Source organism: Centropristis striata, chromosome 15, assembly GCF_030273125.1.
Source record: "Centropristis striata isolate RG_2023a ecotype Rhode Island chromosome 15, C.striata_1.0, whole genome shotgun sequence".
NCBI lineage: Eukaryota > Metazoa > Chordata > Actinopteri > Perciformes > Serranidae > Centropristis > Centropristis striata.
In genome coordinates this window covers 26456222-26600400 of record NC_081531.1, presented here as the reverse complement: position 1 = coordinate 26600400, position 144179 = coordinate 26456222, and the positions used below count along the sequence as shown (strand labels likewise).

The 144179-nt window shown below is 37.1% G+C and overlaps 4 protein-coding genes across 7 annotated transcripts; 1 reads left to right on the top strand and 3 right to left on the bottom strand.

Annotated features, from left to right (window-relative positions):
• The first annotated feature begins 27521 nt into the window (after window positions 1-27521).
• On the top strand, window positions 27522-39729 carry si:ch73-261i21.5 (zona pellucida-like domain-containing protein 1). Its single transcript, XM_059351085.1, has 10 exons — window positions 27522-27615; window positions 29409-29635; window positions 29716-29900; window positions 31868-31940; window positions 35299-35396; window positions 35618-35698; window positions 37036-37207; window positions 38154-38271; window positions 38360-38380; window positions 39532-39729. Exons 1-10 carry the CDS (start codon window positions 27522-27524, stop codon window positions 39687-39689), a joined length of 1227 nt encoding a protein of 408 aa, XP_059207068.1. The 3' UTR covers window positions 39690-39729.
• A 2403-nt stretch (window positions 39730-42132) lies between these two features.
• Window positions 42133-73672, bottom strand: hyou1 (hypoxia up-regulated 1). Its single transcript, XM_059351215.1, has 24 exons — window positions 73476-73672; window positions 70131-70206; window positions 67819-67912; window positions 65302-65380; window positions 64986-65140; window positions 63980-64056; window positions 63692-63873; window positions 62504-62619; window positions 59294-59480; window positions 58927-59061; window positions 57154-57236; window positions 56466-56598; window positions 55010-55194; window positions 54562-54700; window positions 52669-52726; window positions 51632-51708; window positions 50725-50898; window positions 49793-49950; window positions 49620-49707; window positions 48014-48270; window positions 47845-47929; window positions 46805-47066; window positions 46583-46690; window positions 42133-44226 (listed from the first exon to the last, which is right to left on the bottom strand). Exons 2-24 carry the CDS (start codon window positions 70198-70200, stop codon window positions 44177-44179), a joined length of 2952 nt encoding a protein of 983 aa, XP_059207198.1. The 5' UTR covers window positions 70201-70206; window positions 73476-73672; the 3' UTR covers window positions 42133-44176.
• Window positions 73673-78301: 4629 nt separating this feature from the next.
• Window positions 78302-94650, bottom strand: vps11 (VPS11 core subunit of CORVET and HOPS complexes). The gene is made up of 16 exons (XM_059351216.1): window positions 94472-94650; window positions 92983-93131; window positions 92748-92883; window positions 91784-91947; window positions 90504-90751; window positions 87651-87852; window positions 86788-86939; window positions 85595-85781; window positions 84701-84844; window positions 84156-84353; window positions 82435-82596; window positions 82113-82246; window positions 81009-81211; window positions 80704-80875; window positions 79899-80121; window positions 78302-78828 (listed from the first exon to the last, which is right to left on the bottom strand). The coding sequence occupies exons 1-16, from the start codon at window positions 94611-94613 to the stop codon at window positions 78664-78666; spliced, it is 2781 nt and encodes a 926-aa protein (XP_059207199.1). The 5' UTR covers window positions 94614-94650; the 3' UTR covers window positions 78302-78663.
• A 17950-nt stretch (window positions 94651-112600) lies between these two features.
• LOC131986444 (HMG box transcription factor BBX) lies at window positions 112601-138781 on the bottom strand. 4 transcript variants are annotated; one of them, XM_059351404.1, is made up of 16 exons: window positions 138506-138781; window positions 137088-137165; window positions 134934-135105; window positions 133690-133947; window positions 126840-127044; window positions 126689-126756; window positions 126432-126506; window positions 124435-124515; window positions 123200-123265; window positions 120968-121793; window positions 120703-120835; window positions 119333-119484; window positions 119080-119169; window positions 118401-118595; window positions 116721-116913; window positions 112601-113791 (listed from the first exon to the last, which is right to left on the bottom strand). In XM_059351404.1, the coding sequence occupies exons 3-16, from the start codon at window positions 135090-135092 to the stop codon at window positions 113713-113715; spliced, it is 2580 nt and encodes an 859-aa protein (XP_059207387.1). In that variant the 5' UTR covers window positions 135093-135105; window positions 137088-137165; window positions 138506-138781; the 3' UTR covers window positions 112601-113712. The 4 variants fall into 4 exon arrangements, with proteins under 4 accessions (XP_059207387.1, XP_059207389.1, XP_059207388.1 ...); XM_059351406.1 differs by lacking the exon at window positions 138506-138781 and adding an exon at window positions 137682-137970 and having other exon boundaries at window positions 137088-137182; XM_059351405.1 differs by lacking the exon at window positions 137088-137165.
• Between the last annotated feature and the right edge of the window lie 5398 nt (window positions 138782-144179).

Sequence of the window (144179 nt, the reverse complement as noted above, 5' to 3'; positions counted from 1 at the left end):
GTGATAACCGGTGAGAAAATGGAAACTTCTGCCTGGCCTCTGGATAAATGGATTTCTGTGACAGGAACCAGAGGTGGAGAGAGTCCCAAAATAACCTGCACAAGCTGAAGCACTCTGCTGGAGTTTAACTCACACACTTTCCTCAACTGAGTTTTGTATAAACAAACGAGGGAAAAGACTAAAGGTTAGCAAGTGACTATTTTATGCACAACATAAAAGGTGACAGTTCACAGCGTTCACACTGACTGAACCTGAAGACACTTCAGTAAAAGACCATTTTAGTGCCAACATCATGGTTAAGTCACAGTGTTGGCTGGAGGCAAAACGAAGAAAAAAAAGTGGAGGCAATCACTGCTGAGTAGTTAGCGCTGTAACCTACTGAAAATATCTTTCTGGGTTGTTGGGTGACAGAATTAAAGGAGTAATGGTACAAACTAACAAAATTTCTCATCCAGGATTGGACTGAGGCAATCATAAAAAATGCTGGTGTTATTGGTCTAAATAATGATTAAATGTATTGTCTGTTGAAGGTATCAATATATCACATATTTTTAATAAGGCTTTCTTAAAGAGACAGGCAGTTAAATGGTATATACAGCTATATACAGGTATCTATGGGTAAAAAACAATACACGAAAGCATGTAAATGTGTTCTTCTAAAAACCCAAAAACCTGAACATAACCTTAGTTATTTGCTTTTTTGCAATGACCTTTAATCGTGAAACTAATGCCATTATTCATTAAATGTGATTGATTATCCATATTATGTAGGTGCAAGACTATCAGAAAACAGCATCAGGTAACATTTACTACATGCCACAAAAATGGAATAAAGACATTTCGATCCGACTTGGGTCTTTGTCAGGTCAGAATGCTTGATGAATGAAAACCACAACCATATTTATACATCATGCAAACCATTGACAAGCTCTATAATTGCAGTTATGAGCCAATGCATTCTCATCGCACTCATCAGATATTGACTCTTTTCAAGGCCCCAGGCATCTGATGCCGACCCACAGGGCACCTTTTCTGGGTCAGTTTTGTATTTCAGTTAGTTACCTCCATTGTGGGCTTTTCAAAATGAACTACAATGTTAACAGGAAATGATTAATGAGATTATTTTACTATGTTGCCAATGTGTGTCCTTAGATGTTTTTATAGACACTTTTAGTATACTATTTAGCTGTTGTGACCTGGCTGCCATGTTTTTTTTTGCTTGAAAATGGACCAAGCACCGCCTTAAATTGCCCGTATCAGCGCTACATCACACACTTTGTTGCCCTGATTGGTTGGCGGTCACTCTTCCTTGCTCGGTTGGGGATTAACTTTCATTGTTCAAATTGGTTGGGGATAACTTTTTGTTGCTCTGATTGGTTTGGAGTCACTTTTTTTGCTTGCTCTGATTGGTTGGGGGTCACTTTTTGTAACTCTGATAGGTTGGGGGTCACTTTTAGTTGATCTGATTGGTTGGGGGTCACTTTTTGTTGCTCTGATTGGTTGGGGGTCACTTTTAGTCGATCTGATTGGCTTGGGTCACTTTTTGTAACTCTGATTGGTTGGGGGTAATTTTTGTTGCTCTGATAGGTTGGGGGTCACTTTTAGTTGATCTGATTGGTTGGGGTCACTTTTTGTTGCTCTGGTTGGTTGGGGGTCATATATGTTGCCCTGACTGGTTGGGGGTCACTTTTTATAACTCTGATAGGTTGGGGGTCATTTTTTGTATCCCTTATTGGTTGGGGGTCACTTTTAGTTGCTCTGATTGGTTTGGGGGTTACTTTTTGTTGTTCTAATTGGTTGTCCCATATAGCAACTAAATAGTAAATTATGTTCTGCGCTACAATACATTGCCCAACTAGTGAAGTGATATATTAAAATAGCAAGCCTTTTCGATAGTTTTGAAGTATGTGGCCGTCATATGAATCAATAGTGATTCGGCCTTCAGCCGAGGCTGTCAGTTTATTCCATGTATAGTCAGCTTGGGCTTCATCTACCAATGTTCTTTTCTTTTGGAGATTGTCTAAGAGAAATCTGCTTTACATGGACCACAAATCAGCTGTGGACTTTTTATACCCTTCTATTAAAGGACCAACCTTTCATTTGTACAAGATGGTCAGTTTAAAAATAGTCTGGTCCTGCTGAGGTACTGCGATGTATGTCAGTGTCTTTGTCCAGCTTTAATATGTATTATCTCCACAGATTAGTCCAAAAATTATGCCACTGCTGCTGCAAACTGGGAAGCTTTGAGCTTTTCTAAGGGTCTGACTGAAAGCTATTCAGCCTTTTGTGTTGGATAAATTACACTGGTCTTTTGGTCCCATCACAGAAGGGTTATACATTTGTTCTCAGTGAAAATGAAAGTCAGATATCTGCTATCCCTCGCTGCTCCTCTAGCATATCACTCACAGGACCAAAGACCTTTCAGACTCCGAGACGGGGCTGTAAATCTCTCCACAGCTGGCCGTATTACGCTGTTCATTGTGGAACTATTTCAAACTCCTTTATGTTAAAATAAGTGGCTAAAACCAGTACCTCAGGGAGGTGGAAAATCCAACTATCTGCTTTTACACGACCAGATACATTCAAACCAACGAGTGTAAAGAAGAGAAACAGTGCAGAGGGCAAACTCTGCAACCTCTAATCAAAACTCAATGCAATCACAACTACTGCATCATTTCTAAAGTAACAAGGACTCTAAGCCAACAATCTATTTCCTTTCCTTACCATGATTTGCATTTGAGTGAAAAAGCACCAGTATACCAAATATGAGAGACAAGCTTGAGACCGGAGCAAAGTTATCTCTTGCAATTAACATTCTTCCTTTTGTTTTGGAGAGCTCATTTTCTTATAAAAGCTGTCCCCAGACTCTGTCAAATTTAGGTCATTTGCCAGTCATTCCTCTGCTCAGTTAATGGATGTTAATGAGCTATAATCCATTTGATGTGACAGGATACTTATAACCCGCCAAATGAAGGGTGCATCATTCTTCCTAAGCAATGGCGGAGAGAAAAATCATTATTAATAAAGCAGATTTGTCACCTGGACATGCAAGGTCACCGATCCTGCCAGATAAAGAGTTTGAAGCACAGACGCTGCTGTAATTTTTTTTAACCAACAGTGAAGATGAAGCCACTGTAGCATGACAGATCTCATGAATTAAACAGTGCTCTTATTAACTGTGGTGAACCGCAGGAGTTGCCTTCCTGCAGTCGGCTGTGATCTGCTTGGTGCCAGCTCTCATTTTTTTTATCCATGTAAACGACTGTTTGACCACACATCAGGGGAATGCAAGCGTCTCGCAGCATGAATAAGAGTCCTAGTGAGGAAGAGGAGCAGGGAGGAAGGGGGGTGGGGGGGTGCGGTACGGTATCTCCAGCAGGAGTGCAGTGCAGACAAAAAACGTAGGCCAGATGCATCTCAATTCCAATTAGGTAATGGGAGCTGACAGCAGGCATGAGCGAGCGACACGTGGACTCAGAGCTGGAGCGGAAAAACTGGATGGATCTTTACAAGCTGCATTTCAAAGCCTCCTTGACCCAGGGTCTCTGGGAGATGAAGGCAGGTGGTTACACTGTAATCAAAAATTAATAGTTGTGAATACAGTCGGGAGGAAAGAGAGATGTGTGAGCATGAGAGGAGGGAAGGCACGTAAAGGGGAGCAACATCTAGAAAGGTACGGGATAAAATGATGCTGGATGAATAGATGGTGGAAAGGAAATTATTGTCAGTTCTGTCAATTCTTTTTTTCCCCCGCATGTTTTATTCACCCTAAGAAAGGGCCAACAAAGTGTATTTGAGGTTGAATGTGGCTGTAGTCCACTGGCTTCAGTTCAAAAAGGTGTCAAAACAACACCAGCTGAAAACAGGCTCCTATATGTTTAAAATTTAGTGTCACAAATAAAATGTCAGTCATCCTGCACAACCAGCCTGCCAAGCACATTCTCTCTCTCTCCCTCTCTCTCTCTGTCTCTCTCTCTCCCTCCCTCCCTCTCTCTCTCATTCCCTCCCTCTCTCCCTATCTCTCCCTCTCTTCTCCTTCCTCCCTCCCCCCTCTCTCCCTCCATTTCTCTCTCTCTCTCCCTCCCTTTCTCTTGCTTCCTCTCTCCCTCCCTCTTTCTCTCTCTCCCTCTCTCTCCCTCTCTCTCTCTCTCTCTCCCCCTCTCTCTCATTCCCTCCCTCCCTCCCTCTCTCCCTATCTCTCCCTCTTTCTCTCTTTCTCTCCCTCTCCCTCTCTCCCTCCCTCCCTTTCTCTCGCTTCCTCTCTCTCCCTCTCTCCATCTCTCTCTGTGTCTCTCCCACCCTCCCTCCTCTCACTCTGTCTCTGTCCCTCTCTCTCTCGTACACACACACACACACACACCACCCTGCACTGACAGACTGAATGAACCCTGCTAATCTGCTCATAATTTAAGTCATCCAGGATCCTGAATTTTTGCACATCTGTCATCTCTGCATCTTGTCAATCTGTTTGCACGATGCTGCTGTATTAAAACTATTCTTGTGTTCTTCAGCACTAAGACTCTACAGCCATGGCACAATCTGTCAGCCCAGCATCTTCTTATAATTTGTCAAACACAGTAAATATTAGTTATTGTGATCAAATTAGTCATTTTTTATGCATTCTTTATAAATAGTGTGTATTGAGCTTATGCAGCTTGTCTCTTTTTTGTTTGATCCGTTTCAGTGAGCCAGTATCAACAATACCAGGACCTCCAATAAGTGGAATGCAGCCATCATTAATGGTATTAAATACACCTGTGCCTGTCCTACATGTCAAAATGTCTGCTGTGTTAAAGGTCTGTTACTATCGTTAGCTTCTGCAGAAAGTCTTTCATTTAATTCCAGGTCTGCCAATCATGCTGTGTGTTTTGTTATAAAACTGGTCAGATTTTTGCTCAGTTTTGGGTCTAAGGTGATCACAAGCATCTAAGAAACACAACATATACCAATTTGCAGTGCAAACAGGAAATGAGAGCAAGAGTTGGAGCACTTAATGAAACACCTATGGTCATATTTTAATGTACCATTTTATACAGCCAAACTTTTATATATTTATCTAGCTATAAAAAAAATAGCCGAAGAAAAAAATGTAATAACATAACACATCTGACAGACTCTCCTGGATTCACAGACATAGACGTCCGTTCAGGATTCATCAGCCTTGAAAAGAAATAAAAATAATAATTCTCTAGTTTACCAAGTAAACTCCAATTACCAATTAGTCTCTAATTTGAAATATTAGCCAATTTTACTTATTCATTTGATGAAAATCTTTTTTTGAAATTCTTTTATTTATAGTTTTTCTGTTGCCCAGTGAACAATTGTGCGACATCCCAAAATATATTTACTTCATATTTTGTCTTTGTAGAAGCCACTGATTTATCTATTTAAATATTTATGTAAAGTGGAATTTATGTATCGTGTTCTTAACAAATACAAATCTTACCTTAATAGCAGGTTCTGTAAGATTGAGTCAAATGCCTCATTAAAGGAGATGCAGGAAAGACATTAAAGGACTAATTGTTTCTCAACCTTTCTGATGATGAAAGCTGGAACCCTGAGGGTTTAGTGGAATGGAAGTGGATTAATTAAATACTTTTGATACACCGCCCAAGGTCAGAATTAATCAGATGTGCAGCCGTTTGAATACAAATACGTACTTCTCACATGTTCTTTGCACATATGATTTAAGTGGAAGAGGTTTAGGTTTTTACTAACAATGTGAATTTTCTAAAACAGTCATCTACTCAAAGGTCCATGAAGCTTTTATTTTGTTTTGTTTGGTGGAAACTGGAGCTCATCGCCAATGCCTGAGGGCTGGGGTCAGCAATAAACTGTGTCATATCATGTGGCCTCATCGGTCAGTGTTTTTCCAGTGCGTTTACTCTTTTCAGGCATCAACATGCAGCCCTGATAGGGGTCATGTACTGGATTTCTGCATTATGATGATAATATGAGGCTTTGGCTGACTCAACCCCCTCACGCATGCAAGACTCAATCGGATGAGCTCTGCTCCACCTGTCCCTCCTTTCCAGTTGCCAAGACTGACCAAATGTCTCTACTCTCTGCCCACAGCTGTCACAAATCCCAGCATGCCTGGCATGCATGGTACACACTGCGCTCAGGCCAGCAAATTGCCCGGTCGGTTGGGTCTGTGGGAGCCCGTCTCAGCGACGCAGTGCTCCCTTAGCACCTCCAATGTGGCTTGAGGCCAGAATCTGGGCTGATTTGGTCCCTTACTTCTGCCTGTTGACCTCACTTATGTGTTTCTAATGTGCCAACATCTGTACATAAACATGAGTCAGCCGAGAACACGGGTGGAAAGAGAGAGACGGACTGGCCCTGTGCCATCCTTCCAGATGTGTTGCTGCAGCATGCTGGGCTCAGTATCACCTCGATGCGCCTCAGTGCTTCAGCTCTGCCCCTCTCTGTTTACCCCTGATGAGGCGAGACGCTCACTGAGCTAATGCTAATTAACATGGATTGGGACTCGATTGCATCTGGCTTGTTCTGCTGTTCTTAATTTCATCAAGCAAGCTCACCTTCTCCATCAAGGTGATCTAAACAGATAATGCTTCCAGGTATTTCTTGATCTCTGCAGCAACCTCTCCATGCTGTTTGAGTGATAAATCAGATGTGATGTGCTGATAGGGGAGCTGACAGTGATCTGAAACAGTTTAGTGGGCAATGTGTTTGATCTTAATCTGTTTCTGTTTGACATTATAATACTTTCAGAGAGACTTTGAAAACAAAAAGTTGTGACCCTGTATAATTAAAGTTTAAAAATACTATTCAGTTAAATATAATCCATTTAAACAATATTATAACAAAGCAAATCATATGTGTGAGTCAGTTTATCTCCACTCCAATTCAGATGGAAATACTGTATTTTCTTATTTCTCTACATTTATTTGGCAGCTGTAGATGATACCATGTCAGGAAGGGGCATATGTAACTCTTTAAAGTTAGGCAAAATTTTAGCAAGGTAAAAAAAAAACGTACATGGCCCCTTAGCTCTGACTTCAAGATATAAGAATGAAGTCTCCCATTTATAGAAATGCCCACTTTATACTAATCCCATGCTATTTTTACCTACTGTATTTGAATATTTCTGCATACTGGGGTCCCGAAACGATCTTGGAATTGCATAAATTGGGTACTACTGGACATTTTGAAACTTAAACTCAGTGTATAAAATGAGCTGCTGTGACCTCTAGAATAAGCTCAGCTTCATGAAACTTTACACTCATAAACTAGAGACTTAGGGCATTCTGGATATATTGGATATATCCAGGATATATTGCTTCCCTTAGTATATTGACAATAAGGGAGTTTCTCAGTAGTTTACAGAACAAGTGACAAAAGTTTTCAAAACTATAACACAGCATGGCTTTTTCTACGGTGTTTCTAAAGGTCTTGGTGTCTTAATGTGGTATTTTGGAGGACCTTTTTTTTAATCAATTCTTGAATTGTCTAAAGTGGTAAAAATGTTGCAAGAAATCTGTGAAACAACTGGAATCAATCCAAGACTATACTCTCATTGTAATGTTCTAAAACCTTAGACACTTTTTTTATTCTTTAGGTTTTGAGCCTTTAGGTTTGATTCTTTAGGTTTGATTGTTAAGGTTTGATTGAGTCTTTGGTTTGATTCTTTAGGTTTGAGTCTTTAGGTTTAATTCTTTAGGTTTGATTGAGTCTTTAGGTTTGAGTCTTTAATCTTTAGGTTTGATTCTGCAGGTTCCAGTGATTAATAAATGTATTGATTAAATAACCAATTTCTACGACAGATGTATGATTAGAACAACTTAATTAATTTTCAGCTTCCCAGCTTTCAGATGATGTACAACACTTGTATTTGGCATCTACTGTAGACCTGCTATCTCTCCCTGAACATCCCACACCCCTACATCTCTAAAAAGGTGGCGAAATGTCAAGGGGTTAAATTAACTAACAGTGTATAAAATGAGCCTTGTCTCTACATCAATAAATGCTGCTTGCACATTATTACAACAGGAGTAATGTCCATGTAATGGAGCATTTTACACCATGGCACTGCTTCTTTTATCAGTAAAACAATGTCAACACTTCTCCTACCATTGTAAATAAGTGTGGAGTGTTATAGAGCTGATATTTTGACAGAGCCTATGTCTTCCCCTGTCTGCTGGTTTCTTGGCAACGTCTCTCACCGCAAATGCCAGTATGATGAATCCGAACATTCCTTTAGATAAAAGCAGAGCAGAAACATTTTTGAAACACAGTGATCAAATGATTGTTATAATATCAATTATTTAAAGATGTCCGAGGGGACACAGAAAGGTAACTGATCCCGGTTAGTGTGTGTAGTAAACATTTGTTTACAAGCGATGAGCTGAAGATGGAAATGATATACGCCCCTGTGTTAATATAAATAAATAAATAAAGAAAAGAAAATCAAGCAGCACAAGTAATCTCCAGCCTAATTAAAAGCCACAGACATACTCAAACTGCTTCAAGTGAAAGCAGACTATCTCTCTTTCTGTCTGCATGCATGTGTTAAGATGTCATTAATTCTTAAGGCCTGGAAGACTCTGCGCTGTATGTCTCTCATACAGATGAGCCATCATGAAAGTACATATTTAATGAGACTACTTAGGATCACATGGCCAAGCCATTTCAGTAGCATATTACTTTACATTACAAGTTAGATATAAACTACATCTCTGTGACAGTAAACATTGCGACATGTCTTTCAAGACCAATAAAAACTTACTGTACTCTGCTGCTACATTAAGCTTTTGCTGAGTGGAATTAACTCTATGTGAATCTTCTGGAGGACTCATATGTTCTGCACACCATCTATTGGATGTTTAATTACTTTGAGCTATATCATATAGCACAGACAGGAGTGTGAAATGTTAAATTTGCATTACATTATTATTTTCTTTAAATGTTTAAGTAAAAGAAAGTTCTTGTGACCTTCACGGAGGTGTCCTCTCTGCACTCAGTATTTCGAGTAAGTAGTTTCAGTTTTTCGTTTCATTTTGGTACATTTCTCATATCACTATTAATGTTTGCACAATAGTTAGTTCAAACTCCACAACATTTAGTCATTTGTGCTCATCATAGTAGCAGTTTCTCATTTCTTACAACACATTGCAAATTATTTTGGACATGCATCAATTGCTTTCATACAACTCTGAGGTTTTATAATATTATTATTTGCTTATGTCGTGTCAGTCAAAACATGACTGTTGACATGTGATGACATCACAGCAGAGTCCTGCAGAGGGTGGATTCGCCACTCAAGGAGATACTTGCCTCTCTGCATTGTAAGAGATTATATTGGCTGTGATGTCGATGAAAATATGTGGCCAGACAGAAAGGAACGTCTGGATGTGCATGAATGATTTACAGTAATATGTATTTTGTATGTTCAGTTCCAACATGTATATTGTTTACAGTTGTGCACAGCTCTACCCTAAGGGAGTTTATATTTGTTGTAAATAAGGGTTTATTTTTTCTATTGCACAATGCTGTAAACAAATTAGAATTGCAAATAGCATATGCAGTAAATATATGAAACATACATATTCAGTGTGTTGTACTCAGTTACCTCACTAAATACAGTAATGTGTAACTTTACTGTAGTTTTCAAATGGCTGTGTAAATAGTATATAGTCTGTTTGGAGCATTTTCAGGTAGCGTCACCAAGATCTGACTTTTTTTGCATTGAAAACATTTTACATTATGACATTTTACAGAGTAAACTGTCATAATGAAAACATGACAGAGCCATTTAACTATCTTGTTCATAAACATGGTGTCAGGACTTTTCATCTTGATGACACTTTCATTGACATGAATACTTGCTTTTGAGGAATGAGCGATCCATTTTTAACAAGTGACACGCTTTTAGGTTATCAACTAGGTTTTGCAGTTTATACTAATTGTTTTGAGAAATGTATTAACTGTTGTGCAAATGTAAATAGTGATGTGAGAAATACACCAAAGCGACTGAGAAAAACTGTAAAACGTAATGCTCATGTTCTCAGGCCTTCAGTAATTTGTATTAGTCTGCTATAAATTATATTGTCAAAAATGACAACCTTGGAGTCAATTTTGACACCACATATCCAAGATCACCCGAACTGCCTTTTTTCATCTGAAAAACATTGCCTGTCTCCGTTCATCTCCTTCCTTTACTGCCGCAGGAAAACATGGATCCACGCCTTCGTCACCTCCAGACTAGATTGGTGCAATAGCATCCTGTACGGCATACCCACCAAACTCCTCACCTGCACCCCCTCCTGTGACCACATAACCCCTGTGCCCCAGAACCTCCACTGGTTACAGGTCCAACTACACATCCACTTCAAAATCCTGCTCCTCACCCACAAAGCGCTCCATCACCAGGCCTCCTCCTACCTCACTGACCTCCTTCATCACCACACCCCCTCTCACAGCCTCTGTTCAATCTCCTGTCCCCTCCCCTCAGGACCAAGCACCCAACCTGGGGCGACAGAGCGTTCTCAGTAGCCTCCATCTGGAACTCTCTCCTAAAAAACATCAGAGACTGCTCACATCCACCGACCTTCCAAAAACTTGTCAAAACCCACCTGGTCACAACTGCTTTTAATGTGTGACCAATGCTGTTGATTTAATTGTTTGTTTTTATTTCTAACTGCATTTTCACTGTGTTTTAACTGTAAAGCAATGAGGCAAACCAGGAAGTGCCTTAAGCTGCTTTCTAATGAAAATTCCAGCAGGGGGCACTAAGTTTGGCTGCAAAAACATTTCTGTCCATTAATTTCAATGCAAAATGAGAAAACTTCTCACTTGATTTATTACCTCAGAATTTTTTCAGGACAACACTGTGGTCTCAATCACTAGTAAAAAATCTTCTTCAAGACAATTTGATGTTGATAGTTTTAGAAGAAAATAGAAGATAAAGAATCGTATGATTGCATGGCTACCTTTGATTGACAGGTCACTAACAAGGCGAGCCGTCATCAGGAGAGAAGCAGAACAATGTGTATCCACGGCAACGTGTCAATAAAGTTATATATAACGTTATATAGATATAAAAAAGGACGTTTACCAGTTTGGTCTCATAACTTTGACCCTTTCACTGTATTTTCACTTAATGACAGTTTATTTAACGTTTTGTTCATATAAATGTTCAGCGTTTGGTTGGACTAACAGACACTCCAAGGAGTCGCTGTTCAGTTTTCTGAGGTAAGTAACGAACATTTTGTTTTGTTTTTTGCTAGCCAAAACTAACATCCCAGTTAATGCTCCAGTTAATGCTAACATGAATTAGCAGCAGCTTCTCTCAGTCAGGTTGAGGTGTAGAGAGGCTGTAGTCAGTGATCAGATCCCTCTCCTCCTCCACAGTCCAGATATGGTCTGCTCCCCGTATCGGAAACAAGATGGCGACGCAAGATGGCGACGAGTTTAACGCTGAATTCAATGCTTCCAACGGGCCACAAACCAATGGGTGACGTCACAGTGACTACGTCTATTATTTATGTACAGTCTATGGTCTTTGAGTACCATATAAATTGCTCTATAAATAAAATGTATTATTATAATTATTATAAATGTGAATCCAAGTAATTTTATTACAAAGTGACAATCGACTATTATTGTCGTTTTTGCATTGCAGTGTGAGCCAGATACTGGTCCACCTGCACATGCAGCTGATAAAGAGAAAACCACTCGGACTGAATTCTAATTAAAACTGCTGGTTACATAAGCTGATTTACGACCACTGCCGGCTCAGTCGTAGGCCATAGGTGCTCATTAGCCCTCTGAAAGACAGGCATGTTCAATCTGCCTGGGAAATAATAATATCTCCACTGGGAAGCTTTCTTCTGTCCAAAGAAATGTTTGAATTCTTGACATGCAACAAACACACTGCAGTGAAATACTAATGCCATTTGTATTCTAATTACAAGTTTAAACATACTGATAATGTAATGTTATTTGACTTGTTTAGTGTAAGATAACTGCACCATATCATCATGCTTCTTGATACGTACAGAGGTAGACAAAGCATCAAAAACACATTAAATGCAACAGAAAATTATCACAAAAGTTACAATTTTGGCCTTGTTTCCTGGTAAGCAAAAACGTAGGTACAAAATGAACAGTTTAAATGGAAATTATCAAGAAAAAATAAATATTCCCAGCTATACAATGATGTTTACATGCATACAGAGACATCAGAGTAATACCATTTAATTTAACCAGTGGTGGAAAAAGTATTGAGATTGAGATTTTCTTTAGTAAAAGTATAGATAGCACACTATAAAAAACACTGTTACAAGCAAAAGTCCTGCATTTTAGAATTGGAATAATGTAAGTATAATCCGGAAAATGTACTGTGAGTATATGTAAGGCTAAGTGTCAAGCTGTCAGACACACTGCCTGTAACACAGCATGTCAACAGGCTGATTCTCAGAGCAGAGGTGAGACTGTTGCTGCTCTGAGTGAGCTGTGAAAAAAAAAACAGCATGTGGTTCCTGTTGGTGGATCGTTAGACCGATGCGACTAATTTAACCAGTCCTAACCAGTCCTATATTGCCTGGATTTGATCTGCATGCATGTTAATACACTGTAATTCAAACTGGGGGTCCTGAATGTGATATATATATTTTTTTACCTATTCATTTTTCCGTAGAGGAGGCGTGGTTTACGATCGTCCAGAGCCGTTTATTGGCCGATACGAATGTCTGTCATAAGTGTCCGACCGGGGTCTCGCTAAACCCCGTTAGCTTAGCCACTAACGGGGCTAGTTGATTGATTAGGCTTTAGCCAAATTCTGTTAGAAGTAAGGCTAAAACATCTTTTTGGTGGTGATAAAGGAGTGTAAAGCCAAACGTTGTTCTTCTTTTAAAAATAAACTTTGGCTCTAAACTATCTAGAACACTGTCTACAGCTAGATCCAAAGAGAGCTTTGCGTCTGCTGCAGCCATGTTGGATCCGTAAGAAAACTACACAAGTACAAGCTTCCGTCTGTCCAGTAGTACACATATAACAGGCAGAGGTGGAAGAAGTATTCAAATCTCTTACTTCAGTAAAAGTACTAATACCACACTGTGAAATTAATCCACTACAATTAAAAGTCCTGCATTCAAAACTTACTGAAGTAAAAGTACAAAAGTATCCACATCAAAATTGTACTTAAAGAATCTAAAATAAAAGTACTTGTCATGCAGACAGGACCCACTGAAACTGCTTTATGTTCTAAATATTTTATTAGATGATTTGTATCGATGCATTTATTGAAGCAGCATTTTCATTTTCTCAAGGTATGGCTCATTTTAACTACTTAATATACTGTTATGAGGTTTAATTTTAAAAAATGTGTAATAACTTTTAATTCATCATGTTTTTATGTTAAATCTCAACCTGAAAAGTAACTAAAGCTGGTAGGTGAATGTCGTGGAATAAAAAATACAATTATTGCCTCAAAATGTAGTGAAGTAGAAGTATTAAGCTACAAAAAATAAAATATAATAAAATAATAGTACAAGTAGCTCAAAATTGTACTCAAGTACAGTACTTGAGTAAATGTACTTACACAAAGTTACATTCCACCACTGATAACAGGAGACATTCAATGTAATGAATGAGGCCTAACAAAAGAAAAAGATTGTAAAAGAAAATAGGTTTACTCTTAATTTTACTGTTGATGATTAAGACATAAATTACAAGGAATGTTAATAACAGAAGAAAGACTGATTATTAAGTACTAATAAAACTTAAGAAAATATATTAAGACCCTGTATGTTTGATTTTTGATATTTGCCATCATATTGGACACGTAATTAAAAAATAAAATTGCAACAGTGGGGTCCCCACCAGAGGCTTATGTTGGCTTAAATAACATTGTTTGTGATGGTTTAGTGATTCAACCATTTATCTAATCTCACAATTATTTAACTTAAATAAATATTTAACTAACTTAAGTTTATTTTATCTGTTTATTCTTTCAGTTTTAAAGTTTGGTATGGTCTTAGTTTCTACTTTAGAGAGGATGTATATGCACTAAAACTGAATTTAATGTTCACTAATTTGATTTCAAGTTTATATGTAAATTAGCAATAGTAAACTCAGCTACACATGCTGAGTAAAATTTAATTCCATATTACGGTAACACTTTACAATAACCATCATTTATAAATGGCAAATGGATAGTTTATTAATGTAAGTTAATAGTTACTTTACCATTAACAAACAATTCAATTCTAATTAAGAATGTTTATTAATGGACTATTTATTAATGGTTTATAGTTGCACTCATAATATTCATTTTAACTTTTAACTTTTTTATTTAACTCATTTTAAACACTATTTTAAGCATGTGCTAATGATTTCCAAATGCTTTATATAGCTTTAAAAAAAATGGATGTAAAACATCTATAAAGATTAAATATGTAGACCTAATTGTCGTACTTTGTAAATGGTTAATATTTGGTTTATTAACCATCTATAAACATAACTTAGATGGTAATTGTCAAGTGTTACCCATATCTCTTTCCTATCAGCAGATTTTGAAAAATGAAATACTAAACCGAACAGTTAAAAGACTAATTTGTGTGTAAAGGATTGTGGTCACAAAATCAGTGTATCATTGATTATCATTGAAGTAGCCCTAGAGAAAACCCCATGATGCTCTACTTTGAATCATTCAAATTGAAAACAACAAGTTGTTTCATTTAAAAACTTTGAATTGTTTCCCTTCTGTGACATTTCATCCTCTTCGTGAAAGTTTAGACATCCCTGAAGGCTTTTTCCTCCAAACACCATGCAGCCTCCCCCATTCCTTTCTATTTCTGTCTGCAGATATCTGCCCTCTCCACCATGGCAGCAAAAACTTTTCTCGCTTAGTTAAATTATCCTTTACAACATGTAACATCTGTGGAAGAGCAGTAAACTAAAGCAGAACCTGACTCTCTGACTGCATATTAGAGGATGGTGAGGTTAGAGATGTGTGATGGGATAAAGGAAAGAGAGTGAATGTGAACAAATGTTGAGGGTGTGTGCAGGCTTGAGATTATGGAGGAATGCCGGCGGTCCGGGCCAGTCTCCATTGCGGATCTTGAAAGGATTTTCCGCACAATTTTTAGCTCCAGACAATTCGAACAGAGGCTCCACGACCATCCACACACTCGCTGGCCTTTCTTCTATTTGAAGCCAACAGGTACCAGAAACTGCATGTGTTTGAGCTGATTCATCTTATTTCACTTACTTTTCAGTAAAATCTTAATCTTACAATCCCATAAAGAAAAAAGTGTGTCAGGAATTTGACTCTTAATTTTAGAAAAAACTATTATTACTACTATTATTTTAAAATAATGGCTTATATTGACAAAAAAACATACAAGCTAATTAATTAAGATTATAATATTGATTAAGATGTAAAAAGTTGTTTTAATACAAATTAGAATTTTGTGGGTACATATAATACAATTTTATAAATAAAATATAAGCAACTTTATCTTAATTTAAGTAACTTTAGATACACCTTTCGAAAAGATAGATAGATAGATAGATAGATAGATAGATAGATAGATAGATAGATAGATAGATAGATAGATAGATAGATAGATAGATAGATAGATAGATAGATTACATTTAATTATTAATAATTAGATTAAATTAGGTTAAATTAAATTATTCTTCTGCTAAAATATTAAACATTTGCAGAGAAATTGGACTTTAACTGGGAAATTAATCTTACATTTGGTTAAATTTCTGTTATTCTGGCAATCAAATTATCATCTATACACTAGAAAAAGGAAAAATTGTTAACCAACTTACAATTATTTATTCAATTAGTAACACTAAAATTAACTGTTTCCAATAAAATTAACAAGTAAGATTGACATATTGTCTTTTTTGTTCATTTGATTGAAGAAATGATTTTAAGAAAAAAAAAAAAAAAGGCACTAAAAACACATTAAAGCTTTACTTTACTGTGGTTTTCTTCTTCCTGCTTTTGGAGTTTCATGAGGTTGTTGTTCCACATTCAACAGCTGTTAAGTTCAACCGTCCGACATTTTATGAAACAAGGCGGGAAGCTTTCCCTTATCTTCTGATGGTGGAAATATCATTAAGTAAATGTATCAGCACTCCATTTCAAAAGTAAAAGTCCAGCATTAAAGAGTTTAGTCAGTCAATTTATTTTATGATTGAATAGTCCAAGTATTCTTTGAATATCTTTTTTTTTATTACAACCGATCATTATATCCATTTTTCCTTTCATACATTAGGAAGAAAAATTGTTTTTGTATTATTACATAAATTTTACACACATGGGTCAAAAATGACTTATTCATCCAAATTTGATTTAAAATTAAATGACCTAATACTATAATATTAATAATTTGTTTCAAATAGTTACTTTAGCAGTAAGAGGGGCCAAACACTCATATATTTAATATATTTAACATGTTTATGTATCATTTTGTCACACATACAGTATATCTGGAAGCTATTCACAGCGCTTTAATTTTTTCACATTTTGTTATGTTTCAGCCTTATTCCAAAATTGATTTAATTCATTTTTCCTTAAAATTATACACACAATACCCCATAATGAAATTTTTGACCCATGTTGTGCATTAGAAGCGTAGTGACACAAAATGGGTTTTTATTTAAAAAGTAAGAAATTAAAACAAAAAATTAGGATGTGTAAAACCTGGAATATTGAATGATGAAATTAATTTATTTCAAAGATATAGAAAATAAAAACTCAGTCAGGTCACTTTAGACCCATGTTGTGTACCTGTCACTGTAAAGCTGTAGTATTGGATATTTGGATATTGGAATAATATTATTACTGATGCATGTAAGGAGCATTTAATTTAGCATTTTACTTGAAAATATTTTAAAGTCTGTTGGGTAATTTATTCTACACAATGTATTTTAGAAGCTGATGATACAGTATGTGAATATGCAAAAATGTACTCATGCTCCCATTCAGATATTTGTCATATATTTAATTGGAATATTATACTTGATGAATAAATTTGTGAAAGTTGAATTTTAATATTGTCACAGTGGAGCTTATTTTGACTGTGATACATGCTGTTGGGCGGACAGTACTTTATTAAGTTATCATATACTTTATATGCAATATCCTTATCTGCAAAATGCCTCCAGCTGTTAGATAAATGCCGTACACTAAAATATAAATATTTATCTTTGAGATATGATGATATAGAAGTGTTAGTTAACTTAAGTAAAGTACTCAATTAGTCATTAATAGTAATAATTTACCTTTCAATGAATCATGTATATACAGTCATGGACATTTTTTTTTTAGACCAATCTTGTTTTCTTCAGTTTCTTGTTCATTTTAATGCCTGGTCCAACTAAAGGTACATTTGGTTGGACAAATATAATGATAACAACAAAAATAGCTCATAAGAGTTTAATTTAAGAGCTGATATCTAGACATTTTCCACAGTTTTCTTGATAATAACCAAAATCATTATCAAGAAAACCAAGAAAGATGTTGAGATATCAGCTCTTCAATTAAACTCTTACAGGCAAATATTGTACTTTTTACTCCACTTCAATTAACCGACAGCTTTAGTTACTTTTCAGTTCAAGATTTAACATAAAAACATGATACGTTAAAAGTTATTATACATTTTTAAAAATTAAAACTCATAATAGTATAGTAAGTAGATAAAATGAGCCCTATCTTGACAAACTTAAAACACTGTTGCATAAGTGTATCAATACAAATCTATCTAATAATATATTTGGAATATATATTCAACAATCTGAGTGGGTTCATTCTTCATTGCATTACTATTTTTGTTGTTATCATTATATTTTATTTTATATTATTTATATCCCAAAAATTTTACCTTTAGTTGTAAAAAAAAAATGGCAGCTGTGGTTTTCAGAACTTTACCGTGATAAATACAGTGCAACTTTTTCTATTATTACGGTAAAAAGATATACGTAGGCACTGTTGAATTCACGTTTAAAATTGCCATTTTATGTCATTTTTTACCATAAAAAAATAAAAAGTTTTTCCATCAAAAGAAATGCTGTTCTGCCATATAATTGACAAGAAAATACTTCATAAATTCTGCATAAATTAAAGATTTTACTATTAAATATTACAGTATATCTTGGTTAGAGATATGGTGTTTATGTGTATTTTTACAAAAAATAAAAGCAATAATTACAGGGAAGTCTTGTGTATATATATATATATATATTACAGTATATTTTTCTTACAAACACGGTGCCAGTGAATTTTTACAGTGGAGTAATGCATTATTTATTTATTTATTATACTGTTTTGGCTGATATAAACATTTACAGTGTCTCATTGTTACTGAAACTGAATTATTATATATTTATCATTTTTCAGTCTTTTACTGTCATGGTTTAGCAGTTTTTCCCCGTAAAATCTACAACCTGTTATTTTACGGTGTACCAGGCATTAAAATGAACAAGATTTATAAGGGTGGTCTTATAATTTTTTCCATGACTGTATGTTGTTTTATATAAATCTTTCTGATGTCTGTATGGCCACATCATCACATGTGTACTGTACGAGGAAAAGTCAAACACATACAATTAAGTCAGCTCTGCTGTTTCCATGTGAACACAACATATCTATAGGATCCATGGATTATCTGCTGTCACGTGGTGCGATGCTGCAGCTTTACATCTCACATCAGTATTAAATATAGTCTATAGATCAGGGGTGAAGGGACGTAAAGCTCCACTGAATCCACCAACTCGACCTTTAAGCTCAGTTCACCCTCTTCACTCAGGTTTACTCACCTTCTCCAGGCTGATGTAAAGCTCTGGGGCCTGCTGCTGTTTAAGAAGAGATTTTTTTTTGTAATTGAGCCAGATGAAGTAATGTCCTGGAGGTAGGGGTGATTTCTGGCGGTTTGTTTGGTTGTCCTCTGACACACCTTCGTTATCAGTCTCATTACTGCTCCCACTCCCAGTGATTATGTCTCTTCCTGTACTGGAGACATCTAGGTCATGATTTCCTGTCCTGCTTTTTCTGCCATTTAGATTATGTTACAATGTAATCCATTTGTTTTTGAGTGTAATCTTGATTCTTCATTGCTCAACCAAGGCTTTAAATTTTATCCTGGCAGAAACCCAAACACACTAGGAGGTCTGATGGAACAGATAAAAAAAAACATTTCCTCGTAAATGGGTTTTAATGTGCTTCCAACAGTGCTTCCCTGCACTGTTAATAATGCACCCATGATGTCAAACATTATTTATATATTTTTAAGGAAAACACTGCTGCGGGGCATGGTTATATTTTCAGAAAAATCCCATCAGCAAGGCCATGACCCTTCCCTTAATCCACTGTTTTCAGCCACTCGCAGCCGGAACGCCAGAGAGCAAAACCATGCCGTGGCTCCCCCTCCCCTCCTCTCCCCTCTCTGCAGAGAATACACACTCTCCTTTTGCTAAATGCTCAAATGACAGTCTTAGCCCACGGGGTGCACATAGCAAACCCTGTGAAAGTGATTTAATTGCTCTGTCAGGTCAGCGGACGCTCACAGGCTACCTGTTAGTGCAACACACCTGCCCACAGCCAAATCACTGGCAGTCTGTCTTCGATGAAATGAAACGGGGGCACCGGGGTCCGTGTAAATTGGCCCTGACAGAGGGAAGAATCATCGAAGAAAAGAGCCAGGCTGCAGTTTACTGGCAGCCAGCACTTCACACTGTGTAATATCCCTCCAGATTTACTGCCTCTCTCTCTTCTTTTTGCCTCTTTACTGTTATTGCTCCTGCTCCTATAAAGCAGTGTCCCGTCTAAAGCTGCAGGTGAGCCGTATGTATCAACAGGATTGCTCTTTTTCTCACTCTACACACCCCTGCAAGATCACAGGCTCCTGTTCAGAGGGACAGCGATCATTTGTGTGTAAGGTTTTGACTTGAAACTTGATAGAAATCAAAACATATGTTTCCCCTTTATTACAACACGTACATGTGCTGAAATTCAGTATTGTCATCATTATATCCTGACGTTATTATTTAATAAGATCTGTTCTGTATTTAGGCAAAGCACAACTTTTCAGAGATGGATGTTTCACTCATAGAGCATGTTGTGATGTAGTTTGTAATGAGAAGCTGCCCTCTTCTGGTCAGCCAGTGCAGCATCCCAGCTAGACAAAGCACCAGCAAAAGGTTTGTGATTACAGTTTTTCTCAGTCATTTTGGTACATTTCTCACATCAATATTAACATTTTCACAACAGTTAGTTTAACCTCTACAAGCAGTTTCTCATTCCTTACAACGCATTAAAAATGATTTTGGACATGCATCAAGTGCTTTAATACAACTCTCTGCTGTTTTATAACATTATCATTGCTTATGTTATGTCAGTCAAAATTAACTATACTTGTGAATGCTGAATAGTCATTCCATATAAAACTAATAGTCCTCATTTCATTGCTTGAGTCATTACATACAAACATGTTGAACTAGTTGTCAAAATCTGTCAAGCAAATTTTATACTTTTTTTTTTTTTTTTTTACTGAAAATGTCTCCTAAATTAAATACATTTCTCTCAGGTGAAGCTTAGCTTTCACTGATGAGAAGGGCTGTGTGAAGCATTAGTGTGTGTAAAGCATATATGAACCAGCAGGACATAGAGTGCACCATTTCTACAACACTGTGACACTGGACTGTCACAGTTCTACCCAAAGGGACGTCATGTTTGTTGTATATAAGGGTGTTTTTTTCTTTTGCACAATGCTGTAAACAAATTAGAATTGCAAAGGGCATATGCAATAAATATGTGAAACCTACATATTCAGTGTGTTGTACTCAGTTACCTCACTAAATACAGTAATGTGTAACTTACTACTGTAACTACCTACTGTAGTTTTCAAATGGCTGTGTAAATAGTATATAGTCTGTCTGAAGCATCTCCAGGTAATGTCACCAAGATCTGACTTTTTTGCATTGGAAAACATTTACACTTGTTCACTGTTCACTTTTTAAAATTCAAAGTACAGTTTTCTCAGTGGCTTTGGTGCATTTCTCACATCACCATTTACATTTGCACAACAGTTAATGCATTTCTCAAAACAATTAGTACAAACTGCACCTAGTTGATAACCTGCAGAAGCGTGTCACTAGCTCTAAATGGATCATAGCTCATTCCTCAACACCATGTTTGACACCATGTTTATGAACAAGAAAGTCAAATGTCTCTGTCTATGTTTTCATTATGACAGTTTACTCTGGAAATGTTTTCAATGCAAAAGAGTCAGATTTTGGTGACGCTACCTGAAAATGCTCCAGACAGACTATATACTATTTACACAGCCATTTAAAAACTACAGTAAAGTTACACATTACTGTATTTAGTGAGGTAACTGAGTACAACACACTGAATATGTATGTTTCATATTTTTACTGCATATGCTCTTTGCAATTCTAATTTGTTTACATCCATCCATCCATTCTCGTCCGCTTATCCAGGTCCGGGTCGCGGGGGCAGCAGGATAAGCAGGGCATTCCAGACGTCCCTCTCCCCAGCCACAACATCCAGCTCCTCCTGGGGGACCCCGAGGCGTTCCCACTCCAGGAGAGAGAGATAATCCCTCCACCGTGTTCTGGGTCTACCCCGGAGCCTCCTACCAGTTGGACGTGCCCGGAACACCTCTAACGGGAGGCGCCCGGAAGGCATCCTTAATTTGTTTACAGCATTGTGCAAAAGGAAAAAAACAGCCTTATTTACAACAAACATGGCGTCCCTTTGGGTAGAGCTGTGACAGTCCAGTGTCACAGTGTTGTATAAATGGTCCACACTATGTCCTGCCTGGTTCATACATGTTGTAAAGTGTTTATGGGTTTATGGATTCAGCTCTGAGTGATTGTAGAGAAGTGGCTTATCATTGGTTCAACTAATGCTTCACACAGCCCTTCTCATCAGTGAAAGCTGAAGTTCACCTTAGAGAAATTATTCAATTTAGGAGACATATTCAGTAAAAATATTTAATAAAATTAGCTTGAAAGATTTTGACAACTAGTTCAACATGTTTGTATGTAATGACTCAAACAATGAAATGAGGACTTTGGGGCTGTGCCCTCCCCTGTAACAGACTTACTATGACTGTCATCAGCAAACTTCAGGATATGTCTTTCTGAGTATAAACTTAATCACCTCTCCTACATAAGAGCAAGACACAGTGACTTCATAGTTGTTAAAATACCCATTGTTGTTGTTGTTTTGTGTCTCTTTGTTTTTGACTTTTTGTTAAAAATCTTTTTTAGTCTGTGGTTGTTTTGTGTCACATTGTTTTGGTCTTTTTGTAGTTATTTTTTGTCTCTTTGTAATTATTTTTGTATGTTTATTTTTATTTTAAGTAGTTTTGCTTCTCTTTGTAATTCCTTTGTGTGTTTTTGTATTATTTTTTAGTGTCATTATAGTTGTCTTGTCTCTGTAATCATTTTGTGACTCATTGTAGTTATTTTGCATCTATTTGTAGTCGTTTGGTCTTTTTGTAGTTGCTTCGTGCTTCTTTGTAGTAATTTCCAGTGTCCTTATAGTTGCTTTGTCTTTCTTTATGGTCATGTGTCATTGTGACTCTTTGTGGTTGTTTTGCACCTCTTTGTAGTTGCTTTGTGTCTTTATATAGTCATGTTGTAACTCTTTTTAGTTGTTTTATGTTTCTTTGTGTTTGTTTTGCTCCTTTTCAATCAAAATCAAAATTACTTCATTTATCTCCAAGGGAAAATTCAGTTAGTCTGGTAGAATCTCTGTTAGGATGAGACAGCCTGATGGCTGTAGGAGAGAAGGATCTTTTGAATCTCTCCGTCCTGCAACAGAAAGAGAGGAGCCGTCCACTGCTGTTTTTTTGGTCCATAAAGGTTTTGTGTAGTGGATGATCTGGGTATTTCAAGATGGTCTGGAACATGTTGACAGTGCATCTCTCCACCACCTCCTCCAATGTGTCCAACCTGGCTCCAACCACAGAACCAGCTCTTTAGACCAGTCTGTCCAACCGCCTTCATCTCTGTGTCTGATGCTGCCTCCCCAGCAGACTGCAGCATAAAACAACATACTACCACCACAGACTGATAAAACATCTGCAGCATCTTACTACAGATGTCCAGAGATCTGAGCTTCAAGAAGAAAAAGAGGAGGCTCTGCTCCTTTTTGTAGAGAGCGTCTGTGTTTAGGGACCAGTCCAACTTATTATCCAGGTATACACCTGGATACTTATAACTTGGCACCACCTCCATGTCCACCTCACAGGTATTGAGGGGGAGCTTGAAACTGTGGAAATCTCTGATCATTTCCTTAGTCTTTGAGGTGTTCAGTAGGAGATAGTTCTTGTGACTCCAGCCACTGAAGGCTTTTATCAGATCCCTATATTCAGATTCCTGTCCATTCCTGATACACACCACAATAGCAGTGTCGTCGGAGTACTTCTGGATGTGGCAGGACTTGCATTTGAAGTCCGCTGTGTACAGTGTGAACAGGAGTGGAGCCAGAACAGTGCCTTGTGGAGCCCCTGTGCTGCTCATTACTGTCCCAGAAACACAGTTCCCCAACTTGACATACTGTGGTCTTCCTGTCAGGTAATCTGTGATCCAGGAGATGAAAAAAAGATCCACTCCCATCTCTGTGAGCTTGTATTTTGGTTGGATGGTGTTCATAGTCATTGTAAGTCTATTTGTGACCTTTCTGCATCTCTTTACATCTCTCTCTAGTTGATTTGGTCTCTTTTGCAATCATTTTATGTTTCTTTGTGGTCACTCTGAGTTACTTGGTTGGTATGTGTCTTTGTGTTTTGCAGGTGAAGATCACGGGGGGACCTGGCCCTGACATACATCTATTCATGTGTTCTCTTCACATTCAACCTGTTGTTGTACATCAGTACAGTTGTTGGTTTGCTTGTCCAAGCATCGCCACCTATTGGGTTAAGATATTTCAAAGTTTATCTGAGATTTTCCAGAAACATATTAAACCAGACCAAGTTGGGGTTGTGTCAGCTGCCATGGAGCTCTCTTTATCAAACAACCAGAATGTGATTTATTTTGTGACCCTGTTAGCGAAAAGAATAATTCTTAGAAGAAAAATCCTCCAGTCTATCACTTTAATTAATGATATAATGAAACATTTGCAGTTAGAAAAAATAAAATTCACCCTGAGAGGTAAGACAAATACCTTTTACACAATATGGCAGCCATTTATGGATTATTATACCAAATATAATTACATGAAAAATGTTATTTATTTTTATGACGGTGTAGTATATTTTATGTTACAAGTGGTATATTTTACTGTTACTTTTAATGTAAGTCTTCTGCTTTAGTTAAAGGCCCACATGAGCGTGTCATAAACATGACATGGGATGTGTCATGAACATTAATGACACTTGTTGCTCATGATACTTGTCATGTCATGTTTCTGACAGGCTTGTGTGACTCTTATGTAGACACTTTCAAAATAAAGTGTTACCATATCTTGCTTAAGTCACAAAGGCATGTTCAAAAAAATGCCTAAATCATTTATTTCTCTTAAGTTACATAATTTACACATAGTGTTATTACTATGCCAATAGCCATCCTTTGTTACATCCTTTTTGAGTGAAATGAACAATAAATGTCATATGTTACACTTATGGTGAAGTTATTTGTGCTTACTGCAAAACTTGAAAAAATGAGTCAGGCGAATATTTCAACAGGGTGACGATATTAAGGAAGCTGCTCTAGATCTGAATGAACCAAACATGATTATTAAGTGAGGAATTTTATGTGACATGCAAACATATACATTTTCTTTGTACAAAAAATAGGTAAAATATTAGCTCCTATGATTAATAAAAGGTAGATTTTGGAGACCCCATGAATTTGGAGAAGCGGTTATGGATAGAAAATGAATGAATGATTGATTGAACGTTTGAGAGATATTCTGGGAGATTACCTCTAACAACCCACTCAAATTCACTTATTGCTGCTGAATGGAAAAGGGGACAGACATGACACCTACTTAGTCCAAAGCTGTGTGTAAGCTCATCCCAACTTCATTGTTCAGATCAGGTCTAAGGGTTCCTGGAGGGGATCTGGTGGTGGCGGTGGGGGGTTGGGGGGTTTGAGGTTCAGGTGACAGTTGTAGGTTTGGTTTGGCAGGGTGTGCCTTCCTCTCCAACTCTGAGATGATGTGCAGGAGACCCAGTTTCTTCACAAAGAGTAGTAAGCCCTACATATATATATATATATATATATATATATATATATATATATATATATATATACATACATACATACATACATACATACATACATATATATATATATATGTATGTATATATACACACACACACACACATACATACATACATACATACATACATACATACATACATACATACATACATACATACATACATACATAAAAGCCATGTCAAATCGCTTAACTGATGTCAACTATACATGCCAGTGCCACGTGATAAATCAGAACAAAAAATACACATACAAGGTGTTGTAAGGTTTATTGGTTGCTTGTGGATTTTGTTCTAATATTTTTTGTTCTGACATTGCTTGCAGCTATTCTTTACATATAGGTATCTTTGTACAATTGTATTTTATTATGTCTTTGACAAACTTAGTTTACAAAATAACTTACAAACTGTATGTTATATAAGTAATAATAAACCCCAAAAGAGAAATTTAAAAAATAGCAGTAATGATCTTTCCTAAACAAAAACAAAAGATTGTAATACATTTTCTTAAAATAGAATCCATTCTAAAGAGAACAACTTGTAATGCTTTCCTGACATAAATTGTTGAGGTCATTGCTGAAATGACAAGTTAAATTACTATCTGACATAATATTCCAGCAGACCAAAGACACATAGGTCTGCCTATTGTTCCAGGACTGTCAGATGATCCGGATGTTGCATCGTACCAGCTTATATTGCTCTCCTACCTTTCCCTTTTTTCTCTGTTGGCTTCCTGTGAACTCTTTTCAGCTGGAAACGAGGTCAGTATATATTGCTGAAACTCATGAAGGTAAGATCAGTAACAGTAAAGACATAATGATCCACACAAGGTAAGAAGAACCTCCTCGAAGCTTTTAGCTCAAAGAGAAATCTCATAGCGTGTGATTTTGTATTTATTTTCTTTTTTATTTGTTACACATTTAATGGCTGATAATGTTTTGGCTGTAAGTTCTTAGCCTATTATTATTGCTACATTTTACTTTTTCATCACTTAATTTTCTTTCTTTCTCATCTTACTCCAAAGCTTCAAGCCAATGATTTGTGAAAACCTTTTGATTCCACTGACATCTCAGGTTGTCCTCCAGTTTGGGTTAATTTTACACAATCACTTGTAAGATAGATTAAAGTATAATTGCAGCTGCTACTGATTTAAATCATATTTGTTTGATCATATTAATTTACCTGACTGGCTTTCCTCACAATTCTTTATTTGATGATTTGATATACGATTTGACATGTATATAAAGTGTTAATTTTAATCCTAACTGCACGTTGTACAGGGTGTTGTCAGGTGTTTTCTGATGCAGTTCATTTATTTGGTATTACTCATCTCTGTAATAGAGTGTTTCCAACTGTCTGCAGTGCTACAAAGTAACCAAATAGATTCATGTAATGTAATATGCAATTTTAGGTACATGCACATATCCATTTCATTTCACTTTATACTTCTACTACTACTACTACAAATTATTCTCAGTGTACAAAGTAATGAGAACTACCACCCACTCAAGCAGATACAAAAGTTAATTATTGCTTACACATTGTTCATTGTTCAAACATTTCATTATGTCAAATTTAATATCAGTCACAAGAGACATGTCGTTGCAGAACAAGTGAATTTTAATACTATATTGGCATAAGTAAAAAAATTGAATAATATATCTGTATTTTGAATTCAGAACCTTTACTTTTTTAATAGAATTTATTTTACATTGTTGGGCCTTTTTAATTTTTTTTTTTTTTTTTTTTCATAAAACCCCATCCCTCCCTCTCATAACAGTCCTCTCGGAGGAAAACAAATACTTGAGTTAATAAAAATAAATAAAATAATAATAAATAAATAATAAAGAAAATAAATAAAAAATAATAAATAAAAATGAGGAAAAATAAATAAATAAAAATAATAATAAAATACTACACAATAATAATAATAATAATAATAATAATAATAATGAAATGAAATGAAATGAAATTAAATTAAATAGACAGGCAGAGTAATAAAATGTGGTCACCATCCTATTTCTCTCTCCCAATTAATTCATAACCATAGTACTCTAGCTGTGGTACAAGATTCAAGCCATTCTGCAGGGGTATTTGTAACAGTGCCAGTGCTTATCTGTTCCCAGGCATTTGTATATTCATGTCATTCATAAAAATAAGGAAAGGCCTCCATATCTTATAAAAATCCTCAACTTTCCCTCTAAGCTTTTTACCATGATTCAGCAGAGAGAATGTGCACTTCTAATTTCCGTCTTTTTTTTTTTTTTTTAAAGCAGTTTGATGACAATGTGGCTGGCCCGTCTTTCGTATTTACTTGCCATACTCTCTCTCGCCCAAGCTCAAAATGCCTGCACCGGACACTCCACATTTAGAAGTCCAGGTTAGTGGTCATCCTTTTCCTGCTGCCCCCACTCTTCTTAATTTTACATCTTTCTTTCTACTGAAACCTAATAAGCATCGGCAGAGTGTCAGTGTGCTATCTGAGGAGTATGTCTTTGTCTCTGGGATGAGGTGTGTTACAGGTTTGGGGAGTTTTAAAATGGAGCAGCTGGCGTTAGATATCACTTGTCAGAAGAAGGTAAAATTAGCTGTATGAAGTAATCATTTTCTTGTCCTTGACAAAGAAAATACTCACCAGCCAATCAGGATTGGCGTAATGAGATTAATGCTTCTGAGGTCTGCAGCAGGGTGTGCATCCCATAGTAAGACATCTCACTCATATTAATCAGAGAACCGGGGTTATGTAAATAACTTGAAGTTCTGTCTTCATTGCAGGGTTAGCAGCTTGTTGCTAACTTGCTTTGTTGGCTCATGTTGCTTTCAAAGTTAGTTGTCAGGCCTCTGGGCTCTCTGGGGCCTACAACTTGTATGGTTAGTTAACAGTGTGTTCACTAACCCAGTACCTTCAAGCAGGCGAACTCTTCTTTGGCCATTTGGTCAAGTTTTGTGTCTACTCTGTTAGTAGGTCACATAGAAGTCGAGAAGCCCTGGCAGCTGCCTCTGCAGCTGCTTTAGGAAAAGGAATCCAGAGAAGAGAGGAGAGGAGAGGAGAGGAGAGGAGAGGAGAGGTCCAGAGAGACAGTTGAACAGGGAAGCTTGAGTTTCCATAACCTGGAGAACCCTCAGGGATCAATAATGGTTGAGGCTGATGCTGAGGAGATAGAGACTGCCATTTAAAAGACTGAGTACATGGAAAATGCTGTTGCATTTTCCATTATAATTCAGTACATGATGCACAAAAAAACGAAATCCATCCGTGGATTAGCTGTGGTCCCAACATCCTCTCTTTGTGCTCAGGATTCCACTTGACATGTGACATGTTTGTATTTTTTGTTTGCATTATCTGGGCAATTAATTAACCAACTGGGCATTGGTTGACTATCTTGGTTAAGCAACAGCAGTAGTTAAAATATCTAAATATAACACAACTATTATGAAATAGTCTAAAATAACTAGAGAGTTCAAGTTCTGAAGAAATTGTGGTGGTAATACTGGAGACAAACTGATGTACGTCTTGTCAGTGATGAGTGATGTTTAGCTTTACTACTGATACAGAATTACTACTTTAGAACGACAACAAAAAGGAAAAAAAAAAGGAAAAAAAAGCTTAAATGTACAGATTAGGAAAGAAACTGTGTGTGTGTGTGTGTGTGTGTGTGTGTGTGTGTGTGCGTGTGTTTTGTTCTGATTAAAGTAATTGACTTTGAACACACAAGTGCCCCACGTCTCCCCTATATGTCTGTAACACACTGCAGCAGTTGTCCGTAGCCTAGAGGTTAGATAATGTGGCTTGTAAGTTTGAATGGTTCGAATCCCAGAAATGACGGGAGGCACGTGTACTGAAGTGCAGTGAATGGTACGACACCTTGAGAAACACAGTGTGTGAATTTTACGAGTGTAGGGTACATACAGGCAGTAAAGTTGCTTGAGCACCACCCATCTGATGACCTAACCAGCAGATTCATGTTTATGTCCAAGTGTTTCCACTGTCAGTCACATTAAATTGTCTATGGGAAATTGCCACCCCTCAATGTAATCTTCTTTTAAACATAAGCTTTCTGTAAAAAAAAAAAAAAATCTCAAGCCCAAATCAGTGAAGTGTGCCTTTAGTAGGTCAGTTCAAAATCCATAAAGTTAATTCTATCTTATTCATTGTTTCATTGCTTTTTTCAGCTAACTCAGACATCGAGGTACTCTGTGGCTCTCAGACAGTGGACCTGGAGATCCTGCTGTGTCCCGTCTATTTCAATGGATACAATGAGTCACTGCTGGCTCTCAACTCAGAGCACTCCAAACACCAGTGTAAAGGGACTGCAGACTGGACGGCAGACCCGCCAGTTGTCAGATTCAACTTCTCCATCACAGATGAGGGAATCACTTCCTGCTCCAACAAGCTGACCGTAGGTTATCTATAAAACTCCCAGCCAATGCCACTCACAAAACAGAACTATATGCAGAACTTAAACTCTTTTTTTCAAAGGTCACTGAGGAGGTGGGGACTGGAGTGTTTTCAGACTTCTCCACCGTCCAGTACGTCAGCATCTCAGGTATGATCTGCTCTAAGGATCCTGCCACAGGAGCCATCACCTATCACCAAGAGGTGATGTACGGCTTCTCCTGTCGCTACCCACTGCAGTACCTCGTCAACAACACACAGATGAGCGTGTAAGTGCTTTTTCAAGGTGCAAAAATGCAAGAGTATATTTGAAAGTTTGTATGTAGACTTTGTAGGCTCTAAGTGTCAGTAATCAATGTTTGAATAAATCCAATAGGACATGAGATGTTTATGTTAAACTGTTGCAGTGTTTTCCAAAGATTAGACAGTGATTGTGCTGATGAATACTGGGGTGATGATCATGACTTTATTCATTTTTATTAAGAAAAAATATTTTTGCCAATTTCGCGGGGATCCATTGTGCTTTATATATGATCATATATCACGCCACCCTGACGCCAACACTCAAACCATTCTCTGAACCAGCGAGGCTTCAAACGCCATTAATGACATCACTCGCCCTTAAAGAAACCAGCCTCGTAACATGCTTCATAAAAGGGCATTGATCAAAATGACCCATGCACGCTGGTACGGAGGGGAGTGGAGTGCTCTAAAAAAAAATTGTGCACACATCATTATATGGTAAGGTTAGCTGAATAAAAAAAACGCTGCAGTTTTGTTGAATTTATCGTACAAAACCACCGGTCTAGGTTTCCGGCAAAAAAACTTACTGGTAAGGCCTTATAAAAGACAGTGTAATGTAAACATGTAAATGCTAAATCTTTGTAAGAAATTTAGATAAATGTATCTACAGCTTTCTTTAACAGACCACAAGGTTGATCATAGATTTACTGATGCTGAAGTGGAGAAGATGTGTCCTGTATACTTCACACCCAGTGAGGGGCACTTAGGAAGTCAAGAATATAATATGTATAAAAGGACACATGACTGCTGTGAAAGATTAAGATACAAATGGCATGTGTTCAGTTGGTTCGCTATTAAGTGGCATAAAAATGTGTTTACTAATCACTGCTCTTAACTTAAACAGTTGTAATTATATCTATATATATATGCAAGAGTTCTTGTCATTTGCACAAATTAACAGTTTAATTTAAAAGTGGGCAGTGTAAGTTAATGTTACTCAGGGAATTTGCCATGAAGATGAATTATAACAACTTATATATTAGCATATTAACTCCTCTCCTGGTATAAGGATTCCAGTAAAGAGCAGTGGTTAGTAAACATTTTTTGGCTACTTAAGCAGTCACTTGGCCTGCTAACTGTCATGCTCTTTCTCACTGTTTTATTACAGCTGCTGGGCTTCTGTTTATTCATTGGCCCACAGAAACTTAGGAAATGTTACTTGGAAATCCAGAAACTACAAAGAGAAATCAGTAATAATGCAAGCTTCCAGCAGACGAGCGATCTTAGCCAAATGAATGGTAAAAACAAAACAAAACATAGAGGTGTCCTCTCCCTGTTGTTTCATAAATGTATGGTACGGTATATGTTATTGGTCCAGGAAGTTTCAACTGTAATTTGGGAGGATAAAATGATGAAACCTACTGTAATAACAATAATACATAGAATACACATAGACATGAAAAATTAACATAAATTATAATTTACTGTTAAATAACAAACAAATAAAATGTAATAATTAACAAGTTATGGTCTCTTACCAGTCTGCCATTGATGTTATGTATATTTGTTAATGCATGTTTTATAGAAACACATATAGGACTTACGTGAATAAAAAGGAAAAAAAAAACCCCAATAAGTTCTAACTGAATGGCAATAGGTAGGAAGGTTGATGGCTGATCATTGTCAAGCTGTTGTAATGATGCTTGGATTGTGTGATGATGTCTGGGTATAATACAGGTGTATTTTATGCCTCAACTGATACACTTTGTTTTATGTGTGCTTGAATGTCCATTAAAGTAATAGAATATGTTTAATGTATTTTTTTTATTTCATTTTAATATACATTTTATGTATGTTTGTTGAATATGTCTGCAAGACCATGTCCTCTTTGGAAAAATAAAGTTGAGCGGGATGTTAAAAAGTTGTATGTCAAAATATGTCAATAGAAAATGAAAGTATCAAACTGCAACGTGGTTGTGTTTTTGTCCAACAGGTCTGGGGTCAGCCTGGCAGTCAGAGACAATAATGGAAGTTTCATCAGCACACTGAGCATGCAACTCTACTCGGTAAGAGGAGTAATGTTACAACAACAAGCTGCTTTAGTGTAATGGCTGCATTACACTCATTCTTCAAGGAATAACACACACATATACATATATATACATATGTATAATATAATGGTATTAAAATTACAATAATATTTAAGATATTTATAACATATATCTTTTTAAATAATTATTTTAATTGATTTATCAATCAACATGGGTTGCATGGTGGTGTAGTGTTTAGCACTTTCGCCTCATAGTAAGAGGGTCAATGGTACTTCTGTGTGGCGTTTGCATGTTCTCCCTGTGTCAGCGTGGGTTCGCTCCTGGTACTCCAGTTTCCTCCAGCAGTCCAAAAACATGCACTTAGGTTTAATTGGTGACTCTAAATTGCCCGTAGGAGTGAATGAGAGTGTGAATGGTTGTCTGTCTCTATGTGTCAGCCCTGCTGTTGGGAATTTAAGAATGCCTCTTTTATGAATAAATGAATAGATGATGCTATCCCTCCCATAAGGATATAAAATAGGTAAGGATGAACCTGAGCAACACTTGTGTGGATCTCACGGTTCTAAAGTGTGGTTAGATGGCTATCAGAATTATTAATTATTATCATAAAAAATAATTGATTATAATTAATTATATGATTTGATTTACTCTAAGTCAGGGATGGGCAACTGGAGGCCCGGGGGCTGCATACGACCCGCACCCTCACTTGAAGTGGCCCTCAGTACAACTACATGCATTTGAGCATGAAATCTTAAAAGTGCAGTGTAAAAATGCACAAAATTACTTCTTGCAATTAATGTTGTTCTGCTGTTCTTGCACTTAAAAAATAGAAATCACAGTAAGTGGTTATTTTTATTTGCTTCAAACCTTTTGTATTCCTATTTATACTGTTATACATGTATTTGAGCATGAAATATGTTAAGTTACTGCACTGTAAACATTTAAAATCGCAGTTTCGTCATATCTGGTTAAGTGCACGGTCCTATATGTGGCCCTGTGGTAGTGTCCATGAAAAATATTGGCCCCCTCCAGCATTTAAGTTGCCCATCCCTGCTCTAAGTCATAGCTCGTCGGGGCACCACTCTGTAAAACAGAGAAAAATATAGCCAATTCACCTAAATCAGTCTCATAAAGTTACGTAACTATCAATTTGGAACACTGATTAATAATTATGAACATAATTATAATCAAATTACCATATTTAGATTTAGTAGTGGTTGAAGGAATCGTGAATTCTTTACACAGAAGAGGATGGAATATTGTTCACAGTTTACAACATTAAGAAGACAGCATTTGTAATCATAAAAGTATTTATTCTATATAAACAAGTAAAAGCAAATAAAAGCACACATATATGGAGTATAGACTTCTACAAATCTAATCTAGTCTAATCTAATGTAGTCTTACAGAAGAGAGAAAAAGTGTGTGTGTGTGTCTGTGTGTGTGTGTGTGTGTGTGTGTGTGTGTGTGTGAGGCTCATCACACAAGCTGTGAAGCGATGGCCTGGGCCTGGTGTAGCTGTGTGAGCTTCTACGAAGCTGTGTTCTTGTTAAAGCCTATTTAAAGTATGTTATGTGTAAATCAGTGTGTGAGCAAATCAAAGATTAGTAAAGTTAGTTGCATATAAGACTGACCATCTGTATAAAGCAAGATTAACATACAACTTCAAATGATGTAGCTACACGAATATCACAACAAATATACTTAAAAACACACATATAAACAAAATCATTAATTACAGGTCAAATCCTTTGTTTATTAAGTCATTGCTGATTGCTTATCTAAGCCCAGTTACATTACTCACAGTCCAGTTGGAAAAGGGGGAGAATTCCTTTTCGTTGGAGGACGTGGAAGGAAGTTAGGTAAGGATAATGAATGAATGAATAAAGCAATATGGTTTTTAAACTGAACTAACCTACTAAAACTAAATAACCCCTACCCTAACACTTCTAACATTTAAATTTGCCTCATTTATGTTAATTGACAAGCACACCATACAATAGTTAGTTATTAGATATTAGTCATTAGTTCATCCCGCTATTTATAGGCCCAAAACTAACAAAACTGCTTATTGCTGGTTTGTTTGTTTGTTTTTTGTTATTTTTGGTCATTGTATAGTACAGCTGAAGCACACCCCCTTCAGATCTTTTTTTTTTAATTCTTTACTTAATTCTCTCAACTTGTCTTTTCAATTTCTGTGTGACTGTGAGGTTTAAACATACAATATGTAACTTTCTCCCAATAACCTGGGATCATGGGCTTGCTTGACTTGTATCTGTGCAAAGTTGGTCAGAGAGAGGTGTTTCTGAGATCTGTGGGCCTGACATCTCAGATAGATAGATAGATAGATAGATAGATAGATAGATAGATAGATAGATAGATAGATAGATAGATAGATAGATAGATAGATAGATAGATAGATAGATAGATAGATAGATAGATAGATAGATAGATAGATAGATAGATAGATTACTTTATTCATCCCCGAAGGGAAATTCGGTTGTCACAGCAGTCCGGTATTCAAGTACGATAAAGTACAATAGAATAAAATACTGAGGTAGCATAAATAAAATCAACAATAGAAAAAAACACAGAATAGAACAAGGACACTTAAGAAGTTAAAAAAAGAAGATCAGTTGGTAGGATGGTTGGCAGGATGACGGTAATTATACTGGTGATATGATGGCAACAATGCTATAGTGACTAGACGGTATATAATAATAATAATAGTACAGTATAGTATATGATAATATATAATATAATATGTAATAATGAATAGTAACAATATAATATAAAATAAAATAAAAAATAAATAAAATAATTATAAATAAAATAATATGATATAAAATATATAATATATAATAATAGTAATAGTAATAATAATAATAATAAATAAGGCCTCAATAAGATCTCAGATCTCAGGCCCACACTGCCCTCTACCGCAAACAGCGGTGGTGGATGAGGCAGAGGCAGGTCTACGATTTCTCAACGAGGGAGAAAAGTAGATGTGGTTCCAGCTAATTTTAGGAGTTGTTTTTGTTTTACCTTTTATGTGTGAAAAACACATTCAATAAAAACAGGAAATGAAAGGGGACTTTGAAAAAGATACTTGGATTAAAACAGGAACTTTTTCTACTTGTTGTACTCCATGTCTGACTGACTAACGATGAGGACATCATTATATAGAAATGCTAATATTATGGCTCTATATCATGTAGTCCCGACAACAAGTTAAGCAACAATACCCTCCTTCCCCTTCCTGGTGTGGAGGAAAAGGACGTTTTTTTAACTGAAACTGAAGTGCTCTGTCAAAATGGCCAACACATATCAAACTAAACACTATCCTTCCTCTCTCCTATTATTCGGCCTATAGGACAATGGCTACTCCTCCGTGATGCGGATCCCTCCAGGAGGCCTGGAACTAAAAACGAGGATCTTTGTTGAAGTGAAGGCATCCAACCTTACTAACAGGTACTTAACAAAAGTTTTAGCAACTAAAGTACATTATCCTATTTCTAAAAACAGCTTTCCTAAACAATATTATGGATAAGTACATGTTCCCAAACTCTACCTGTGCAAGCATCTATAAGGAAATTTCTTCAGTCCCAATAGAGATATAATCTCCCCTAGAAATGTGGAAAGACTATTTTTATGGCTCTAAACTAAAACTGCTAAACCAAACATTATTGCAGATTCAACGTGCTCCTGGACCGATGTTATGCTACAACGTCACCTTTCCCCGTTAACACCACATCTTATGATCTCTTTGTTGGGTGAGTTTACAGGCTACAAATATCAAAAGATAAACAATTTGACTCAGGTTTTAAAGGGAAAATACAAAGTTTTTCAAGAAGCCTATCTCTATGCACACTCAGACGTACTTTGATTCTCATACATCAGTGGATCATACAGCATCCACTCTTCACAGGCTCACTCATATTCCTTGCTGTCATTGTCTGGGGTCAATCACGTTATAAGCTGTTCTATCAGCTGGACACATTTCCAAAAGCTCAGCCTACTTCGTCATCCTATAACCTTGCTGCTGTCTCATTTTAAATATGATTCTCTCCCTGCCAGTTCATGCTGCTGTTACCTGCACATCCCTCACACTGCTGTGCAGTAAGCTGTAATTCTCTGTCGTTTCAGCATTCAGTGCTAATAATCGTAAATGGCAAACATTCACAAAAGCACCTTTTCCAACTAACTAACATGGCCAACTCACGTAAAAATCAAGTGTGTCACTTTCAGCCGAGTCTTATCATCATTCAATGCTTGCAGGCTGCAATTCACTAGTTTGAGGAACTTGTCCAAACTGCAACAGTGTTTTTTATTCCTGTGTCATTCCCTGTTCAATAGAGTAGAAGCGTCAAATTCAGATGTGCATTTACCTTTCTGAAGTCGATGCAAAACCAGATGCTTCCATCCTTCTTGATAACAAAGACAATGGTTTGCACCATTCACTGGTAGAAGACACTATGACGCCCAGCTCCAGCATGACAGCCACTTCCTCTTCCAACACTGTCACCAACAATACATGCAATACATCCTGTGCCTGATGGGGGGGCTGTCCTTCAGGCGAATGTCACGCTCCACTAGGTTTACGCCACTTGAGTTTTTGGTCCTATGCTGTCACCAAATTTAGGGTTTTGATAGTGGTGAACCTCTACAAACAGGATGAAAACCAGCAGCATGAATTTTTTACTAGTGTCCATGACCACAGCACAAAAAGTCCAGAACTCTGGCGGCCATCTTCTCCCTTTTCACACTATTGAATTAAGTGCTGGACACCAGTGAACTTAAACATGGGATTTAATGAAGCATAAAGAACTGAAATGCATAGAACAGAAATGTGTTTACATTATTTGAGCTGTTTATTAAAACATCCAGAGAATGAATCTGGAAGGTAACAAGACTCACTTTGTTCTCATCATTTCTGTTTTTTCCTGCTTTTTCCATGTTACATTTTTATTAGTGTGGTGCTCATCAGTGGGACCCGTAACATAATACTACTATACCACATCAACATATCTATATTTGTTCTGACTTTGTGCTGCTGTAATAACTGCATTTTTCCTCTGGGGATCAACAAGAGTTTTTATCTTGTCTTCAGATGTAACCGGGATGGGCAGACAGTCATGGGAGTCAACGGAGAACAGCAGGAAGCCCGCTTCTCCTTCGAGGCGTTCCGCTTTGTCCATAGCACAGCGGAAGCTCTCTCCACCTACTATGTTCACTGTGCCACCAGGCTCTGTATGACCTCTTTCTGTCCCAATCTCGTTCAGGTCAGATTCTGTCTACAAGTGGCAAAAATTCAGCAAAATCTTGCTTCATCTTTTTCTGCTCACAAAAATGTGTATATATATATATATATATATATATATATATATATATATATATATATATATATATATATATACACGTATGTAACCTTTATTTAACCAGGAAATATCCCATTGAGATTAAGAACCAGCAAAACAGGCAGCAAACACAAAAAAACAGTTACATACTTACATAAGACACCTTAAACGTGTTATGAGAAAAAAGTGCATATTGTGGAATTGGCCTCAATAACTCGCAGTTTTGATTTTAAAAGTGCTCAAAGAAATGAAGTCAGTTAGTTTCCAGTCTTTCTGTAGCATATTCCAGCATAAGGTGCAGAGTAAACAAATGCCCTTTTACCCAACTCCGTACAAGCAGAAGGGACAGAAAGCAATAATTGATCTTGTGAACGAAGAGAATAAGATCCAGCATTTCTCACAGTAATTAAGGTGCAAATGTATGAAGGCAGCAGTCCCAATGTTGCCTTATAAATGAAATTATGCCAATGACTAGCCCTTGGAGTGGCCAGAGTAGGCCATCCTACCCCAGAGTATCATTCACAATCTTACAGTTAGTAATGAAGCTCAAAGAAGCTGATAAACACTATCAAGACATTGAGCAGCAGCATTCATGTACAAAAGATCTCCTTAATCCAACACAGATAAAAATGTTGCAGTGACAAGACGCTTTTTTACATTAAAAGAAAAACACAATTTATTTTGAAAATAAAAACCCAATTTTAGCCTCAGCTTCTTCACAAGATTTTCTATATGTGGCTTGAAGGTGATATATTGTAGTACCAAGTCTTGGCCTGCTGTAGAAAGTTGTCTGTGCAGTTACAATTGTGCTTTTTTTCTGCTTTTTGCTTTGCTGCTTAACCAAAAAAACAATTGCCAATTTCACCTGCAGAACTGCACTACTGGCACCAACTCAAAGAGGCGCCGCAGGGCCGACAACAACCAGGACACCGAAGTATCAGACACAGCCACCGTCAGCTCAGGCCCCATCGCTATTCGCCCAGATAATGGTGAGAATTTAAATAGGTTACGCATTAAAATTGTTTTGGTTACTTTAGTTTTTGGAATTAACTGAGGTTTTCTCTTGTCCTCTTACAGGCTATCTGATGCCATCTGGAGGTAAGCATGCACTCCCAACATGAATGAATTCCCTGAATTTTTATCAAACAAAACAGATGAAAAGAACATTGGACAATGGGATCACTTTATTTCCCTGATCATTTGGCAATGTTAATAAGGCTCCCAGGAAATAATAATAGGTGTAGTAGTTGTTTGGATTTATCCAAAGTGAAGGATCAGAAAAAGAATCCTCACCAGGTAAAGGGAAGTGGGGCATCTTTCTGGCGCCTGTCCCAGGAGGGGAAGATTTTCAAACAGTCCCTGCCATAAGGCTGTCATAGTTTTGAACCATGAGAAGAGAAGTTAAAACTATAGCTTTCTCACCTTGGCACATAGGGCCAATCACAGTGTGAGTGAAGCAGGAGTGACAGATTGTTGGTTTAGAAAAGTTGTAGTTATTATTGGACCCAGCCTCACCAATTTTGACATTGGAAAGGATGGTTGTCTGATGTAGTTCAGCTATCTCGACAAACAGTACTGATGAAGTATCTTGGTGTCATCAGCATTAACTTCAAGCAGACGCTTGTGACAGTGGTGCCTCATACCACTACAGTTATAAAGCCAAAACATTATTCAAATGATAGGTTACAGATACAAATCACTCTGCATTTACGAGTCGTGACATTTTATAAGTCACAAAAGTCACATAAGTCATAAACATTATAAAGAGTAAAGAGCATTTGTGGATTTTGTGTAAAACAGCACAGCAAAATATTCTAAAAACACATACAAATGGGTAGGGACTAGGGTTGCAAAGGGGAGAAACCTTCAATTTTGTAAATTCCCTGTTTGTTCCTGTTTATTCCCATATATTTCCATTAATTCCCATAGAAAGTCTCCAACTATGAAAATTCCCAGAATTTTGCAACCCTAGTAGAGACTCACAAATATATTTCATTTGACAAAGTTGCTTTATAAATGATGATATAGCAGAGTCACAGATATAGTTTCATATTTACAGATACAAATCACTTTTTATTCATTTGTCATTTACCAGATACAAAACTTGACATGTTTATGATTACTTACTTACTGGCTTGACTGTTAGATCCATAAATGTTGTGCATTTATAAGTTCCCATCATGCTCATCTGTATAGAAACGGTATGATGCTCTATATGGTCTAATCCTTGGTTCTTCTTTCCTTTCCAGGTGCTCATCAGTCTCATTTGAACAGTACTGTGCTGGCTGTTTCAGTCGTAGCAGCTATTGTTGGAGTCATCTGCATTAGTCTGGTAGCTTTTATTGTTTACCACATGCATAACTCCAAAGTTAGTTCCTCTAAGACAATTCTGTACCAACAACAGTGATAGAAGGCCAAGACAGAAGATAGACAGAAGAAGATGAGTAAAAAAAAAAAAAAGATCATAAAAAGGAGTCTGAAATTTACAGTTGGATATGCTTCAGTGATAAGTAGTTAATTCTTATCATCAAATCAGACAGAAACAACAGTTCTGTCATAAAGTTATCATATCCTTTCAAACTTCTTAAGGCTTTTGTATTTTATTTTTTATAATTTAATAGGGGTTAATGGAATTTAGGCCAGAATGTTTTTGTTACTAGCAGATGTTCAGGTACTGCAGCTCACATTTAGGGTTTTTAAAAAAAACTTTTATATCAATTAAAGGTTGAGAAGTTTTTTTCTGTTTCTAATAAAGGTGCTTGACAAAACAAAGTGTAAATGTTTATGATTTATGGGGAATTTTTATGGTGTACAAATAAACAGGTAGTCATGCTTTTTTTATTGTTATTCACTGCTGTGTCGTGTTGATAATTAATTTGAAGAGTGACAAGTGTGATTATGTTGTTAACACATGGGAGGGTGCACCACCCACATAGGCTTTATAACCTATAGGTAGATAGGTTGTATCCAAGTGGTTCAAAGCATTTGGTGTATATAATATAACGCATATATATATAATATTTTGGCATATGATTATTGTGATGTGGTGTAATAGTAGGCATTTGTGCTGGAAATGGTGAAATCTGTGTGCATAAATGCGTTGCTGTCCACCATGCTGTCCACGGTGCTGAAAAGGAGCAGATCTATGGAGTTAAATTACTGCCAAAACTCCACAAACCACAAAACGTGTTTTACTCACGCCCAATGATTCACAATCAAAGTCAAACTCAACAATGTAAGAGGAAATTTGGGTGGTTCATTGATAATTTTATTAACTGTTTACACGTCTCCTAACTATGATTGGAATTTTTTTTAGACAACTATTTGAATTGATAATAGCAGAAGCCCCCGGGAGTCCTGACTTGTGGAAGAGACTAAGACAACATTAGATTAAACCCAAAACTTGATGCCTTGAACATACACACAACTCAGCCTAATTGATAAAAAAAAAGGATATTAGGTTGATGGATTTCTGTAGTGAATTCAACCCATCAAGGAGAGACTATACATATTTCTCCAGCCCTTCATGATGTACTCTAGGATAAAGTACTTCTTCAACTTTTTTTTGCAAAGACCTACATAGGGTTGGGGGCCGTGATATCGGCAATGTCGAGCTACCGGACCATAGTCCTGCATACTTTAATGTAATAGCCCAAAATAATTTAAAAGATGCTATCAAAGCTTTGAGATGGTGTGCATACGAACAGGACTTTGAACCCTAATAGATTAGTTGCACAATTTAGGGGGTGGCTGACTCAAGGCTTAACTTTTAATGTACTTTTTTTATGATCTCTTTCAAGTGGTCTTCAACAGAAAAATGCAACTCGTAGGTCCCATATAATTTTGTATTTCCACATAACATAAAATGCAAAAACAGAGAAATGGGGAAACTTATGTGAGCTACAATGTCTAGTGTGACTTTATGGAGAGAGTTTTGTTTTTCACCACTCCAGTTCAGAAAAGTCTTTACACCAAATCTTGTGATTGTTATAGACAGTATGGTTTATTCTGAGGCAAATCATTATCACACCTTCTGGTCTTGCCTATTATTAATTATTTTCTGGCAGGGGTTCATGATGTTTTTCAAAAAGTATTCCAGGTGGACATTCCTCTCACACTAAAGACATTGTATCTCGGTGAACATTTCACATCTCGGGCTGGTTATTTGTTTTATTAAGTGCAGCGAGCAGGAAAGTCATTACCAGAAAGTGGCTAAAACCAGGAATTCCTCCAGCTGAGGATTGGATTTGCATAATTTTATATCATTAAGATAGAAAGGATTACTTTTTCAATTAGACTGCAAAGAGACAAATTTATGAAAAAAAGATGGTATAACGGGACTGATGACATTACACGACCATTTGTTTAATTTAAACTTGTACCTTTTCTTTCTTTATCTTTTCTTGTAAAAAAAATATGAGTAACAAAGACACAACCCAGTTCTGTGTATGTATGTATGTATATATATGTGTGTGTGTGTCTGTGTGTATATATATATATATATACACACACACACGTATATATACATATATATACATACATACATACACATGTGTATATATATATATATATATATATACATACATACATACACATGTGTATATATATATATATATATATATATATATATATATATATATATATATATATATATATATATATATATATATATATAAATATATATACACCTGTTTGTGAATATATTTTTAGCTGTATTTTTGTGTTTTAAAACATATTAGAACCATATTACAGAAGGCTCAGATGAATTAGGCTAATAAGCCATATAAGACTTGTTACTTTGATTGTATGGACCGTGATATGACTCAAGAAAAAGAGTTTCAAAAAAGGCATTTAAAAAAACAAAATAAAAGATTTATTAACAGTTTAGAAACACAACATTGTTTGTATTTTCCATTCCTGACTTATTTGTTCAGTTCCCACCTTCAAATAATCCATAGCACGACTGGGCAATATAACAACATATGTTGTCAAAATAATCAAAACATGTCTACCGTAGAAAGCATGAATGTTGTCTGTCTCCATGTGTCAGCCCTGTGATCTGTGACCTGCCCAGGGTGAACCCCGCCTCTCACCCACTGTCAGCTGATCGGCTCCAGCCCGCTGCGACCAGAGTTCAGATAAGTGGACAAGGATAATGAATAAATAAATGAATGTCTATTGTATATATATCGTTCTATACTGATGAACTGACTGTCGAAAAACTAGTGGCAGAATTGGATTACAACATATGGACAACGGTTTATGTTGTGATGGTGCAAATCATAGAGAACGCTTCTTGCTAACATGGAGTGCAGGGTATACTAAAATAGGCTTTACCATTAGTTACTATATATATATATAGATAACTTATTACATTACCTATATCAGGATTGAGGTGTTTATCACTCAGACAATTCCAACCACAGAAGCACACAGCTAACCCAAAGTGCTGATCCAATGACCCTAATCCACAGCTGTTCTAACAGAAAAATGGAATCTGAGCAAGAAAATGCATCACTGCATTTGACGGAAACAAGTTGAGCATGCTGAGGGAAAGAACTGTGATGACACTATAAATCTTTTACAATGGTTGGCACCTTTTAAAACTTAAAAAAAAAAAAACATGGACTTTGACCATTTTCACTGAGACACATTCAAGCTGTTCTCATTTGGCATCAGTTGCCATTTTAGTTTATCCAGCCAGATCAGAAAAAAATGATAGGGCATATTTTTTGGAGATACTGTTTAAAAGTTAAATACCCACCAGGGAGTTCTGTTTTAACCAGTGTGGTGGTGCACATACAGGAAATAACCTGAGTGGTCAATCACCAACATGAACCGCTACACAATGGACCCAAATGTGGTGGTTTCTTCTGCACTGTCAGGAGACGTAATGATTCTATTCAGCCAGTAATTAGAAACCTCTAAATTACAGAGGGTGCATAATGTTGGACGATCACCAGTAAACAAGCATACGTTAGCACACGTTAGCATACTATAAAAAAAAAAAAAAAAAAAAAGTATGTGATTTAACACGAAAATGACACATCATCAGTAGTACTGCTTATACAGCAGGTAGTTCCACTATCTGCACATATATATATGATGCACATTCATGCCAGAATTTCTGATCAAGTTTATCAGATCAACATCAACGGCTGCTTACTGCTTCTAAAAGCCCAGTTAGTAATTACAGTATGACTTACTATATTAGACCATCAGTTAGGACAGAACTGTATTGTTATTGTCGCGATTCACCAGATAAAAAATGCTTTTCATTCAAATCAACTGACTGTACTTCTAATACTTTTCTAAATATACTGTATGGAATTGAAGTGCTTATATGGTTTCCAAATATATCTAAAAATGATTTGGCCAAAAAATAATCTGGATTGAATCAGATATTAACCTCAATACAACACAGCATATTTGAGAATACTGTGCACAGGACTAAGCATGACATGACTCTTTCATGAATGACAAACCAGACTATAACAGCACTCAGCTGTGTACATATAGTTCCAGTATAGCAAAGCACTGGTTACATCTTCCTCTTTATTAGCATGTGAACATTTGTCTGGACATGCATCTATAACATACAGACGCAGTCTTAGGCATTTCTTTTTGTTGAGCAGCTTCTTTATGGTGTTTGAGAGTCCGTTGCTTTGGGAAATCCAGAATCCAACAAAGACAGAAGAGATTAACAGCACAGAAGAGGGGACAAGATGAGTGATCTACAATCCTTTTCTCCAATCAGCTTCCAGCAGTTTAATTAACAAGGAAATAAAAAAAATGAAAGACAAAATAAAACCAAACAGAAAAAACAGAGCAAGGAGGAACTTGAACATTTATACAATGTCAATAAATAAAGTGATTTTTCCCCAGTTCAAGCTGTTATAATTCATCCTCTATGTGGTTTTCACGTTGGGCCTTCTCCGTTGGTCCTGGAAATGAGGACGGAGAAGGAAAAAAATGAATACGGTGTGTGGAAGTGTTGTGGATTACATGAACTCAGTTTGTCAGTGCAGAAAAGCACAAGGACCGTAGTGAATATATTCCTTCCCCAGTCCATGCTACTAGTGCCAGTTGACTCAAGCCCAGACAGAAAAACATGTTGCTATGGTGAAGCTTGTTAGCCAAGACTGATTTACTGCAACGTTTCAGAAGGCCTTTGTTAAAGGTAGAGGGAAACATTCAGCACTTGCTTGATTGATTCCCAGCTTTGCTTTATGTTAAATCACGCACATAATGATTATAACTATGACACAACAGAATCATTATTGAAACTTAAAACGTCAAATTGCAAAATCCGTGCAGCTAAATTTGCGATAAATTAAAAACATCCAACATTTCAGTAAGAGAAGAACAGGATTTAGCTTAGTGGACATTTTCAGCACTAGTAGCAGACTGAGAATTTACCCGGTGATACCAAATTATGTGAGAACTTTTGAAATGTACAAAGATCTGTCTTTTGGATGAGATGAGAATAAAATAAATTACATCACACCGTCATGAAGAATTTTATATTTTGAACAAGTGTAACAACAGAAACACAATCATTTTGTTTTTGTTATCACAGTTCATTGTCCAGGACAGATCAAATTTCACCTTCCTTAAATTAATTAACTTGCATACCATTTACCAGACATCTCTCATAGATGGGGAAAAGACTTCAAAAATGAATATATTGAGGATGATTGGCTGGCAACTAGACACCTGAGAAGGTCCACATCTACTTGTAACCGGCTGAGAGAAACTCAGTACAAGATACTCCACAGGCTGCATATTACTCCTGTGGTTTTAAACAAAACTCACCACTCCATAGCTCCTCTGTATACCAAGACCAACTTAGAAAGGGGGACGTATTTCCATTACTTTTGGGAATGTAAACTAATTTCCAGATTTTGGTCACATATTTCAAAGGTAGTCAGTGGGATATTTAAAATAAAAATGAAGAAAGAGGTTTTCCTCCTCGGCCTTCCCTCTAGGGACTTGCATCTCACTGCGTCACATCATCAGCTCCTTGATAAACTCCTTCTAGTTTCTCCAAAGTGTATATTAAAAAAATGGATCAAAACTCTTCCACCTAGTGTCACTTTTTGGTACAGGGAGATCCGTGATATCCTCCTCATGAAAGGTTACTTTAGGTTGATGGGATGGTTTTCTGACTGGCGATCATGAATACCTATTGCGGACTGGAGACAAACTCGAACTGTATTTTTTATTTATTTTTATAAATGATTATGTCATTATTATTGTCTTGGTCATTATGATTATTTTCACCCTTTTTTTGCCTAACTTTGTATAGTGTGTGTTGTCTGTCGGGATGGGGCGGGGGGTTCTGTTTCTGTGTTTTGTATTGTTAATGTGTTTAAAACATACACCCACGTTTTCCCATGAAGTTATTATTATTATTTTTTTAAACACACTTTTTTGTTTTTAATTTATTGACAAAAAAAAAAATTAAGCTTGTGATGAACAGGCCCTTGTACCTCCTGCTGGCAGAGCCAACACACACTAATTATGCGTCATGTTGCTGCTGTTATAGCAAACATCGATTAGAAAATGATACATTTATTCATAATCATCACATATACCGTCTATTCAATCAATAATGTTTGATTTGGCCAAACACTAAAGTGATTTACAGTAACTAAATGCAGTTCTTGAGTATAATGTTTAAATCTGGCTCAAGAAGTTTAAATTTGTAGAAAGTGCAGTTGTCATATTAAAAATATATATTATTTAGATTGGCAACATACATATTTTAACTTCATTCCACTTCAGTCAAAGTAATTTCCTGCCAGCATTCTTCTCTTATGTCAGTTGCAGGAACAGCGTTGTTTTTTGCTGGTCAAAATAATGGCCAGCAAACATGCGGCATCAGTTCATTTTGTGCAGCAGTAGAATGATTGACCTAATGCCTCCTTTCAAGGGAGCGTGCACAGACCCTGATGAAGTAAGTCTGGCTGAACAAAGACGGCTCATAACCAGTCAGCACTGATTGGGTTTAAGGCTGAGCCATGTAACGCAATGAAAGCTGTCGATCTTGCTTCAAGGGCATCTCTGGAGTTTACAATGCTTAAGGAAAAGGTAACAGAATGACTGGCAAACTAATGTAATCCATTACAATAGTCCAGTAGTTAGATAGGTTCCATTTGGGATAAGACTATATCAGTGAGGGGTTCTTTCAGTTCAGTGGATCTCTAAGCCTGTTTAATGTCTTATTGGACCACATTAAATATGTTCCAATTATTTTGTCCACCAGCTAAAGTTCTCCGGCATCATCAGCAAACCGACCTGTAGTTGGTGTTTCTTCTGTAGGCTGTGATTGGCTCTCTGAGTCCGTGTGTACAGTGCTCTCTTCAGTAGGCGGGGCTTCGCCTGGCTGAACCCCCTCTGGGCTTTCTGTATGGATGAAAAAAAGACATGCAAGGTTATTTAAAGCCGTATTCTAATTCCATTTTTTTTAAATTCATAAGCGAACAACAATCGTCAGGTGAGCGTTTGTGTTTGACCCACCGCTCTTTTTATCAGTGCTCTCCTCTGTGGGAGGAATGACGCTCTCGTCGGCTGTGTTGTTGGCCTTGCTGCTTTTATCAGAGCTGGTGCTGTTCTTGGCTTTGGGTTTAACTTTGGGCTTGGCAAACTTGGCCTTGTTGAGCAAGTAGTTCACCTCTCGATCCAACAGAGCCAGTTTGGACTCGATGTCTTTGGACAACAGAATGGGCCGCTCCTTTGGAGAGCGTTTCTCCTGCTCTGCTACAGTCTCGTTCTTCCACGTCTGGAGCAGAGAGAGACAATTGTACACCAGAAAGTCAGTTTAACAGTTAGGCATAAGAACTGTGTGTCTTTTTCTGTCTTTTGTGCCTTTTTTGGTCATTTTGTGTCTTTTTTAGTCCCTTAGCCCAACATAAAATGTTATTTTGAATCTTTTTTTTACTTTCAAAACACTATCATGCCCAATAAAGAATTTTAAATGTTGCAAATGTGAACAAAGGTTGCAAATATAACATATAAGAGGGTTACATCCAGTTCTATCATTTTATACTAAATATATTTGATGATATAGCAAGTAAAACTGGAGACAAGCTCAAACTGAAACTGGCCTCATGGAGTTTACAGCCAGAACTTTAGAGGTAAGTTTACAGTAGCTCCACGCTGCTTTGTTTTCTAGTCTGGATGTGATGAAGAAGTTATGATTTGGAGCTTTTGGAGACTCCAGAGGGTTAAACCTAGATTTGCAACATTGAAAGGAGTTATTTAAAATGCTGCTTCTCTTCGCCTAACTCTGCCGATTTTCCTGTCTCTCACTCTTCTAATCATTGTTACCACAACAAAAAAGGCAACAAACTTATCCTGCTTAGTGCCCCAGAGGTACAGTGCTATTCCTGTGGACACAGAACTGATGAAGATGACTCGACTAGTTTACCAGGCAAGAAGGACCTAAAATAGTCACTATTGAGAAATAGTGAACTTAAACGTAGCATTAAACAAGGCGTCTGTTCTATTTTTTGTGTCCAGAGGAGTGCAATGAAAACATGAATACTTTCACCACCTACTGTTGTTTCGTTGATCACTTTTTCTAGCATACTGAGCTCCACTTCAGTGAAGATCTGATCATCCTCTGGAATCAGTTTAGCACTCCTTTGAAAAAAAAAAAGAAAGTCAATACAAAAGTACTGACTCGCTAAAAAATCTTCACATCTCCAATTTCCTGTTCAGACTCACCTCAAGAAAAAGCTGGAGGTGTTGAGCATGCTCTCCAGGGTGGCCAGTCGGTCCGGCCATTTGCGTCGCTCCTCCACCCTGAAAAACATGTCTTTACACAGACTCTTGAGCTGAGATAGCTTCTCTCTCAGCTGCTTGGTGGTGGCAGCGTAGCCGTCCTCATCCATCCACTCCGATGCCTCGCTCAGCTTGGTAGAGATCTGCTCCTTCTCCGCCTCCGACACCACAAACTGGTAATCCTCCTGGTACATCTTGTCCTGCAGGAGGAGAAGGAGAAGGACACAAGCATTACAGGTTGTGTCGTACGGGTGATGTGGGGACATATTACATCCTCTTTTCACTCTTATTATTCATCCATATCCTTTCTTTGGCCATCAACTGCTTCCACATTTTTTCAACATGGAAACTTCATTCAAGTATCAAAATATTAATCTTATTAAGAATGTGCCAGCTTTTACTTTACTTATCTGGAGCCAACCCTATGGGCTGAAATATGTGCCACCATAAACTGGATTTGAATTACTTTAATTTGAATTTGTATTGTATAATTCGAATCATTGCATTGAAAAACTGAATCTGAATCACATAATTTGAATTTGTATTGTTCAATTTGAATCATTGCATTGAAAAACTGAATCTGAATTGTAATTTGAAATTGAATTTATTAGTTTGGAACTGAATGTTAAGATTTCACAATTCAAATTCAAAATGCAATTTCAATATTCTGCAACGAACATCCGAGTAGTTGAGGCAGAGCAATGAGGAGTGAAGCTACACAGATCGCCTCTTCGGCCAATCACCACCTCCGTTTTCTGCGCTTGATTGCTCTCCCTACCCAAATGTTCGTCGCAGAAAATTGAAATTGAATTTTGCGAACTGAATTTGTATTGTGAAATCTTAACATTCAGTTCCAAACTAATACATTCAAGTTCAAATTACAATTCAGATTCAGTTTTTCAATGCAATGATTCAAATTGAACAATACAAATTCAAATTATGTGATTCAAATTCAGTTTTTTTAATGCAATTATTCAAGTTAAGCAATTCAAATATAAATAATTGAAATTCAGTTTCTGGTGGCACAGATCTCAGCCCATAAAATCCCATCTGACATTGACACACAGAGAACCATTTACATTCACACCTACAGGCAATTTAGATTCAAAAGTTAAACTAAGCTGCATGTCTTTGAACTGTGAGCCCAAAAAAAACCTGACACAGGGAGAACATGCAACTCCACACAGAAGGGTCTACTCCAGGAACTCTTGAGGCAACATTGCTACGCACCACACCATTGAGCCATTCAACACATAATTATTGCAACACGCACAATAAGTTAACCCATTCTCACCTTCCAACTTCTTCTTACATACTGAATTAAAGCCTGCATACAATTGCAGCTTCAACATTCAACATCATTTTAAATTATTGGTGTTATTCTTTTCAATTCCTTAGTGACACAGGCTGCATTTTACACATTAAAGAATGTAACGCCTGGGATTATTGTTGGCTTGTATTTACTCTAAAATGCACTAGAAACACAAATTTCTTAAAACAAAAACAGATAAAAAAAATATAAAGCTAAAAAAAAATCATAATTTTTTACCTGTGTCTCAAAGATAAAAGCTTCCAGACTGTTCAGTGACTTTTCCCTTTCCTGTTTGGCCAAGTCTCTGTCTGTCAAATCCTGTAACCTGAAAAGATACAAAGACTTGTTTAAGCCAGTTAAACTGAGAACCAAAAAGCACATGGGCTAAATAGAAAAAAGTGCTGCTGTACTTCTTCTTAGAGGAGGTGACGTATTCCGGCGTGGGGTTCAGGATGTCGTTAATGATGAGTTCCACTGTGATGTCTTCAGAGATTTTGCTCTTTCGCTGAGGTTTAGCCTTCTTCTCCACTTCTTTCTCCGCCTCAGATTTCTCTTCATCCTTTTCCTCCTTTACCAGCAGAAATATGGTTATTTTCAATACAAAGTCTGTAGAAGCTAGTCTAATGCTCAACATGGGTCAAAAATTACCCGCATTAATTTTCCATGTTGTTTAATGCTGCTGTGTGTTTCTGTGCTCTATCTTTTGATATCAACTTATTTTATGATTGAATATTCCAAGTATTCTTTAAATATCTTGTTTTTTTATAACAAGAGATCATCATTTCCATTTTGCCTCTCCTACTTTAGAAAGAAAAAAAGTTTTTGTATTATTACATAGCTAACTACTTGGCTAAGTAGCTTGCCAAGCTAACGACTTGGCCAAGAAGTTTGCTAAGTAGTTTGCTTAAGAAGCTACTTAGCCCTGAAGTTAACTAAGTAGTTAGCTTAGCAAGCTACTTAGCTAAAAAGTGGACATGGGTCATTTTTACCCTCCATGTTGTGCATTAGAAGGTTAGTGACACAAAAAAGGATTTTATTAAAAAATGAATAAAGGAAGAGATAAATGATCAATGATCAAAAACAAACTAATTGAGGAAAACCTGGAATACTGAATGATGAAAATAATTTATTGCAAAGATATAGAACATAAAAACTGTCGGGTCACTTTGGACCCATGTTGTGCATCAAAGGGTTAAATATAGATGAATATAGTATCAATAGAAGTCTAGTCTTTATCAAATATAGATGAATATAGTATACAATAGAAGTCTAGTATTTATTAAATATATATTTATATACTATAGAAGTGTTTCTCAGACAGATTATATGTGACAAAGCTTACCTTGGCGTCATCGTTACTTCCTGCCTCCCCCGTCTTCTCCTGACTTTTGCCTTCTCCTTCACTTTTCTCTGAATCATCCTGCTTCTCATTGGCAGCCTTGTCCTTACCATCCTCGTCCTTGTTGTCCTCGTCCTTGCTGTCCTTTCCAGACTCTGGAGGCAATTCCTCCTCGTCCTGGACACAAAAAAGAAATAAATCAGTAAACAATGTAAGCTATGATCTCAGGCCATGCATGACTAACCACAAACTTAGTTCTAAAACTGTTATAGAAAAGCCAGAGCATGAAGAATTAGCATTTTTTCGATTTAAGTAGGGCTGGGCGATATGGACCAAAAGTCATATCCCAATACATTTAGGCTGAATATCGATATACGATATATATCCTGTTATTTTTATCACAAAGTGAGAGCAAATGTTCAGTCAAAGACAAAGTCAAATATGACATGTCACAAGTAGCTTTATTAAAACCGTTTATTTAAGTGAACATAAATACTGTATAACAGGAGTACCTTTTTTTAAACTCAAAGCTCCATAAAGTACATATTTAAATAAAAAATATCTTAAATAAAGTTAACCTATGAAATAAAATAGGCCAATCTTTTTCCGCAATAAATATTATTAAATAAGAAAATAATTACGAACATTAAAAAATAACTAAATATCACAAACCCTTATAAGGGCAGCATTTATATATAAAGTAAGAAAAAAACTACAAAAACTGTCAAAAACTATATCGATATATGCGATATGGTCTAATTCCATATCAGATTGAAAAATATATTGATATATCTTTTATATTGATGTATCGCCCAGCCCTAAGTACAGGCACTTCCTTACTGTTTTTGATTAATAAACATATCCGTGTCTCCGACTAACTTATTGGGACACTGCTGTGAGCTATAATTACCTGAACAGGTTCAGTTACATTTGGAGCAGGTTCTGATGATCCTCCTCCAAACAAGGTGGAAATTGTGTTACCAAGTTCTGAAAGACAGCATATTGTTAGCTCAGTCAGTCAGTCAGTAATAATAGAAGTATACATTATATTACAGGCTGTAGAATGCAGTAATAAGTAAGAAGGCAATTCAGATTACATGTTCATATTAAGGAGTAATGTGAATGTACTGTATGCTTGTTCTAAAAAAAAGGTACAACAAATCCTAAATAATTGTTGCTGATGATGTAATAGCTCTGTCCCTGAAACAGGAAATATATAGGAAGTAAAGGAGGAATACTGTAGATGCATTACAGTGGATTAGAGGGCTTTAAAAACATGGAAAGGAGGTAAAGTTGGATGTTTTTTAAGTGACACTGAAGCAGCTGTTGCCACGCTGACACGGGGAGAACATTCACACAAGAGAATCCAATGCCGGATTCGAACCTGCAACCCTCTTGCTGTGAGGCGACAGCTAACCACTACACCATTACTGTTATCAAAACAATTGAAATGAATGAAACAGCCAAGCATAATGGCACTCCACCCAGACACCACATCTCTATTAGTTATGATTTAAATGCATCTACCGGTTTACTGATTGTTTGTGTAATGCAACCATTGCTCCAAATATTTTGTTTAGTTCACAAATAGGGTTCTTCTACTGGGAGCCGGTGCCCAGTGACAAGACCAGCAAAGAGTTGGTGCCGCTGTGGAACCCGTTTTCCCACCGGGGAGCCGGCTCTTTGGCGGTGGAACCCCAAAGAACCTTTTGCAATTGGCCACCAGCCGGGAACCGCCTCCGGTGGAAAAACCCTGAGAGTGACGTTGCAGTGAGAATAACTGATTCAGGACCATCTTTTAGTACACAATTTCAACCAAGGGCACGGATCATGTCATGGTCGGGAAAATATCAGTAATAACAGTCGGAGCAATGAAGTGCCACTCTTCTAACACTAATAACAGAGTTTGCCAGGCTGAGGTTACAGATGTATGTTTGTAAAACTTACTCGTTAATGTGGATTCCTCTTCTTTGTCCTCCACAAGAGTTTCAAACACAGACTCCACCTGTGGATTACAACAGTAAAATATTAAATTAGCTGATGGATAAAAACAGCAAAATGAAAACCTGACTATTATTCAACCAACTAAAAAAAAAAAAGTTGAAATCTGGACTGTAAAAGAACGTTGTGCTTTAACAATGAGATTCTCAGTAGAGTTGTTAACCCAAAATCCAATAAGCATACAGACATACAATTTTTACAGATTAGGGGACGACACATGAACCATACGTGCTTTTGTAGTACCTTAGAGCTGAAACAAGTGTTGGGACAATGAAGCTTCGTGAAGCATTTGCTTTATTTTTTGACCCCACTAAATGGCGGTCCTGGCTTAAAAAAAAAAAAAAAAAAAAGGTTTCAGCAATGATAATCGAGTTGTTTTTCATTTTTGTTAAACAAAGAGCGCCATCTCTTGGGCTCCATAAAAAAAGCAAATGCTTCACAAAGCTTCGTTGTCCCAACACTAGCTGAAACACTAGCGAGTTGCACTTTAGCTGTTGGTCAGCCTGACAGCTCTGTAGCATTGTGAGCACAGTCCAGCAGTTAGTTGTGAACTAAGAATTTTGCGTTGCTGACATTTTTTTCTAGGCAACTGCGGTGCACACAGCTTGAGACAGCCAGGGAGGAGTGCAGGTGGGCCAAGGTTATAATAGTTTTGGATTTTTCATTAGTTTTAGTTTTAATTTCGTTGTGAATTTCAAATTCAGTTAGTTTAAGTTAGTATTTAGAGTGAGTTTGCTAGTTTTATTTTTTGAAAATGCTTAGTTTTAGTTTTATTAGTTTTAGTGTTTGTTTATTTGTAATGGGCTATGTGTTGGGTGCAAGATTCAAAGAGGTCATGATAAATTTTGCCTTTATTTGCCATTTTAGTCCCAATAAGGTTATTAACTCTTACAGTTCCGGATGTTTTGAATTTTGGTTGAAGTGTAGGCATCCCAGTCTCAGTAAACATATTTACCATGTGTTCCTGCATGTTCACTAACCAGCAGCTATTTAGTTGGAGCTAAATAAATACATTTCATATCATGGTTGAATTAAAGACTTTCACTTGCACAGAGTGAAAGCACAACATCCAAAGTTTAGAGTGTTGCGCCGGCGACACTTTCACCATAATAACTAAACGGTTTGAGCTATCGGGAAAATTCAAATGTTTTCCAAAAGCTGAGAAGTTGCTCTTTACAGCCAATATGGTGTCATTACGGTGATTTCAATGCGCTTCTCCCTGAAGCCCACAAAGCAGGAATACACACACTCAGCGGTGAAGAGAAACACTGGATTATGTATGAAAAAGTTGATAAAGATGAAAAAAGGACATTTTCACTATAATTTTAGTTAGTTTTGTAACCACACAATACAGTTTCAGTTAGTTATCGTTATTTTAAAAACTCTGGTTTTTATTTTTAATGTTAATGTTTAATGTCAATGAAATGTTTTTTCAATTCTAGTTTTCGTTATTTCGTTAACTTTAATAACCTTGAGGTGGGCTGGTCGCAGTGTCAGATTAGTTCAAAGCACCGGAAACAAAACAGCTACATGGGACGTGGCTGCACGTGTCCACGACAATGCATGCAACATCATGGCTGCATGACCGGGACAAGTGTGCAGTGCATGTCTGAGCCTGAAGCTCAGATGTGTGAAATGGGAGAACACTTGTTGATAAATGATCAGTTAAGGCGGGTCGGCTTTCAGCATACATGTATTGTATGTTTGAGAATTTTTACCTTCTCGTATGACAAACTTACAATAATTGTGTGCTTCCAATAAAAAATGATCTACCAGTTCTGGTTTAATTGTGTGAATGTTTGGTAAGAAAGCTTAAAAATGTCAAAAAGTGTGACTGACCCGATCCAGCAGAAGCACCCCACTTTCATCCATGTTGAAATGGGCTTTAATGCCTTTTGATTCTGCATCTCCGTGCTTCTGAAAGCTGCTGCCTACTCCAGAAAGCTTGACTGTGGTCAGGTTCAGAGAGCCAAACACACTGCAAAAACAACAAGCAGCAGGGAGAGAGAACAGTGTTTACATTCAAATACATACAGATCATGAGGGAATAAAGTGATGGGTCAAAGCAACGACTTGGAATGGATCAGACATTTGAATTTCATTGAAAGCCATCAAAGTCAAATCAAATGCCATGATAAATATAATATATATAAAGAAATGTATATAAACTTTGGTTCCTCCTAGTTGGCTGTTTATTCCCATCCTTTCAGGAATGTCATTAAGACTGCTCAAATGATGCAATTTCTGTGCAAAAAAAAAAAGAAGCTAAATCGAGCGGCTAACCAACCTGAGGTCATCTTGACTTAAGAAGCTGAGGTCACCATAGTTGATGTAGAAATCAAAGTCATTGTTGTATCGGTTGAATGTAATAACTTTGCGCTGGGGGTAGGGCGCCATCCTCTGGAAGAGGATACGCTTGTTGTGTTTCAGAGTTTTGATCCCCTCCTCCTCCGTCTCACGGGTGAACTCCACCTGAACGAATGAAACATGTTGTTTCCTTAACCCTTTGATGCACAACATACAAACACCTTCGAATGCACAACGTGGGTCAAAAATGACCCGCATTCATTTCCCATGTTATTTCTTGCTAATCTTTTTTTTTTTTAATACAACAGATCATTATATCCACTTTTCCTTTCATACTTTAAGAAATAGTTTTTGTATTATTAAATCAAGTTTACACACATGGGTCAAAAATGACCTTGTGCATTAGAAGCATAGTGAAACAAAAAGGGTTTTTATTAAAAAAGTAAGAAATGAAAACCAAAAATTAGGATGTATGATGATCAAAAACAAGTTATTATTAAGGAAAACTTGGAATACTGAATGATGAAATTCATTTATTGCAAAGGTATAGAATAAAAAAATTAGTCGGGTCACTTTAGACATGACACATCAAAGGGTTAACATGGCTAGTATTCAAGATTTATCTTTACGTCTAACTATGTAACAGAGCAATGCATTGTATCATATTTGGGTTGTAGTCCTTTTCAAAAAGACAAGGGGCCATAAAGGATGCAAAATATATATATATAGATATATATTTTGGACTCACATCACCTCCACAGCAGAGTGTTGTTAAAACAAATGACCACTGGTTCCCAACCAGGGTTATAATAGTTTTGGATTTTTTATTAGTTTTTCTTTCGTTGTGATTTTTTTGTTTACAAATTCAGTTAGTTTTACTACGTTTTTAGAGTGAGTTTGCTAGTTTTAATTAGTTTTTATTTTTAAGATAATGCTTAGTTTTAGTTTAGTTTTTATTAGTTTTAGTTTTTTTGTAATGGGGTATATGTTGGGTGCCTGATTGAATAAGTTCACAATAAATGTTGCCTTTATTTCCTGTGTCTGATCCATCTCAGCCCCAATAAGTGTATTAAGTCAGAAAATCAGATAGATTAAATAGATTACATATCAACCAAAAAGGTTTACGTATGAAAAAAGATGACAAAGACGAAAACTAAGGACATTTTCACTATAATTTAAGTTAGTTTTGTAACCACACAATACAGTTTCAGTTAGTTATCGTTTTTTTTTTTTAAACTGTCGTTTTTTATTTTTATTTCAGTTAATGAAAATGTTTTTTTCAATTCTAGTTTTCGTTATTTCATTAGTTAACTGTAATAACCTTGTTCCCAACCAATGAATGCAACATGAACTGCATGAGCAAAGTGATTAGAAATGTCATATTATTTCAGTTACTCCTCAGCAGCACGAAGCCATCATCAGTAACCGGCACTGACCTGAATGGGGAAGACGGCTGCATCTCGGACCAGAAAGGGCTTGACCTTGAAGGCCTTGCTCAGGGCTGCAGCCTGGTAGACGGCGCCCATGGCTGCTGCTTCGTCCGCATTGATGTTCTTCCCCAGCTCCTCTCTAGCAATAAATAGGACAGAATAATGCCTTACAATAACAATATCAAAAAGAATACTTGAAATAATATGCAAAACCAAAGTTCACAATATGACATCTAGAAACTATGTGCAATGAAAAGAGTCCAAAAGATGTGCATTAACCCTTTGATGCACAACATATGGACACCCCTTCTAATGCACAACATGGGTAAAAAATAACCCACATTCATTTCCCATGTTATTTCATGCTGGCTGTGTGTTTCTTTGCTCTAACTTTTGAAATCAATATATTTTTAATGATTGAATATTCAAAGTATTATTTAAATATCCTGTTTTTTTTATTACAACGGATCATTATTTAAATTTTCCCTTCATACTTTATAAAATATTTTTTTCCTCAAGTTAATTGAGGAAAACCTGGAATACTCAATGATGAAATTAATTTATTGCAATGATATGAAATATAAAAACTCAGTCGGGTCACTTTAGACCCACGTTGTGCATCAAAGGTTTAATGTAACACATCAAGACAAATTGTGAGTTGTCGATTGGGGTGAGAGGTGTGATTGACACTTACTTGCCAACAGCTTTGAGCAGCACTTCCTGAACCTTGGGAACACGGGTGGCACCACCGACTAAAATCACCTGCTCAATTTCATCCTGTCGGCAGATATATGACAACTCAGATTCACAATGGAAATACAAATATCAAGTAAATTAACTGGCAGAGACTATTATGATTCAGAGGGCTATGAGGCAGGTATAATTACAATATCTAGCTTCAACAAGGAGCTGGTGTGTCAGTTAAACTGTCTTGAATTAACTTGTGATATAAGCTTGTGTGAGACAAGGAACTCCATCTGGCGTTGCGTTAAGTAAAGCGTTATCTGCATAGACAGCTGAAATAAATCACACAGATACAGTTCCTATTGTAAGCCTGCGTTTTGAACATATTAACTGCACGTTATTTGTATAATCAAGGCTCCCTAGTCACTTCACCTCTTAATTACATGGAATCCTATTTGATCTGGAACACAGATCAGTGACGGACGAGGGATTTATTATATCGTAAAGAATATTACTTGTTTGTTTTAAAGGGGACATAAGAATACTAACTACTAGTATCCAAGATATTCACATCAGAGGAGATTTCTGCAAGTAACCTGCAATTGGATGGCGAGAAACTGTTCATCAGCAAAAAGAGATTTCATTACAAAGGAAAGCATTACATCCCCTGAATGCCCTTACTTCAATAAAATGGCTACTTTGGGGGGCTAACATCACAAGTGAATAAATGAGGCCAATTGAATCCACACATTTATACTGAATAAGAAAATGCATGATGTTTGCTCAAAATACAAGTGTGAATGTATGTAAAGAGGAGACTCTTGGATACCCACAGAACCTATTTTCATCTTGAGGTCAGAGGTCAAGGGACCCCTTTAAAAATGGACAGCTGGTCCCATAGTGCACCCAAACACATGCGGGAGTCGGGATAAAAATCCTTTGATGTGCACAAAATTTGGTGGGATCAACATCTCATTTATCATCAATTTCTTGGGACCTAGAAAAAATTGTCCATGCTTGATAACTGTTATTTGCTGTGTATGACTCATTCCTACATTTCTTGACTCCAAATGGTTCAAAATGCACCTGCTAGATTCTTAACCAGAACAAACGACATATCCTCCTGTTCCAGCACTCCTGCAGTTGGCTACTAGTGAAATACAGAAATTATTTAAAATGTTAGTATTTGTTTTGAAAGCATTACATTTTTTTTTTTTTTTTTTTTTTAATTGGTTGTTGGTTTTTTAAATTTCCCTAACCTCCTATTTTAATATTTCATCTTATTACTTGTTTCTTTACTTTCAAAATGTGATAGAGGTAATTCCAGATCCTTCTCTGTTCACTAATACTATCTGTACATATCCTGTACATTTGGTGGAAAGACTCCTGTAAATTTATTAGAGCTCCCAAAGCAGCTTGAAGGTCCAACGCATGGAAATAATCCCACATGTTTGTTTATTTCCCTGTACTGGAGCATGTATGTGACGTAAACGCGTACGTGACGTGAGCAGATCTGAGCAGAGTTTTGTGTCTTGACAGTGTAGACGGACACGCTACGGCGGAGCGGATTACAGTTTTACACTCTGGAGGGTGGTTTCAGATTTTTTTGTGTTTTTAAGCCCCAAAAACGCCGTCACCGTCTAAACGAAAGGCACTTCCCATAAAATATTTTGTCATTTTTACCAACAAGCGTCCTGGTGTAAACGGGGCCTGAGTCTAGCTTTTCTGTATCCTGCATCTGCAATGACCTACAGATGTAATGCCATGTAATGAGAATACTAACCAGCTTCATCTCTGCGGTGGTGAGGGCATCCTGCACTGGGCCAGGCACTCTTTCAAAGAGATCAGCACAGAGCTCTTCGAACTCAGTCCTCGTCACCTTTGCTTTGAAGTCAATGTCATCCATCAAACCTTCCACCTAAAAAAAAAAAACACCAGCAACATTTGCTTTCACTGCAATGGCACTGCATACAAAAATTAAGACCTGGACAGAAGTCTGTGTCCCTAATCTGATTAAGCAGAAATACCAGACACTGCAATACTTAAAATAATACTAATAATAAGACCCTAAAAACAAAGAATTTAAGATTTAAAATCAGTCTTAAATTTTGAGAACTTTAAATGTGCAAGATTAATGTTCCTGGACTCACCTGAGCCATGAATTCCACATTTGCACTAAGCACCGTCTTGAGCCTCTGAGCCTCTTTGAGGAGCTTGGCCATGGCCCTGTGGTTTTCCCTCACATCTTTCTTGGACTTCTTCTGCTCGTTAAACAGTTTGGCCAGGTGGTCCCGGAGTCGCAGGTCCATTTCAAAGCCCCCCAAACCACGGTCAAACCTAGAGCCGGAACAAGAGAATCACACCTTAGTCTTAGGACTGAACTGCTCCTTTAAAATGTGGTTTTGGTGGTTTCAATTAGCTGACAAAATTAATAAAAGATACAAAATCATAGTAGACAAAAGGTAAATAAATATGTAATAGTTATCAGAAACAATACACATACGCAAAAACAAATAAATAGGAATAGTCTTATTTTTATCTATTGGAAATGTATGAATTGGACATGACTCGAAAGCAGAGTCTGTTGTGGGTTCAATGAGCCAAATGGTATTTATGTGTGATGTTAGTCCCCCGTCAAGGTTGTCTGGTCTACTGTTCCTTAAGGTCTTGATGTCAAAATGGTATTCTAGTTTGTTATTTGCTGGAAAAACGTATGGGATATAATTGAGCATGGGGATAGGCCACAGATACTCCAGTCATAATGTTCTCAACACATACACACTTTCACAATTTTAATAAGAATAAAAGCAGCAGAGTGAGCGGATGAGGCTTTTCTAAATTAGTAAAGGTTCTCAAACATGCATTATCTGAGACAGATGCAGTATTTTTGGTAACCATGAATGATTTGTTTGGTAAGACATGGTGAGTGAGGAGGTTTACAAGATGGTGACCTGGTATTTGAACACAGTAAAATGTATTCAAATACCAGGAAGTACCACAGTTGAACCCGCCCCTGTCTTTCCACTGCAAACGGCAGCAAATAGAGAGAGCAGACCAGCATCAGCGGACCCGCCTATTGATATTCAGGGAGTGAAACTGAAAAGTGCTCAGCCCACAACTGCCAGCTAACAACCCAAATCGAAACTCAAGGCAAAACCACCATGGAAACTTTCTCACCTGTTGCCGTTTCCTGACTTCAAGATCAGAGCCTGACAAGCATCACCGCGATTGTATTGCATATATTTTCACTATATGCATCACTGTTAACTTCAGATTTATAAGACTAAGCTGGGTGAAGCCAGGAAACAATAGGTGAGCTGAACTAAGTTAAAGCTGCCTCGTGATACTGGATATTGTGCATCTAGTTTTGTATTTGCCTATACACCCAACACATGTTAACATCTGCTGTGTACAAAACAAGACCATCATTGCACAGTCAGACAGCACAGCTGTGGCAACTACCTACACTTCCTTCATACATCTGCTCTTCGTATGAATCTTTTGGTTTTCTGAGTTTCAGACAGGATTAGGGGCGCAACAACAGAATATAGACAAGCTACAAAATGTCTTGGAATATGTGATGCATTACTTCAGATAATATTATATTACTAAACTCTTAAAACTTAGCCAGAATTAAACTCCCACAAATTAAAATTTCCATATTGACAATTTTGCATGTGTCTGAATTACAGATGCACATAAAACGCTGGACTGCTGTTGACCACAACACTCAATGTAGTAAGCTTTCATTTGGATGAATCAGGCGGCAACCTCCAGGTCTGAGCAGGGAGGCAAATGTCAATGTCAGCAAAACTGAAGCACGGTTAGGAAATGTGAAATCTTTCAGCTGCCCTGATGACTCATGCACCCTTTTCTATTTCCACTCTCCCTTTAGTTACTGAAACTCATCTTCATGTCCTCACATCACCATAATAAATACAGACCTTATCAAATAGATCAATATATGTAATAAAGTCAAACTCACAATATGTAGAAAGTATGACTTATAAGCATTCTAATTGTTATCATAAAATGTTATATTGACAATCACATTTCATAATAATGATGCTCGATGATCGATTAAAATGTTATTCCATCAGTTATTTCTATAATAACCGAGGTTATAGTGAACTTCATTTTTATTGTATTGGATATTTTATTTCTAGGGCCGGGACTTGATAAAAAAAAAAAAATTGAATTAATTAGAGGCTTTGTAATTAATTAATCGAAATGAATCACATTTTAAATATTTGACCTGAGAACAGTGAGAAGTAATTTTTTTCCACATGGATTTTTAGTATACCATTGAATAATGACTGAATACATAAGCTTAAGCAACAAAAATATTGTTACTTTTTGTTCAAGTCCAACAGACCAGTGCAATTTTTGCCATCAAGTGTAGCAATAGCATTTTTAGAAATATAGGAGTGTGGGTTGGGTGTGGGTCCTTGTACTCGGAGTCGGGCTAACGTCCAGGCTAGCAACTACGTTAGCGTCCACGCTAGCTGCTATATGTTTTGCATTGAGGTGATACTTGAGGCTGGATGTGCTGCAGTGATATGTGAATTCCTTGTTGCATAGCAACACAACCATGCTCTTATCGACGCTTCCATCCGTTGGTTTTTTGTAACAAAATGTCCCATCATCCACGGGGCCAACCAAAGAGTCTCATCAGCTTCTTCCTTCATGTTCACTGTGGTTTGTTGTTGTCTGAACTCATCAACGCTAGTTGGTGCTCCAGTATAATCGGTCCGCCTGAAACTCATCCAGTGAGAAACGTTCCGCGGTGCAAAAATAAGTGTGATTAAAATGAGTCAGTTTTTTTAATGCGTACATTTTTGTGTAATTAATTCATCTTAATTAACGCGTTAAAGTCCCGGCCCCATTTATTTCATAATGGCATTTTTTATTTCACAACTGTACATTGCTGTCTCTCTCTGTCTCAACCATTATGCTACTTTTACAACAATGTAATATGTAAGCATGTGGACTGCATTTAAACTCAAGCTTGATTTAAAAGCCTCAAAGTGGCAAGTTGTTTTCTTGTTTGCATGTCCCGTGAAGCGTAGGCTCGCTTATGGGAGAGCCTGACATGCAAATTTTATCATTTGCGGCTGTTCTGACTGACTGCTAGGCGGCTTTCACACTGGTGAGCCATGTGACAATTACGTGCCAGGCACGCAGCTGACAACCTGGCAGATAAACTACTTGATGCAGTGGAGACTTGGGGACTCGTGTTCACAACAATGTATGCAATATCTTGGCTGCTTACTGTCCCAAACGGGTGAAAAGAGACTCAGTTGCATGCTCTAGTTGCAGTTGTGCCATCATGAGGGAAAGACTTTGGCATTTTGACTCACCCGACACCACGGATCTGTAACTGGGGCTGGGTGCCAGCCTCCTTGGTTTTGACTGTCTGATAAGTGACGATGGTGGCAGTTGTGCTGCCCGAGCCCATATCATAAAACATCACATTCTGAAAGAGAACAACAGTAGACAGAGCAAGATTCTTATCAAATACTTGTCTGGCAAATTGTAAGAAATAGCTGCCAATATTCTAGATTTTTTGTCAACAAATCTCATGAAGATTCAATTCAACAATGTCTGTCTTTACTTCACTCCGTCTGTGGCTTTCAGCTTCAAGCCTTTGGCTCCTACTAAAGACGTAAATCTTTACATTTGGCTTACAAATATTTACTACAATGACGCTACACAAACATCTATTGTTTGTGAATGTAAGATTAAGTCAAAATAAACTAGTGTATGTGTTCATAATAATGAAGGAACATGTCACCTACAGGAACAGTCTGATTCACTGTTGGCCAAAAACACATCAGAGTTCTATACTGCCCTACAAAGTCTAACTGCAGTAACTACATTTTTGGTCGAAATTGAGTTATAACTAAAAATGAACTCCTTTATGTCTGTTTTTTCTTGTGTCAAAGCTTTAGATTTCAATTTTGCTTTATTTCAGAGAAATAACACTGTGATACAGTGTAGCCTTGTATTTTAGTTTATTTGAAAGGGAAATTATTATCTATATAGTAATTAAGTAAAAAAAAGTGAGATACAATTATATTTAGACTAAAATATAACATTACTTTATAATATCTAATATCTGTGTATTAGTCTAAAATACACAAATCTTTGAATAGAATTCTTAAACACTTAGTTACACTTAGTTAGTGTTTGTACATTACTATTAGAACCTTTTACAGCAAAACCAGAGTGCAGTAACTACATTTTTGGGGTCAAAGGTCAAATAAATCATCATGATTTTTGAGCATAAAAAATCATCAATACCCGTAGAAATAAGTGTTGTATCACTTACCTACCAATAACCGATTTGGGCTGTTAAAACACATTAAAAAACTTTAAAGCAGTTTCTCAGTTTAACCCTTTGCCTAGTTACTGCAGTTAGACTTTGTAGGGCAGAATTGGTTACCAAGATACATTCTGTTACCTTGGGTCTGATCATGGGATTTGCTGACAGAAAAAAAAACAAAGTCTAAATTCTTTCTGTGTAGAGACTAATGCTGAATGTGCACCTTCACTACGTTGTCGATATCTTTCCTCCTGAAGACTCCATAGTTTAAGGCCACGGCTGTGTTGTCGTTGATGAGCTGAAGAACCTTTAGACCGGCCATCTGTGCAGCTTGCAGGACTGCCCTGCGCTCTGCCTGGTTGAAAAAGGCTGGGACTGTAATTACTGCATCTTTGATTGGTTGTTCTGCGAGTTGGAGAGATTAGGAGGAAAAAAACAACTAATTAATACGGCATGTTGAACATGTCATGTTCAAATATGTCATGTAAAATTTTCCACAAGCATTATCGACCTGCAAAGTCCTGAGCCAGTCCACAAGAATAATTGAGCACCATCCCGAGGAGCTCCTCAGGGGTGTACTGCATCTCTCTGGCAGAAAAACAAACAGGAAGCTAGATTAGATTCCCTAGTCATGACAGTGTTGTGTTTCTTTAAAAAAAAATCTATACTATTGATCATCATTTCTACAAAAAAATCAAGTACAGTATTAGGAGGTGCTCCGACAAATTTTATAAAACTTGGAATCCCATTCTTTCCCTAATAGAGTCCATTTCATCATAGATGATTAAGACAGATGGTTCTAATTAACATAAGTTGATATAACTTTTAAATGGCCAGTAATTGTTTTTGGTATGTTGATTTGGTGGTCAAACTCTTGGCACAACATATACAAATGGTTATAGCTAATTTTTATTTATTTTCCCCCCCAAGCATTCTGGATCCCTCCTCTAAATTACCGTTTTTATTTTATTTTTTTAAATTGTATTTTTTGATTTGTTTACTTGGCTACTATTCACCCCTCCTTTTTTATTTGAGGGAGAGAGAGTTGTGTTTGCTCATTATCATTACTATTTATTGTTTTTTGCTTATTTTATGTGAATGAGACTCTCTAGTTCGGGGTAAAAGAAAAGGGGGAAAAAATGGGTGAAATGTATCCTTACTGATTGAAATATGCATTATGTCTTGACAACCCAATAAAGATATACATGGAAAAAAAAAATCTATTGATCATGCTTTAGGTGGTCCTCTTGTATTGAACTCTCCATAACAACTGCTATAGTATCCCTGAAGGTAGCTTCAGTACCTCATCAGTCAAGTTATTACAAAATATCTGTGATGATTAGTGGTGAGAAAAGTATTTTCAGTGGTTCAAATTATAACAAGGCTGATAATCAGGAAACAGCCTGATACAGCATATCGCAAATACATTTATAAATAAACAGACAAATTAATTCATGGAGCATTATTGTATGATAGGGAATTGAACGAACAAAGCAAGGGGAAATGAAGAGACTCACTCAGAGTTTTTAAAGTAAGCCGTGCCTCTGACTGGGTCCTCCTCCAGCTGGTGCTCAGGGAAACGTTTCTGGTACAGCGCCACCTGGAGGTTATTGTGCTTTTTGCCCAGAAGACTTTGGAGGTGTCTATAAACAGTTTTGGGGTTCTTCACCGACTGAAATGTATTCAATATGACTATTAATAGCATACAAGGAAAATGGCAATATCATTTTTGAGGTAAATTACATTCTTAAACTATACAGTCCCAACAATATTCATCAGATTAGGTTGATATTCTAAGAAACTTAATGCAAGACATTTTAGAAGAAACCATACCACTCCTAGTGCACTGTCTCCCAGAAGTCTCTCATTTTCCTTCAGACATACAGCTATGGGTGTCTTCCGCCTTGACTCCCTGAAGAAAAAACAACAGACAGTGTTCAAATGGGAAATATAATGTTATGTAATCCAGCATTCAGACCAATATTGTTAATGGTCTGAATGCTGGAAACATTGACACCTTTGTTATTCTACTGCCCAAAAATATATATAATTACTTCCCATTAAAACCTTTTTTTAAATAGAGTAGCTTGATAAAAAATCTGAAAAAGATATTTTACATTTGCTGACATTTTCAAATTTTTTACTCTTTATAGATAAAGCTTAAATTTAAGTACTGCCAGTACTGACACTGAGATCCAGGTACCTGTACCAGTAGCGGTTCAATGTGAGTGGTACCCAATGCTGACACATGCACAGTTTCATTACTGATTGCTCTAAAGCTCTTTTGGGACCTCTGTCTCTACATACTACTATGCTTAAACTATACATACAGTAGGGCTGCACAGTTAATCAAATTTTAATCGTGATCATGATTTTAGCTACCACGATTAAATTAACCTGATCATCGGCGATATTTCCATTTTAAAATGCGGCTCTCCTGCATATCTAATCAAACACTTTCTACACCAGTAGTCCACCAACCACCAGGGGGCGAACGCAAAGATAAGGTTTCATGTAGCTGCCTCTATAAATATAAATAAATAAATAAATAAATAAATAAATAACGAGCGTCACTACGTGGACTGTAGCATTAAGGGTGTTTCCACTACAGTCCAATACCCAGAATAAGGCGGGTCTCACCCGCCGAAACGCCCCTAATTTGACAACAAGACGTGCCATTTTTAAAGCCGGCGAAGCAGTGTTGCCTACTTAGCAATTTTGTTGCTATATTTAGCGACTTTCAGACCCCCTTAGCGACTATTTTTCAACAAAGTGGCTGGCGACAAATCCTGTGACTTTTCCTGGTGTTATTGGAGACTTTGAGACTCGTTTTTGCTGTTAATGGCCAGCGGCTCGTTAAGTAGAGTAAGAACGGGTGGAAGCGGCACAGTCCTCCTGCAGCAGTCTTTCCCAGCTGCAGAGCCGGAGGGTATGTTAACCCCTTAGCTTCCAGTCTGAAAATTGCTAACAGGCTAACAGTTAGCTCTGTAGCAGTACAGTGTGTATGTGCTGCTGCTGCAGGAGGTGTTCACTTAGCGATCTCTGTTTGTTTACAACAAGCACCAGACACTAAAAACTGTTCCTAATGTTTGTTTACAAGTAGTGCAATAAAAATACAGATGTTTTCCCTAACACGATGAATAATTGTGATTAATAATCGTGATTACAATATTGATCAAAATAATCGGGATTATCATTTTGGCCATAATCGTGCAGCCCTAACATACAGTATTATTTTACACATGCTATACATACTTCACACTATACAATATATTCAGTACTGTACTACAAATATTAAACCATCTAAAACACACACCAGTATTATACTACACATTCTGCACATACAGATATATACTGGATATATTATACATACTAAACTGTATGCACAGTACTACACTACACATGCTGTACATACTATAATATACATACAATAGCTCAATCTACTGCACTTGGTATACATACTATACAGTATTACCCCTATAATAATTGTACAGACCATCCTATTATGAGAGCTCAACATTTCTGTTGGCTCTACATAATAGTCTTGCCTTTCCACCGTTCCATCTCATTTCAATAAATGTAAATATACCAAGTCAAGCGTAGATCCACCAATGTGCGATTGCATTCACATTATGGAGGTTTGTAATAGACAGCTCCCAGCCATAAGCTGATAAATATACAGAATGAACATCATATCATATGTTCTTACATTTCTCATTTATAACTTTCATAGTTTCCGAAATATTCAATGTTGTTTTTCCCCTATTCAAACACACACATTACACATTTGTATAGTCTTACATGGATTTTAAAAGCAATCTACTCTTTCATAGTTTAAGTTAGAAAATCAATTAGAACTTTAAAATGTTCCAAATCTTTCAGACAAATTAAATATTCAACATCCCTTAAAGCTTGGTAAAAATGCTTTTGTATTGTGTATTGTAAGGAATCTTCTGAGCCAGAGTGGAGAGGAATCAAACTGACCTGAGCCTGAAATAACAGCACCTCAGACAAACTGCCCCATTGACACTCAGTGAACTGAGATCAAAAACATATCGAGGGACAGACAGTGACGGTTTTGAAACCTGTTCGAGTTCTCACAAATTCTCCTATATACATTCCCCATGCATTGTCTGGTAGAGCTGTCACTGGTGCCAAAAATCAAGTTGGAACAAGTATGAATTGAAAAGCGATTTGGGGGTACCGTCTCCTTTTTTTGTCCCTATTCTCTCTTTGGATCTATCATAATGTAGGCATGAGACACGCAACTTCTTGGGGAACTTGGTATGGGTAAGCAAGTCCTGTACATTCATTGTTCCATGATCATGACAAACACTCAGTTATACTTACTTGTTGAGGACAATTTCCATTGGCACACCAGGTTTCACAATTGCCATCTTCATCCACTCACTACCGAGGTCAACTGACATGACAGCTACAGTCACTGCAAACACAAAGAGTGTGTTATAGAAAACTGGTAAGGCAGACAGGTTACAACAAAGACTGAGGCTTACAAGAGTTTCATTATCAACCTAGCTTATCTTTTTCCAACCACTGATCAATAATATATATTATTGTAAATAAGTCTCCAAACTTTTTGGATTGTCTTTTCTCACGAAGTCGACATAATTATCTGACAAGACATGCTACTGGGGGAGGTTTACTTTGTGTTAAAGAAATCTGTCCTGTTCAGAGCCAACTCCTTGCCACTTTATATTGTATTAATAGATTCCAAAGAGATCTATACATTTTTGCTTAAACAGTTTCTTTTAATGTTGCAGCTACAGAAGCTAAACTGTATGGGTGTTTGTATAAACAATCTTTCTATCCTGTGAGACCACTTTTTTTCCTTTACTAATCTTTTATTTATTTTTTTGGTATCTGTTTGTATGTTATGCTCTTAATTGTACCGTACAAGTGTTGCGTCATGTCTTATGATACATGTTTGTCAACGTCTGATTGTATATGTGTTGTGACTGTATAGATGGTTGTTGTTGTTGTTATGTTGATAATCTCGGAGAATGGACAATTTCATTTTATGTTTGGACTCCAGGAAGAATAGCTATGCTAATGTGCTGGTGCTAATGGAGATCCAATAAATAAATAAAATAATTAATAGCTGTATATACTCATTACTGTGGTAGAATTGTAAAACTATGCTGCAGAAAGTCAGTCTGTCTTTACCAGTGGGGCTCTTGTGATTACAAATGTACAATATATTGCTCAGGAAATAATTGTGATAAGATATTGTCAATTTAAGACCATTAAATACTACTGATTAGATAATACAACACTCGTGCTGAGACTACTCTGGTAGAGCAAAAGCCTTCAGTGCTGTTCTCTGCTCTTCTTTTAATGAAGAAATTGTCTCCAATTCTGATATAACACACATATAAACCATGCCAATAGCTCCTCACAGGGTGCTGGTTGGTCACAATCTCATATCGTTTGACTCAAATGCATGACTTGGGGCCTGACAAAATGGATTTGTGATCTGCAAGGTAAGGAAAAGCCTGCTAAAATAATGGCATTATGATGGTGGCATATTCTTATGAAACCATACTGCCCTACCAAGCCTAACTGCAGTAACTACATTTTGTCAAAATTGAGTTATAACTAAAAATGAACTCCTTGATGTCGGTTTTATCTTGTGACAAAGTTTTAGATTTCAATTTAGCTTTATTTCAGAGAAATAATTATATAAAAACCACAAAATCCAACTCAAAACCAAGCAGTAATTGCACTTACCATGGTCTGCTTTGGATATATATACTAATTTAAACATAAAAATAATAGAAATTATAAGTTTATTTGAAAGGCAAATTATTATCTAGATAGTGATGAAGTAAAAAAGTGAGATAACATTATATTAAGACTAAAATATAACATTTCTTTATAATAAGTCTAAAATGCAATTTTTTTCAAAATCAATTTGAAATTTTTTATCACTGAGAACAAAATATAAAAGCTGAAAGAAGACAACAACATTATAGTTACTGCACTCTGTTTATCATTACTATTAGAACTTTTTACAGCAATGCAGTAACTACATTTTTGGAGTCAAAGGTTAACTAAATCATCATTAATCAGATTTTTTAGCATAAAAATGACATCATCAATACATGTAGAAATAAGTGTCATATCACTTACCTATCTATAACCCATTTGGCTGGCCAGTTAAAACATGTTAAAAAACGTAAAAGCAGTTTTTCTCAGTTTTACCCTTTACGTAGTTACTGCAGTTAGACTTTGTAGGGCAGCATACACACATGTAAACAGAACCCTGCAATATAGTTTGATATATGGACATGGCCTCCAATAAGTTTTGCTGAGCTCAATGTCTATATTGTAATTATTGTGACAGGTCTATTAAGCAGTTCTCTCTCTTTTCAGAGTGAGAGTCAGAGTCAGATTTTCCTTTATTGTCACTGCACAGAGTAACAACTACTAGTACAACGAGATTAGCCATCAACCCGTCCAAACATATACTTAAAACACACATACAATACGACAGAGGTGGACAGGACAAGGAGACAGATGAAAGAAAAGAAATACAGCACAACGTGAGGAGAGGAACTTTTGGTTAGTTTGGTAGCGATGCTACTACAACCAGGACTTCATATTAGATATATGCTGATATGCATATGTTTATGGATCATTACCTGTTTGAGAAGGCAAGATTGCCAGAACGAGGCAAAAGAGAGCAACCAGCGCCAGCCTCTTCCCCCCCATTTTGAGCTGTAAAGACAAACAAATGAAACATTTATATAATTTACTAGGAATACAGCCATTCAATCTTTTCAGTGTTTAATTAATAATCTTTATTCCTCAATGAGTGGAAGTAGAGCTGAATGATTTGTAAAAAAAATTGTGTGATTGTGATTATTTTGACTGATAATTGAAACTGCGGTACGATTCATGATATTCTGGGGAATGATCATTTTTGCTTTATTATTCTCATTTAAACTGAATAATCTATTGAAATGATGAAGGTGTATTCTTTTTTTCCTGGAAGGATTTGCATCAAACTTTTTTTTTTTATTCAGCCAGTAGAATACAAGCTGTCTAAAGACATCTCTGCAGCTCCACACTACTGAATCCAGAAGTCTATTTGGACGCACAGTACTTTAACTTTATCAAACACTGTGCCTCCTGGGACTTTGACATTGCACTATCCAGGGGTCGGCAACCTTTACTTATAGAAGAGCCATTGTCTACGAAAACAGAGAAAGAATGTTGGAATGGAGCTACAAACCTTATATTGGACCTCACAATGAAATAAACCACCTATTAAGTCTAAATTAGCCTACCAACATTACTAATGGGTCATTATGAGCATTTATTAATATGATTTTGTCAGAATTCAGTGAGCAGCCAAGTGCCTATGAGAGGCTGGAAAAGACAAGAAATATCTCAGGACATTTTGAATCAAAAGAAGAAATGTGAATGCGGTCAAAAAAACAACAGTGGACAGCTGACAGCTGACAATGGAGAATTGTGTCCTTAATATTTGCAACAATATCATCACTTTTTATCCTATCAATTTTTATTTTTTACTGTCAAAAGCTAGCATAGAGAGAGAAACTCAACTAGACTTGAAGTTGGCAAACCTTCGAGTTTTATAACTTTCATAAGCTATGATGCACTTTTTAGTTGACTAAAATGTTAAAAAAAAAAAAAAAAAAAAATGTAATGCCAGAAATAAGCTACAAGTTTTTTTTTCAATTCAAGAATACAAACACACTATTGAAAAATGAAACATTAAAATGTAAAGAAATAACAGTTTCATTTCGTATAATTTTTCAAAAATAAAATTATCAATAATGGAAGTCACTGGGCTCATTCTATTATTTTTAAGGCAACATCTGACTTGATTTAAACACTTCTTTCATAACATTATGAAACAAAATGTAACAAATTTTTTGCATTATAAAAAAAATTTCAGCACTGATTTCAGATCCAGCTATTTGAATCAGTATTTCCCGATTTCCAATATTAGCCATCCCTATGATAACTAAATGGATTTCTACAGGTCCTAACCTTGTCCATATTCTCCAAGGCTACGGCTGGGCGATATGGACCAAAAGTCATATCCCGATATATTTAGGCTGAATATCGATATACGATATATATCCTGATATTTTTATGGCAAAGTGAGAGCAAATGTTCCGTTAAAGTTAAAGCCAAATATGACATGTCACATGTAATGAAACCATTTATTTAAGTGAACATAAATACTGTATAACAACAGGAAAACCCTTTTTAAAAAAAAAAAAAAAAAAATCAAAGCTCCATAAAGTGCACATTTAAATAAAAAAATATCTTATGAAATAAAGCCTATGAATTAAAATAGGCCAATCTTTTTATGAAAGAAATATATTTATATGAGAAAAGAATAATGAACATTACAAAATAACTAAATATTACAAACCCTAGTAACGGCAGCGTCTATATATAAAGAAAAAAAGTTGAACTATATGGATATATGCGATATGGTCTAATTCCATATCACATTTAAAAATATATCAATATATTTTTATATAGATATATCGCCCAGCCCTATCCAAGGGTGTATAAACTTCAAGTCTGGACCTCATTCCACACACCCCCACCCACCTTTGTACATACACCTTCCCTCTAGAGAAGCTCATTGTCCAGTGTTGCTGCCGGTCTTATATCCTTACTGGTTTCAACACTAACTGGTTGCCATACTCGTCTGTGCAGTTGTGTTCTGCCTCAGTTAGCAGATTCCTCACATATTTAATAAACATTTAACTGGCGATTTCCAGGTCGCATCTCCATCTACTGTGGATAATATTGTTGTATAAGTGAACACTACATCACAGCCACCTATACATAAAAAGAAAGCATTAAAATATAATGTATGCAAGATCGGTTAGAGCTGGATTAGAATTCACTATGACACAATTTAATTGTTCATGAACCATCACCTCTAAAGTCATGGAAAAAATGATTAGACCACCTTGTTTTCTTTAATTTCTTGTTCATTTTTAATGCCTGGTACAACTAAATGTACATTTGTTTGGACAAATATAATAATAACAAAAATAGCTCGTAAAAATTAAATTGAAGAGCTGATATCTAGACATTTTCCATGTTTTTATTGATTATAACCAAAATCATTATCAAGAAAACCATGTTAAATGTCTAGATATCAGCTCTTAAATTAAACTCCTATCAGCTATTTTTGTTGTTATCATTATATTTGTCCAAACAAATATACCTTTAGTTGTACCAGCCATTAAATGAACAAGAAAACAATGAGAAAACAAGGGTGGTCTAATCATTTTTTCCATGACCGTATATGTTTATTTAATATGTGACGAATCTGCTAACTGAAGCAGAACACATCTGCACACATGAGTTAGTGTGGAAACCAGTGAGGACACAACACCTTTGTTGCCCTTTTCATTCATTACCTGGGAGCAGGTGCAACCCAAAGGATCTGAGCAACATGATCTCCCTCTTGAAAAGCAAACCCAGCTGTTTCTGTGAACCTTTTCTCCCAGCACAAAGACAAGGATATGCAGAGCAATGAATACACCTGATCCCACTAATAGAGCTGTACAGGTCAAACACGTGGCATTAATATCATGGTCATGTTTGATGTGAGCTAAAGCTTCACTATCTACAGGAAAGCACTCTGCAGTCAGAGGAAAGTAAGAGTTTTAATAGAGCAAATTAACACTTTAAACTGTGTCTCTGATGAAGTGTCTATAGGTAAAGTTGCTGCTGTGCATTAGCCATGTAGCCAAGCTGGTATACTTACTGTTCAGCGGTACACCGTTAGCCATTAAACAGCAACTGGGCAATGGCCCAAATAAACACCAGGGTTATCTGGTTACATTTTTGGATGTTTCCAAATAAAAAGATAGTACTATTGCCATGAAGGAAATGGCTGTGACATAAGTTGACAGTTAGTGTTAGCTAGCTCTCTGTGTACCAAGCATCACTGTAAAGCATGACTGTCCTGTACATTAACTCACCTTTCCTCAGCCGGCTCTAATGCAAGTGATGGCAGTGCTTCTCCGGACGGGCTTTCGGGTTAGTTTTCCTGGCACTGCCTTGATCTAGAGCCTCTTTATACTTACACTTGGTGGTTTTCAGTTCCCCATATTACCGGGTTTGCTATTAGCAGTCGGGCCGAGAACGCGGCGTCCTCTCATTGGACCCACAGAGCCGCTAGAGGAAATACATGTCAAGTTAACAGCAACACACAAACTGTTTCCGGCTAGGGATTCATACACACTCTAATAGGTGTTTTATTTTTATTTTCCAATTATCTTTTTATTTATTTTGTAAAATTTTAGTAATGTAACGGACAATCAAGGAAATAAGGGAATAGAAAAAACAAACAAACAAAAACAGTACAAAACAAACAACAACAAAAAGAAAAAAATACGCCAAATTAAATCAAATCAGTCCATGGTCACAGATCACAGTTCATCCTTTATTCTTTTTATTTTTTTTATATAAAAGGATCCCCATTAGCTGACGTCAAGATGACAGCTAGTCTTCCTGGGGGCAGACAATAATTGTTAATAGAGTACCACAGGCATTAAAAAACTCAAGTCATCATAAAAATATATAAAAATGAAAAAAATAAAAAAAATAAAAAGAAAGGATTATACAGTCTTGTATCACATAGCCCAACCACACTCAAATAAATTTGATGATATAATTAAGGTGTTGACATCAAATACATTCCTAATCTTTTTTTAAAACCAGCTTTTCCCTTAGTTTCACGAACATCGCCTGGAAGACTGTTCCAAAGGGCAATTGACCTATCAAATACTGACAAATTCAAAGAGACAGTCTTAGGTAGTGGTAGAGTAATTTGTGAATGTTATATAAGCATGCCAAACCTTATTATGGTATGGTAGTGTGAGAAGTACTGAAACTGTATTTTGTGGTTACAAAACTACATACGTAAACCTTTTTGGTTGATATGAAATCTATTTCATCTATCTGGTTTTATGATTTATTAAACTTATTGGGACTAATATGGATAAGACAAAGGAAATAAAGGCAACATTTATTGTGACCTTATTGAATCCCGCACCCAACAAATACCCCTTTACAAAAACACTAAAACTAATAGACTAAACTAAAAATGAGCATATTCCAAAAAATAGAAACTAATTAAAACTAGCAAACTCACTCTAAAAACACATCAAAACTAGCTGAATTTCACCTGGAGAGAGTTTAACTGAAAAATTTGATCCAGTATTTCATTACTCCTAAAATCAGAAGGGCAGTTGTATCAATCCAGCAGCCATGCTGTAGATCATGTAGACACATGGATGTAGATCATTCACATATATTTTGGTCTTGCGAAAGGATAAAAAGATATTGGAAGGAAATATGGCAGACCTTAAAAAAAAATTACAGGATACGAGATACCCAAATCTTGTAAGGTACTGTACTTGGGACATTTGACAGGTGATGTTGTAAAAAACAAAACAGGATCAGTATCTAATTAAAATCTTGTTATCAGCAAGTAAAAAGTCAATCACAAGACTATGGACAAATTACAGAAGACAGGAAGAGGACGCCACCACTTCTACTATTGGACTACAAGGACATGTTGATTAATTGCAAGGTTGACTTATATATATGTGTTACACCTACCCACTGTAACTGTTCAAGAAAACTTTAATAAAAAATAAGTTTTAAAAAAATGTTATCAATAAACCTGCTCAGAGACAAAAAAACAACAACAACAACTAACTGAATTTCAAAACAAAAATTGACAGCAAAATTAAAAATAAAACTAATGAAAATCCCAAACTATCCTTACCTTGGTACAAGCGAGACATGTTCTGTGCTCTTGTTTTGAAAGGATGCCCGTTCTGCCTCCGGTCCTAACTCCAGGTGCTGCCGCCTGCTGCAACCACCGGCACGGAGCTGATCCTCCAACCAGAGGCCGCCCACCTCCTCACGCACTGCTCCCTGATTGGTCCACGTATGGTGAGTGACGTTGAAGACTTCTGGATACACTCCACGTCGAGAATAGTAGATAACTGATGAAACATGCCGGTAATGCCTGAGCAAATTAATGCTTCGTTGAAATGTACCGAATAAAATGTATATTGAATCACTTTAGGTGAAGATAACATTTATAAATGCTGTATGTTGCTACGCTTTCATAATAAAGCACAGCTCCTGACTTGCGCACTGGTAACATCTGTAATAGGTGTGGAGAAACCATAGACTGTAGAAACTAGCAAAAACGTGTTGATAAAAAAATGTTTGATTCTATGGAGTCTTGGGCTATTTTGTCCATTTGAATCCTTTTCATCCTGGCTGTATACACCACTTAAAAATGTTTAAATGCCATGTTGGTGTATTTTTTTTTCAGCACAACCTCACACATATGACCTAATAATCATTTATTTTTTAATTCTGACTTTCTGTGTCAATATTTTGAACCAAAAAGAAACAAAGAAAAACATACATTAATGTGACATGATTGTGTGTGATCCTGCCATCCAACTCTGCTTTTTACTCTCGTGTGACTCTATTTTATTTGTGTCTTGTGTGTTTAGCGTCACAATTTTGGTAATTTTGTATCTTTTTGGTCATTTTGTGTCTTTTTTAGTTCTTCAGTCCAACATAAAATGTGATTTTGGATCTTTTTTTTTTAACTTTCCAAACACCATCATGCTCAATAAAGAATTTTAATGTTGCAAATGTGAAAAAAGGTTGCAAATATAGCATAAAAGAGGGTTACATCCAGTTCTATCATTTTATACAAAATATATTTGACCTTGTCTCCAGTTTTACTTGGTATTTCATCATCAAACTGAAACTGGCCTCATGGAGTTTACAGCCAGAACTTTAGAGGTAAATTTACAGTAGGGCTCCACGCTGCTTTGTTTTCTAGTCTGGATGTCATGAAGAAGTCATGCTTTGGTGCTTTTGGAGACTCCAGAGGGTTAAGCTGCATTACATTTAAAACCAATTTTGTAGGGGGGAAATCTATTTAAAAAGCAAACTACTTGCAGTAATAGACTTGGACTGCACTTTGTTGCTCCCTTTGGGGTGACTCCCTCAAGGAAATTGAAGTTCCAGTCGCATACAAAATACAAATGCAATTAAGATAAACACCCGACTGTAAACAAATCAAAACACTATTAAAGTAAATAAGTGAAAAAAGATCAGATAAATAAATGTAGAGAGCTGTATGGAGGATGGATATAGATAAATAAATATAGAGGAATGTATGGCATTGTGGTTTGTACGGTGGATAAATGACCAAATAAGAAGATTTAAATCAGCAGTTAAATAAAATATTGCACGGTTATTGCACAAGAAAAGGAAGAAGATGAGTGTCTAGCTGATTATTGTGCAGTGAGTCACTCTCTCCTCCCCCCAAGTGAGGAGTTGTACAGCCTGATGGCATGAGGGACAAAGCAGTTCTTAAGTCTGTTTGTCCTGCACTCTTGGCTCTTCTGTGAAATTTCAAAGAAATTAAAGAATTCCCTTAAATCCTTAATAACACAGAAGGAAACAAAGTAATTGCAAAAACAATAACAGCAAGAAGACAAGCTGGATCTGCATGAAGGTGTCCTGAACACATAATGCAAGTTGAAACCTCTGCCTCATGGACCAGTGATTGCATCACCACTGTGATTGCATCACAGAGGGTTGAACAGGTTTTTGTGTACAGGCTCTGTAGCACCAGTACAAATAACAGTTAAACTAGATACATGTCATATTTGACAAATATACATCATGAAATGTATTATAGTCCTATGTAACTAGGAAAATATTTTTTCTGAAGAAAATGCATGTGAATGCTGAAATAAGTCACAAAGCATAGTTGGGTATGCCGAAATACTATATAGAAGTATAAATAGGAGAAAAAAAGCTGAAAAAAAGCAGAAATGTCCTAAAAGAGGTCAACATTTTTGATATTTAAATGGTTTCTGTAGCTCAAAGTATGCAGAACAGCTAGATATATACTGCCCTACAAAGTCTAACTGCAAAAAAAAGGTAAAACTGAGAAAAAGTGCTTTAAAGTTTTTTAACATTTTTTAACTGGCCAGCCAAATTGGTTACATGTAGGTAGGTGATATGACACTTATTTCTACATGTATTGATGATGTGATTTTTATGCCCAAAAATCATGATTTATTTGACCTTTGACCCCAAAAATGTAGTTACTGCACTCTGGTTTTGCTGTAAAATGATCTAATAGTAATGATAAACAGAGTGCAGTAACTACATGTTGTTGTCTTCTTTCAGCTTTTATATTTAGTTTTCAGTGAATAAACATTTTCAAATTGATTTTGTTATAAATGTATTTAAATGTTTAACAACTCTATTCAAAGATTTGTGTATTTTAGACTTAATGTTGTAAAGAAATGTTATATTTTAGTCTTAATATAATTTATCTCACTTTTTTACTTCATCACTATCTAGATAATAATTTATAATTGTATAATTTTTTATTATTTTATGTTTAAATGAGTATATATCCAAAGCAGACTGTGGTAAGTGCAATTACTGCTTGGTTTTGAGTTGGATTTTGTGGTTTTATATAATTATTTCTATGGAATAAAGCTAATTTGAAATCTAAAACTTTGTCACAAGATAAAACAGACATCAAGGAGTTCATTTTTAGCTATAACTCAATTTAGACCAAAAATGTACTTACTGCAGTTAGACTTTGTAGGGCAGTATACTGAATACTGAATCAGCATTCAATAATGTAAAATATGATATGATGTAAGTAATGCTTTAACATTTGTGTATTTTAAAAAGGATCACACTGGCCTAAACTAGAGATAATGACACAGCAAGAAAATACATTTAATAATTAGTTTATTTACATCAAATAATTTCATTTAAGACGGACAATTATTTTTTTGATTGTTATGTGTGGATTGAATTAGTAGAAGCAAGCACATTAAAGCAAATGTTTCCCAGGTGTAATTTAGGTTTTTAGACACAGTATAATATGCTTTAAACAAAAGTACATTTATACAGTCCCAGTGAATAATACCTATGAAAAACAATTAAACAAATAGGTCCATCACAGTTACTAAAAGCAGTAGAGTGGCATCCCGTGCAGCATAGCATGTTGTCGAGAGCCTGCATTGATGACAAACTGAACACAAAGTGCCTGCACAGGTAGGCTTCAGACCATAATGACAAGCTGAGGTTGTTTTAGAAGTTTCTCTTGGTTTGGATGAGAAAGTCTCTCTGCAGGTTGACTTCCAGACTCCCAACTGTTTTGCTGCCAGGTAGATCAGTAACCAGGGTCAGTTTGTTAAACACTCCTCGACCGAAATAATCAGCCACAACAGAGAAACCATCATTGGAGCTGCGCAGCTGAAAACCATAGAAAAGACACAAAAACTTTATTCATACATTCCCATAGTGCTGATGCAAATGCACAAACAAACTTCTGAGTAAAGCAGGGGCCGGATTCTCAAAGTATTCTTAAGAAAAAATGCTTTTTAAGTGCCGCTTTTTTCTTAACTTTGCTCTTAAGACAAAATTTAAGAAGATTTGGATTTTGTGAAGAAATTCTCATCTTTTATTTATTTTTTTCTTAACTTTCTTCTGAAGTTTTTTCCTAAGATAGAACTTTAGAACAAATGAGATTCTTGAAAACAAAGTTCTTGGATTTCTTCTCACTTTAAGAGAAGCCCTCAGCAGTCTTACAACAGCTACAGTGAAAAGAGAAGTCTTGATTTGTATTTACTTGAACACATTTTTATGACATTTATTTGATTTCTTTAATATGTAGTTTAGCCCTAGACTAATTTGCAGTTGACACATAATTGAAATGTCCTTTCAGTCTGTGTGACACTATTCCTAGATTACACTACAATGCACTCTAGTAAATCACAGAGGCAGTTGTTGTATTTTATAATACTTCATTAATCATTGTGAACATATTATTTAAGTAGGGCAAGTTAATGAAACCACATCCTTACTATTATTATTTTTAGATGGAAGTTCTTTGGGTGGCAGCTAGGGAGCAAAATTCACCAAGAGCTTTGAAAGACAGAATGGATCCTCTTACTCCCTGATCACGTCTTAATTAGACAATATAGGCTCTCTAGGCCCAGAATAGTTTTTCTGGCGAGTGATCTTAAGTTAAAAATATAAGAACGTCCTGAGTGAGAAAACTAAAAAGTTCCTAAGACATATGACAATTCTTAAGAAAATAAAAATGGTGAATAGCATTTAAGAACATTCTTAGGAACATCTTATTTTTTTCTCAAGAATTTTCTTAAGTTTTAACTTAAGAACATTTTTGTGAATCCAGCCCCAGGTTGTTATGTTTGAATATAATAGATTATATAAAATCATAATGAATGACAGGAAGAATGATTGAACACACGACTTCTAATTTTTTTTGTTAACTTCCTTCAAAACCTAAGTATTATTACCTGTCTGTTGAAGTGGTCGTGCAGGTCCCGTTTCTGGTCCTGGGCACGCAGCATCTCCATCACTTTGCGGTTCTCTGGTGTGCAAGTTGGGCACTCGGCCTCGCTCTCGGCGTAGCTTTCGAAGCAGTGTTGGTGGAAGGAGTGGCTGCACAGGAAATGGACGGATGGCAGCTCCAGGGGGCTGTTGCACATGTTACACTTGGTCTTCTGGAATATCTTAGCACTGTGGAGAAATACAGGGGTAAATATTTACTGCTATACTGGGCACTGCATGATCTTTGTAGGTCAGAATTGCAGTAGAATTAGTATTTATTATTAAAAAACAAGATAAATATTGGCCTTACTGTCCAAATGTTAAGGAGAATCACATCCGTATGTATGTATGTATGTATGTATGTATGTATGTGAATATGAAGAAATGAGAAATTATGTATATGTAAAGATATTTAAATACAAAAGATATATATATATAAAGATAGTATATAAATTATAATAATATCAGTAATAGTATTAATAACAATATAATAAGCAGAGGAGAAGGGGTAGGAATTTATAAGTGTACATTCCTTCATACTCCCTTTTGAACATGTATTATTTAATTTAATCTGCAACTGAGCTGTTGCATGTACAGATTTGACCTGTTCTCATTTTCTTTTCTTTTTCTTTCTTTTCTTTTTCTTCTCTCATTATATATTTTTCTTCATTTCACTTTTATTTTGTCTTATTTTTAGTGTTTTGTCGACTTTTACATGTTCAAAATAAAACTGTCAATAAACAATGATAAACAATCCTTCATGTGACCAACCTTGTTTTGAGCTCCTGGATCTCAGATCGGAGGTGTGCCGTTTCTTCGTGGTACTGGCGGATTTTGCGGTCATCATCATCTATCTGCTGGCTCTCCCTCTGCAGTTTATTGATGAGGTAATCCTTGATGACGGAGAGAGTGGCTGTCGAGTTGTGTGCCAGAGTCTGCACCACTATGGCAGCAAAAATAAAAGCCCTGGATGTAATGCTGTGCCTTTTTTTCAAACGTTATCAATATTCACCTGAATTTATTGTTAATGTTAATTTAGATATAATACAACAAGTATGCATAAAATGAAAGCTCACCAAGTAAGGGCGGCATGAGGTTGTTTTGGTCAATGTGATGGAGGACCTCACTGATGTAGGCCTTGCAGTCCTCTTCTTTTCTGGCAAAGTATCCCAGCGCCTGCTCCCAGAGGCAACCCTCTTGATCCCCATAGTCCTTGCAGGCCTCCACCACTTTCCCATACTGCTCGTTCTGCATGTGGTAGTGCATAATCTGCTGGTACCTGCACATAAATGGAAATCACAGCACAACACTAGTAAGATTTTGCATGCAGGACTGCCGAGGAGTAGAAGATGTTGACAAATGAACGAATGAATGCTTGTTTTTCAAAAGAGGTGGTGTGAGGAGATCGGCAGTGACCTATATTTTTATAATGGAAAATTGTGAGTGATGTCATTCCAGACAAGGACTTTGCAAGGTCCCAGACAGACAGACAGACCGAGACTGACTTTAAGGCTTCTAGTGCAATTTTAACTGCCACATGGAAGGAGTGAGAAATTACATTTTATGTTGAGATGTGCTCCTTTATCACATTAATTGACTCCAAAGAGAACCCCCATACCAAAGAAGTTTATATATATATATATATATATAAAATATTAGGGCCGGGACCCGATTAAAAAAATGTATCTAATTAATTAGATTAATTTATTAATCTAAATTAATCACATTTTAATCGCATATAAATATTTGACCTGAGAACAGTGAGAAGTAATTTGTGTCCAACAGACCAGTGCAATTTTTGCCATTAAGTGTAGCAATAGCATATTTAGAAATATAGTAAATTTCAGAAATTCAGGTAGCCTATAGGTAGGTAGACCTTCTGTAAACTATAATACTTTGGTTTTTTAAGTAAAACACAATCCACGCTAGCTACCACACTAGCTGCTATATGTTTTGCATTGAGGTGATACTTGAGGCTGGATGTGCTGCGGTGATATGTGAATTCCTTGTTGCATAGCAACACAACCATGCTCTTATCGACGCTTCCATCCATTGTTTTTTTGTATGTATATATATATATATATATATGTGTGTGTGTGTGTCATGTATCATATATCATGATATATAATTTACGTTTTTCCCAACTTTTTGGGATCAGGGTTTTATATTCAGACACTTACAGTTTGCCCTTCTCATACAGGTAGAGGACGCCTTCTTTGAAGTTGTGCATCTGGCAGAGGACCAATGCCTTGTCAAACACAGTATTATCACTCCTCAACAGTGACACAGCCTCCGCCTGCAGGACCCTTTTTCTCTGCAAACACATGCATTACACAAAAAAAACAAAAGGAGTTAAAATTATTTCCCAGTAAAACCAAATTTCTGCAAAACTTTCAAAGTTCCAGAAATATTTTTACTACACAGCATTCTCTGTCTACAACAGAGTGTAGTATACATATATTGTGCAATGATTAATAGCTTGTGTGTGTGTTTTGGACTGACCACAGGGTCCTGTTCATGGGCCCAGTCCTGTAGTCGCAGCTCCAGCAGTGTGTCATAAACACCCTGGGAAGAACAGGGGTCCACCTCGATCATATGCTCCAGGAAGGCTTTTAGCTCCCGAGGGTTGTTGGCAAAAACGGGGATGAATTCCTCAGAGTTGGCCTGGTAACAAAACAGATATGGACAGTTTGTCATTTCAAAGAAAACTGGGAGGTCATGCCGAAGATGGCTGCCATGTCTAGAGCACCTCCTCAGCTTCACTATTTTCCATGATTTATTTTGTGTTACTGTTATTTATAGCTAAATTTTATCGCAACATGCCTAAGCATCCCTATCATACAATATGATAGAGAACAGATGCACATTAGCAAAGAGGGCCTTTCTCAACGTCAAATCACAGCTAGACTAAAGGGACAGTGAAATGGCACTCTAAAATGCTTTGCAGAAACTGGAGCAGTTTTATCCAGAGCTCAATGAGGTAGACCATGGTGTCTGCAACATCAGAAGATGGCTCTATCCCAAAGTCAAGAGAGGATCCGCAAACGGCTGAATCTGAAGGACACTACTTCATCGACATCCACCGAAGGACTGTCCCAATGTCCAGGATCCTCCAGAGGACAGATTCCTTCTTCTGCCCAAATATATAAGTATTTATAGATATAAGTATTTTCAGTTTACACAGTTTAAATATTTGTTATCACATCACTTACAAAACTTGTGTTCAAAGTCCAGCAAAACATATGCACAAAGAAATGCCGGAATATTTAGCTAAAAGATGATAAACGTCATCTTGATACATTGCCGGTTAAGTTAATTGATGCCGCCTCAGTCAGCTAGAGTTATTAAATTAAATTATTATTATTATTAGTATTAAATTATTAAAAAAATATATACATTTGTTTATTGTGTTAACAGGGATAAACAGTTCGCTATTATCCTTTATTTTTATTTATAAATAACTGTTATTGTTCTGTACTGTCAAATAAAATAAATTTTAAAAAATCACAGAACACCATCCATGGTGAGTTATGCTCCACTGCTTTTATTAAACTGAGTAGCGGCCAAATTCAGCCAGGATCAGTGATCAGGCTTAGTCCACTTTGTGGCTTTTACTTGCTATATTATGGAGATTCAACCTCAAAGCATCTTCCATTTTCACAAATATGTGTCAGAGTGCTGATGCCAAAGACACATCCATGTTGTGAACTGGTTTTTAAAATTGCGGCGTTGAATTTAAGCAGGACGTCCAATAACGCAATGACGCACACCTGCACACTGAAGGCTGTTCCATTTGTGCGTTATTACAGTGAAAGGAAGGATTCTGGCCTCACCTCTGGAGGACCCGACTCTGAAGGAAGGATCCTACCTAGGAAGGATCCTTGATGTTGGGATATAGCTAATGAGTCAGACTTAGCTTCCTGAGAGATAGAAGAGCGACTTTATCATAGATGCAGAATTTGCTCAGCAAAAGTACTATCAACAGAAGGCTGTCAAGGCTTAGTGATTTAATGGGATGAGTAGACATTTCTAAACCACTACTCTGGAAGGGAAACTAAGTAAAAAATCCAATCATTTCACATTGGATACATAGGGAATCTTTGTATATATGACAAGGGCAACTGTTTATTTCAGGACCACATAGATATTAAATTATCATATGAAGTTGACAGGAATCCAAAGACAAAAGTCTTACACACAAAAAACAAGCACTTCCAACTGACCTTATTGACCTGTCCCCTATCCAGGCTGTCTTTCTCAGCAGTGTCTCCGCTGGGCTGGTAATTGGTGCATAAACCCTTCAGGAGCAGCGTGGTACCTTTAGGAACATGGTGCATCAGCGTTTTGCCGTAACGCTTCATGTTGCTCTCAGCTTGTTCGAACGGTAGACGTCCAATGTAGCGCAGCCCTTCCTGATAGTTCTAGGTTGGGAGGAAACACAACAGAGCCCTTTGAAGACATGCAACATTTAACATTGCTTGCTTTATCTATTTGAAAATATTTTGCCACTACAACATGAGAATGAATAGGTGTTTTAGAATATCCTCCAATGCATTAGACTAGATGTAAGTTATATCAAATTGTTGTTCTTTTTTTATTTCGTATTACATCTATTTTTAAACCTGCAACTGGTTTTTCCTCAGTGTAGATTGATGTGATGATTTATGACGGCATTTCCTTAGTTCCCGTTTCACTGTTTTTAGGGAAAGAAATGAACAATACACCTGAAATTTGGGTGGTATTGTACGTTTACTTGCATATCATTTACCTTGAGGTCTTCCAGCTGGATCTTCAGGTACCATTCATGGTGCATGTGTTTCTCTGCCAAGAAAACTGCATGGCTGTGATAGCCGGCCTGACGGAGAACTTTGATGGCGATTTCAACATCAAAGTGGACTTCACTTTCACTGCTCTGTTGAAATACAGAGCAAGGTTATTATAGTTAACGAAAACTAACGAAATAACGAAAACTAGAATTGAAAAAACATTTTCTTTAAATAAAATAAAAATAAAAACAAGTTTTTAAAAAAACGATGACTAACTGAAACTGTATTTTGTGATTACAAAACTAACTAAAGCTAACTAAAATTATAGTGAGAATGTCCTTCGTTTTCGTCTTTGGCCATTTTTTGTCATACGTAAACCTTTTTGGTTGATATGAAATCTATTTCAACTATCTGGTTTTATGACTTAATAAACTTAAAAGGAAAGGAAAACATTTATTGTGACTTTTTTTAATCTGGCACCCAACATATACCCCATTACAAAAAACCAAAACTAACACTAAAACTAATAAAAACTAAACTAAAACTAAGCATTTTCCAAAAAATAAAAACTAATTAAAACTTGCAAACTCACTCCTAAAACAAATTAAAACTAACTGAATTTGAAAACAAAGATTCACAACGAAATTAAAACTAAAACTAAAGAAAAATCCAAAACTTTTATAACCTTGATACAGAGCAGGAGGACAATGGTGTAATACTTTCAGATGGCAGCCATAAGTGTCGTGTTCATTAAGTAGGCTTTAAACTATGTCGGTTACTGAGGCCTATCTGTTCTCTGATGGAAACCATTTTATTGTATACAAACTAAACATGTTTTCATTTGTATCTATTCCCAACACTAACAGCCTCAGCAGTTACTTTGACTCGTCAGTCACCTTAATGAATTCTTCAAGCTTGGAGCTGTCCTTCAGCTTGGTGTAACAGTTGAGCAGCAGCGTGGTGTGGTCTGCGTTGGCCAGGGACTGCCTGTGGAGGGCCTGAAGGTATGCAGTCAGGTTATGGATCCTTTGTGCGTCCAAGAATTTCCTGATGACATACGATGGCTCCAGCTTCCTAATGGTGCTGTAAAAAAATATAGGGATATTTAAGTGTTCGATCAATAGAGAGACTGATGAGCAATTTAGTCTCAAAAGCTGGGAGATTATAAGGCAATGAGTTTGTTCAAGTGTTACATTGAAAATTAACCTGTGCCACAAAATAATCATGGCTCGTTTTTTCTCTCCATCTTTAACACTTCTACGTGGTGTAATAGTAAACATATTGTTCAAAGATGAGTCAAGCACATGAAATATAACTGTATATCTACAATCCAGATTCAAGAAAAGCTGTTGACATTGTCTAAATTATCTGTTGTCTAAAACATAGTGGAACAGAATACAATAATTTTATCATCCATTTTGATATGTATTTGAAAATTGTGCAAAGACTGTATATTTCATGTGCAAACTGATAAAATTTTTTGTTAATGTACACTGTACGGCTGGGCGATATGGACCAAAAGTCATATCTCGGTATATTTAGGCTGAATATTGATATACGTAATATATATCCTGATATTTTTATCGCAAAGTGAGAGCAAATGTTCAGTTAAAGTTAAAGCCAAATATGACATGTCACATGTAATGAAACCATTTATTTAAGTGAACATAAATACTGTATAACAGGAGTACCTTTTTAAAAAAGAAAAAAAATCAAAGCTCCATAAAGTGCACATTTAAATAAAAAAAATATCTTATGAAATAAAGCCTATGAAATAAAATAGGCCAATGTTTTTCTGAAATAAATATATTTATATGAGAAAAGAATACGAACGTTACGAAATAACTAAATATGACAAACCCTAGTAAGAGCAGCATTTATATATATAAAGAAAAAAAGTTGAACTATATCGATAGATGTGATATGGTCTAATTCCATATCACATTAAAAAATATATCAATATATTTTTATATCGATATATCGCCCAGCCCTAGTACACTGTTTTATTTACAGTTTACACAGCATCCCAACTTTTTTGCAATCAGGTTGGTTAAAAATAAAAATAAAAAAAATGTTTAAATTCAATTACCGGATGTATTGCTGGATGGCACCATCATGGTCTCCCTTAAGGTAAAGGTGATCACCATACTGTCTGAAGATCTCGGAGAGACCGTCACTGTCAAGGTGCTGGCTCTTAGCTAGGTTTATGGCCATCACAAACAGGTTCTTCTTGAACAGCATCTGAAAAGACAATCAAGAAGGTGAAAACCGTGTGAGCATATGCACAAGTACCCCCTAGAGTTAAAAACAGAGCGCTGTGCCATCAGTGTCTGATTTATTAAACTTTGGAACTGATAAACACATACAAAATTCAAACATCTGACAAAAAACTATTTCAAACATTTTAAATGTTAATAATCCATGACTAAATTTATTGCAAATATTTCTCATCACTAAAATGTGGTGATTCAAACTAATGTAGTAAAAACAGTGTTTTTACTACATTTAGCATATAACCATTTAAAACTATAACTGCTACGCTTCAACCACGACTCCATCTTTGAGTTTTCAAGTGATTGACAGGTGATGCCAGGTGGCATATGACAGGTTGGGTCCAACCATCCTGGTATGGGGGAGACTCTGGGTTGACAGGATCACGACATTAAATAGCCTACTGAATATAAAATGTATTTTATGAACTTATATTTTCTTAAATATTTCTTAAATAATAATTTTTTAAGGATTTTTGCATGGATGCTACTTTTTTAATGTATATTTTAAAATCTCACGTACCCCCTGGAGTGCCTTCACGTACCCACAGGGGTACGCGTACCCCCATTTGAGAACCACTGGACTAGACAGTGACCTGATTTAAAAGGAGCCCAGCTCTTCATTACTATTCCTTAAGAAAGTTTTGAGTTATGAAGCACAGATGGAACACTTTGGACTCACCTCCAGTTTGGTTTGCGTGTCTTTCTCCTGAAGAACAAACATTTTTCCATCTCTGGTCAGGATATAGAAGCAGCCCCACTCTGCCACCACATCAATGACATCATCAAAGGAGGCACTGTAGGCAATGAACTTGTTGTCCAGGTCATAGACGGTCAGAACCTGTTTGTCAGACGGAGAATTCTCCCTGCTACCAAACTCTGTCCTGAGTAAAAATGAATACAACTGTCAGCACTCTGTCAGCAGAAACAGTGATATTTTGGTAAGATGCTAATTGTTGTAATAAGACATGGCATAAAAAATACTGAATTGTGACAGGTTTTTAAAAAAAAAATGGCACAGATGTATCTCCTGCAATCACTGCGCTCAACAGGGTAAAAACATGTTGCGCTTGTGGTGCCACCCAAAATATAATGCCAGGCACATTTTAATTAATATGCTGTTTGACATTTCACAACCTGCCATAAGGGCCATAAGCCTGCATTCCTTCAAAATGTCCAACAGGGGTCTCCAATGGTGGTGGCAAAAGCACTCCGGTCCTATCTATCTCATTACAAAATGAGACTTCCTCTCACTTGATTCATTAACTCAGAAAATATTCTCGTGGCAACATTACGGTCTCATTATAGTTTCAAGTCTTCTTCAAGACAATATGATGTTAATGTGTAAATAATGGTCCTATTTAGAAGTAAATAGAAGACAAATAAGCTTATGATTTAGGGCATGGTAACCTTTGATTGACAGGTGGCTAACATGGCGAGCAGTCATCAGGAGAGAACAATGCGTTTACACGGCAATGTGTACATCTAAATAGCTGCAAACTTGTTTGCTGTTTTTGTTTCAGAACTTTGACCCTTTCACCGTGTATTTTCACTTCATGAAAGTTGATTTGAACATTTTGTTCATGTAAAAATGTCTTGTTCAGCATTCAGTTGTACTAAAAGACAGTCCAAGGAGTGGGCTGTTCAATTTTTCCAGTACGTCATCGTAGATTTTGTTTTAGCGTTAACAGTTTATTTTTAGATACACTCGTCCTCGCGCCTCCCCTGTCCAAATATGGTCTCTGCCGGTTTCAAAGAAACATTTTCTGAGCTGCTGCGTTCATAATGTGTGTGAAGCATCCAATTTTGAGACGAGTGTGTCATAACTACATACATAACTACACCAATTTGCATGAAATGTGTGGATGTTTTGCTTTGTTTACAATCTGTTTTCAAATTTCAGTGAAGAAACGTGCGTTGTTATAGCCTGAACAGAGCGGTATGAGTGGGCAACAGCATAAAGAGTGACAGACAGACTTTTTGTTGTGTACAAATTAAATGGTGTCAGACATACTAGCCTGATCTCTTTGCTGTTGGACTACTACTATTAGTTGGTCCTGACTTTCTTATAGCTCCTGGTCCATATTAAAGCAAGAATCAACCGTAACAATCCTAATTCGAACCCCAATCTTAGTGCTAGGATTCCATCATTTGCCCTTTTTGTTACCTGGGGACAATTACTGCAAGCTATTTCATTGAGTTGAGAGCAATTTTGTTTAGTTTGAAGCTATTTTGTTGACATTTTTAGACAAATGCTTTCTGGTAAGCTTTTATTGTGAAAGAACTGAACACAAGTAGTGACCCTGTAGAGCGCTGCTGTTAACAATGCGCCACCTTGGTTCACACTACAGAGCCTCTGTGTTATTTTTTATTAAATTCATAACTATAGGCACAACTCAAAAGCACCTGCTGTTTGAGTTTATACTTTGCCGACCTCAGGGCAGACAGAGTTGCATCGTCACGGGCTATAGGGAACCTGGTCTATTGCTATTTTAATAATAGTATTGTATTGTATTATTATATACAACAGAGGGTCGATGGTAGAAGTTATGGTTGGTATTTTTATTAGAGTAAACCAAAGGATTAATTCACCATTTTAAAACTAATTGATAAAATTAACCGACTAAGCCAGGGATTCCCAAAGTGTGGTGCATGGACCCCCAGGGGTGCGTGAGCTGCCACTAGGGGGTGCACGAGATGAAAAATGTAATGGCGGTCTGATAATTACACAATTAAATTTTTTCCCCAACACAACGTGTAAATAAACATTTCCTTTGTAAAATGGAAAATCAAAAACTGTAATATTAATTAATTAATAAATTAAGGCTATTCAAAGAACCTGTGTTATGATGACGGGGCTGTTAGCTCCACGCTCATTTAAACTTGCTGCAATTTTTGTTCAACGCGGCTCAAAATATTATAACATTTTCCCAACTTCTCTGCTTTCTGCCTCTGATCCTGAGCCTGTCATCATCCTCTTTGCTCTTAAAAGTGGAAGCTTGCGCATAACTTCGTTGCATTATATTGAAACTGTAGATGAATTCAAATGCGAGAGCGCATTGTTGTGATGGTGATTATTTTATTATGTGTGTTCTGGTCATTTGAGCATGATTAAACACGCTGCCTTTAATATGGCTATAAGGGGGTGGACCACTGGACTAAGCAAAAAGGTAATCAATAGCTAAATTGATCAAAAATCAATGTAAACTGCGAATCTAAATCCAGCTCTTGTGTGGCTTTCCATTCCTTCAGCCCATATGATACGCCTCTGAACAGGAATGTCTTTAAATAGATAACTGGGGGTGCCCGTAATTGCTAAATATATAGAAATTGAATTTGATGGTTAAGTGCCTGAGAAAGGGCTGCAAATCCTTCATAAAAATCACCCTTGATCTATGGAGTTTATGTACATATTCTGCACACTTTCAACTGAAATGATTACCATGTGAGTATCTTAAATGGCACGTTAACACAGTCATTTTACACCCACAATGATCAATATACCTTCATCCAATTTAAGGTAAGGTGTCCTTACTTGTTCGATGACTTTGTGTCCCTGATTAGTAAAAACAGATAGCCACGGTGCCAGTGGGCCAACAGCTTGTATCCATCAAAGGCAAAACAGGGCCCTCGTCCATCAGGCTGGTACAGGTACACACACTCATCACCAGCCACAATGAACTGGGAGTCCTGGGAGGGATCTGCCAGGGAGGAGCAGCGCAGTGCACAGCCGTGTGTATCCAGCTCTACTTTAGGATACTCCTTTATGGACAGGGTGTAGCACTGCACAGGGGAAGGCAAAAAGACATCAGGTCAGAATGGAAGAATCTAGAGCAGTCATAGAAAAACCTTACAACTTCAGCTGAGCGACTGTACAGTATACTGCCCTACAAAGTCTAACTGCAGTAACTACGCAAAGGGTAAAACTGAGAAAAACTGGTTTAAAGTTTTTTTTATGTTTTTTAACTGGCCAGCCAAATTGGTTATAGGTAGGTAAGTGATATGACACTTATTTCTACATGTATTGATGATTTTTATGCTCAAAAATCAGGATGATTTATTTGACCTTTGACCCCAAAAACGTAGTTAATGCACTCTGGTTCTGCTGTAAAAGGTTCTAATAGAAATGCAAAAACTTAGTGGAGTAACTACAATGTTGTTGTCTTCTTTCAGCTTTTATATTTTGTGTTTCAGTGAATAAACATTTTCATATTTATTTCTTTATAAGTGTATTTAAAAGTGTTTAACAACTCCATTCAAAGATTTGTGTATTTTAGACTTAATATTATAAAGAAATGTTATACTTTAGTCTTAATATAATTTTATCTCACTTTTTTACTTCGTCACTATCTAGATAATAACTTCCCTTTCAAATAAACCCATAATTTCTATATTTTTTATGTTTATATTAGTATTTATATTCAAAGCAGACTGTGGTAAGTGCAATTACTGCTTGGGTTTGAGTTGGATTTTGTGGTTTTTATAATTATTGCTCTGAAATAAAGCAAAATTGAAATCTAAAACTTTGTCACAAGATAAAACAGACATCAAGGAGTTCATTTTTAGTTTTAACTCAATTTTGACCAAAAATGTAGTTACTGCAGTTAGACTTTGTAGGGCAGTATAGTCATCTTTAAGTTGAGAAAATTAAACTTTCATTAAGTTCTCTTTAAAAACTGCTGTATATACAGACAAATAATGGTGACTTTAAAATAAATCTTCCTGAAGGGTTGAAAGGTTTGTTTAGAGGGTTGATTTTCTCCATGCACTCAGTTTATATTCAGTAGGCACTTCTTGGATTGATTATAGACTTACATGGACTTTCTCCAGAGTGGCAACAAACAGATGTGCCACCTTTGCCACTTGGCGGAAAGCGAGGCCTGTAACTGGGCTGCTTCCCTCGTGCAGAGTCAGAGTTTTACTGTGACGATCTCTGGTGATGTCGCCTTTGGTCAAAACTACGCTGCCATCTGTGAAGCCTGTCAAACAACACAAGAACCATAATGAATTGGGGGGAGAAGATTCTGTTTGCCAAGCAGTGGTTAATGGCTCAATTGACAACAGAAGGAAGACCCTTAGGGCGCTTTCACACCTATCTCGTTAGGTCCGGACTTTAGGACTTTTCAGTTTGATCCGAACCTAAATTCCAGGTGTGAAAGGTGCCGCGGTCCGCACCAAAGGACCAAAGTTTGGTCCGACCCAAAGAGGTGGTCTCGGTCCGGACCAAACCAACCAAGGTCCCAACCTTTTGCAGTGTTTTTTTTTTTTTTATAGCTTGGACCTTCGTATCAATGACAGGAAGTTTTTTTCTTCTTCTGCTCTCGAATTACGGTACAGGAAGTTGGATTGCAGGATTGCGAGCCGTTTTCTCCTCCTCTCCTGTCGACAGCGATACAGTTTTTCATGATGAGGAGGCTCATCTTGTGATTACCAAGCACTCTCACATATTGCTCATTAAGCTGGCGCTGCTGGTAGCAAAAGCCCAGCAAAAGTATTACCACAGGTAAAAGGTGGCTCGCTGGATTAATTTTGTGTAAACACGTTAAGGAAGTAACACTGACATCAGATGCCGGCCAGCCTAACAACGCAGCGTAACCAAAACAAAATGAGCCGCGGAAGTACACAGAGAGATGACGTGTCCAGTAGAATTGTCTCGTAAAGTCCCTTATTCCTTTTGCAGTGTGAAACCAAAACCAACAGGACCAAATGTATACAATGTAACAGAACACGGACCTTGGTTCGGACTTCCAGGTGTGAAAACGCCCTTATTGAGTCTTACCAATAGCCATGAAGTTGAGGTTTTCATGTACGCTGAGGCAAGACACTTCAGTCGGTTTGTTGCCAGGAATTGCAGGGAAAATCCTCGTGCACAGAGGATTTCCATTGTCTCTCTTTTCAAGGTTCCAGACCTTTACCTGTAAAATTAGCACAGATTAGGTTTAGTGGTGAGCAATTAATATTCATTGACACAATTGTTCTGTCTTTTAGGTTTCTTTGGAGAACTGCTCACTTACTAGAGGGTTGATACCGTGTTCATCCTGCCCCACTGATACAAGGATGCTGTGCTGTTTCAGCTGGTAAAGATGTGTTACCCGCAACTTATAGGCCTGAAAAGATGTCAGCTGCAGGGTACGTGTCAAAATCCAGATCTTGCCATCCATATGTAACATTGTTGAGGTCAAGGACAATTATACAGTTACAGCAAGAGATGATTTTATTGATTATAAGCAAAATCATTAACATTAAAACCATGGTAAATGTCTAGATATTAGCTCTTAAATTAAACTCTTCTCAGCTATTTTTGTTGTTATCATAATATTTGTACAAACAAATGTACCTTTAGTTGGACCAGGCATTTAAATGAACAAGAAAGCAGGGAGAAAACAAGGGTGTTCTAATATTTTTTTCCATGACTGTATATGTTTATTAAATATGTGACAAATCTGCTAAATGGGGCAGAAAAGCTGCACACACCAGTTCGGGCACCAGTTAGTTCAGAAACCAGTAAGGACACAACACCGGCAGGCCACACCTATCGTTATTTGTTCCAACATTTAGGTGTGAGGCTGTGTTTTGCCTCAGTTAGCAGATTCGTCACATACTTGATCAACATTTAACTGGCAATTTCCAGGTCGCATCTCCATCTACTGTGGATAATATTGTTGTATTAACACTACACTAACACTACATCACAGCCACCTATACATAAAAAGAAAGCATTAAAATATAATGTTTGCAAGATCGGTTAGAGCTGGATTAGAATTCACTACGACACAATTTAATTGTTCATGAACCATCACCTCTAGAGTCATGGAAAAAATGATTAGACCACCTTTGTTTTCTTCCATTTTTTGTTTATTTTAATGCCTGGTACAACAAAAGGTAATTTTGTTTGGACAGATATATGTCTTTTTTAGTCATTTTTACATCTACAGTCATGGAAACATTCTTGGTAATAACTAAAATCACAATCAATAAAACCATGGTAAATGTCTAGATATCAGCTCTTAAATTAAACTCTTATCAGCTTTTTTTGTTGTTATCATAATATTTGTCCAAACAAATGTACCTTTTGTTGTACCAGGCATTGAAGTGAACAAGAAAGCATGGAGAAAACAAGGGTGGTCTAATATTTTTTTCCATGACTGTATCTGTTTAATAAATATGTGACGAATCTGCTAAATGAGGCAGAAAACGGCTGCACACACCAGTTCAGTCTATGGTTCAGGCACCAGTTAGTTCAGAAACCAGTAAGGACACAACACCGGCAGGCCACACCTATCGTTATTTGTTGTAACATTTAGTTGTGAGGCCGTTTCCTATAAAACATTAAAAGCAGACTGTAGTCTTCAGCCTTCAGCCCATCATTTTATCTAACTGTTAAGCTACAGTGATTAGATCCAGAGTCAGGGAGAAGGTTGGCTGAGTCGTGCCAACATCAGCTGACAGTCACCACAACAACAACAGTGGCTGAGCTAACTGACAGTAACTGTAGAAGGATATCTCCCAGGACAATGTGACCCCTGCCGGAGTCACACGCCGATAGTCCGCTGGGGAGGACAAAGTTTCTCCCATTGTCCACAGGGTCCTTCGCCGTATCCTTATCAAAGAAGACGAATTTTCTCCACTGTAAGAACGCCGCCATTTTGTTAGCCAAATAGCTCCAGCGTTGGAGGCGGGGACCGGGCTCTGCTGCTTCCCTATGAGAGTTGCTTAGTGGCGCATGATGCCGGAGAAGTTCCACTTCCGGGTAAAATGATATCTTGAAAAATGTTTCCACTGAAATGAACAGTTAAAACTAATTCGAACCCCCCTTATTGAAAACAACATTTAGACTGTTTTATATGTATTTGATTTTTGTCGATTTATTTTTGTATTTATTTTTATTTTATTTCAACTGCTCTGAATTTACAATATTGATGTTATTATTATTATAAGTTTTACTATTGATTGAGGTTCACCAAGCATTCTTTCAACACGTATGCAAGGTATGTACTGAGAAATATGCCAGAAATGTTTATTTTTGTCATTTTCAATAAAGCATTGAAAAAAAGTTCGACTTCCGTGCATAAAAAAGTAACCGGATCTCCGAGAGGGTTTTTAAAAATCTATATATATATTATTAATATATATATTTTTTTAATATCAAACAGCAATACTGCCCTACAAAGTCTAACTGCAGAAACTACGTAAAGGGTAAAACTGAGAAAGTGTTTTAACGTGTTTTAACTGGCCAGTCAAATCGGTTATAGGTAGGTAAGTGATATGACACTTATTTCTACATGTATTAATGATGTAATTTTTATGCTAAAAAATCATGATAATTTATTTGACCTTTGAGCCCAAAAATGTAGTTACAGCACTCTGGTTTTGCATTGCTGTAAAAAAAAGTTCTAATAGTAATGATAAAGGGAGTGCAGTAACTATAATGTTGTCGTCTTCTTTCAGCTTTTATATTTTGTTTTCAGTGAATAAAAGATAAAACAGACATTATGGAATTAATTTTTAGTTATAACTCAATTTCGACCAAAAATGTAGTTACTGCAGTTACACTTTGTAGGACAGAATGCATTGCACAGTTACAAAGAAGAAATGAGTTACAGAAAAATAAACAATACAAAAAAATAAATAGAAGTAAATAATATTTTTTTTTTAAAAAGAAGAGTAATTAAATGGAAAAGAATGAAGCAAAAACAAATAAATAAATAATAAAATAAATAGACGCAAAATTACATGTTAATTAAAGACATTAAACGCAATGCATATGTTGGCAGTCTTCAGCTGTTTTGTCTTGCAGAGAGAGATATACTGTTCAAACTCTGACTTCAACAAAAATAAATTTGTTTTTTTACTTGAAAATTTACATTTGTGTATGTGGTATTTGGCAATAAGAAAAATTGAATTGATAAGAATATATGCATTATACATTATATATTATCATCCTTCTTTTTGTGATCAAAACAGCTTCAAAATATGACATCGTTATAATGCAAAGTAAACCCAGTGAAAATATTTCTGTTAACAAACAAGGCAATGTCCTTTCAGAGTTAGAATGTGAATTCACATACAGGGAGAGGGATCGACAGGGGTCCGGCTACAGATGTGGCTGCCGGACCGGAAAGTGAACCCTTTCAAAATAAAAGCGAGTCTACCGGAAGCACGTATTTTTCGTTTACAGTGTGAAGTGTGGAGACGATGAGGTGAGTAAAAGTCAAGTGACAACAATTTTTGGTCATAGGAAGAAACAGAAACAGTCTTAATCACTAGAACGTTACGTTGCACACACTGCCCTGTAAAGTTATATTAATTTGAAATAATCGGGTTTTGGACTTTTAAAAAAAATTACACCTAAACAAATTCACTCATAAAATGTACACATAAAATAAAGAACCAAGAAACAAGAAAAAATAGAGAGCAATACATTGTAAACACAATTCCAGTTGGTGTAGTTTTAGTGCCACCGCACATTATCACAGCAAGTTCACTTTTCATACATGTGGCGTGTGCGGGAAAAACAGCGTACACAATGTTTTTGTGCGTGCGCAGCGTTGATACATGAGGCCTGTTAGAATAATCTGTGATTCTGTCTCTGTTGTCTGTCTCTGTGGATGGGGGTCACTATCTGATTGATGCAGGTCACTATCTATGCGTGCATAGTTCACTAACTGTGTATGTAACCTCTCTCTGTGCATTTATAGATTAATCATGCAAGCTGCTTTGATACAATGATCATGTGCTAATATTGTTTTAAAACTGTGATTACTCTAAATACATCCAAAATTAATACATTTATTTCATCAGCTTAAACTTTCTCTGTCCTACTTAGAGTAAGATTCTATAATCAAAAAATATATATATTTTATGTTTTATATTTTATATGGACATTGCAAAATCTGTGTCTCCAATATTATCTCTGCAGGTCATATATAGGCAGGAGTTTGTGTTTTGAAAGTTTTGTTAACAGGTCAGGTCACAGACATGATGTGCTGAGCAGAAAGATAACTGTCTTCTCTACTTGGTGACATGACGTGTCCACATACTGAATAAAATGACAAATCAACGGATTGATAGGATGCGACTTCTGGAGAGATCTACCTACATTCTTAGAAAACTTTTGTTAGGCTATAAAACTGCAGGTTTAGGGAAAGTATACTGCGTCTAGCCTTCATGAACTGACCAGCCTAATGTGTAATCAGGGAAGTGTAGGTTGAACCCAGAGACTCTGTAACTCCACATTTCTTGACGTATTGTAATAAAGTTAAACTGAGAACTTGGACGTCTCCTGCTCTTCAGTCCCCATCAAACGATCGGCGCAGAGAAATATGTGAGGATTTTGTGTCGGAGTCAGATAATTTAATTTTAAAGGTTTCCTCAATGCATTTCTCAACAGGCCCCAGGTGTTGTTAACATTGATCTCTGATGGTAAACAAGTAGGAGGAGGGTTATTGTGTGGCCACACATATATACTGATAAACAGATCAGCAGACAAGACAGACAGACAGACAAGGAGGTAGCCTGACCAATGGGGGATTTTTTTGTATATGCTATAAATATTTATGTGTGTGTGAGTGTGTATGTAAGTGTGTGTGTACTCTGTATTTATAAGTCCTAGTATATGTGTGGATATCTCAGGGAGAAAAAGAGGTGTGTTGTAAAGTTCTGTGGAATTGGGATCAGGCATTTGTAGAGGTGAATTTTTTAATAAATGTGGACCAAGTTTCGTTGAACCGGGGTATGTTGTGATTAATTGATGCTGAAATTTTTTTTCCAAAACTCAGCCGCCAGACTCCTCACCTGCACTAAAAAACATGATCACATCACAACGGTCCTGGCATCACTCCACTGGCTCCCCATCCGTCACCGCATCAACTATAAACCACTTCTAACTGTCTACAAATCCCTCCATGGTCTGGCCCCTACATACCTGTCTGACCTTTTGCACCACCACACCCCCTCCAGAGCTCTACGGTCAGCTGACCAGCTGCTGTTGGAGGTGCCCAGGTCCAGACTAAAGACAAGGGGCGACAGGGCCTTCTCAGTAGCAGCCCCCAGACTCTGGAACTGCCTCCCCCTCCACATCCGTGCAGCGCAGTCCCTAAATGTCTTTAAATCTCACTTAAAAACCCACCTCTTTTCTCTTGCCTACAATTAAAGTTTTTTGTTTGTTTGTTTTGTTTTGTTTTGTTTAGTTTAGTCTCTTTTTTACCTTTGTCAATTCTGTATTTTATTGCACTTTTTGCACTTTTATGTGAAGCACTTTGGTGCGGCTCAGCCGTCTGTAAATGCGCTATATAAATAAATTTGACTTTGACTTTGACTTTGACTTTCCCATTGAGATTTGAACAGATTCTTCCAGTTTCTGATGTTCAGTTTATTTCTCGTTTTCCAGTTTAGGAGGACTGGACAGTGTAATGATTTGATGTAGTAAAACCCATTTTATGTAAACTCTCACCTGTGTAGTGTGTTCTGTGGTTAACCTTGAATTGAATGAGTTGTAAATTTGGAATTTTGCAGTGAGTGAAGTTATTTTTGCATATTTGTGACCAGAAATCAGAATTTGGAGTGATGGAGAGATCCTGTTCCCAGGTTGGGAGAAAAACTAAAGTGTCAGTAGTGTTTAGAAATGTATATATCCTTGAGAGTAATTTAACAGAGCTGGAAATCTTTAAACAGTCATCTATGGCAATTGTTTGATCTTGCGTTTTAAATGTACTGTTGATTTTAGGAGTAATGGTAGACTAGATATGTAAGTATTGGAGATATTGACTGTTACAAATGTTGAACTTCTGGATTAATTGTTGAAAATTGATGATTTTGGAATCCTGAACAATATGGTGGAGATGTGTGATACCTTTTTGTTTCCATGACATGAAGTTTAATGGTTTCTTGTTTATTGTAAAATCTGGGTTGTTCCAAATTGGTGAAGGAGTGGATGGTGAAACCATGGAGCCTTTGATACAAAATATTTTCAACCAAGCTGTCAGAGCTGAGGCTATGGAAATGTTCTATATTCTATTTAGAATATTTCTGAATATTATGGATAAATAGTTTGTTGATCACATTGAGTTCAATATTCACCATATCAAAAAATTACATGGCAGCATGTAGTATTGTTAAAAAATGTTTTTTGAAACGGTGGTGTAGTGGTTAGCACTTTTGCCTCACAGCTAGAGGGTTGCTGGTTCGACTCTGCGGATCCTCTGTGTGGAATTTGCATGTTTTCCCCGTGTCAGCATGGGTCCGGATTCTCTGGCTTCCTGGTTTAACTCCCGGAATTGCCCGTAGGTGTGAATGAGAGTGTGTCCAGGGTGTATCACACCTCTCGCCCAATGTCAGCTGCGATCGGCTCCAGCTCCTTATGACTTGAGTGCAGATTGGTTAAGAATAAGGAATGAATGAAGTTTAACTCTTATAAGGGAAAGTTAAATACAAACCAAGCCGCCATGTTCTTCCTTTTCAGACTGGGAAAACAGCAGCAATGCATTATGGGATATCTTGAGTGTGTGAAATCCAGGCGGCAACCTCCGGGTCTGAGCAGGGAGGCAAACCAGGAAGTGCCTTAAGCTGCATTCTACTGAAAATTCCAGCAGGGGGCACTAAATTTGGCTGCAGAAAAAAATCTGTCCATTCACTGTGTTTGATTTTTACAGTATAGTGCTGTGTAATTTACAATAAAAATCGGTCCTTGTGAAAAAAATTACAGTAGTCAAAGCATTACTGTGGAAAAAAACAGTAGACAGTGAAGTACTGTGAATACTAAAGTAGTGTGGAAAAATAGTTTTAGATTCTTGATATTTAAACAATAAACATTTCCACAACATTTAATTAAATCATGTCTCATAGACAAATGGGCAGACAGGCCAACTGCAGGGGATTAACATATGTATTGGATGGCAATTAACTGAACCGGTTCCCAATCTACGTTTCTATTGTTTCTTTGAAGTTTATGTGTCTCACTACTTTCAATGTCTGGTTCCTGTATGTTAATCTCATCAAGACGCTACTTCACCTGTAACTTCCTCCTCTCTTTGATCATGTAAGGCTGAAATGTTGTATATAAGGAAGAAAGTTTACTTTGTCGGGAGAGATTGCTGAGAACTCTCTCCGTGCTGCACGTAACTAAAAGCTCTGATTGATCACACCGGCTCATTTCATTTTTCTTCAATATTTTGGGAAGAAACTGCATCTACATTTTTGGCGTTGTCGGCAGGATGGACGTTCCGCTGACTTTCACCGCAAGGCATTAACAGGTATGCGCCGGCAAAACAGGGAAATTCCGCTCTGACAAACAGAGGACAGGACCCGCCTGGAGATCCCTACGGTGTGGGACAGCGGACGCTCCATCCACTTTAATACGTGAGTACGGGTGTTATTAATGATTGCTTTTAGTATTTAAATCCTAGGTAGACAGTTCATGTAATGATCTAAACGTAGTTTTGACTGTCTTATTTAAACAGTTCATGTAATGTTCTAAACGTAGTTTTGACTGTGACAGTTCATGTAATGATCTAAACGTAGTTTTGACTGTCTTATTATCCTTTTTAAACAGTTCATGTAATGTTCTAAACGTAGTTTTGACTGTCTTATTAAGGGAAAACACGTGTTCGGTCGGGGACCAAAGTTATATATAAAAAAATAAAAAAAATAGTTCGCTTTTAAACAGTTCATGTCTAGCAACTGTCTTATTCTCTCGTAATTCCCCGGGGGGGTCGAGAAACCTGCCCGTGTAAAAAGCCACTGAGTTTCGGGCAAGGAAAACACGTGTTCGGTCGGGGACCAAAGTTAAAAAATAAAAAATAAAAAGTTAAAAAAAAAAAATAGTTCAGGAATTAACAAAATAAGTACGTTTTAAGGCACACTCAGGGTGAAATGTCCAATTAAAATCAGATGGACGTATGAGTGGAAATATACAAAGATAAAGCAATAACCTTTGTGATAACAAATTCAGTGTCTATAAAGTATAATTCATTTTATACTAAAAGGGTGCGTTGCTCGGAACGAACGTGTCGTACAAACCACCTGGCTGAATTAAAAGTTATACAAAGTTAGTGTGTGTATAAGATCTGACCATACTGTGTATGGAACGATCAGAGTGAGTGTTTTTGTGTGTGAAAGATAAGTCCATTGAAAGTTAAAGCACACCTGTCCCAGTGAGTCAAATGGGGAACAAAACGGGGAAATTAGAACTTCTACCTGACCCTCTTCCATTATGGCATTTTTTGACTCAGGGGGTATTTCTTTTAACAGGCACACTGAATACTGATTGTTTGAGAAGGTGTAAAATTATGTTAAAGAAGGAACATAGAGAATGTAGGGAAAGACAGAGAGCTTTGTCTGCCCCATATGCTGCTGTCTCCATGTCCCCAGACCCTTCTCCAGCCAGGACGCCTCCACAGGGGGCAAAAGGAGCCAAAAGCCCAAACACTGAATAAGAGCAAATGCTGTTTCCTGATTTGCCCACCCTCTGTCTGGAAACTCCACCGCTGGACCTCAAGAACCAAGCTATGTCTACATGCATCTGCAGGAAGACAACAATGACATCGACCGTTTGGACACAAACCTTACAGGCCGAGAGGAATAAGAACAATGGACAGGTCCGACAAAACAACAGGACAGGATCTGACAGAGGGAGAAGGAGACCAGGGGCAACATCCAGGCCTCAAGGAGAGAACAGCAGCCGAAAGCAAAACCGGCTGAAGTGCTACAACTGTCATGTCTATGGACACATCTCCCGTAACTGTCCCACCCCTCAACCAGATGGGCAGAACAACAGACAGAGGAATCGGGCCACCAAAGATACTGTCAATTTCTCCAGGAGTCCAGACAACACAGCAACAGGAGACAGCGGGGGCAGGTCAGAGCATTGAGCAGCACATTAACATAGAACACACATGCAGACACCAAAAACATTTAACAAAGGATTTCAAATGCTCCCCTGAGTTAACATTTCATGCCCAAGATATTAATGTCTACATTTTTGTAGACTCAGGAACAGTGGTTTTGGGTAACTCAATCTAATTTTTTAACTAATGCTCCTAAAAAATTGGTTAAGCAAATGCACATTTTAGCGTTGCTGTTCACACTGACTCACAGTTCCGGTTTGCTTTCATTTTCAATAAAAAAAAATAAAAAATGAACAAAGTTACACCTATCGCAGACTACCAGTCCCACCCTTTTTGTGGCGACTGTAGCTGAAAACCTGGCAGCTACCATGTGGTTGTATGTTTGTTCAATATTGGTAATTTTTTGGTGTATTTTGCTAAAAAAAAAAAAAAAGAAAACAACTGACAAAGGGATACAGTGTCATTGCTTTGTTTTCTGAAAAATGGTCATAAATTATTACAAACAAAGTTGCAACTCATATCACAATTGGTACGTTATTTTGATAATTTAATCATTTTTAGAAGGCCGAAAAAAATTTGGTCCGGACCGCTTCTAGGAAATTCTTCCTGTATAAAAACAAACAAATTATTTACTCTATAGATTTAACAGGCTATTGCCGTCCATGGATTTTAGAAAGAAACATTTTTTTTTTGTGGAGATCTCCCAACCCCTGTGTGACATCACACATGGGGAAAAACACTTGGCCATGACTGACTTTTTGACTTGGACTACTGCAGCGGACGCTGCTTTCACTGACCTAAACAAGCTTTGTCTGCCTCTCTTTGTTTACGACTTCCAGACCCGACAAAACCTTTTTCGACCTTTCCGTTTCAGAACGTGATGATTACATGTACTGTTCTTAACAATCAATTTTGCTTCCTACAGTTTCACGATGAGGACCACAGTCCTGTCTGGAGGTGTTTGACACAGTGTCAAACCCATACAATGATTTCTTTTGACACACTTTCCTAATTCTGATGCTATGTTTGATGTGGATGTTTTCAGCCATGAGAGATCCATCTTATGTGTCTCTTTGTGTGTCCAAATGCTGTATTTACTAAACACAGTATGGTTGACAGTGCAAGATTGCCTAACGACCCATCTGCAAAGGCTGCTGAATTATCTGCATTAATAAGCTTTCATTTTAGGAACGGGACAGTCTACACTAACTCTCAGTATGTTTTCAATATGTGCCAAAATTTTCATGCTTTATGGAAAAAACGTGGTTTTCTCACTCCTACAGGAAAGCCAGGTGATCATAAACCTCTCACCATTAACCTCTTGTCTTACTCCTGCCAGCATCTGTTGCAGTGTGTAAATGCAAAATCTCAAACAGGTTCCACCGATCCAGTGTCACAAACAATTTCACTGCTAAAAATTGCTGCTAAAGCAACTGTTTTGTCTCGAGCCTCCCCCATTTTTACAGGTGCCCTTTTTTCTATCCAAAATGATGTTTTCTTCCTTAATGATTTCCTTATTTCAGACAGGAGCTAATGCAGGGAGAAAGCATTATGACAAAATAGAGGGTGCACACAAATCTCATCTGGAGTCTGGGTGAATGCAGATGGCCTCCCAGTGCTTCCAAAATCCATTTTTCCTCTTTGTGGCAACATTTGACCCATTATCATGTGTCAAAACGGGGGATGGTGAATATTGTAAATAGATTGTTATGCAAATAACCATGCTCTGCAAGTTTATCTTTCCAAAGATGAAAGCTACCCTTCCTGAAACAACCAACAACTCCACAACATCCAGCCTGGAGACGTGGTTGTTGCCAAGGACCTCAGGAGGAAGCACCGACAACCAACCAACTGCTGTCCCAGTAGCTGAGAGGGACTCCTGCTTCCATGTTTCCCAGTACTGATGACTCCTCGACCAGCCAGGCGACGGCTTAACCAGCGGACCCAGAAGGAACACCTTGACCGTAGGATCGTGGCTGCAGTCCCCACCATCGGACTACCCGTTCCAGCCCTGGTCATCAGGCGACCAGGGAACAAGGACCATCCATGGCGAAGGAGGATACAGAGGGCAGAAGTGACATTGGCATGTCACCATCGCAGGGTCAGAAGGAGACCCCAGAAGAAGACGACGAGACAATAGCAGCTGACAAGGACGAAACAACAGCGACTTGAACAGACTTTTACGAAACCCTGGGGGTTTTGATGCGGATTAACTGTTTGAACATTCTGGCATTTTTATTGAATGGACAAAAACGATTATAAACAACCACTGTTGTGGTTACTAACTGAATCACAACTGAACCAAATGTGCACCACATATCAGAATGGACTCAAGAAAATTCTAACAGTGAAGTTGAGTTTAACGGAGAAAAAAGCATAGAAATGTTTTTGGTTTTTTAAGTTCTTTTGTGTTTGAATTTGAAATTTCTTCTGTCATTTTGAAAATTCCTTTTATTTTGTTTTATTCTATGTGTTAAATCTCAAACATTTTTCTTTTATTTAACACTAATGTGTCTTGCAGTCGATAATTTCATAGCAATTAATTTAATAAGACTTTGTTGACACATGAGTGTCAAAACGGGGGAATGTGGAAAAATAGTTTTAGATTCTTGATATTTAAACAATAAACATTTCCACAACATTTAATTAAATCATGTCTCATAGACAAATGGGCAGACCGGCCAACTGCAGGGGATTAACATATGTATTGGATGGCAATTAACTGAACCGGTTCCCAATCTACGTTTCTATTGTTTCTTTGAAGTTTATGTGTCTCACTACTTTCAATGTCTGGTTCCTGTATGTTAATCTCATCAAGACGCTACTTCACCTGTAACTTCCTCCTCTCTTTGATCATGTAAGGCTGAAATGTTGTATATAAGGAAGAAAGTTTACTTTGTCGGGAGAGATTGCTGAGAACTCTCTCCGTGCTGCACGTAACTAAAAGCTCTGATTGATCACACCGGCTCATTTCATTTTTCTTCAATATTTTGGGAAGAAACTGCATCTACAGTAGACTACTGTATTTTTCCATTTTTTTATCATAATTTAAATAATTAACTTAAAGTAACGTTTTTCATATAAAACACAGTATGAAAATCAAGGATTCACAATGTCCCTGTTAAATCAGTCATTAAATACCTAGGCATACAAATCACAAAGGATAATAACACACTAGAAAATCTTTTTTTTAAATAATCCCATCTCAATTTGTGGTGTCAAAGAGACATCTCTAGTTTACTCAATGTCACTCCCCAAAAGCTATAAACGAGGCTGACTTTAACTACATATTTGGAAAAGAAAAACACATTTATTTTAGGAAAGTTATTATGGTTAACAGAAGCTAACAGAAGTTGTATATTTTATTTATCTTCTGTTTCACCATTTAGTTTAAAAATCTGTTAATTGTTGGTCTCAACAACAAATGGGCCACAAAGAACTTCCTTGATTTATAATAACTGAAAAGAAATTGATAGTCTGCGTACTAGAAAGCTATTTCCCCCCCATGATGTGTTACTTCCTCCTTTAATAATAATATCCTATTACAGAGACTGGAACATGTAATTGGCATTAGAGGAACGGCACTGGGCTGGTTTAAATCGTACTTATTAGACCGTTTCCAGTTTGTTCATGTGAATAATGAATCCTCCGTGCGTACTGATGTTAACCACGGTGTTCCACAGGGTTCTGTGCTTGGACCAATGTTATTCACCCTTTATATGCTCCCTCTAGGTAATATAATTAGAAAACATTCAATTAACTTTCATTGTTATGCTGATGACACTCAGTTATATATATCAATCAAGCCAGGTGAAACTGATCAGCTAGCCAAACTAAATGCATGCCTTAAAGACATAAAAACCTGGATGGTCCACAACTTCCTAATGTTAAACTTGGAAAAAACAGAAGTGATTGTACTGGGACCCGAACACCTCCGAAACTCATTATCTAAAGACTTAATTAGCATCGATGGCATTACCCTGGCCTCCGATACCACCATAAGGAATCTCGGAGTTATCTTTGATCAGGATCTGTCATTTAACTCCCATATAAAACAAACTTCAAGGACTGCATTTTTTCACCTACGTAATATTACAAAAATTAGACACATCCTGTCTCAAAAGGATGCAGAAAAATTAGTTCATGCTTTTGTTACTTCAAGGTTAGATTACTGTAATTCCTTACTGTCAGGCTGCTCCAATAAATCCCTTAAAACTCTTCAGTTAGTCCAGAATGCTGCGGCTCGTGTACTAACAAGAACCAAGAAAAGAGATCATATTTCTCCTGTTCTAGCTTCGCTGCACTGGCTCCCTGTAAAATCCAGAATTGAGTTCAAAATCCTTCTTCTTACTTACAAAGCTCTAAATGGTGAGGCACCATCATATCTTAAAGACCTCATAATGCCATATTACCCTTCTAGAGCACTACGTTCCCAAAATTCTATGTTACTTGTGGTTCCTAAAGTCCTTAAAACTAGATTGGGAGCCAGAGCCTTCAGTTATCAAGCTCCTCTCTTGTGGAATCATCTCCCAGTCTCAGTTCGGGAGGCAGACACCCTCTCTTTATTCAAGAGTAAACTTAAAACTTTCCTCTTTGACAAAGCCTATAGTTAGGGCTGGCCGAGGCCTGCCTTGGACCAGCCCCTAGTTATGCCGCTATAGGCCCAATGTGTCGGGGGACACGATACACCGGGGCCCTCTTTCTCTCTGTCCCAATAATACATGACACAAGCTTTTATTTTCCCAGAATACTCGCACTTTTCTCTGCTCTTTCTTCACAGGGTGTGGAGCTGTGGTCCTGCTCCATCACTCCCGCTGGTTTCACTGCTGTGGATCTGGTTCGGCCCCAGATGGGAATGTTCCTCTCCTGGTCCACTCTACACTCACCATCACTACTGGCCAATGGTGGCGCATCATCACCTGCTGCTGTTTTGTAAAACAACTGGCTATAGAGACAAACCACTTTATTACATTCACTGTAAACAATTGTCTTGTAAATTAACAGTAAAATACTGGCAGCAGGGTTGCCATCGGTCTACTGTTAATTTTACAGTTCCCTTACTGTTATCTACTTTACAGAATGTTACTGTGATAAAACCACATACTGAATTACAGTAAAATCCTGCATTTCATTGATTTTTTTCACAGTAGACTAAAACACAGTAAAGTGCTGAAGCTAGTTGCGATATTGTTGCAGTATACAATGCAGTCATTTTTGGTAAATAGAGCATATTACTGTCTGAAAGCCAACTATGTGCTGTCTTCACTGTAACCTCAGTAATTTTAATATACCATATACTGAATGAGTTAGTTAAGTAAAATACAGCCATTAAAAAATGTCTACAAGAAGAGACTTAGAAAATATCATATATATATATATATATATATATATATATATTATGGGAAACGGCAAGCTACCTACAAATATTGCCCAGAATGCATTGTTGTATAATACCTTTTTAATGGAAAACAGTATTACTGTCACAATTTGGCTGTTTTCTTACAGCAATTTGTTACAGTGTTAGTACATTGCAGGTGTGCAGACACAAACCACTGATAAAGCTGATCGCCAGGTGATTCAGCTGTGATCCGCTGCCACCCTCATTAGACACGGATGTATCTTCATGTCCTCGGTTATGCAGCCCACTGAATATGTGCAGGAGTTTCCCCCGGCCAGCCGGCCCGTGACTTCCAGCTCTGCCCGTAAACGTTCCATTGCAATGACAACACAGAACTTTAAATCTCTTTTCTGGGCTGGAGGAAAGTTTATAAACCTTCATGAATCAAAAAATCATTAAGTAAAGCTTTAGCTTTCCTGTATCTCAGTCATGTGGGTTTAGTTACTGGCACGCCCTTTTAGCATCAGGGGTGAGTCTGTCGTTTTCAATGAGAGAAATTAAAGCCAGCACAGATGATGACCAAGTCTTTTGACCCAGATACCAAAGTAAATATTGGATCCATTTTTCACACGCCACGTCTTTCTAATGTTCTGACCAGGCGGCAACCTCCGGGTCTGAGCAGGGAGGCAAACCAGGAAGTGTCTTAAGTAGCATTCTAGTGAAAATTCCAGCAGGGGGCGTCAAGTTTGGCTGCAAAAAATCTGTCCATTGATTTCCATGCAAAATTTGAAAACTTCTCACTTGATTTATTACCTAAATTTTTTTTAGGACAACACTATAGTCTCAATCGCTATTTTCAAGATAATTTGAAGTAAATAGTTCTAATAATGGCCCCATTTAGAAGAAAATAGAAGATAAATAATCGTATGATTTGGGGCGGGGCTACCTTTGATTGACAGGTCACTAACAAGGCGAGCTGTCATCAGGGGAGAAGCAGAGCAATGCGTATCCACGGCAACGTGACAATAACATTATATATAACGTTATATAGATAGAAAAGAGGATATTTACCGGTTTGGTCTCATAACTTTGACCCTCTCATTTGACTGTATTTTCACTTAATGACAGTTTATTTAACGTTTTGTTCATTAAAATGTCTTGTTCAGCGTTTGGTTGGACTAACAAACACTCCAAGGAGTCGCTGGTCAGTTTTCTGAGGTCAGTAATACATTTTGGTTTGGTTTTTTCCTACCATCCCAATTAATGCTAACATGAATTAGCAGCAGCTTCTCTCAGTCAGGTTGAGGTGTAGAGAGGCTGTAGTCAGTGATCAGGTCCCTCTCGCTCCTCCACAGTCCAGATATGGTCTGCTCCCCGTATCGGAAACAAGATGTCGACGAGTGTAACGCTGAACTTGATGCTTCCAACGGGCCACAAACCAATGGGTGACGCCACATTGACTACGTCCATTATTTATATACAGTTTTTGGTTCTGACACACAAAAAGCATTTTTTTGATGAAAAATGTGATTAAAATGTGTTTGAGACCTGTCTCTCTGAAACTAACTCTCACAGGGTCTTGCAACAATAGATACTCTAGTATTACCCAAAGTATTGCTACAATAGATAGTGTTAACTGTCAAAACCATTTACAGAAGTCCTAGCTAAACACTTCTCATAATGCTAACCATGATGGTGAGCTAAAATTACAATTCTGTTATAACAGAGAGTAAAGTAAGTTGGACACCAGTACCAAATCCCATGTACTGGTTAAAATGTCAAAGGTACCAGACGGTGGTGTGATGTTTAAGTTTGGGTTATTTCATTATTTTACATTATGTAATATAAATTGAATTATATATGATCTTTTTTAGGATAAATGTTTTAGTAAGGATGAATCACTGTTCTAACATTTAACGACTTAACCTAGACGAGAGCAAAATGAAATAATGACATATGTCCAGTTCAATTACGGTAACAAAGCAACATGAACAACAAATCTTTTCACACAGATGCAATAGATGTTATTTTAATGTGTTCAAGAAGCAATAGTTGCGTCAGCAGAAAGTGTAAAAGGAATAATAGTTGCATCAGCAAACAGTGTTATGACATAGGAGTTTTAGGTGGGTTGTTGTGGGGCGGGGAGGTTAGGTGGGTGGCTGAGGGATCCCTATCTAAGCAGGGAGTCCAGTAAGGCCAGGCTGCATTTGACCCCCTGGCTAGAACAATAAAACACACACACGTTTGCGCAGCTGTCCTTTTAGGAGCAATATATGTCTAACCCTAATCTTAACCTAACTTCAATTCACACCTTACCCCTTACCTTAATCACAGCCTTGAAAATTAAGTTTTGCTGCACTAGGACCGGTCTTTGGTCCCCATGTGGACTACTGGTCCCAACAAGGTCAGTGTCTATACAGATAAAGGTCCCCAGAGGGTAGCCACACACACACACACACACACACACACACACACACACACACACACACACACACACACACACACACACACACACACACACACACACACACACACACACACACACACACACACACACACACACACACACACACACACACACACACACACACACACACACACACACACACACACACACACACACACACACACACACACACACACACACACACACACACACACACACACACACACACACACACACACTAATGATTAGTAGCATAAATTACAATAGCACATGTTGTACAAACTATCAGAGGAAAGAGACTTAGAAGATCTGGCATAACTAAAAAAAAGGAGCCATGATCTACATTCCAGTAAAAGGTATATTATAAATGGATGCATATTCAGTTGTGTATTTTATTGTTTATTATTCAACTAATCCTATAAAAAGGAACAGTAATAAATAAGCTGAAACTCAAGCATTCAATTGTTCTATGTGATTGCAGGAGCATCCTTTTTTATAAACTGTCCTGATCCGACTTTCACTTTTACTGCAAGGGAAAAAAGAAGTAGCAAACCAGGGAAAGATTTTGTCCCACCACTCAGAATCTCTGTTATCAGTCTCATGGATCTTTACAGGGCTATAGTAAGTCCTTTGGACTTAAAACCTCCTCACATTTCATTAGGTTTGCAGCAAACAGCTATCCTGTCATGAGAACTGTTGGTTGTCACAAACTCTTCACCTAAGAAACAGTATACCATAGTAGCATACATACAGTACAATCAAGACTGAATTAGAAAAATACAGGTACAAAATGATTACATTCAAGAAGACAGTACTAGCACAAAAGGGTAATATAGTCATTTAGGTAACTAATATAAGAATTTCAACTTTATAGAAGGATTTTCTATATAGAAAAAGGGGGATAGGAAAAGGACAGTATTATGGCTGTGGATTTGTTATAATACAGACACACACACACACGCACACACATATATATGTATATACATATATGTATATATACACACATACATATATGCACATATATATACATATGTGCAAGTGTGTATGAATACATATATAAATGTTTGTGTGTGTGTATATATATGTATATATATAAACTATGTATGTGTGTGTGTGTGTGTGTACATGTGCATATAAATACACACAAAGACACACAGACACACACACACGTTTTCTAGTTTACTTTAAAGAGCACGATCCTTTTGGTTTGGGTTTATAAGGTGCAAATACTGTATATTACAAGAGGCATTGAGTGGTGCCCTTTTGTTGCACTTCATTCCAACTCTGGGCTCAAATACCAAGGAAATCCTGTTGGATACACAGGAGAAATTGTGCTGATATTGTTACCTGAAGATTTACACACCTAGGAAAGGCAGTGCAACTGTTATGCCAGCTTTCCTTCTTTTTTATAATAAAACAGGATTTCCATTCGAATATACCTTGCCCTTTTCTTTGGCAGATGTCAATAAACTCACTTGCTATAAGCAAATATATCTCTATTTTAGGGGAAGACAATTTCTTTCTCGTTGCAAAGAATTACACTGATGTGCACCAGTGGAAGAACTATACAGTTAACTGCTTGGATGATATCACCCTTAATGTAACTTTTCTTAAATGTAAAAAAAGAAAAAAGGGTATCATTGATTATCATGATTAATTTAAACCTAATGTGGTCCACTTTTGCTTGAATGGGAAACATTAGCAATTAGTCTGTTACATGATAAGGGCCTAGATTACCAAAACAATATTACTATGTAACAATGCCTCGGTATTGGGAAATGCTCCATTTCAAGATGCATGAGTTCTCTTACCTCATTCATTTCTAATGTGTCTGTCCTGTCATTAAGTGTCCAAAAGTACTCTGTACATATCTCAACACATAACCAAGATGCAGTCGCAGTCAAATACACCCCTCCAAAGGTGAAAAGACAACCTCATTGTCTGTGGACTGGGCATTTAATCGCAGTGCCTGTTTGCTTAGCAGGTAAGAACAGATGCATTCACCATCTGTGAGCCTGATCTTGTTTGACAACATTCTGAATCCAGTAAACTTGACCTCAGGAAAAAAAGCATAAAGAGGATCTAGTTAAAATAGCATCGTAAATGTACACACTTTAACAGAAGAACAATTAAATAGAAAACAAAGAGCTATTAAAAGTTATAAATGTGAATCTAAAACGTGATGAATTAAGTATTGGTCTACACAGAGGAACAAAGGCTGCTAGGCAAGGAAGCAAGGGGTATTGCTGGGGAGTCTGTGTGGCTCTCAGTCACCCTCCATGGCTGTGGCGGCTCTTCCAGGTTCCACCGACCTTTAGGAAGACAACAAACCTGCAGCTTGACTGCATCCTTCCTTATTTTTGTCACTACTACAGCTGATTAACTGTAAACAAATGTATGGCCAAGACAGAAGCATTGAAATGGAATGATTGTGAGCAAAACGTTAAAAAAACAAAGCCAAAAATAAAGATTACAAATCGCATCTAAATATAAATAGTTCTGAAAATCAAAACATCGATTACATGTAACCTCTGAGTAGACCATTACTTGGCAATACAATCTCAAAAGGCTGATAGGACAAAATTGGGGAAATTGTTATTAAATGCCTTGTCTCGATTAGCTCTGTGACGAACCATAGCATAGCGTGGTCTGATTTTGACACATTCAATCTGATTCGACTTTATTTCTACATTAAATCTGGAGAAAAATATGTATTGTGTTTTTTTCTGCCAAATTGCTCATTTTATGAGACGTTGTATAAATGTATTTAATGAAACAAATGTTCCACTTAGATTAGCAAACTTCTGATTTTTTGTTGGCTGGCTTTAGCCACCTCCTGAGGATAGTGAAGACACCATGGAGAGATTCTGCTATGAGAACACTGACTGGTGGAGACAAGACATTTTATCACCCTTACAAGGGTAATGCAAACTTCAGCTACAAATTAGTGCAGGGGTTATGTAATAAAAAATAAAACACCTATTCCATGAAATAAGTTGCACACAAGGAATTAAGCCTTGTAATTGCTACGCAACCTACAATAAGATCAAGTATTAAAACTGCATTTCACTTTTCAAAAACTTTTACACTTTAGAACTGTGATGGCATTGAGCAAGAAGCTGGTTCTAGGTCCGGTTGAAAGGGTCTATGTGGGAAGGTTAAGGCTATATTTAAATCACTTTCACACAACCTTCCTATCAACAAGAAGAAGTTTTGAAGCTGAACTACTGTCTCATAAGCCTGACAGGGACACTGTGGACCTACTACTACAGGATAAGCAGGACACCCTCAGCTATAGTCAACTCAAGTTGAGATGTAAAGGTATGCAAATTGCTCTAACATTCACATTCAGTCTAACATGATTATTTGTAGCTACCATATACTGTTTTACAGTAGCATCATAACTTACATATTAAATACCCAACCATGATTGCTTCATAGTTCGAGTACACCATATTAGTGTGCCACAGGGAAATACTAAGCAAGTAGTTGGTTATGGAAGTAAATCCATCATGATAATTTACCCTGGTTAAAGTCATTTTGGGTTGAAGCTTGAAGGAATGGAAAGGACAAGAACCATTCAAACACAGAGGTATCTACTAGAGGTGGAGGGAAAATTTCAGTAGGCGTGTGTGTGAGGTAAAAAGGTGACAGAAAGCTGTGTTTGTCTCCAAAACAAATGCAGTGTTGGGATTTCTTGCCCTACCTAAAATGCTATATTTTATCACACAAGACTTGACCTTAAAATTGACCTCTATTTAACAAAACAGTGTGAAATAAAGCCATGACAACCATCTCTATAAGGGAAGCCATGCACTGGGCGACTTCTGGGTTCCACAGGCCCAAACAGAGCATCTAAAAGTAGCGAGAGGAGTTCAGAAAGGCAACCTCCCTCAAACAAAAGGAAGGCTTTTGGGAAAAACACTGAGATAGCCAGGAACACAGAGGAGGAGAGGGTCTCTTTTCCCCACCATCAAGCAATTTTACCACAATGGTAAGGTGGGGTCTGTCCGAAGCTTCCTGATCAAGTCTCTCTTCAGTGTAAAGTTACCACTGAGAAAAGTATAGCTCCACTGTCAGTGTCCATGTTGTGGCATCTTGTAACAGCAGCAGAGTTTCACTGATCGGCACAGGAGATGAGGACCGGAGTCTGGGCGAGCTCTTTCTTCGGATTTTCAGCCAAGCCTCTTGGGCCGCTGAAACAGGACATTGAAACTTCTTAAGACTTAGTTCACACTTTCTCAAACAGCCTGTGGCCCTCATTTATCAAACGAGCGCACGACAGAAAGTGAGCGTAAAGTGGGCGTACGATCATTTCTATGCAAGGCTCGTTATTTATCAGTGTGGACGTGAGCGGAGGGTACGATCAGATCTCAGTCTGCTCTCAGCTCGTGTACGTGAATTTGAGTCAGCGTGAAGTCCACACGTCTGAGACGGACAATTGATCTTAGACTATTGTATCGATGCCTGGAGCTGATCAAACTTTGTGGTGTTTTTTTTAATGGTGACAAAGCAAAACATGTTTAGGCTTCATTATTTATCATTAAAACATAATTTAAAATAAATTCACCCTGCGACCGTGACATTCTTTAAACAGAATACTAGACGAGGCTATTAATTGTTGTTGTCTTCTGCTGTTTACCGTTATTATTATTATTATTAGATTATAATTATTATTAATAATAATATTATTATTATTATCCTGCTGGACACCGGAGCGTCAGCATCTCCTTCAGCAGCGGTTCTGACCCAATAGAAACATTTCCAATCAGTGCTGCCACACACTCCTCTGACTGGGAACCAACATAATTATTACTAAATGTAAAGAGGTGAATAATATCTCTCCATCATAGTAATAACAATAACAATATTTGGATATTACATATGCTATTAGGCTTTAGATATCACAATGTATAAATGAAATATTTCAACCTCACCGGGAATTTAATGGTCCACTGCTACTCTGCTGACAGCACCACTGATTTCCTTCCTTTTCACTTTTTATGCTGCCAAACAAAACCAGTTTGTTGTGTTGCAGCTGTTGGACGTCAGCGTTTCACTTTCTGACTCTGAGAAATTCCTCTTCTTTTGGGATTAAAACTTACTTTAAAATATTGTTCACCACCTTCAACCAAAAAGCTGTGACAACTTTTAAGTCTGTGGTCCAAATGTAAAATATTCACTGAATTTGTTTGAGTTTATAACTATAAGTACTTATATTTCATAAACCTCTGTCGCTGTGTATTTCTGTAATATGTCTATTTCCTCCTGTTGTTATTTGTAACGGTGCACGTTGCTAATAAAGCGACTTTAGGGGGGGAGTTTTCTGTGTTGTAAACTCTGGAGGCGAGCCTTCTGAATCAGGTATATACATTATATATATATATTATATATATTAGGGCGTGGTATTTAAATTACGCTTATTTCGAGCCGCCACATTTATCAACAGCCGATCATTCTCACGCTGTGATTGGAGAGATACAAACTTTTGATAAATCCCACGTGAACTCTGTGGTAAGACCAAATATACGCTCAGATCTGCACTTGTTTCTTTGCTCGTTTGATAAATGAGGCCCTGTGTTTTTTTTAAATTAAAGCATATTGAAAATCTTCACAAGGCTTTGCTTTACTATTCCAAACCTAACTTACTTTGCTTTGTTGGATTTGTTTGTGTGTTCCAAGTCAAATTCAACAAACCTTCTTACCTGCACAAACTTGTTGTAAATTGCTTGTTCCAACCTGAAGGATACCACCCGTTTGGAGGCACTCGATTATGTGAATAGTCAAATCTCACAATTTAGCAGACCTGAAAATATTTAAAAATCTGTCCACACGGCGTCAGATCATTTAAACCATTTTTATGGTTATGTTTTAAAACACTAAATCATTGTTGAGCCGGGTGAACATGCACCTACACACATCCACAGTGAACCATAAATGGATGAAGAAACACAGTTTACACTGTCTGCACATTGTTGCTTGAGCCTGCTATACTCTCATTAGACTCATTAGAACTACAGCAAAAAGGAATTGCAGTTTCACCAACAGAGCAGTTGTCATTACGTGCAGCTTTGGCTATTTATAGCATATATACCAAAAAATTTGTCAAATTTCTGCAACCCATCTTGTGGTGAAATCTCAATCATCAGCATTATTAAATGTCAGAAGGCTGATTAATGATTAATTCATAATGCTGTTGTTGAAACTGACCTTCATAATTCATCATAAAACAAAATGACTAAGAAGATGATAGAAAAATAGTGTTCATAAATTAGCCTTTGCTGACATTTAACGCTGTGTAGCAAAATAATAACATATCAGTTAAAGTGACAACAACTTAAAAACAAATATGGTTCCAGTAAACTTAATCAAACTGACGTGCTAATGCTGTGACTGAATAAACTTCTGAAAAGTTTATACAACTACTGGCGATTCGAAAATTCCAATCAATTGTAAACAGCTTCATATATTTTACTGAAATCGTCCTTAATACTTCAGTGAAATTATTTTTTTCCGTGTCCTGAAAATAATTCTATTTTATGGCCTTAGTGCCCTCAAAACATTGACAACACCAAAGGCCAAATTGGCTTGCCCCTAAGATGATGAAATACCAGGCCTGGTCCATAGACTCTATTGTCAAGTTTACCAGATAATGTGATTGGAATAGGAATTTTGCCGGCATGTATGATAAGACAACGCATGTGCGCATGCTCCACCCCCACCCCCAACCCCCCTCGCTGGCGTATGACCCCAGAACAAAAACATTCAAGAAAGCCGGTCGCAGTAGCCGGTCACATTAGCCGCTCGCATTAGCCGGTCGCAGTAGCCGCTCACATTAGCTAGTCGCATTAGCCGCTCGCATTAGCCGGTCACATTAGCCGCTCGCATTAGCCGGTCGCAGTAGCCGCTCGCATTAGCCGGTCGCAGTAGCCGCTCACATCAGCCGCTCGCAGTAGCCGCTCACATTAGCCGCTCGCAGTAGCCGCTCACATTAGCCGGTCGCAGTAGCGATCACAGGAATGGTCGTTCTTGGCTTCCGCAGCACGACTAATGTTGCAGCACGATGAATTGTATTGGCTGTAGCATATGTTATGTTATGGTATAGAAACTATTCAGTGACTCTACCTGTGAATGTTTTCCATAGCTGCTACCTCAGCGAGGGCTGCCAAGCTAAAGAAAGCAGGTAGCTCTTGTGGTATGGTGCCCCTCTCTGCCTCCTCTGCTCTGGGATTACTGGAGCACCCTTTTTCATTGCATAAATTATGTTGGGGTAATGGCTTCTTATCCTCTTCCTGGTTCAGGTCCCTAGTTTTGTACTCTGTAAAGAAAAACAAACAAACATTAAAAGCATTTTTATTTTAATTACATTTTCAGTTCTATGGTAAATTACTACATTTGTGAAGCTCTTTTCCAGTGTTAGACGTGACCACTGAAAGTTTGTTAACAATAGAGGCCAGCAGTCACCCATATAGAACACACAACCATACATTGGGGTGGGTGGCTAGTGCATGGATGGAGCAGTACATTGATCCCACTGAACAGCAAGTTCACACTGCAAAAATCATGAAGCTTACCAAGTATTTTCTTCTTATATGTAGCAATAGTAGCTTAATTATATTGTTACTGTTATTATATTGTATAATGTAGCTACTGACCATAGCTTTATGTGCTTATTTAATTATTAGTATTATGTGCTTATTTAATTATCTTATTGTTTAAAGACTTCTTTTTAGGATTGACATTGTGAGCTTTTTCATGCTTCTCAAGCTATTCAACTGTTGAATATAGTGAGCTGTTACATAAAATATTGGCTCTAGTTGAGAGTTTTATTTGCATGTAGGTTGGTTGTTATTTCAAAAGCATTTTCTACCACCAAAACGTGCTCGTTTCAAGTTTCTGGCTTATTTTAATGTTACTACAGTCGGGCTATTCAAGCCACAATTACTCAAAATAAGTATATTTGGATTTATTTCAAGCCATCATTGTTTCTCCAGTGTGTAGATCATTTTTTACTTATTTAAAGAATTCTTACAAAAAAATTCACTTACTGCACTAGCAGATAATTTTACTTGTTTCGAGCTTGTATTTGCTTAATTGTAGTTATTTATTTCTTATTTTATGTCAGTTGGTTTTTGCAGTGCATTTATATACACACATTAAAGTTCTGACTTCAACTGGCAACCACCCATGGCAAACACCTCTTCTCTGGATGAAGCTTTCAGTGTATTTGTTTCCAATTATATAAGCACACTTATGTGGGGAGGGAGGTGGGTCCCACCTCTGTGTTTCTTCCATTTTCCCCCATCAAAGATGACTGAAAGACAGACAGATCTTTCTAGTTTCACACTAAGGCCCCCGTTTAGACCCGAGGACGCTTGCGGGTGAAAACGACAAAATATTTTATGGGAAGTGCCTTTCGTTTAGGCGGTGACGGTGTTTTTGGGGGCATAAAAACGCAAAAATCTGAATCCACCCTCCAGAGCTTTGGACGAGACCTGGGAGATCTAGTGGATGGTGGAGAACTTTGTGGAAGGAGTAGCTGATGAAAATGCGTGGCGTGAAAACTTCCACATGCCCAAAGATGCTCTTATCGCTTTAAGTGATGCCGCCTTGCATGTATAACCAATCCAATTCACACACTTTAGCGTCACCGTATGCACACAGATTACCTCCCAAAAACACTAAAAACGTCTAAACGCGAAATAGAAAGCAAAGACGCGACGCCACTTTTGCGTCTTCTGTTCAGACCGTCATCATATAAACGTAGCCTTAATGGTCAATGGATTAATCATCATCATCACTCACCCTCAGCTGGAGACACGCTGCCATTCGGTGTGCGCACCAAGTGTGTGATCTTGGTCTTCCTAGCCTTCCTTTTCTGACTACCAACTAGTGCCTCCATACTAGTCGGGCCCTGGACATCTGGGCACATTATGGCAACAGGCGCACACGATTTGGCTTTTGAAGATAAATCTGGCATGGTGGATTCACTCTGTGCCGCTGTTGTGAGAAAAAATAATAATTTCAATGATGAACACTTTGCACATGCGGGACATACTGAAAACCAATGACACAAAGGTGTTCCATCCTCTTCACAAGAAGGTACGTTAATGATACAACAATTCTTCATTCATTTGTGTAATATCATTGTCATTTAATCAGAATAAAGTATTGTTCGCACAACAGTTAATTCTTAATAAATATTTCTGATGAGTACAGCAAATTTATAATATCAACAGAAAAAACACTGTAAGATTTTTTACAACCTTGTTGACTGCAAATAATGATCTCTTTGTGCTTTGAAGGTAGATTCTGTGATACAAGTTGTTTTTGTTTTTTACCAAAGGAGTTTTCAAGGCCATAAACCAGACATGTAGGTTATTGTATCGAAAATTTGGGAATGTGTTACCGCCAGAGGAATCTGGTAAATACCTCTGAAAATGTCCATATCCCTGTTTTAAAATGCACAAACTTTCTAGTTCACCTTTGTCAACTGCACCTGGCTTCTCCTTTTTTTGTTTGTGCTTCCTAACAATCTTGTGGAATGAAGTCTTTTTCTGAGATGGAGATGACCCTGATATAGTAAAAAAGCAAAGAAAAAAGGAGAACAGAAACTCCATGTTATGGAGTGTGGAAAACATGACTAACAAACAGGTGCAGAGTGGAATATGGAAACATGAGAGGATATCAAAAAATTGTTTTTATTAACTGGAGAGATGTTTACAGTTTGAGCTTACCTTTCCCGGCTTTAGAGACTTCCTCTTGGACAGTGGAGCTGTCAGTCTTCTTCTTCTTTGCAACAGCAGTACCCTTTTTATCAAATGTCATTGGGCTATACTGTGGCAGGCTGTTAAACTTCCTTTCAAACTCTTCCTCCAGCTTCCCTAGGCTGACAAGTAAAGTTCAGATTACATACTGGAGCATATAATAACCTTACCTAAACATAAGCAATCATACAATACATTTCCCTGTAGAGATTAGCAAAGATTCTTGGTCTAATGCTGCAGGGGAAACTACCCTCCTCCTCAAACAAGAAATAAAGTGAGACACTATAACAAAGCATTTCTACAGAATGTGTGTGGCACTTTTTCCTTTTCAGTTATGCATAATGTTTTCTTTTCACAACTTGGTTGTTCAATAAAAAATATAATTAAACTTAACTAAAGCCTTGCTCAGACTTATGTTACGGTTGAGATTTGAGCCATTGGTAAAGTAGGAAGGAACTAGCAGGAAAAGCATTTATCACCAGCAGGCTTGTTAAGTTATTTCATTTAATATAATTATAATTTTAATATTAACTGGTCCTTTCTGGATACATGTTATTGTTAGAAAGTAAGGAATGGACTGCTATCTAAAGGCAGAGACAAAATCAGTTGCAAAATTACATTACAACAGCCAATTAAATGGGCTTGTGAGGTATTTCTCTTTCTGACCGTTCTGAATATGGGCTATAATGTATATGTATTAGGGCTGGGTGATATATTGATATAAAAGATATATTGATATATTTTTAAATGTGATATGGAATTAGACCATATTGCATATATCGATATATTACAATTTATTTATTTTTCTTTCTTTATATATAAATGCTGCCCTCACTAGGGTTTGTCATATTTAGTTATTTTGTAATGTTCGTTATTCTTTTCCCATATAAATATATTTATTTTGGAAAAAGATTGGCCTATTTTATTTCATAGGCTATTTTTATTTAAGATATTTTTTTTAATTTAAATGTGCACTTTATGGAGCTTTGATTAAAATAAAATAAAAAAGTACTCCTGTTGTTATACAGTATTTATGGTCACTTAAGTAAACAGATTTAATATAACTACATGTGACATGTCATATTTGGCTTTGACTGAACATTCGCTCTCATTTTGTGATAAAAATATTGGGATATATATCGTATATCAATATTCAGCCTAAATTTGTCGGAATATGACTTTTGGTCCATATCGCCCAGCCCTAATATGTATAGTAACTTTGCATACACAACGTCCGATGTCCAACCTGGCCTATTTTATAACTTCCCTGGAAAATCATTGTAGTGTATGCTTATGCTATAGAAAGGTACAACATATTAATAGGAAGTGGCATGACTCACCCCTGTGAACATTCATCTTTGGACTTTGACTTTTTCAGCTTCTTGGGGTTATTAGATCCTATCTGAGAAACTGTCCAGCTGTTATCAGTCCAGTTAGCATCATGATCAGAAGCACGGAAAGCACCTCGTTTACCTACCGACACATATTCAACAATTAAGACAAACAGTAAAAGATGATTTGTTAATACGCATTATCAACATAACACTGACCACGTTATGAATCTTATATTTATTATTCAGTTTGGTCTAAAATCAAAATGAGTACCTCGGTCAATATTGGCTCTCAGTGAAGTAAGCATTCCCTCAGAAACAAGGGTTTTATACAAGGCTCCTTTACAGCTCCGCTCTGATTTCCTGGAGCTGTGGTTCTCTGTGTTGGAGTCAAAGGTCCCCTCATTCGACCTCTCCTTCCCCCTGTCTTCCTCTTTGAGCTTAGCAGGTGAAGGGCTGCAGGGGAAGGGATGAGCTTCTGCCATGCTTCCCTGAAAGTCTGTGCTTCCTATACTTGCTTCTTCTTCAGCCATTTCTTCCTTCATTTCCACCTCAGAGGAACTGCACTGCCCACAGTCATCCTCCATCTCCTCCTCTTTTTCTTTGACAAAGGTCTTGACTTTGGGCTTACTCTTCTTTTTGGGCAAACCAGAGTTTCCACCACTTAGACTGCTCTGAATCTTCTTCTTGGGCTTCTCTTCTGTGTCCTTCCAGGTCCCTTTGGCCACTGCCTCAATTGTACTGAAGACACTGTCCACGTTTGATTCTGCATGGTTGCACTTATTAATGATCTTCTTGGTTGAGAAAGGGATCTCATCGTTATCATTTAACTTGGCCACCTCTTTTTTCTTGCTCTTGTTTTTGACACGTGCATTTTGACTGTTGAGTTGTGGGGGAATGGCATCAGTAGAGGTAGAAGTGACATGGAGGAAAGGTAAAAGGGCTGATGCATGAGAGGAGGGAGGGCTGTTGTTACTGTCTGCTTTCTCCTCCTTGATCTCCGGCTCGACTGTAGCTTGCCGGAGAGAGGCTGTAGAGGAGCTGTCTGCAGGCTGAGATACCACTGTGTCCATCTGTCCTGCTTCGGATGCGAGGCACATCTTAACAAACAAGAAAACAAACCTCATTATTCAACATCCATCCATCCATACTCGTCCGCTTATCCGGGGCCGGGTCGCGGGGGCAGCAGGCTAAGCAGGGCACTCCAGACATCCCTCTCCCCAGACACAATGTGCAGCTCCTCCTGGGGGACCCCGAGACGTTCTCAGGCCAGGCGTTCTTGGTCTTCCCCGGGGACTCCTACCAGTTGGACGTGCCCTGAACACCTCTAACGGGAGGCGCCCCGGAGGATCCTTACCTCAGCTGACTCCTTTCGACGCGAAGGAGCAGCGGCTCTACTCCGAGCTCCCTCCGGATGTCTGAGCTCCTCACCCTATCTCTAAGGCTGAGCCCAGCCACCCTACGGAGGAAGCTCATTTCAGCCGCTTGTATCAGCGATCTTGTTCTTTCAGTCACTACCCAAAGTTCATGACCATAAGTGAGGGTTGGAACATGGATGGACCGGTAAATCAAGAGCTTTGCCTTCAGGCTCAGCTCCTTCTTCACCATGACGGTCTGGTACAACGCCTGCATCACTGTTGACGCCGCACCAAACCGCCTGTCCATCTCACGCTCCGTTCTACCCTCACTGCTGAACAAGACCCCGAGATACTGGAACTCCTTCGCTTGAGGCAGTACCTCTCTCTCCACCCAGAGGGGGCAGTCCCCCGTTTTCAAGCAGAGAATCATTATTAAACAAATTAATATAACATGACTAACGATGCTCCTTATAAGTCACCTATACATTTAATTTCTATAGTTTCTGGATCAGAAGTTTCATCTAAGTGCATTGTGTAACATTGCAATGACTAAATACTTTATTCCACCTATTAGTGACAAAATCCTTGCTTAACAAATCTTAACATTTTCTAAGGAGATATATAAACTTTTGTGGATCTACTACAGAATGAATGATTTGGTCTCATATGACACAGAATCATATTAAAGGATTGGAAGACGGTTGTAATATGTGAACTCTTGTCTGCCACCTGCATTGGTAAATAAACAGCAGTAAACAATTCATTTTGATAGTCATTATAATTACACAGTTAATTTTTTTAACTATAACATTTACTGTTGAGTATATGGAAAAATGTCAAAAAGGAAAAGGGAACGAATGTCATAGAGACGTTAAGACTTTCCACCACTAAAAGTAAAATGAACAAAATGTCAATTTTTGCTTTCAGTTAACATAAGACTAGTTGTAGCTCATTTTTGCAACAAACACGCTCATAAACAAGGCATTGTCATTGTTATTTTGACATGAAATATAATTGATGGTAAAAAATAACTGATACAGTACAGTCTGATCATGTCAATCAGATGTTTTCATAGTTAAACACTCTCACCATTTATTAAATAAAACTAGATGAACTATTTAACTATGTACAAATTATCAAATGCTTACCTCAGCAAGCTGAAAGAGAGCGGACTGTCTGCATGGTTTTCCTTCAGGTGCCACAGAGAGCGATGACTGTGAACATACAATAACATTTTTGTTATCATCTGAGCATGAATGCCTTGACTAACAGACAACCAGGCCCTGGATAGGTGGATGAAAATGGATGGATAGAAGGTCATTTTATTGTAAAATCATCTGTTCCTGTCAGGATGCTGTAAAAATGATGACTGCAATTCCGCAGTGAACCAACTAGTCAGTAGTCAGGTTGTAAGCAGGTTTTGATGTGAACCTCTGAAGCTGGCAGTGCCACACAGGTTACCATGGTTAGCCAGCTATGTGATACAAAAGGGAAAAGACAGCTGCATAACCAACTACTCCCACATTGTGGTTTGCCTACAGGCAGCTAATGTTTTGTTGTTGTAACGAATCACATCCTATGCTTTCCTGAAAGCACAATGTATTTTAATTTAGAGTTGCAGCAATTATTCGGTTAATCGAACAATTGTATAATACATTAATCATCAACTATTTTGATGATCAAAATGTCTTTTTACAAGACAATAAGTCCAAATTCTCTGATTTCAGTAATATGATTGATCTTAGTTTTCAGTAACTAGAGGAACTATATCTAGCTAACCTTAATGCAATGTTATCATTTTTAATGTTTACAGTTACACCTGTCCTGTTTCTGCCATGACAAATGTGTATTGTATATGTAACATGCACATTTATAAGATAAAAGTATTTCTTCTTTCGGCCTGTTCAGTTGATTAATCTTAACTTCTTCATTGACAATATTTCAATTTGGCCTCTTCCTTCTATAGAAATATATCTCAGCTCTTAGATCCTTTAGGTAATGCAGGTAAGTTGTTAGCGGTGCAGTCAAACATTTAACCTTTAAGATTTTAGAGGCAATTCATTTAATACTTTTACATTTTCACACACTTTCTTCAGGAAATGCATAGTTATTCTTCTACTGTCACATTGTTGATTGCTCAGACTCTCCTTGTGGAGATAGAGTTGATCATACATGGTACTACATGGCTGGGGCTGATATAAAACTTTACAATTAAGTAATAAATGTGGTTTCCCTGTGTTCAAGGTTACTACAATGCGGCACAGTTAAGGCCCTTTGCTTGTGTATTCTCTATTGTCTATTCAAAATGATAACTGAAATGAACTCTTTTCCACAATAAAAATTATAATTGGTACATCGTTCATGTGTTGAAATCCAGCCATACCTCTGCCAGTGGGGAAGGGTCAGATTTAACACTGCTTTCAGAAATGTCAGGCACTCTGTTCGGTATCGTCCCAGACAGCATCTGTAGATTGAAATAAGGTGAGCAAAAACAAGTTATTAATTGAAGTTATTAGATAACTAATCAGTTTAAAAGTGGGTTCAGCAAATTAAAATAGCATAAAAGGACTTTTTGTCAATGCATTAGGATAACTGACAGCATCTAGAAAACTAGCCTTTAAGCTTACTCAGGTACATGATCATTTATTTGAATGTTTTTGGTGTAGTCTACATTGTCCATTTTCAAATAAATACATTTCTTATATTATTATTATTTTATTATTATAGGTATTTTTTTTTTATATATATATTATAGGTATTATTTTCTGATGATGATTTTCTGTTGATACATTATTTGGGCTACTCTGCTGGTAGCTTAATCTATACTGCCCTACAAAGCCTAACTGCAGTAACTACAATTTTGTTTATAACTAAAAATGAACTCCTTGATGTCTGTTTTATCTTGTGACAAAGTTTTAGATTTCAATTTTGCTTTATTTCACAGAAATAATTATATAAAATAAAAACCACAAAATTTACCCCAAAACCAAGCAGTAATTGCACTTACCACAGTCTGCTTTGGATACATATATATATATATATATATATATATATATATATATATAAACACTAATTTGAACTTAAAAACAATAGAAATTATAAGTTTATTTGAAAGGGAAATTATTATATAGATAGTGATGAAGTAATGATAATAAGACTAAAATATAACATTTTTCTTTGAATATAATTGTTAAACACTTTTAAATACACTTATCAAATATCAATTTGAAAATGTTTATTCACTGAAACTAAATATAAAAGCTAAAAGAAGACAACAACATTGTATTTACTGCACTATTTGTGCATTACTATTAGAACCTTTTACAGTGATGCAGTACATTTTTGGGGTCAAAGATCAAATAAATCGTTAGGATTTCTGAGCGTAAAAATTACATCAGCAATACATGTAGAAATAAGTGTCATATCACTAACCTAACTATAACCAATTTGGCTGGCCAGTTAAAAAAACTTTAAAACAGTTTTTTTCAGTTTCACCCTTTGCATAGTTGCTGCAGTTAGTCTTTGTAGGGCAGTGTAGCACGCAGCCTGTTTAAGGCTTAATAGTGTGGCTTTATTCTGCCTTGCTGTCTGTATATAAGTTACAAAGACGGAATAAGGGGACAAATGTGTCAAGCCTCTGAGCTGGCAGCAGAAGTAACAGAGGTGAGCAACGTCTGTGTGAATGGGACAGATGGTGCGGCGGAGTGAAGGGGGCCGTGACGCTTGGCTTGGGTTTGGGTAGTTGATTAGCATTTTTTTGCAAGTTGGACGATGTACATTTACCTTGCACAGCAGCTGCATTATTGCAATTACAACAGGATGATGCGAGAATTCAAAGTAAGGCATTTGACTGGAACAGCTGAAGGTTCTGACCAATCAGCACCTGTTAGGACCTACTGATAGGTGGCGTGCTTGGTTCAGGTGTGTGTGACAACACAGTGTGTTCACGCTAAACAACAATGGCAGGGGCTCCTGAAGAGGTTAGCGTAGATGCTTTAATAGCATCAGTTCACAGTATTTATTCATATTAAAAAGAATAGCAGAGAACAGCACTGAAGACTTTTGGTTCATCCAATCAAACCAATCTGCCACTTATTATTTTAAATGCTTTTTCCAAACAGTTTCCAATAATGCATCAAGTCAGTTAAATACTTAGTTACTTCCCACAACGAGCTGCTGCAACACAGCATGGGCACGACTAGGTGTTACGCTGTTTCTAAATGGTGATGTACACATTGCAGGTCTTATTAGATACTTTTTTTTCGACTTTGCAGATATCTCTGGCTAGTCAGACCGCATCAGTGACTTGCTTTAATGAGACAATGCAACAGCAGGTAACTGCTCTTAGATATGTATGGGGTGGGAGTGGGGAGATCACACCTCTTCTTCATCCCCTGGAAAGGAGTTCCCTTCGCTGGCTGTGTCAGGTAAACTAGGTTTAATGCTGGAAGGGATCTAGAAAGGTAAACAATACTGCGTTAGTCTGTTAAATTAAAACGAAAAAGAAAAAACCCTTAAAATTCAAAACCATAACACAAATGTTACGTCCTACAGATAAAACTTGAATTAGTGATTAGTCTGATTGGAGCTGGTGCATTACAAGGATACACCCATGGGTGGCTCCAACAGTGACCTACCTCTCTATTTGTGAGGGCATGTTCCCCAGCTAATAGCAGCATGCTAAGACCTCCCATCTTCGTAGGATCTGACAAAGAATGAAATTCGTTAGAAAACTAGCCAACATGTTGTCATGTCCTCACAAAACAGACATTTCTTTGTTATACACACCTGCCATGGCAAAGTTTAACTGTGGCATGCTGTCAGTTTTGGGAACTTTTTTGGCAGTAGTGGAGTCCTTGGTTGAGTTGGAAGGGAAGGACCAAATTTTTTTGCGAGGGTTGCTGACTGGCTGACAGGAAGGGCTCTTAACTGGTTTGCTGGTGGTCGGACACCACTTATAGCCTGGGTTTGCCTTCATAAAGGCATCTTTGTACTGAAAGAACAGAATTGATTTGATTAAAAGCAAAACCTTACAGCCTCTGATAACAAATGATCAAATCTTAATAATGTATTTCACAATGGCATGAAATACTGATAACAAATTAAGCAACAATCACTTAGTTAAATTCAGGAAAACAACATTCTTGGTATGACAAATCAAGAGTTAAACAGTAAAAAAATTAAGTTGAACTGCTTTATCAGAGCTGTGTGGATGTGGTTTGATCGGACTTTATTCACAGTGCCTTGGCAACATAAAAAGGTAACCCATCAACTATTTTTCTGCAGTGTCTGAAATCCTTCCCATTCAAGAGAAATCCAATTGTGTCCACTACCTGGGGAATTCAGACACGTATGAGTCATCATTGTTTTGTTTCATAACTGATGTGTAGTGTTGTAAGGTAGTAATATTCACATCAAAAATGATGCATTCCATTAAGGGATTGTTAGTAATCAAGTAGTTCATGCCATCATTATAATTCTATGGTTCATGCTATGGAGAGTACTTTTTTCATTCAATACAATACATTTCACAGGCAGTTTATATTCTATGAACTTCTGAAACAGAATATATGATGACCTATATCCACCCACTTGAAACCAATGAGAAAAAAAGCTGGGAAAAAATACAACTGCAGAAATTGCTCATGTGAAATATATCTCCTCCAAATTTATCCAAATAAGTGGTTTACTGCTCATGTAGAGCAGTGGTTCTCAAATGGGGGTAGGCGTACACCTGGGGGTACATGAAGGCACTCCAGGGGGTTCATGAGATTTTAAAATATACATTTAAAAAGTAGCATCCATGCAAAAATCCTTTATAAATAATTATTTAATGAATGTTTTAGGAAAATATAAGTATAAGTTCATAAAATGAATTGTATATTCAGTAGGCTATTCAATTTCCTGATCCTAAAAACCCAGAGTCTCCCCCATACCAGGATGGTTGGACCCAACCTGTCATATGCCACCTGGCATCACCTGTCAATCACTTGAAAACTCAAAGATGGAGTCGTTGTTGAAGTGTAGCAGTTATAGTTTGAAATGGTTATATGCTCACTGTTTTTACTACATTAGTTTGAATCACTACATTTTAGTGATGAGAAATATTTGCGATAAATTTAGTCATGCATTATTCACATTTAAAATGTTTGAAATATATATATTTTTTCAAATGTTTGAATTTTGTATGTGTTTATTAATTCCAAAGTTTAATAAATCAGACACTGATGACACAGCGCTCTGTTTTTAAGCCTTTTTTTTTCCAACCAAAAATGCTTTGCCCTGGTTAGGGGGTACTTGGCTGAAAAAATATTTCACAGGGGGTACATGACTGAAAAAAGGTTGAGAACCACTGATGTAGAACTCCAACATTTACAGTAAGAAGATTGATTTAAAAATTAGTTTTCCAGGGCTAAACCAGTCCAGCCATTTTCCTCTGGCACCAACAAGGCATTTTGGCCCAGAAGACTATTTTCTCTTTTTCTGACCATCCTCTCTAAACCCTAGAGATGGCCGTGCGGGAAAATCCCAGCAGTGACATGTGCTGGGGCATCCCTATGGTTTACTGGTAGAGTGCATACCACTAAGACTGAGTCCTTGTTGCAGTGGACCCGGGTTCGAGTATAACCTGGGGCCCTTTGCTGCATGTCTTCCCCTCTGCCCCCCTCCCATTCTCTGTCACTGACAAATAACGCATGAAAAAACCCAATGTGTGCCCAGGTGCACTTATTTTTGCACCGCGGAACGTTTCTCACTGGATGAGTTTTAGGCGGACCGATTATACTGGAGCACCAGCTAGCGTTCATGAGTTCAGACAACAACAAACCACAGTGAACATGAAGGAAGAAGCTGATGAGACGCTTTGGTTGGCCCCGTGGATGATGGGACATTTTGTTACAAAAAAACAACGGATGGAAGCGTCCATAAGAGCATGGTTGTGTTGCTATGCAACAAGGAATTCACATATCACCGCAGTACATCCAGCCTCAAGTATCACCTCAATGCAAAACATATAGCAGCTAGCATGGACGCTAATGTGGTATTAAACGGTATACTATAAATCCAGATGAAAAAAATTACTTCTCACTGTTCTCAGGTCAAATATTTATATGCGCTTAAAATGCGATTAATTTCGATTAATTAATTACAAAGCCTCTAATTAATTAGATTCATTTTTTAATCGAGTCCCGGCCCTAATCGTCACCAATTCTATGTAGATCTTACACCAGAAAGCATGGACTCCATTTTCATTGCTTTGCAGACGACATTCAGCTCCACATTTCCACCAAAGCCATCACTCCTGCCACTCACTCTACCCTCACTAACTGCATCACTGAAATGAAATCCTGGCTCCAAACCAACATTTTCAAGCTCAACAGTGACAAATCATCATCATCATCATCGGTCTCAAATTTCTCACCAAATCTGCCTTTTACTTCTCCCTCTCCATCGACGGCTCCACTGTGCTCCCTTCTCCTCGTGTCCGTGACCTTGGTGTCATCTTTGACCAAAGCCTCTCCTTCAACCAGCACATCAAAATCATCACCAGAACAGTCTTTTTCCACCTCAGGAATGTTGCCCACCTCCCTCCATCCTTCTCCCTTCCAGCTGCTGAGACCATCATCCACTCCTTCATCACATCCAGACTCGACTACTGCAACAGCCTGCTCTACGGTTCACCATCCAAAACACTCAAGAAACTTCAATATATCCACACTCTTCTGCTCGTCTCCTCACCCACTCTTGTACCCATGACATCACTCCTGTCCTCCATAACCTCCACTGGCTCCCAGTCCCCCAGTCAATCCACTTCAAAGTCCTCACCAAGGTTATTATAGTTAAGGAAAACTAAGGAAATAACGACAACTAGAATTGAAAAAACATTTTCTTTAACTGAAATTCAAATAAAATCGAGTTTTAAAAAAAAACGATAACTAACTGAAACTGTATTGTGTTACAAAACTAACAAAAATTATAGTGAAAATGTCCTTCGTTTTTCATCTTTTTTCATATGTAAACCTTTTTGGTTGATATGAAACCTATTTCATCTATCTGGTTTTATGACTTAGTAACATTATTTATATTGAAATGGATAATCAAAGGAAATAAAGGAAACATTTATTGTGACATTGAATCTGGGACCTAACAAATACCCCATTACAAAAAAACTAAAACTAACACTAAAACTAATAAAAAAACGAATTCAAACTAGTAAACTCACTCTAAAAACAAATTAAAACTAACTGAATTTGTAAACAAAAAATCACAATGAAATTAAAACTAAAACTAATGAAAAATCCAAAACTATTATAACCTTGGTGTACACATTGTAAATGATGTTATATACACAACCACTTGAATTCATTTGTTTTGGGTAGCACCACCCAGCGAATCCACTTCTAAGTCCTCACCAAGGTTATTATAGTTAACGAAAACTAACGAAATAACAAAAACTAGAATTGAAAAAACATTTTCGTTTAATGAAATAAAAAAAACAGAGTTTTTTAAAAAACAATAACTAACTGAAACTGTATTGTGTGGTTACAAAACTAACTAAAACTAACTAAAATTATAGTGAAAATGTTTTGGGTTATGTTTTATCATTTTTTATTTATTTCTTCTGTTATGTAAAGTGTCTTTCAGTGTTGAGAAAAGCGCTATATAAAACTAATGTCTTATTATTTATTTTTTTATTATTATTATTATTATGTACTACCCAAAATTGCAGTGGATCAATCAAATCAAATAATCCTCTTAAAATGGTTAGAAAACAAAAGTTTTTAAATTTCCATCTGACTCTCAGCAAAACAGGATGACAGTGCAGAAGGACCTTTCTCCTTTGCTTTTGGTTTTACTTTGCTACTCATATGATGTCATGCTGGAATAGCTCTTAAATTCATTGTAGCGATTTCTTTTATTACAACACCAGTACACAGCTGTATAAAATAATCCAGGAGCTTGTTGCCAGCGAAGTTGCACCAGCTCCTTAAAAAGTTTAAATTAACATTACAAACTTACTTTAGTGCTGCTGTACGAGAGTTAGAAATTATGGGAATCATTCACAAATATACAAAGTTTTTTCTCAAATTTGTCCTAAAGAAAGGTCCTATGAAAAGCCCATGTCATGTTCATGAAGATGTTCTTAAACTGCAGACTTCTTTGTGTCAGTTTTCTCATAATAATGAACCCTGTTGTCCTTGTAAGCTAAAGTGTGCCAGTTAATCCTAAAAAGCATGGATAAATGTCCAGTTAGTCTCCATAACAGGGCATAAGACTACCAGGCCATGTGCAACACAGAAATTGAATTGAAGTGAAGCGAAGTGAAGAATGCCCAAACAAAAGAAATGCTGGAGCACTGGACCCTACACGTAAAAAAGGTGTGTCTAAAAACAAGATAAAAACAGTAAATCTGAGGGAAATGATCTTGCTGCATGGACAGATAATTTCACTTGACAAGGTTTCTTAAATTAAGATTATTAAATCTAGAAATAAACATGTTGTCGTCTTAAAATAAGAGATTAACTCTTAAAACAAGATAAATTAAAGATGCAAGCAGCAATGAACTGGCCTGAGCAGAGTGCACTGACAATTATTTGTTTCTTAGCAAGATAAAAAAAAACTTTAGATTTAGAAGAGTAACATAATTTATTTCTTTTAAGAGTTCATTTCTTATCCATCCATGCTGCAAGATCATTTCCCTCAGATTTAGTGTTTTAATCTTGTTGTTAGATACACCTTTTTCTTTCCCCACAACGTTATCTTCAGCAGCCAGGTTAGCTTAGCTTAGCTTAGCATAGAGACAAGAACAACTTGGCCCTGTCTAAAGTTTAAATAAGACTAAACCATGCTAGTTGCTCTGTTAGCCTGTACTTTGAGCTAATGCTAAATACCTAATGACAGCTCACCATGGATGTATTATAGAACTGGATACAGTGTTGCTGATCAGCCTTGCAGCCATAGACTGTATAAATAATAGACGTAGTCATCGTGACGTCACCCGTTGGTTTGTGTCTGTCCATGCAGCGAGATAATTTCCCTCAGATTTAGTGTTTTTTATCTTGTTTTTAGACACCTTTTTTGCAGTGCACACATAAAAAACTGTAGTCAGTAGTTCTGAAGTGAAGGTACTTCTGCAGGAAGTAAACGCCACAAGCTGTCATATTTAGTAGCATCAATAGGGGACATAAAATAACACACACACAAAACACAGTTCTATGGGGAGCCCTGCTAGCTAAGGTGCTAAGTCTGAGTTCTTACTGCAGCAGCCCGGGTTCAATCTCGATCTGTGGCTTTTTGCTGCATGTCATCCCCTCTCAGTCTTTCAGAGTTTCTCCTGTCCATGTTCAGCTGGACTACCCCAAAAAAGGTAAAACAGCCCATAAAATAATCTTGGATGGAAAATTGGATGGCATGGTGATCATTAATTAAACTGATATAAAAAGAAGTATTCGTGTGTAATGTTTATTTAATGCGAAATACCTTATTGCTTTGTAAAAAAAAAAAAAAAAAGATAATTAATCATCAAAAAATAGTATAAATAATAAAAATATAACTTAATTAAATACTATAATGTTATACAACATTAATCTAATTGAAAAAATTGCAATTACCAATTAAAAAAAAAAAAAAAAAAAAAACTTTTAGCACTCAAATGTAGAGCTGCAACAATTATTCGATTAATCGAACAATAATCGATTATTGAATTAATCGTCAACTATTTTGATAATCGAATAATTGGTTTGAGCAGTTTTTTAAGACAATAAGTCCAAATTCTCTGATGTCAGCTTCTTCAATGTGAATATTTCTGGTTTCTTTGTTCCTTTATGACAATAAACTGAATATCTCTTTGGTTTGTGGACAAAACAAGAGATTTGAGGACGTCATCTTGTGGTTTGGGAAACACTGATTGATATTTTTCAACATTTTATTGACCAAACAACTAATCGATTAATCGTTTAAACAATCGACAGATTAATCGATAATGAAAATAATCGTTAGTTGCAGCCCTACTCAAATGTTCGCAAGGGTGCTCTCTAAGGTACATAGATTCTGTTTTTACCTGAGAACGAGTCTCAAACAATAATACGAAATTTCTTCTTAAGAACTGTTGGTGAATGAGGCCTGTAGAACCTGATAATGTAATAATTTCCCGATAATGTAATAACCCAGATAATGTAATAAAACTCTGCACTTGAGTCCATTGAAAATGTAATAAAACCTGATAATGTAATAACTTCCCAATAATGTAATAAAGTATAACATTAATGGGAGGTTATTACATTATCAGGTTAGCCTTCATTTCGCAAGTCCTGATAATGTAATAATTCCCCAATCTTGTAATAATTTAACAGCAGACCACTCAGGCAACTCTAGCTCAAGAGCTCTAGCGCCACCAACAGGTCAAAGTTGAATGTTTGTTAACTTTTGACCTGTTCATCCGTTTTTCAAAAACGAGGTTTCCATGACACACGAATGCATTCAACAGTTATTACATTATCAGGTTTTATTACATTTTCAATGGACTCAAGTGCAGATTTTTATTACATTATCAGGGTTATTACATTATCAGGAATTTATTACATTATCAGGTTCTACAAGGCCCTATGTTAGTAGGTGTAAGGGTAAGAAAACGTCTCACCTCCTTTGCCATGTCAGTGTATTTCTGCTTCTCTTTGGGCTCCAGCACAGCCCACCAGTCCGCCAGGATTTTGGTGGCCCCACGGTTATCCAAGCGAGGGTGTTCCTGCCGCACCAGGGAGCGGTGGCGTTTACAGAAGAGGAGGAAGGCATTCATTGGACGTCGTGCCCGCTGTTCACTCGAGTCTTCCTCCACTTCCTCTGCTGTTCTCCCACACTGCACTATTGACCCCTGGTCCTCGCCACACAGCACTGGGTGCTGATAAGAAATCAGAAAAAATACATATTTATTTATTTTTTGTCGTGTGTGTGTGGCCGCGTGTGTGTGTGTGTCTCCGGTTTTGAATGTGGACCAGCGTTGAGATAGAGTAGTCTTGTGTACTAGGCGAGGTTCATACACTTTTTCGGTGGTCAAATTCAAGCACTTTTCAGGGACTTTCAAGGTCCGTTTTCAAGCTTTTCCAGGACCTTACAATGGCTGTAAGTTGCATGTTTTAGATGGGTACTTACATGCTACAAGGGATAATTTGACTCAACCATACTGACAGCGATGGTTTTACACTTTTAACAACCAAAAGTACAGTTTGCTAATCTCAATATTCAATTTTGTATTTTTTTCATTGAACATGTGATTATCTATAGTCAGATTGCACGAGAAATATAGTAAGAATTTAAAGCATTTTCAAGCACTTTATCCAAAATCCAAGCACTTTTCAAACCTTGAAAATACAACATTAAAATTTAAGCAGTTTCAAGGATTTCAAGCATCCGTATGAACCCTGACTAGGTGTTTTCAGCTCTATCCTGTGCAGCGTGGGTGGGTTATTGGGTGGGGGGGGGGGGGGGGGGGGGGGGGGGGGGGGTGACAGGTTGGTAGGGGTGGGTCTGTATAACCAATTATTGGTATTGAGGGAAGCATTGAACCTCAATACGCATTGAATAAGACAGATGAAATTCGGAAGTAACTTTGATTTTGATTAAATACTATAAACTTTGATATTGATGAAATTCTGAAATTGCTTTTTAAATTTTTGTTGTTCTGGGGTACTTCCTGGTACCTAACTACGACGACCCGCAGAAATTAATAAAATAAAATTCTAAAAAAAAAGAAAAAAAAGAAATCGAAAACCACCAGATGCAATGCTGTACTGTGGTTTATGTACCATCTTTGTGATAAACTGACAGATCTGTTGTTCAACCTTGGACAGTTGTGATTAAATGACGTGTCAAGGCAAACACACTCACCTTCTCCATCTCTTCCTCATCCTCCTCTTCTTCCTCCTCAGAGAAATCCAGAGCCTTCTTGGAAAGAAGTGGGTGCCACTGCAAGCACTTGCGTTTGGGACGCTTGTCAGTGACCTCCTCTCCAACAGGTAGCTCCTTACCCCTTCCTTCCCCCTTCATGGTACTACCGCACCTAAAATACAACAGATTTGGCACAGCATAAGACCATGTCTATACCGAACATGCACAGTGAAAACAAGCATCCTAATATCCATCATTAGTTATTTAGTATGCAATGTAAGCAGTAATGCTTGCTACCAAAATAGTTAGTGTTGGAGGTTTGTAATTATAAGTGTGATAATGACTACTGCTAATGTGAATGACCAGACCAGAACATTTTATGACTTCAAGCTAGGGTTGCCAAAAGTATCGATACTCAAAAAAGCATCGATGCTAAAACGTTGTATCTGGATACGATACTCATTTTCAAAAGTATCGAGTATCTGAAGCTTGTTATCATAGTTGCAGTTTCTTTTTGCACAGCTGTTTTTCATTATAAATATTTAACCTGTGGTTCTGTTAATATTAACATGTTACATTTTTCTTGTTAATAAAAATATTTCTGTTAAATTTTGGGGTCTTTGTTTTTATCCTGGTGGTATCGAAAATGGTATCGAGTATCGAATATTTTCCAGAGTATCGGTATCGAGTTGAAAATTTTAGTATCGTGACAACCCTACTTCAAGCTCTTAAGAATTAAATAAAATAAATTGCCGAGGGATTGACTGCCAGGCACTAGCTAGCGAGTGATGGATCACAACTTTCTTTCAACATTGTTGTGCTTCTAAGCAAATTAATTAGTTCCTTCCTGTTTGGATTGTTTAGACTTGAATCAATCTACAGAACGTCTTTACAAATATGCTTCACTTGTGAAAAAGTTCCAAGTGATCCAACAAGAGCGAAAAACACATCACACAACTAATAATTTCAATATGGCAAAAGGTACGAAGAAAATAAGTTTGTAGTAATCACTACTGTTGGAACAGTGGGAAACTATTTTGTTAATGGTCACTACAAGAGCTAAATAAGATCATTAATAGACTCTGTGCTTTCTTAGAGCTTTAATTACAGAAGATAATAAGTGAGATAAGTTATGTAAAGTGATTTAAAGGTAAAATATTAGCTTGATTCTGTCATGTTACCACATTTCAAAGGAACAGGTTAAATAAAGAATAAGGAGAAGTGAAGACTTTTTCATTGATATGGGGACACCATGGTACAATAATTGGATTTGCTAAATGCGTAGTGGACCATTGATTTTTTCACTCTCAAGTGTCTTAGAATTAACTAAAGCTGTTACTAAGTTAGGGCTGGGCGATATATCGATATAAAAGATATATCAATATATTTTTAAATGCGATATGGAATTAGACCATATCGCCATTTTATTTCATAGGCTGTTTTTATTTAAGATATTTTTTTTATTTAAATGTACACTTTATGGAGCTTTGATTAAAAAAAAAGGTTCTCCTGTTGTTATACAGTATTTATGTTCACTTAAATAAACGGTTTCATTAAAACTACTTGTGACATGTCTTATTTGGCTTTGACAGAACATTTGCTCTCACTTTGCGATAAATATATCATATATCGATATTCAGCCTAAATATATCGGGATATGACTTTTGGTCCATATCGCCCAGCCCTAGGACACCATGATACAATAATTGGATTTGCTAAATGGGTAGTGGACCATTGATTTTTTCCACTCTCAAGTGTCTTAGAATTAACTAAAGCTGTTCATAAGTTCATAAGTAATTCAACATAATAATGTCAAAATGTCCAAGTCAAGAAAAGTATAGTTGCACCTAACCTCTTTTCACCTTGATACATGCAATGAAGAGAAGGTTGTACCATAAAATATGCACCCCTTCACAGTCCTGATTTCTTTTTTATTGGCTTTTTTATTGGCAGAAGAATTACTGAACACTGGTATTGATGACTAAGCATCTCTCTATTTTTCCTTTATTGGTCAGTATTTCCCAACATGTTTGCACTTGTTCTGCATTACTGGCACAATCACTGAACGAATGATTCGATGTATTATTCTGGACATCATCCAAGCTAGATGCTGGTATATGTATTTGTGAATGAGTGGAAAACAGCGATACTTACTGAAAAAACAGGTATGAAAATGCGGTATGAGTGATGAAGATGAATCTGCCACAGCCTTTGTCATGCAATGACGATGACCTATAAAATACAAGACACTACTCTCAGTCATGCGTTACGTTGTCATCTCTGCATCAATTTTCCAAATCCACGATCTCTGCCGCAGGATAAATGTGTGCAATGCAACTTTAATAGAGCATTAGTGATTGACACTGCAGTGCATTGCACAAGTCAAGACCTTTTCAGCTTCAAAGTACGGTGGGACATTTTGTCTGATCTGACTACTGATCACTTCACCGTGCAGGCGATCCGACCTTGTCGTCAAAACCAAAACATGTAGGCCAAAACCTTGCAACCACTGGATCAATTTCATAAAACAGTATAAAGCCTCATTAAGCAGACACAGTTGCCGTGAGTGTTTTGATACGCAGATGTTAATGTTAATTGTGTTGTCAGGTAAAACTGCTGATGCCCGATCGAAGTGTCTGCCTTGGGAATTAAGTCTTAAGCTACTGTAGCTTCTCACGCACAATAACAGTACAAAATATGTGAGATGTGCGAATAAACGAGCCGTTTGCCTACCTAAAGTGCTCCTACCTCTAAGCAAACATTTTCATATCCGTGCAAAATGTCGATCTGAGCTCTGACAAGACAGACAAGCCGACTGAGAGTCCATCTTGCTTTGGTTTGGAGAAGAAAACCCAAGTAGAGTACAGTAGAGGATATTTCACTGCTGTCAAACTCTCACATGACAATGTCGTCAAAATGTCTCCCACTCCGAGGAAAAACACATCCACGATGATTAATTAAACTGAGAATTTTATTTCCAGGCGCATTGATCTGTGAACAGTGTTTAGCTGGGCAGTGGCTCCATTTCCTCCTAGTGTTGATAGGAATAAAAGTAGCTAGTTAGCCTGCTAGCGCTACAGCTGCTAACTGGACGCGTCAGGTTTAACATACAATGGTTTCAGAAACACTACAAGTTCATTTAAAAGCCACTGAGCGAACTCACTGACCAATGTTTTCTCCAAACTGTGACCAAATTACTCGTCTGTGTTGTTACAACTATTGGTTTACATGCATACAGTGTGTGTCTGTGTATTAATGCGGATTAGAGGGGAGTCGTACCACCTCACTAGGAAACAGTTGCTCTGCCTTTTATTTTACACGGTGGTTTAGAACAGGAGGGCAGCAATAAGTACTGAAGCAACACAGTTACATTGTCAACAGCGTGTTATATAGCATTGTTATCGGAAACAAGCAAGGGAAGGGAAATGCCAGCAGGCGGACAGCAGTCCGAAGCAGCGATAATAACACATTTTCAGAGTGACTGACTGAGAGAAAATAGCGACCTGGTTTCACCGGAAAATCAATAAAACCACAAGTTCTCAGTGATGACCGTCAGTGATGTCTGAACATACCTTTAATATCCTGCTCCAGGACCGGAGGGGGGGCGGGGGGCGTGGAGGGCTCTCATCATTCGTGCCGTCCACCTTTTTAACCTATTGACACATCATAACAGTTCAGCACTGGCTGGACTCAACACAGCTGTGTCAATTCCCACAAATACCAAACACACAAACCGGAAGCACAGGAATCTGTTACCAAAATAAAACCCTTTTTTACTGAACGCAACAAAGAACGTGCCACCGTCACCAAACTGCCATGGGCCTCGCGACGTAGTGCCAGGTATGGTGTCACCGGAGACTATTGTTTTTGTAGAGTCAGAGTTTTAACAGTATATCTCAACTCTCTTCTGTCTACAAAGCAAAAAAGCTGTGAAGACTGCCAACATATCGTCATCCTGTTAAAATAATCGCCTAACTCATTTTTTCAAGTTTTAGGCATTTTTTTGAACATGCCTTTGTGACTTAACCAAGATATGGTAACACTTTATTTTGAAGGTGTCTACATAAGAGTCACACAAACCTGTCACAAACACGACATGACAAGTATCATTAGCATTAACGTTACTTCAAAGTGTCATTGATGTTCATGACACATCCCATGTCATGTTTATGACACGCTCATGTCACTCTTAAGTAGACACCTTCAAAATAAAGTGTTACCATATCTTGCTTAAGTCACAAAGGCATGTTCCAAAAATTGCCTAAGTCACATTTTATTTTGACTTAGGCATAATAAATCCGCTTAAGTCGCACACTTGACATAGGCCATTATCTTAAAGGGGTAAAATCACATGATCTGATCAACTGAGGATGTAGGTGATTTTACCATAGGTGGCCGGCATCATGGGGAGATGATTAAGACAAAAAAACAACAACAATTTTGACAAAAAATGACATAGGCGATTATTTTAACAGTGTGACGATATGCACTGCTTTTAATGTCTTTAACATGCAATCTTGCGTCTGTTTATTTTATTTATTTGTTTTTGTTTCATTCTTTTCCATTTAATTATTCTTCTATTTTATTTTTTAAATATTATTTACTTCTATTTAATTTTTTTGCATTGTTTATCTTTCTGTAACTATTTTCTTCTTCTTTGTAACTGTGCATTGTATTGCTGTTTGATATATATATAATATATATATATATATATATATATTGTTTTTGTAGAGATTGTTTACCCTGTGCACCAAAGTTTCAGGTGCCTAATGGTTGAACCTGTTGTTTATGTGGACATTATTATGAAGGCCCGAGTGAATTCCGTATAATAATTAAAGGTGCAAGGAGCGACCAACGGCCGTTTGCACTCTCCTGCATTTTGGTGTTAGTCTACTGGAGCATCGTATTTTCGCGACCGTTGCACACAGCAAGTCACGTGATCCTGTGGTGCTGAAAATGACTTCATGCAAATTATGTCCGCAGCACACACACACACACACACACACACACACACACACACACACACACTAACAAGGCCATGGGTCATATTCTGTATGTGTAGACCACACCATCTAAATTGTGTGTAAACTGTATGGTTGTTGTCAGGCTGACTTCCTGTCAGAAGGTGGTGCTATTATATTGAACATTTAACCCTCTGGGGTCTGAGCCTATTTTGGCCGCTTTTGAATACTTTTGATTTTGCCCTTCATGTAGCCTACCACATAAAAAATGTTTACTATATCCATATTTGGTTACATTTTATCTTCACCTATATGATCTGACAGTTATTTTCTCACTTTAACCTACTCGATCAACATATTGAGCCCAAAAATCATTAAATCTGAGTTTAAAAATTATACTATTTACTACAATAAAAAACACAAACATGCTCAATTAACTGTTTTGGCACTTCAAAATGTAAACATAGGATACAAATATGAACATATAGAAAGGTGATAAATAAAATATAATAAAACTATATACAAAAAAGTCCCATAAAGCATGTATATTTATAGGCCTTTTTCCCTTGTTTGCTGTAACTCTTCAAAACAAATTATGTGCAAAATTACACAGAGAGCTACACCAACACTCAAATATTTCTGTACTATCAAATTAAAACTATCATATCTTTGGTTTAACATGACCTAGGAATGTAAAACAAAAATTGGGAGAAAGTTTTAAGTCTGTACTTTGGAGTGAAGTTGATAGCAGTGCTCGATGTGACCTCGTTTTTTGTTAAACTTCACATGATCTGACCAGGACGGCATGATCAGGAGGACCTTGCAGTGGAAATCTCAGAAAACCAATGGACTAACGCTCAGGACCATGTGCACTCTTCATCTGTATGTATCAGACGGACTGGTGCAATTCAAGATCTTACACAGGCTTCATTTATCCAAGTTGAAACTTTCGAGGATGTTCCCTGCTGTAACCCCACTCTGTGATCGCTGTGGACAGGCACCCGCCTCATTAGCACATATGTTTTGAACTGCAAAGCTGAACTCCAGTCTATCAAGCTTTAATGAATAATATACTGAAACATTTGCAGTTAGAAAAAATAAAATTCACCTTTTACACAACATGGCAGCCATTTATGGACTATTATACTAAATATAATCACATGAAAAATTAACAACTGTAAATTTTAGAACACTTGACATCCTCAAAGTTGTATTATTACTATTTAAATCTCTTTCTTTTATTTGTAAACCTGATTATTATTGTTTTGATATTGATTTGACTCCTCATCATTCTGTTCTTTCATGTTAATTTTAAGCATAAATTAACATGTATCTTCTTTATTTTTGTATGTTAATGAAAGAAAAAAAAAACAATAAAGAGAAGTTGAAAAAAAAAAAAAAAAGGAAGAAGGTGGTGCTATTGCTCAGTGGCGGACTCAGAAGGCGGGGGCAGGAAGGGCGACCGAGAGAAAAAGAATCCCAGTGAAGAAAATGATCTGCTGTCATTACAAAAATGTCACAGTAGGATATCAATAAAGATTCTATAATACAGTATCACCCAACTGTGAAAAATGTTATGAGGTTTTTGCTCTCATTTAGCTCTCAAAGTGCACAAGATTGATGCATTTTACTTAAAAATGTACAAATTTTATCCCGGGGAGCATGCCCCTGGACCCCCCTAGATGGTTAGGTTCTATGGTTTTAATTGTCAGTACCATATCAATAATTACTTTGGTCTGGATTTGAACCTAATATAGAATATCCCCTTAGTACATCATCCACTGACTCATCAGGAGGTGTTCATATGTTGCTGAGAGTACATACAGGCAGGGCCCATACACAATACTGAGTCACATTATGAGTTGCCGTGATGAAATTCATGCAAGTTGGATCAGCCTGTGATGTAAATTTTTTACTTTGATTTTTAGTGCCCTCAATGGGTTACTGAATTTTGTTTTCATTGACCAGTTTTCATGTAATTTTGTTCTCAACAAGTTATATAATGTACATCAGTAAAGATTCTCACCGTTCCCATGATTTTTTTGAGCAGTGTACATGGCAGCTAATCCCCACGCTCCCGTGAACAGAGATTCCAAACATTTTCAGCTCAGGATTCCTGCTGCAGCACTTGAAGCGAGTTACCTACCAGTCTGAGTGAAAGTGAACATATCTATTGGATCAAATAATCATCTTGTGATATTATCAATAGCTTTAAACGATTCCTTGACCCAGAAAATGGAGATTTTGACACCTTCCAAGTGGCTTGGAAGACATAGCATTTCTCATAGACTTTATATGGCTGCCATCTCTGATCCACAATCTTGGTGTAGTGGCTCCTACCATTCCACACCAATGTCATTCCAGAAAATCTCAAAGGCTTTGCAATGGACCAATTTACTGTTTACCAACAATGATGATTTATTTTGTAGGCGGAGCCTAACTGGTGACAGAAAGTAACAGTTAGCTAGTGGTTCCAGCGATGTGAGCGGTACAGTTGTCAAAATAGCATAATCTTCCAGAGGTTGGTACCCGATTATTTCCATGGTCTGTTATTAAGAGAAGGATTTTCTTACATGAGTAAGCTAACCCTTAACAATGCTGTGAGATTTCCTGACCCTTATTCACTGTGGGGATAGTAAAGGACCCACAATAGCTTAACAGCCAAAGTTAGAGAGGCTGAACATCAAGATTTGTCTGAGGATTTTTGTGTGTTACGGAGATATTGTTACTATGTATGTAAATGTTACTTGAGGTCAGCAGAAACTCTCCAGGTCCAATCTATGAAAACAATAAGGATATAGAGGTGACAGAAGAGTTCTAGGGGGAACGATATCTGGCTGTGCCGTTGGATGTCAGAACAGCGGTCCAGTCCATACATTTGATGGCTTGCAACCATAAATGTCTCCACCCTGCTTCAAAAGGCGTCTTTGGTGAAAGTAATAGATTTTTTACTATTCCTGTTTTGATATCCAACGGAACAACAAGACATCGTTACCTCCTGAAACTCGTCCGTTTCCCTCTTTTTTCTTCTTGTTTTCATATATCGCAATTGTTTCCTCAGAGTTTCTGCCACCAGCATGCACACACAGCTGCTAGTCACCTTACCATGACGTCTACTCAAAACTGATCTATAGAGAGCAAATGAACTTGTGACCTGGAAGTTAGCATCGCCATGGGGTCTATTGACTAAGAATTTGCCTATGGGATTTTTGTATTGGATTTAGGATCTTTGCAGAAAATAAGCTCTGTGGCAAACACGTTTCTGTTGCTTCCACATTTTGTTCAGCAGGATAATCTTCACAAATAAACAGCACTTTTTTTTATGTTTGAAGTGTCAATGGAGCCGACAGAAATAAAAAGCTTACGTTATGCTGTAGGGAACTATCTCACAGTCGCATGACTTGAATGTCACTACCGTTGTGCTTCAGACGGTCTCCGACAAGCTAACTGGTTTTGACAAGCTAGCAAAACTGTATCCTAATAAATTCTTTATTAACCTCACCTATACTATGTAACTACAGTTTTGGTCGAAATTGAGTTATAACTAAAAATGAACTCCTTGATGTCTGTTTTATCTTCTGACAAAGTTTTGGATTTCAATTTTGTTTTATTTCAGAGAAATAATTATATAAAAAAATGCAGTAACTACAAAATCTAACTCAAAACCAAGCAGTAATTGCACTCTAGTCTGCTCTAATTTAAACATAAAAATAATAGAAATTATACGTTTATTTGAAAGGGAAATTATTATCCAGATAGTGATTAAATAAAAAACTGAGATAAAATGATTATTAAGACTAAAATATACCATTTCTTTGAACATTTTTGAATATAGTTGGTAAACACTTTAAAATACATTTATAATAAAATCAATTTGAAAATGTTTATTCACTGAAAACAAAATATAAAAGCTGAAAGAAGACGACAACATTATAGTTACTGCACTCTGTTTGTGCATTACTATTAGAACCTTTTACAGCAGAACCTGAGTGCAGTAACTATGTTTTTGGGGTCAAAGGTCAAATAAATCATCATGATTTTTTAGCCTAAAAATTACATCATCAATAATAATGTTATATCACTTACCTACCTATAACTAATTTGGCTGGCCAGTTAAAACGTTAATAGACTTTAAAGCAATTTTTCTCAGTTTTACCTTTTGCGTAGTTATTGCAGTTAGACTTTGTAGGGCAGTATAATCTACAAGAGAAAAACAAAAGCTAGAAAAACTAGAGGCTATAAGGCGGACTAGTAAGATAATTCCCGTCTGTATCCGCCTTGATGA

What these genes read in the sequence shown, in the direction of transcription:
- si:ch73-261i21.5 (XM_059351085.1), top strand. Translation starts at nt 27,522, where the DNA reads ATGTGGCTGGCCCGTCTTTCGTATTTACTTGCCATACTCTCTCTCGCC. An exon ending in AACAACACACAGATGAGCGT is followed by an intron (nt 29,901 to 31,867) that starts GTAAGTGCTTTT and finishes TTTGTCCAACAG; the next exon opens with GTCTGGGGTCAGCCTGGCAG. An exon ending in TCTGTCCCAATCTCGTTCAG is followed by an intron (nt 37,208 to 38,153) that starts GTCAGATTCTGT and finishes TTTCACCTGCAG; the next exon opens with AACTGCACTACTGGCACCAA.
- hyou1 (XM_059351215.1), bottom strand. Translation starts at nt 70,200, where the DNA reads ATGGGGGGGAAGAGGCTGGCGCTGGTTGCTCTCTTTTGCCTCGTTCTG. An exon ending in ATGGAAATTGTCCTCAACAA is followed by an intron (nt 65,381 to 67,818) that starts GTAAGTATAACT and finishes TTTTTTCTTCAG; the next exon opens with GGAGTCAAGGCGGAAGACAC. An exon ending in GAAGTAACGATGACGCCAAG is followed by an intron (nt 49,951 to 50,724) that starts GTAAGCTTTGTC and finishes CTGCTGGTAAAG; the next exon opens with GAGGAAAAGGATGAAGAGAA.
- vps11 (XM_059351216.1), bottom strand. Translation starts at nt 94,613, where the DNA reads ATGGCGGCGTTCTTACAGTGGAGAAAATTCGTCTTCTTTGATAAGGAT. An exon ending in GACACAAAGTCATCGAACAA is followed by an intron (nt 87,853 to 90,503) that starts GTAAGGACACCT and finishes ATTTTTACTCAG; the next exon opens with GACAGAGTTTGGTAGCAGGG. An exon ending in TCCAGCTGGAAGACCTCAAG is followed by an intron (nt 84,354 to 84,700) that starts GTAAATGATATG and finishes CTCCCAACCTAG; the next exon opens with AACTATCAGGAAGGGCTGCG.
- LOC131986444 (XM_059351404.1), bottom strand. Translation starts at nt 135,092, where the DNA reads ATGAAGGGGGAAGGAAGGGGTAAGGAGCTACCTGTTGGAGAGGAGGTC. An exon ending in GTTAAACTTTGCCATGGCAG is followed by an intron (nt 126,757 to 126,839) that starts GTGTGTATAACA and finishes ATTCTTTGTCAG; the next exon opens with ATCCTACGAAGATGGGAGGT. An exon ending in CTCTCTTTCAGCTTGCTGAG is followed by an intron (nt 121,794 to 123,199) that starts GTAAGCATTTGA and finishes TTGTTTGTTAAG; the next exon opens with ATGTGCCTCGCATCCGAAGC.